Raw genomic sequence first — 129,348 nt, 5'->3', positions numbered from 1 at the left:
ATTCACTAGGTGCTTTAGCGAATCACAATGCACTGGGCCAGATAACCAATCTGAGCCCATCGTGTATTTCTGAGGGAGGGGCTTCATAAAACCAGGAAATCATCAGGGCGTTCATCGGAGAAGGGACAGAGCAGTGTAAAACCCCGTAGAAGACGACGGGAGAGAATCATAGGCGTATTCAGCCCAGGGTTGCTGGTCAGACCAAGGACGAGGGATTGTGGGACGTTAGACTACGAAGCATGTGACCAAGAATTTGGTTAGTTCGTTCAGCCTGCCCAGTAGTTTGTGGGTGAAATCCTGATGGCAGACCAGCAGAAGCTCCAATCAGAATCTCAGAAACGATATCAGAGGGTAGCCCGTGGATCTTAAAAACGTGATCAAAAACTACCCGTGCTGTCTCTTTGGCAGAGGGAAGTTTAGGAAGTGGAACAAAGTGGGCTGCCTTAGAAAAGTGGTCGATAACCGTCAGGATGATGGCATTCCCCGCAGATGGAGGAAGACCCGTGATGAAATCTAAGGCGCAGAGGCGTGGGAAGTGGGGGTGCTGTTTTTTTCTGTGGGCAGCTGTTTAATTGTTGGGAATATATATATAAAAAAATCGGAGTGTCTATTTAAGTGCAAATAGCCCGGTTATTGGCAGAGGCTATTTACACTAACTCCACCCACAAACGTATGATTGGGATAGTCAAATTTGCAAAATACGATCATCAGTCGTTAGGTTCAGTGGCGCAGATGGTAAAGCGTGTGTCACACTCCTTTTGACACGATCGACCGGGGTTCGAATCTACATTTTGGCAAACTTTTCAAATTACATCAGAAAAGCATTTATTTTTTAATAAAAAGGAAGGAAATAATCAAAAAGTTGAACATAAAGTATCGGGTAGGGTTAGGGTAGGTGTAGGGAGGGCTTTTATCCCAATAAGGTGGCATCCATTTAATAATTTGAAATAAAATTTAAAAATTACACTCAATAAGTTATTGCATACTATTTTATAATGTATTACAATGCAGAGGTGCAGATAATTGCCACTATTTGCAATAAGTCATGTCTTTCTCTATATTTGCAATAAGTAATTAGCAGAATCCTGCTATTTTAACATATAATAAATAGAATCTAAAGCTATTTGCGCCGTGTAAATAGCATATCACTAAAAAATACTGCTATTTTCACTTAGCCTCTATCGCAATCCCCCACCCCACCCCCTGTTTACTGTTATCATAGGCATATTGGCAAAGTGTCTAATTCTAGTGTTTGGTAATATTTCTATTCAAAATCATGATTCCTGGATTTCTAAAAAATAAAATCGTGGCAAAACATTAAATTCGAATTAATCAATAAAATCGGAAAAATCACCCAGCCCTAGTTAGTATAGACAGTACTTGTTAGCACTGAGTACATTAGAAATGCCAACTGTGAATGATAGAATATGTAATAAACAATATCCCTTCATCTTCAAGTCAGTCAGTCCAAGGGCTGAAGCTGCTGCTTTCAGTGCTGCAGTCCAGTTTACACAGTGATGCAGTTCCTGGAGGTGGTCCCGAAAGGTCGCCATGTATTTCACATCATTGAATGCGTCCTTACAGGCCAGGGCAAGGCGGTGAGCAGCACAAGCCACCGCAACAATTTTGGGGAAGCTGTCAGTCAGCTGCTTTGCAACTCCATTTACACACCCTGAGTTTACTTGTGAAGCGACAAGGCATTTCTTTCTTACAAACACCAACAAGGAACAGTAAAATTATCATACCTGTCATAACTGCTGCCCCATCAGTGCCAAGCCCACAGAATTTCTCCGTTGGTACCTGCTTGTTCTGCAGGAGAGCTTTCACAGTAGTGAAAATGTGACAGTCATTGATGGCACGGCTGACACCAATGTCGAGGAATTGGTTAAAAACCAACCCCTCTTTATCCAGGTATCTGAATGAAACATAAACAGCACTAGGTATAGCACGATAAGAGGTTTGATAGAGATAACTCAAGACCGAATAACTAATGAGAGAAAGCAGAAACACTGAAGTCTCAATTAAAATAAAATTGTATTCCTGATAAAGCATTATTCATGTCTTTGCTAACATATTGAGCACAGTAGCTCCTTAGAGATATGGAAAAATGTAGTCGTTTGAACAGGGTATGAAACCAGAAATGTGCGCATTTCACACAGAAAATTGATACATATGCCAATGTCCACAAAGGGTTGTTTTATAAAATAGTCTAAGGCCCAGTTTCACAGACGGGGCTTAGACTAAGCTAGGATTAGATCATAGTTCAATTAGGACATTTAAGCAATTTTTATAAACATTCTTAGAAAAAAAATATCATCTTAAATGTTTTGTTCATGTTCTGATGTTATGATGTTCACTAACATGCAGATTTTAAAAGTCTGTCAGATTTATTTTCAACAAATTTCTCTATTAATGGTAAGGACATAAAAATTTAATTTTTGTTATATATAGTCATAGACAACACCCTACATTTTAACACATGGGTGGAATAATTAATATTTTTTATTGTATGTTTAAGACAAATAAAAAATCTATTTTCTTTTTTTTACTTGGTTTTTATTTGAAAGTCTGTTATTTAAGATCTATTTGGACCATCTCCCTGCAGAAAGTTTCTTTTAATTCCACTAGGTGGCAGTAAACGGGGAAATTTTTTTTTCTTTATATCATTAAAAAAAACTTATTGAGATTAAATTGAAGGGAGGCAAAGTGTCCAAAGTGTCCAAAGGGGTCTCCATTTTTCCATTTCTGCGAGATCAGACATACCTGAATTTAAAAGAGCACCTTTCCCACATACATTGGGCTATATGGATAAAACTTGGCTCATTTTACACAAAGCACCTTACATTTTAATACATAAGTGGAATAATTCATAATTATTATTGTACACTCTAAAAAAGGGTTCATTGAGGTTCTCTATAGAACCTTGGGGTTCTGTACTTGGCTAATAGAACCTTTTACCAAAAAAATGGTTCTATGTAGATCCCTTGGAGAGAAAAGAACTTTTTTTTAATTAAAATGGTTCTACAATTCATGTTTTATGACTGATGTGTAAACTAAAGATTACAAAATAATTATAGGTCTACACAACAAATTCACAAAGCTTTTTGAGTCAAGACCCAGAAGAATGACTGCTGTAGTCAACAAGTATTAATATTAGTGCTGACAAACGATTAATCGTGATTAATCGTATCCAGAATAAGATTTTTGTTTACATAATATATGTATGTGTACTGTGTATATTTATTATGTAAATATAAATACACACATACAGTATATATTTTGAAAATATTGACATGTATATACGTTTATATATTTATATTCTTATATTAAATATAAATATATTTATATAAACAACATATTTTTCTTAAATATATATATATATGCATGTTTTTATATATACATAATAAATATACACAGTATACATACATATTATGTAAGCAAAAACTTTTATTTTGGATGCAATTAATCGTTTGACAGCACTAATTAATATCTTGATTCGAGATTTTTTATGCAAGTTTGTACATTAGCATGAAACTTATATTTCCTAATACATTATAGTTTGCCTTTTTGACAAATCATTTTGTGAAATAAATAAACTAACCAGGTGTTTTCTTTATTTTGTACCATACCATATTGTAATGGTTTAATCTAACCTGAAGGGGGCATCAAAAACAAATAAACGTAAAAATACCCTCCGGTGGCGTACATGTGTTGCATCATCCTTGTATTACTATTGGTGGATTGGCGAAGATGAGCAGTGACAGTTAATTTTTCAGACTGAGGAGTCCGCCATTTCTGCCCGTTCATACCCTCAGGTAAATTAAGTTTTTACATTTTTGAAATCATATTACTTAAATATTCAGTACTGTCAGTTAATATTTCTATTTGTTAGAGTAGCCCTTGTGTTAAGTAGTGATGCTAGAAGCAAAATGGATAATATTTACCTGAGTTAAAAATAGCAGTGAACTTAATTTTAGTGAAGCGCGCGCTCACTGTTCGTTAATGGTAAGTTAACGAGGCGCCGATTCAAATAAAAGCGAACAGGGTGGAAGGCAGAGGGGTATGATATGTGAATGTTTGTCGCAGTTTGTGGTGAGTATTTTCCCCAGGCTTATGTTAACAGGTGTAGAAGTTCTTAACTTTGGCCTGCAAGGTCCACTTTCGTGCAGTTTTTAGCTCCAACCCTGATCAGACTGTTACTTTTCAGTAATCCTGAAGATCTTGATTATCTTATCAGGGTTGGAGCTAAACTTTGCAGGAAAGTGGACACTGCTGGCCACAGTTGAGAACTTCCGGCCGGTCTGCATTAAAACTGTGCGCGGTTGCAGTGCAGCATTCGTATCCGCACCGAGTCTATTATGCACGCGCTGATTTAAAGTGATAGTGCATGGGTAAATTTAGCATTCAAATATTCTAAAGCCAAAAATGTTTAAGTGTTTAATGCATGATTGGTTTGTGAAGTGTTATTTGTGCTCTGTTTTCTTTTCCCCCAGATAACCATGGTTGATAAATGGTCAGCAGATGACACGTGCCACTGGCTTCAAAATATAAACCTCATTGATGCAAAAGAAAGTTTCAGAGGTACACTTGGAAATTGATAAATGTTCATTTTGTGAAAGTATCTAATCTCACCTGCATAGGCAACATAACCACCAAGCAGATTTTAGTGTTACCTGTAAGTTTGAGGGATGTTTTATATCACAGAGTGCAGTCTTCTAGGTAAATATATTGTACTTCTCTGGTATGTCTCTCTCTTATGTATGAGTTTGAAAAATCATACTTTAAACATTTCTGTCAATCAATTCTTTGTCAAATGTATCATATTCTGGTTATAGAAATCATGTCCAAAATTATACTCTGCAAAGAGAGGGAAAGTTCGGACAATGTGACTGACCAGATAACATGTTGATTTATGTATTGGGAGGAGAAACAGAGCAACACCCCGAGCTAAGACAATATCTAATTGGTCAACACACCATTTTGGGATGTGTCCAAAAGCAGAGTTTAAAAACTCAGGACACCATCAAACCCTTTCTTTTTTTGCTTTTGCTTTTTTGTGTTTTGGCTTTTTAGTCATTGCTTTTTGCCCCGTGAATTCTTCGAGCGCCGTTCCAGCGTGCTCTGGCCTACATGCCAGCTGCTACTTAACCACGATGAGAAGAAAACCCATCTAGTCTTGTTACATCCTTTCTTTCTTTCTTTTCTTTTCCGTTGCGAGTTTCGTGTTCTCAGTTTAAGTTTTGCCGCCATGCCTTGTCTCCGAGTTCAACTCGAGTCTGTGACCTCCTCAAAACTTCTACCAGCCACAACTCCGCATCTTCAGCCAACGCCCAACCATTGGCTTCCCAAGACGTCACTTCAACGACTACTGAACTTCCAACCAATCAGCAACCTCGGGAAACCCCCTTTCCTGCAACGACAACGGCAAAATGGAATCCCTTAACACAAAGGCAACGCAAGTAAAACAACTCCAGATTTTAGCTGAATTGGTGCATTTAATATAAATTTTAGCGTCATTGAGAAACTCAATGCGAGGGTTAATTAAGTGATTGATGGTTGTTCAGGTCTATATGCAGTTGTACATATTGCTATAAACTTGGGATTTCAGATTCTCATTCTCTTAAACTCATCCTTTCCTCACTTTTTCTCTTCCTGCAACGTGTATGAATGTGTGATTATGTGTTAGATTAGTTTATGTCTTAGATTTATCCAGTATGGTCTTATTTATATTGAAAAGAGAAGTAACTTGTGTTTTGTGCTTACAAGTTAATGTCTTAATCTGCCGATCTTGTTACTGTGCTTATTAATAGTGTTTTCACTATATTTTGGATTTTCAAATCCAGTGCAGAGTTGATGTTATACGGCTCGTTCAGTGAATCGCTGTCGACTGTCAGCCACAAAACAGTGATTCTGTCCAAATTCCCTATAAAATCATAAATGATTCCCTTTGAGCTAAATTGACCTGTTTCCGTTACATTTATGTAGAATACATTAAAATCTTCTGATGTGTCTTAGAGTCAGGGATCTTACTGTGATCACTTGTTTTATGTATGCCTTGATCCACCTTTTGACATTCCTTGCGTGTCATGTTAGCATTGTTTGGTTTTGTGCTGGGTAAAACATTCAGTGTGTTACACTTTTAACATTGGTTTTAATGTGAACTTTAAGGATCAACATGATGTACACACAAGGCGAACAACAGTGCTCTGTGCACTTCCTGTGTATCTGAGAGAAGACACCTCAAAGTTCTTGAAAACATGCACGGTAAAGCACTTATTCTGCATATTTCTTAGTATTAGATTTCAGCATTTTCATTTTTAGGGTTTTTCACACTGGCAAGATAGCAGCATTTGGTAAATGTGTTTCAACACTTTTTACATCCAGATTGAGGAAGATTTAGAGTCGTCAGAGAAGTCCCAGACATTGCTCTTCAGTACAATCCAGTGAAGATTTCGATCATCCTTGAGAATGAAGTTTTCATAACAAACCTGCAGACTCTCTGATGCTTTCCTTTTGATGTTTGGCTTAATCTATGTGTTGGATCTTTCATATCCAAGAGAGATTGCCAACACATTTGAGTTTATTCAGAAGGTTATCTTGTGTATTGATGATGGCAAACTTAAGCCAAAGGTGCTGGCTCTAAAGAATGACTTGCTGATTCATGCACAGAAATTTTATACTGTGTGCCTGTGGCGTTTTGTTCGATTTCAGGCACACAACAGTTATAAAGTTTGAGTTTGTATTAGTTTGAATGGTGCTTTGCTTAAAATAGAAACAAAACAAAAATAGCAGTTTCTTCTGTCACAAAGTTCTGAAAATGGTGTAACAGCAGACAATTTATATCAAGAAATCTAATCCTGCTTTGTTTGCATGATACCTATTCATTAAAGTAATATTTCAATTTATTTTCTTTGACCTGATGTGGCTTTTTTTTGCACAGAACTGTTGTTAATGTCTGTCTCATGGTTTCCAATAAACTGTTGTACTTAGTGTAAATTACAAATCTGAAATCAGTAAACAAAGTTGTAAAATGAAGATATTTGAGTACAGGAAACATAAATATTTTGTGGCAACTGATTGCCTTGTTTCGTTTAAGTAACATTGCTACTACAATTTAAGTTACATGAAATTATATAATTTAATTTAATACAATTTAAAAAGTGACTAAGTTTAAATAGAGTAAAAATTTTGAGATGCATAAAAGGGATATTTTAAGTTGCATAAGTGAAGTAATTAAAGTTGTCAGTACTTAAAACTTTGAATTCCATTCAAAAAGTGAAACTTGTATATTATTTTCATTCATTACACACAGACTGATATATTTCAAATGTTTATTTCTTTTAATTTTGATGATTAGAGCTTACAGCTCATGAAAGTCAAAAATCAGTATCTCAAAATATTGAAACTCTGAAGTGCTCAGTCAGTGTTCGGCGAGTGAAAATGTATCTGTGCTAAACTTATACGTTATACCATGTTGAAACTGACACACTGGCGAGTAAAATCTAAGAATTTATTAGCCATTGGGGGGATCTTAAGGGGGATTGGGCATTTTCGGTGGCAGAACCTCAGTTGTGGAATAACTTGCCTCTTTACTTGCGATCGGCCACTTCTCTTCAGGTTTTTAAATCTTTAGTAAAGACTCTTCTTTTTAAAAAGGCTTATGGAGTAACTGCTGTATACAGTTCTATTGTGTGTATATTTAGTGTTGTGTATCACCTTTTTATTTTAATTTTGTTTTATGGTTATTGGCTTAATTCTACTTCTCTGTGCAGCACTTTGGTCGACTCTGTCATTTTTAAACGTGCTATATAAATAAATTAAACTGAAACTGAAACATTGGCTAATAGTCTAGTAAATAGTCACAAATAAACACACCAACTTTCTTCTTCACAAGTGCACAAGTACTGCTTTGCCAGACAACTCACACGTGGGTAATTAGATCCATGAAATCGCCACCACACCAAAGACATAATTTGACATAATTTTATGTGTAGCCTTAAATGCAGGGAGACGCGAAAGAGGAATCAACTCGGTATTTCTGCGCTGTCTGAAACACGTCTCTTTGCTGTGAGTGCACTTTGGCTGTGTGTGAAAACAGTGCCTGAGTAACGATTGAGTTCTCTTTCGTTTCTTCTTCTTGTGGTTTAAAATTGCTTGAACAGGAGCGCTTCACAATGATGAACCGAAACTCAGAGAATACTTGCCTCACAGACGTGATAAATTTATCTGTAGAAAGCTTTGAATTACTACTTAAAATAAAATAATTCAAATTGAAAACAAAAACTATTTAATAATGTTACTTCATCTTTGCAAAACTGACTCAGAAAACACGAGTTAATAATTAATTCAAATATCCTCCCTGACACATTAATGGTAATTTTGCTGGGGCTTTGCGGCAATCTTTAGCCTATTGTGTGCCCTTGAACGTGGATCTCTTGACTAGATCATAGTTAGCACATATGAAAAGTATTTCATGTTTGTTACATTAATAAGCTCTGGGGCTATTTTGGGGATTTCTGGCTGGATTTGAAAAGCTACCCACACCCACATGCAGAGGTGTACATAGAAAAATTTGGTATCATTTTACAGGAAACCCTTTGAAATTACATAAAATACTGTTGAAAGTAATGAAAATGATTGTATATGTTTTCTGTGTTATAATAAACACACAAAAAAAGAGGCGCTTTTTGAAAAAATTATTATAAACTGAAATTTGAAAGTGTATAACTCAGGCCCTGAGAGGCCCAGCTCCCTGCAAACAATTTTATTTGTTTCCAGCAGATGTCAGCAAACACAGGAAAAAGGAAATTTTTCTCTATCATAATTCATGCAAAAGTTATTCTATTCCAACTGAAGTGAGGAATAATACTTTTTTTTAATACAATTTCTGCCTACCCAAATTTGAAGTCTCCCCATACCCACACAGTGGAATAAATGCACAATTTTAATGTCATTTTACAGAAAACCATTTGAAATTACATAAAAACTGCTGTAAGTAACAAATATTATTATATACGCTTTTTTTTTTTTGGTTCTAAACCCTGTCTTTGAAAATGTATAACTCAGGCCCTTTGTGCTCTAGCAAACTGCCGACAGGTTTGTTTGTTACCAGGAGATGGCAGGAGAGACTAGAAAAAAAGAATTATTGTAATTCAATTGAAGGGTGGGAATATACACTTTTTTCTAATTCAAGCCGCCAAGTTCCTGGCTTATTACCACAGAAAACATATTTTTACTTGATGATAACCATATCAACATGACTTACCAGCACTTTTATTCATATTTCCAATTTTATCCAATATTTCCAATCATAATTCTATATCAAAGAGAGCAATGAGACACAGTATTACTTTTTGCCTTTTATTTTTCAATGATCAAACATCTTTCACACAGTAAATATAACAAATATAGAATGAGCAAATGTATATAAAGTGCAAGATATATTGTGTAAAATTGTATAAAGTGTTTTAGAAAATAAGTAATAAACTGTGCAAACATTTACCTGAAATTCTAAAAAGATAAAATAAATAAATAATAATAATAAAAACAAAAATAAATAAACTGTGCAAACATAAGAAAAAAACTTTGTCAAATACCTTCTTTGTAAAATAATAATAATAATAATGACAACAACAACAAATAAATAAACTGTGCAAACATAAAAAAAAAATTCTTGTCAAATACCTTCTTGTTTGCATAAAAAGGGAAAGAAAAACAAAACAAAAACAAAAAAATCCAGACTTCAAGAGTGTAGACATGTCAATTAGCTTGAGTGTCCCTCGGTGTGCCAGTGGTGGGAGCAGTTCCGGGATGACACGAAGCACAGTGCAAGTTCTGGCAGCTGTGGCATCACTCCCAATACAGTCCGGCAGGCACATTTGGGCTGGTGCACGTGCAGGTGTGGTTGACTCAGTGGTTCCTCTGATGAGCTCTGAAATTAGTTGCTCTCTAAAGATTTTTTGGGGCAGAGGGGTCTTGTTCTGGATTTTTGACAACTCGCAGTGAAGAATGAAGCTGTTGACGACCGCAATGTCAATGAAATGTTAAAAAAAGGTTTTATACCATTTTCTGGTTTCGTGGAGCACGTTGTAGTAACCAATGAGCGCATCTGAGAGGTCAACGCCACCCATGTATTTGTTGTATTCCACCACTGCTACTGGAACAGGAACCTGGTCCCTTCTCCAACCCTCTGCACTCTTTACCCGGCGATTCACGGTGTCACCATTGTATGATTTGGGAATAGTAGAACACATGGTGACCTCCCTGGTGTCCATCCACTTCACAAACAGGAGCTTTCCGTGCCTGATCCAACGAATTTCTCCTCTGTTTGCCTTTTTACCGAGGTCGTTGGTTTTTGTTTTTGGAAAGCCCTGTCTGTTTGGGCGTATGGTGCCACATGCCTGGGTGTGTTTCAGCAACAAATCACAGAAGAGGGTCGGGCTGGTATAGAAGTTATCCATAAAAATGTGATAGCCCTGTCCAAGAAGAGTCAGATCCAAAAGTTGCATTACTGATTCATAGCTCAAGCCTTTACCGGTGTCTGTGGAGGACTTTCTTTCATACACATAAAAGTTCCAAGTATATCCACAAATTGAATCTGCGAGGACAAACAATTTGTAACCCCATTTGGTTGGCTTGTCCTTCATATACTGTTTGAGGCCGATCCTGGCCTTTGAAGCGTCCATGCGCTCGTCCACTGCCAGCTGCTTTTGTGGATAGAAATATGTTTTGCATGCAGAAACAATGTCAGTATATAGGTGTTTTACTTTGCAAAGTTTGTCATAGTCCGGGGTTCCCTTTTTGTGGATATTCTCTTCATCATCTTTTATGTTGGAAAGATGAAGATTCCAAGAAATTGACTGGAAACGTGATCTGGACATTGCAAACTGAGGGAACGGAAAACTATAAATATCCTTCCTTGCCCAGTAGTCCCCAATAGTCTTTGCGTTCACCAATCCCATATAGATAACAATTCCAATATAAGCAAAACAGTCTTTCACACCAAGCGGTATCCAAAGAAATTTCTTACCAGCCTTGGCCCATTTTGCAGCAAATTCGTTGGTATTCTTTATAATTGTGTCTAAAACAGAGGTTGTGAAAAAGAGCTGAAATAGCTGAAGCGGTGTGTATCTTGCCGTTGTGACCAACTGAGGCCCTGGTGTACGCTTTGGTTGTTTCTCGTCTGGCTCGGATACATCATTCCAACTTTCTTCATCAGAAGCAGCAGCCTGCTGAGGATTCCTCCCCCGTACTGAAGATCTGCCCCTGCCTCTGCCTCTGCCTCTGCCAGAAGAAGTGGGGTTACAGTGGGGGTTGTGGCTATGGTGGGTGAGGTGCTGAGCCCAGGTGTGCTTGAGGATCCTGAGGGGCTTGTGTGTCGTGGCCTCTGGGCCTTTTGCACATTATGCACGCTAATGTTTAAACAACTTCAACTGTGAACATTTACACTGCCCTTACTTTTACTTAGTACTTGCCCATGGGTGTAGATTACGTGTGTGACGTGGGGAAGTTCTCCCCCCGCCCCCAAGTTACAATCTTGAAACTTACCAATGGTACTGTGTAGCCTGTGTCCGAAACATCCGAGGTTTGTCCAGTTGTTCAGCTGCAGTGCTTTGATCATGTTTGATCCACTGTCGGGCATCATACATACTTGATTTGACTCTTTTAAACCCCACATGAAAGTTCATCCCTCAGACCCGCTGCGATTATTTTCCTGGTGTGGTTGTCTGGAAAATATGAAGTTTGTAGGCATTTGCTTTGCAGTTTCTAGTCACTGTCAATGTAGTGGATTGTGAGGCTAATGTATGGTTCTGTGGTACGGCGTGAGAATAGATCGGCAGTGGTGGAGAAACATACAATGTTACTTATTTCGTAGTAAACTCTTTCCTGACATTTGTGTAAAGCTGTGGCAGGCATGTTTGGCTAAAATATTTATGGCTGGGGGTCTCATATCTTGGCTCCAGAGTTTGAATCAACTTTCTGAAACCTTCTTTCTCCAGAGTTTGAATGGGAACCATGTCCTTTGCTATGTGATGTGTTTTTGCATCTTTCCATTTTGGGAGTGGGAGTGGGAGCCATGCTTGTCTTGGTGCATGCTCTGCCTCCAGGAATATCTGTTGCATGCATTTGGGTGGATTCCTCATATTCATGGAAATGTATGTTTTTTTTTTTGGCATGTTTTACATTCCCCCTGACAGGACCATAAAGATCTGACAGGAAGCGAGTGGAAGAAAAAGACAGCGCAGCAGCCTGCCATCTATTCTGCTTTCCTGGACAAATATCTGAAGGCATCTGCCAAGAACATACAGGTGCATCTCAATAAATTAGAATGTCGTGGAAAAGTTCATTTATTTCAGTAATTCAGCTCAAATTGTGTATTAAATAAATTCACTGCACACAGACCAAAGTATTTTAAGTCTTTGTTTCTTTTAATTGTGATGATTTTGGCTCACATTTAACAAAAACACACCAATTCACTATCTCAACAAATTAGAATACTTCATAAGACCAATAAAAAAAAAAACATTTTTAGTGAATTGTTAGCCTTCTGGAAAGTATGTTCATTTACTGTATATGTACTCAATACTTGGTAGGGGCTCCTTTTGCTTTAATTACTGCCTCAATTTGGCGTGGCATGGAGGTGATCAGTTTGTGGCACTGCTGAGGTGGTATGGAAGGCCAGGCTTCTTTGACAGTGGCCTTCAGCTCATCTGCTTGTCATCTTCTTGACAATACCCCATAGATTCTCTATGGGGTTCAGGTCTGGTGAGTTTGCTGGCCAGTCAAGCACACCAACACCATGGTCATTTAACCAACTTTTGGTGCTTTTGGCAGTGTGGGCAGGTGCCAAATCCTGCTGGAAAATGAAATCAGCATCTTTAAAAAGCTGGTCAGCAGAAGGAAGCATGAAGTGCTCCACAATTTCTTGGTAAACGGGTGCAGTGACTTTGGTTTTCAAAAAACACAATGGACCAACACCAGCAGATGACATTGCACCCCAAATCTTCACAGACTGTGGAAACTTAACACTGGACTTCAAGCAACTTGGGCTATGAGCTTCTCCACCCTTCCTCCAGACTCTAGGACCTTGGTTTCCAAATGAAATACAAAACTTGCTTTCATCTGAAAAGAGGACTTTGGACCACTGGGCAGCAGTCCAGTTCTTCTTCTCCTTAGCCCAGGTAAGACGCCTCTGACGTTGTCTGTGGTTCAGGAGTGGCTTAACAAGAGGAATACGACAACTGTAGCCAAATTCCTTGACACGTCTGTGTGTGGTGGCTCTTGATGCCTTGACCCCAGCCTCAGTCCATTCCTTGTGAAGTTCACCCAAATTCTTGAATCGATTTTGCTTGACAATCCTCATAAGGCTGCTGTTCTTTCGGTTGGTTGTGCATCTTTTTCTTCCACACTTTTTCCTTCCACTCAACTTTCTGTTAACATGCTTGGATACAGCACTCTGTGAACAGCCAGCTTCTTTGGCAATGAATGTTTGTAGCTTACCCTCCTTGTGAAGGGTGTCAATGATTGTCTTCTGGACAACTGTCAGATCAGCAGTCTTCCCCATGATTGTGTAGCCTAGTGAACCAAACTGAGAGACCATTTTGAAGGCTCAGGAAACCTTTGCAGGTGTTTTGAGTTGATTAGCTGATGTCACCATATTCTAATTTGTTGAAATAGTGAATTGGTGGGTTTTTGTTAAATGTGAGTGAAAATCATCACAATTAAAAGAACCAAAGACTTAAACTACTTCAGTCTGTGTGCACTGAATTTATTTAATACACAAGTTTCACAATTTGAGTTGAATTACTGAAATAAGGGAACTTTTCCACGACATTCTAATTTATTGAGATGCACCTGTATGTTCTTGACAGATGCCTTCAGATTTTTGTCCAGAAAGGCAGAATAGATGGCAGGCTGCTGCTCTGTGTACCATTCCAATGAGTCCTAGTAAAAAAAAAAAAATAATAATAATTAAAAAAGGTGCAAAGAAAGAAACAACTTGTTTCTAAACAATATATGTTGTGCTTTCTCTCCCCATGTGCTCTAGCTCTGACCGAGTTTCCCTCTCGTTTGATCATATAATTTGGTTCAGGTGTGTCTTGTCAACAGTGTTGGGCAGTAACTAGTTACTAGTAATTTAGTTACTGTAATATTACTTTTTGCAGTAACTAGTAGTGTAACTAATTACTAATAAGATTTCAGTAATAATATTACAGTTACTTTCCATAAAACAGCTTAGTTACTTAGTTACTTTTGATGCCTCAACCCCGCTGATTTAAAATCTAACAATCAAATAATAATTTGAATAATTTAAATAAAAACATAATTTTCATGACTCACACATACATATGATGTCCCCAGTGCAGCAGACAAGCTTGGAATATGGAAAAGCTTACATTCGGCAGATAGAAATATTGCATTATATTGATTTTGTCAGGAAAAAAGATCTGTTGTGTAAGTTGTGGCTTTACTTTATGTAGCGGCGTGTTCGTTTACAAAGGGCATAAATTTGAAAGTTTACACCAGAGAGAGAGAGAGAGAGTTACCTCACCCCCAAAAGGCAGACATAAACTCTAGCCCTCTAAAATACCCGACTACGCCACCCCGGAGGCAAATTTACCGGGGAATCGCCTGATAAGATTAACTTTAAAGCACACAGGTTCGGTTGCGGCGGAGATAAGACCATAGACAGATGGAATACAAAAGTACAGTTTTTATTTGGACATCATTAGCAAATGTAAATATGAATCAAATACACACTACTACAAACACACTTCAACCTCCACTCCAGGGCTGGGGACTACTCGCTCATTCCCTGAAAATGACACAGCAAACACTCGTGCACTCACACTTCAGACCACAAATGTGGAACACTGCAATCGGAAGAGACCACCACCGAGAGAGAGAGACTCGTCCACACAGACACGAATCCTGATCACCCCAACCACTGGAGAAGAAGCAGAATTACACATTAAACATCCAATCAAATATACACACACATTATAAAACTGAGTACTCCATGCATTACGAGCAATTACACACACATATGGTCACCATCCGCTAGTAAATCAGTACTTGAAACGGTGAATGCAAGAAAAATAATAGACAAATATAATCAAACAAAAAGAAACCATTCAGTTAACAACCAATTCACAGAAATTTGGTTGACAACAAAATAATAAATAAAAAAAAACAAATCTACAAAAAAAATACTAAGTTTTAAAACAATGGACTCATAAACAAAGCAAAACAGAATAAGCAAAAGATAATTCAAATTATATAACGTTATACCACTCAAAAAAAGGAACCAGATCAAAATAATGACTGCTGGATGGTTGAGTCACTTGATCCCCTAAGCGAGAGCAACGGAGGCCATCGTAGCGGATCCGCGGCACGCTCGACCACCAGACAGCCGATACAAGTGTCCAGCTTTAAATAAACACCATACCATAGCAGTACGTGATTGCAGTTCGCGGCAGATTACGCATCCATTCCTGCAGTCGAGCCAGTAAAATACCGTGAGACGAGGATCCGTAACGTGACGGTATGCGGCACTACTGAGCAACAATCAGTGGTATAACAGTCGGCATATGCGAAGACAGCCACAAAAGCTCCGTCAAGAAACCCACTGCAATGTTTCTCCCCCGGTCTGTAACTAGAAAGATAGATACAAATTTAAAGTGCTCAATCCAGACCCTTAGTGCAGCAAATAATAAATAACAACCTACCGGTTTAAATGGCTTGCAAGGCACAGGACATTCAAATTCCAGGACGCAAAAGCAATCGGGTACCACATGCGCTGCACCGCAGGCTTCCTGTCCACACTAGAAAAATACGCGAGCCCAAATAAATACGTAAAACCTAGTTTGATTCAAAGTGTTCAGGAATACAGCCGCGACTGCAGCTCCTTACCAAACAAACACTCCCGCGACACACCGGAAATAGATGACGTCACCCGTGACGATGAGACGCACATTCCTACCACATCTACGGCTATCTTTATGGGCCACGTAAAATAAGGCACGCCCCAAAGAGAGCTTATCATCATTGGCTACATTTACTTTGGCATTACATCCTTCTGATCAGCATGTGGTACATTATATTAGTATAATTAAAAATATTTTTGGAAAATTAAACAGTTACTTACAAACTCATGTGATTTGATAAAATCAACATGTTAACAACACTTGTACTTGAATGCCACTATCAATCACTATTGAGTGTTTGTAATAACTTCTGACTGCGATCCAATGTGGATTTTGGTCAAATGATGAGCAGAAATATGTTGTTAGTAACATTCTAGAAGAATTTTATCTGGAAGTTACACAGTTACAACTTCTGTGGGGCGTGAAGAAAAAGTAATGTAACTAGTAGTGTAACTAATTACTGTTGCCAGAAAGTAATAAGTAAAGTAACAATATTACTTTTGAAAGGAGTAACTAGTAATGAGAAATATATTACATTCTTTGAGTAACTAGCCCAACACTGCTTGTCAATGACCCTCGTTTCGTCTTGTATTTAAAGTGTTGTCTGTTCCTTTGTCTGGTGTTGTCAATGCTATGTGCTATGTGTGTGTTCCTGCCTGCCCTGTGTTACTCCTTGTTTGGATTAATAAAAGACTGTTCTTCATGACTCTCCTTCATCTCTGCGTTCCTCGACTCCACACAGTAGTCACCGTGACAGTCATTGAAAACACCAAACAAATAGCTGACATGACGACAGCTGTTGAGTTTGTGAACGCCGAAGTTAATGATGTTAAAGCCCAGCTTGGCGCAATAAAATCACGAGTGGAAAAGATTGAGATTGAGAAACTTCTGATCAAGAAAAATGGCTTATAACCCTAATTTCCCAAGTGGCCTGAAGCCTATCCCCTATCCCCTGAAGTTCAAAAGTGCAGCAGAGGTTACAGAGTGCATCATTGGGAAGAGAGTTTAAGAACAAGGTCGGTACAACATAAGTTCAGCTAAGATCATATGACCATATAGAATATCTGTAACTTTTTTATCTTGTATCAAAGGTGCATTTGTGATAAATTAGATATGACCATGAGTGGTCAAATCCTTACATGTCTTAAAGCAAATTCATGAAATTTCTCTTTTAAACAGTAAAAAAATATATATATTCAGATTTATTTATTTTTTTTTACTGGAAACACAAATACTACATCAGCCGTCACATACAGAACATTTATAAACAAAACATGCAAATCTTTCTCTTTCTATCAAAATTGACTACAATGGTATTTTCTAATGTTGAAAAGACAACAGAAGAGGCCACAAAGCTGTGTGTCTCAGGAAACACCTGAACTTCATCCTGTCTGCTTTCGTTTCCCTTTCCGTTACTGACAAGTGTTTGGAAAAGATGAAGATAGACACTGAAATATTTGGGAAGTTATTAAGAGCAATGGTTTTTGTTCTTGGTTCTCACCTCTTCGTATTTTCTATGCCTGCCTTCCTTTTGGCAACAGCTGCAGTCGGGACCATCTGTACTCCCTCTTGGGGAAAGGTTCCGATTGGATTTTGGAGTTGTTAGAGTTGAGTTTGACCTGTAATGATTTCGAGTTTGTGGGACAGTTTTATTTACAAGTCAAGGGGACGGCAATGGGGAAAAGATTTGCACCAGCTTACTCTAATATTTATATGGCCCAGTGGGAAGAGTCAGTATTTCCCAGGTGCGCTGAGCTCCCATATCAGTATATAGGATGATGTATGGGGTACATGGCAGTATGGCTATCAGGGGTTCCAGGCCTTCATGTAGACCTTAAACTCCCATCATGCATCAATCAAAGTCACATCCAGTTTTAATGATCAAACGATTGATTTCCTTAACACCACCGTTTATAAAGATCTGGATTTCTCCTTTTCACCCTCGGCATACCTTTCGGGGGATTGTGTGGGCCCAATTTGGTAGAATCTGCTCTCATGTAGCAGATTTTCAGGAGGATTCAGATCATCAGCTCGTTAGGAGAGACTCCATGAACTGAACTGAACTGTCCCAAAGTGAAGCGCATGCCCTTCAAAGACCGGATTTGAAGTGAGATTGCATCACGAAGACTGTCCCAATGTGAAGGGTGTGCACTCCGAAGACTTCATTTGAAGTGCGATTGCATCACAGTGTCACGACATAAGCTGTCCCAATTCACAATGCAGTTTTGTAGTGCTATCATGCAAGATATGTCTACAAATGTTTTAACCAAACTTGAGCACTTCAGTATTTTGTATGCATGTCCTGCAGTGTCATATTTTCTAATGTTAAGATTACACCCCTGTCTTAATATTTTTCATAAGGGTTTCCATTTTCTCGTTTTAGGAATATTCTGGAGAAAATGGGCCTGCTGGGGAAGGGAAACATTTTTTTTTTTTTTTGTTGCTGAAATTCCTTGTGCTGTTGTTGTTAACAGGCATGGTTTATTTGCTCTGCCTTAGGATTGAAAGTGTCCTAGGACAGATGAGGGAGTGAGTGGGGAGCTGGAGGAGCTATACTCAGGGAGGATATCAAACTCCAGAGAGACACAGAGCAGAGAAGAGCACTGGAGAGCAGGGAGAGACTGTTTTCTCTTCTTGAGAGAATGGTTAACAAACAAATAATTTATTAGCCATTCTCTATTAGCCAAGAGAAAACAGTATGAAAAAAAATGGGTGCATTACAAATTTTAAATATCTTTTTTTTTTTTTTTTTAAAGGTGCTGTATTTAGGTGCTACGTATTGCAGTCCAAATTCAAAATATTGGAGAGAGTTTTTTTTTTCACCTGACCCCTCCTCCTCAGACTTGACGCAGGTGTTGTTTCTTTGTTATTGTTCAGTTGTTATGCAAGGTACTTAGGGTATGTAATTAAAAAAAGAAAAAAGTTTTTAGCAATAAGCAATTTGAATAAAGGGATAGTTCATCCCAAAATTAAAATTCTGCCATTAATTACTCACCCTCATGTCGTTCCAAACCCATAAGATCTTTGGAACACAAATTATGATATTTTTGTTGAAATCCTAGAGCTCTCTGAGTGAGTAATTAATGACAGAATTTTCATTTTTGGGTGAATTATCCCTTTAAATTAACATTTTATTACTCCAGGTAACATTAATTATTCTAAGAAAAGAGACTGTTTTTTTTTTTTTTGTTTCATTCATAGTTCCACTGTTACATTCATTGCAGTAAAAAGAGAAGGCTGCATTATCATTCCCGCAGCAAGCATTGTCCTCACGATACAATACAAAAGTATGTGCAATCTGTCAAGAAACTAGAAACGTAACATTCACTCAAATCCAAACACTGACTTTTTTTTTTGTTTGGTTTGGTTTGTTTTGTTTTGGGCTGGGCAGTGTACAATGCTATTGTTGTTAATGAGATAACTACTGAATATGTCTGTTATTAAAAAAGACTATGTCATGATTCCTCAGGCTCAAATGGTTATTTTTAGTAATTGCACTGCTTGTAATTAATTAGTTTTATATATGTCTATGAGACCACCTGTCTGTCAAAAACTTGTTTAAAACTAAAAATGTTATTGTCCTGTATTAGGCAAATAACAAACTGAAACAATTACATCTTTATTCACACATAAAAAAAAAATAAAAAAATTGTATCGTCTCCTTTGACCTTGATAACAGCTTCTGTTCTTGTTGTCATTGTTTTTATGTACTTTAATAACTAAGCATAAAAGAAGCCTAGAATTTGAAGATGCAAAAGCCCCTTAGCGCTGTAAATTAAACATTTTACACTTTGTCCACTTGAAGACCATTAAGTGCCCTCCTGAGGAAGGCGCGAAGACTCCACATGACATCTTTGAAGGTGATGTGTACAGATAGACGTGTGTGCATTTGTGAGTTTAAGCTGCGGAATGACAGTCTCAAAACAATCCACAAATACAAAACCGCATATTCACGGACATTCTTAAGGCAGAACACTTCTGCAAAGGACTTGCTATTTGTTGTGTATACTGTGAGCAAAGAAGCAATGCACATATTGCCTTTGCCTGGATTGCCCTGTGTGGATTTTGTGTACATTTGTGGATTCGTGTGTGTGTGTGTGTGTGTGTCCTCACGTAGGCTACAGAAGTGTGCAGCCCCAGACTGACAGCTGGCACTGAATGAATAATCTGCATTATAAAACAAACAAACAAAAAAAAAACACACATTAAAGATTATTTACGATTAATTGTTGTTGCCAAGTTATCTAGTCGTTATTGCTTACAGTGCTTTGTTATATGGAGCAGTTTGTTAGCTCGCTTTCTAATTTGTTTGTCTAATGATGTGCCGACAGATGTATAAAAATACACAAGTCACACCGTAATTTAAACGGACAGTAAAACAAAGACAGAATACAGTATAACTGTAAAGAATACAGAAGACAGAATACAGTATAACTCCAGGCTGGCACAGTATTGATGAACGAATGCAAACAAATGCAGAGCACCGTAACTTAATTTGAGCTTTCAAAAACAAAATCAAAGAGCGGTAACTGATGTTATACTGTGTTCTTCCTTGGTTTCTCCGGGGCTTTTCTCCATGATACTTAAACACAAGGAGGTCATTAATGTCCCAAAATGATCAATAACTCATTTTCGACCAAAAACGAAGTTATGGTGTTTTGTCTTTGCACGGCAGCACTGCTGTCACTATAGACGGGCGTGGTTTCAGCTCAGCTTCACCCACGTCCCGCCTTTTTGCCCATTTCCGATTATCCGGGAGTGACGCGCGGTGACTTTTAATCTTAAAAGGCCTGTACCTTTGCTTTCTGAAAAAGGACCACCAACTTTCGATTAGCTGATTTGCAGTTGAAGTGCCATACATGTGACTGGGGGCTCCTGCAAAGTCATCTGTATGCTGTGCTCTTAATGCACAGTGAGAGGCTACCGTAGTGCCATTTTCTGTCCCACAGTCTGTGCGAAGCTGTGCTGGAACTCCAAACTCTGATACACACTGCAGGTAATGGTAAGCAATTATCCCTGGGTCGTTATTAGAGCTGCCATTTCTGAGCCACATCACTTTCCTAGAAAACCCATCAATGCAGCCACTGATGGCAACACTGCTATAAAGTATCCTCTTCAGACAAACCTGCGTCTATGGCGAAGTTGAACTCCAGATGGATCTAGTCTGCGAATTGCATGCATTGCATCATCCCTTTTAACCGTCAGGAAATACTTCTGTCGCAATGTCTGCCAGTTCATGTGTTATAGCTGCATTCAAAGTGCCAATGGGAGAATAGTCTGTCCTCCTTGTTAAGCCTGCATTCCTTAGTCTTCTCTTTAAGGTGCTCAGACTCAGGAACATGTTACGCTTTGTTCCAAGAAAATCAAGGATCACTTCATATGTATGGCCCTCTGAGAAGTATTTATGGATTAGACCTGCCTCTGTGATTTCATCTAATACAGTTCCTGAGCCTGAAGGGAAAAGAGAACAATGTCATTAGGAATGCAGGAATCCACAAATATAATCTTAAACATAAAAATGTATCAGTATTAACAAAGAAATAAACAAGTTAACTGTCTGATACAGTTTGAAAAGTGTATGTATTTAATCTCAATTTGTGCACAAATCCAGTTAGTAAAACTGGCACTGGACGGGCATTTAAGCGTACCACTTTTAACAGTTAGGTCGTATTGGGAGGTCCATGTTGATGTTGAAAAAAAAAAACATGTGCAATGTATTTGTGTTTAGTTCTGTATGTCATACTGTAACCTGATTCAAATTGTTAATACATTAGTATACATGTGATTATGTGTGATAAAGTCTGTTTGTCAAAATCAGAAACAGAGAGAAAAATATTAACCAAGTGTAGTTCTTATAATTTAATGGACAGAACAGTAGGGATCACAGTAGGATAATATTACCTCTGGCCACAGTCTGACATGACACCTGGTCATCACCCACAATTCTAGGAGCATTCTCTATGACAAAACTTGCATCTCGCCCACATGAGCTGCAAAATCTTGGCAAAGTCGGCCATTGGAAGCCACAGAAAGGGCAGTACATTTTGATCTGAAAAACAAAAACAAGTTGACGGAAGTTGGCACGTTGTATTTGTAGTCCGTTGTCCTTTCTTTCATTAGCCTACTAAAAGGGCTTGATTAATTAAAAAATATTATTCTTACTGTCAATCTGCAATTTATTTTGACCTGGTTTTAACAATTAATGAAGCATTGCAAATTTATTTTCATTAAGCTAGAAATGATATTTAGTTGAGGATATTAAATTAAGTTAGCCATCTTATATAATAACGTTAATCGTGTAATTCGTCAGATTATTTAGGCTAATAATATCCAAAAGACAAAGAAATCATGCAATCAGGGTGTTAAAATAAACATAAAACTCACCTTTCAGTTCACCAACAACTCCACTGACCAATAGTCACTGCACAATAAGCAAATCCCAGCCACTTTTTTGGGTCCCCTTGAAACATTTCCGTTGTGATCCGTGCAGCCCGTTTCTTAATTTGCATGTGTTGTGAGGATTTGCAGCGCTATTTGTGTTTGCATTGTGAGGATTTGCAACGTGTGTGCTGTCAAACTGATGATGTTTTCTTAATTTGCTGGTGTTTTTTCTATTTGCATGTTTTGTGAAGTTGCAATGCGCTGAGCTCTCTCGGCCACCGTAATAAAAAGCTAAAAAGAACAGCACTGATAATAAATCAACATATTGGAATAATTTCTGAAGGATTATGTGACACTGAAGACTGACGAAAATTCTGATTTGCATCACTGAAATAAATTACATTAAAAAACATTAAAAATCTTTTGAACAGCAGTGTGTATACACACACACACACACATTACATAAATTATCTATACATCTAAATAAAAATAGACTACAGTATATGATCCAAAGTAACTAGTAACTAATTACTTGTAGTTTTTTTATCCGATACTTTTTTTACTCTTACTCAAGTAACTATGCAGACTATTACTTTTACTTGAAGTAAATATTTCTATAAGTACTTTTACTTTTACTTGAGTACAGTTTTTGCGTACTCTACCCTGCTGAGAGGTAAGACTCAAACCACTGGAGTGCGGTTCCTGAGATGCCCTTTCTCAATAGGGTTGACAGGAGGATCTGGTGGTTGACCGTATCAAAAGCAGCAGACAGATCCAGCAAGACAAGTAAAGAAGACTTGGAAGCTGCTCGTGCCAGTCTTAGGGCTTCAACAACTGAGAGCAAGGCAGTTTCGGTCGAATGTCCACTTCTGAAGCCAGATTGGTTGCTGTCCAGGAGGTTGTTCTGTGTGAGAAAGGCAGAGACTTGTAATGAAAGGGCAGTGTTTTTGCAATGAAAGGTAGAAGGTAAACCGTTCTACAGTTCCCTAAAAGAGTTGGGTTAAGAGTGGGTTTCTTAAGAAGTGGGGTTATACGAGCCTGTTTAAATGCTGAGGTTAAAACTACAGTGTGAAGGGGATGTGTTAAAGATGTGAGTGCAGGTAAAACTGAAGAAGAAATGGCTTGAGGAGATGAGATGGAATAGGATCAAGCGGACAAGTAGTAGGATGACAGTAGTAGGCCGATAAACAACTACAAAATGGATTTTTAGAGGGTAGGTAATAGTAAACTAATGTGTTTCAAAGGAGCTGTTGATACTCAGAGATGGTAAATTTCCAATTATTAGAGATGAGCAGACCCGTACCTATACTCAGACCCGTACCTATACTCTTCCAGTCAAATGGAGAGTGTGGGAAAAGGAGAAATTATCGGAGAGTGCTGCAAGTGTAGCATTGTCCTCTGGTTTGATCCAGGTCTCTGTCAGGGCCATGAGGTTTAGCCTTGAACGACTAGCAATGGAAGTAATGAAACCAGCTTTGTTGACAATTCCAGAGACCAATAGAAAAAGAAAGTAATGTATTGGCAGACACAGGCAAAGTGAGCAGGTTGTTAGGATTGCGCTGTCTACAGTGTGTGATGCGTGATCTGGAAACACATAGTAAGAATTGGTTATAAAAACTGAAACGGAGGTGAAACAAGTATTAGGAAAGAGGATGAATCAAAAGCGATACTTATGTCCCTGCACGATACAGTACAAGACCAAACGCGATTAAAGAGTCAGTGCGATTCACTACCAAAGATTGAACAATATGAAGAATTTAAACATTTACACAGCACGATCATGAAACGATCCATCCATGAAAGAGGAAAACTTAAAAGATAACATCTAACCATATAAGTGCAAGTAAGAGTTGTAAAGTTAGTTTATAATATTTATAGGTATAAAAACACTTAATCTAAACTCATATGTAGTTGTCACAATACAGGCTAGGAGACACAGAGGTAAGTGGTCAAACAAGGGTATTTATTGATAAAGAGACTGAGGAGCAACCAGGAGGTGACGAGGGGTGAGTGAAGCACAACGTGACAAGGTCCAGATAGCTTTGCTTGCAGTGACAGTGACTGTAATCTCTTGCAGGAATCCAGGGAGCGGTGGAGAAACTGGAACATCTGAGGTAGTGAAACATACAGGTAAGACAATCAATGGTCTGGCTAGGTTCTGGGATGTGAACGGTAGACCAAACCAGGAGTGACTGGGTTGAGTGTGTTCTTGTAGGGAGGCTTGATTGGAGACATCATGTGCGGGTGATAGAATCCATGTGATTGTGATCTTGACTGATGACTGAGATAGCTGACTGGAACCAGGTGTGAGCAGGGGAGGATTCTGGGAAATGGAGTCCAGGGCAGGTGACTGGTGACAGGCAATTCGTGACAGTAGTCATGTTTACAGCTATTGATTCTAAAACTTATTTATATTGCATATTATATGTTTAGATTAATTTAAAATAAAAGCTTAATAATTACAATTAAACTAAGCAGGCCTTTGTAATGGATTAAGGGTATTATATAAATAATTATTTCTTTTTGTATTACTATCTCTAAAATTAAATTGATTTTATCTTTAAAAATGTTTTACTATGTAGCGTTCTTTATTTGGAGTTAGAAAAACTCTCCAGTTTAACTCTCATAGTGGCTTTATTGCATCACAGATATGTCGCATTGCTTGAAGCTGATTGGTTAAATTTCATTTTGAGATCTCTAAACCAGAACATAACCTCCCCCATTTTTAGTTAGTTCAATCAACTCTGAGTATGCTGACTCTTGAGATAAGCGTGTACACCACAACTATGAAAAGCCATGATCAATGGAGCTCATTTTCATGGTAACCCACGGGCAAAAAAACAAAACAAAACAAAGATATGTCAACAGCTAAAAATGCAGTATAAAAACAATTTCATTAAATCAGGAAAAGCTTTCAGCATAAAAGGTTCATGGGTGTAGGCACATGGCTTTGCAAACATTTGTCATATTAAATAAATATAATTCACTCGGTTTCAATGTGCAGCAGGTTTTCCAGGTTTTTTCCAAGTCTAATGCTCTATTTACACAATTAAATGTTCTCTAATACAAACTATTAAATTTCTTAGAGTAATTAAATTAACATTTGACATCTACTCACCCTGTGGCAAGATGGCAGAGGCTCAAATAATGAAGAACAGATGAAGAGGAGATGGCCACAAAACCAAGTATTGGAAGAATATTAAAATCCAACAGAAAAAAAAGGTTTGCCTTTTGTATTTGTAGGAAATAAAGATAACCAAATAAATTGTCAATAATTGGTGTTTATTTAACAGCTGTGGTGGTGTTTATGGCATATCTCGTACTATCCTTCCATCTGGTATCCTTCCATTCCATACAGTAATCAGGTTCATTTTTGGAAGGTGCGATGATGAGAATGTGTGTGTCATCAGTGCATTCAACCACACTGGAAATCCTGAAGAAAATTTTAATTATTAGTTTACTTCCAGAAGTCACAGCAAAATGTTATCAAGTGAACATCATTTATCAGATTAGTCTCATTTAAACCAATTTCTACACTACTGAACTGCAGTCCTGTGAAACTCCTCTTTGACGATTTTTTCCCCCCAGAAAACAACAATTTATCAGAAACAGAAAACAAAAATTATCAGAAAGGGCATGAGAGTAGGGCACGCTATGTTATGTAGAAAACTACCATTTAAAAATGGTACTGTTCAAATAATTATGGCCAAATAAATAAATAAACACATGCACACACACACACATATATACACACCGGCCACTTTATTAGGTACACCTGTTCAGTTGCTTGGTAACACAAATTGCTAATCAGCCAATCACATGGCAGCAACTCAATGCATTTAGGCATCTAGATGTGGTGAAGACGACTTGAAGTTCAAACTGAGCATCAGAATGGGGAAGAAAGGGGATTTAAGTGACTTTGAACGTGGAATGGTTGTTTAGTGTGTAGTTGCACTTCTTACTCTTGTGTTCCCCCATGCATCCATCTTCAATAAGGGTAATATAAAGAGAGAGTTAAAAGTGGGGCCACTGTATGCTTCATGATTAAGCCTATGAATACTGTACTATAGCTAAACAGCTTGGGGAAATGCAGGTACTTGGCTTCAATAATTTACATGTTAAAAGTGTATGTGTGATAGCATAACCTCTCATCATTCTTCATTAATTCTTTTTCTAATGACTAAATCATAACCTATAAGAGGTGACTATTCAATTCATCATCTAATGCACATAAACTGATTAACTTAAAGAAGCACAATGTATATAACAAGTGTTAATAATTTAATTGTCTTCATAGCTTCATTGTAGAAGTTGTTAAGACCGCCACAACTATTTTAATGAAATTTCTGTCGTCCTAATCTTGGCCTATGTGACAGTAATTTCCATTAGTTTTAATTTACAGTGCAGTGCAAATGAAGGCATAAAACATTAATTTCATTTATCTTTTAATCAAATGAGAGTTAAACAATTTTTTTGACAAACAATGGGGTTTACTATTAAAATTAAAACATGGAAGAAATGTTTTGTAAAAGTATTGTGTGATTATTCTTTTAAACAAAAGTTGTAATAATTGTTATAGTAGTAATAGCAGTAGCTAAACCGAACTTTTATTTTGACGGGTTGCCATGAAGAGCTTTCTAAGTTTCTGTAGCCCATGTATATGACATGATGATAGTTTTACTCAAGTGAAACAGTCAAATGCTCATGAAGTGACTCTCAGAGCAGTTCTGGGGATGTTGTTCATGTATGTATGTCCTCATTTAGTAAGACGGCAGATGTTGAAAACACAGCGAGTGTCGCGTACTTTACTATGTGTGTAGTAAACAAAACTGCGCGTCTGTGCCATTCACATATACAGAGACACGCAGAACATGCAGGATTCATATTTAAATAGTGTTTTTGCGGTTTAATATTTACAGATACTAGTCCATAGCGTGAGTCAATTTAAGTGTACTGACTTACATTTGCTTAATTCATCCAAACTTTAACAAATTCCGTGACATTCCATGTTATACAGAAAATTCCATTTATATGACTGGATTCCGCGATTCCGTCCGCGTTTATCCCATCACGGAAACCATAAATAGATAATATTGAGGAGTTTTGCAACTTCAGTGTAGTGGATTGTGATTTATTGCAACTTCAGCAACGTCTGCTGCTGCCTTTGAGAGACTGCTGATGCGTGATCACTGATGCGTGATCACTGAAGCAGCTCCAGTTAGCAAGCGCTTTCAGTGTGAGAGTTCCTTTAGCCTTCCACGTTCATTGGTCGGACTCGTGACTCCCAACAAATCAGATGCGCGGTGGGCGGAGACTGCTCTAGGCCACAGAGTGGTGAGTTCCGACAGGCTGCATCAGAGCCAAATAACGCGTTTCAAAATTAAATTATTTTATCGGCAAATCAGTTTTGAAAATGACCGATGCGATAATCATAAAAATGCTTAATATCGGCACCAATAATCGGCCGACCCCTAATATACACACATACATGTATATATTCATGTTTTTTTTTATTTATATGTATATTTATATAAAAAAAAAAATATATATATATATAAACTTAAACAAAACAGCCTTTAACAATAATAGTCCAACAGAACCACTACTTAGGGAGCACATGAGGCCAAACAAGGAATGACGTTCAACAGCAGACAAAGCTCTGAACAGAACACTCCTTAAATACACAACTCAATCAGGGAAAGATGAGACACACCTGGAATCGAATAGAACACAATCAGGGCTTGACTCGGGAACAGCGGCCCTCTCTGTGCTGGACTCGGGAACAGGATCTCTCTCTGGACTGGATGTGGGAACCGGAACCCTCTCTGGGCCGGACTTGGGAATTGGAGCCTTCTCTGGGCTAGGCGGGGAAACACAAGCCCTCTCTGGGCTGTATTGGGAAACAGAGTCCTTTTCTTGGCTTGATTTGGGATCAGAAGCCCTCTCTGGGCAGAACGTGGGATTAGGGGCCCTCTCTGGGCTGTACTTGGGAATACAGTCTCTTTCTCGACTCGACTTGGGATCTGAAGCCCTCTCTGGGCTGATCGTGGGCATAGGAACCCACTCTGGGCCTGGGTCTGGGGCTGAAGCCATCTCTCGACTCTGGTCTGGGGCTGGAGCCATCTCTCGACTCTGGTCTGGTGCTGGAGCCATCTCTCGACTCTGGTCTGGGGCTGGAGCTATCTCTCGACTCTGGTCTCGGGCTGAGGTATGAGGGGGTTTCCCTGCATGAGGTGAGCTGGGGAGACACGGCACGCTCCTGAGGGGGCTGGATGAGGAGACTTGAGATTCTCTTTTATTTCTTCCACTTCGAAATCGGAACAATTCAAATAAAGGATGAGATTAACCAACTCGATTAAGGGAAAATCACACATGGGAAGATCGCAGCGGATCATCTCATCATCCAGCCCCAACAGAAAGCATGGACCAAGAGCAGAGTCGTGCCAGCTCACCCCGTTGGACAGTGCAAGGAATTCCTCCACATTTCTCTCCAACGTCCAACCACTCTGCCGCAGCGCACCCAGTCTTCATTTGATGTCATTGTGTTCGGTCCGCTGTTCTGTCACACTTCACAGGAGCGAGGGAACATAGAATAGGAGACTTTTCAGATTGGGGAATAAAGAAGAGCTAAGAATGGTGAAAAATCAACTCAGAAGGGAGATAAGGAAAGCAAAAGTCAGATATAGAGAAAGGGTGGAGGAGCGTTTTCAACATAATGATATGAGGGAGGTCTGGAGAGGATTGAGGACAATATCTGGTCATGATCAAGATAGTGGAAGGGGTGTAATTTCTGGTGATCAAAATAGGGCAAATTAATTCAACTTGTTTTTTAACAGATTTGATTTTGGCCCTCTTCCCTTCCCTTCCCCCTCTAACCAGAATCCAGATCTAGGAACATCCTGCTCTCATCCCCCCACTGCTACTCATTACATATGTTCACAGGATTCATATTCATCCTTCCGTCATCCTCAACGAGGATTATCAATTACTTCAACTTCCACTAATATGTCTTTTACAGTAGATCAAGTGAGGAAGGAGTTAAGGAAGATCAAGGCAAGAAAAGCCACAGGTTCGGATGGTATTACCTCGAGAGTGCTGAAAGACTGAAAGACATATCAGCTCAGTGAGGTAGTTATGCATATATTTAATTTGAGCCTTCATCTGGAAAGAGTTCCGGTCCTGTGGAAGACTTCCTGTGTTGTTCCAGTTCCAAAAATTGTAAACCCAAATGAGCCTAGTCACTTTAGACCTGTAGCTTTGACTTCTCACCTTATGAAGACCATGGAAAGGATCCTTCTGAACTGTCTGCAGTCCAGACTCAGAGCTTGATCTCTTGCAATTCGCCTATCAATCAGGCATAGGGGTGGATTATGCTATTATCTACCTAATGCATAGATCCTATTTACATCTGGAGGATGCAGGGAGCGCTGTGAGGATCATGTTTTTTGATCTGTCCAGTGCTTTCAATACTATACGGCCATCGTTGCTTGAGGGGAAGCTATTGAGAGCTGGAGTTGATTATCATTTGGTTGCATGGATCATCAATTACCTTACAGAAAGACCACAGTATGTGAGGCTACAGAACTGTGTGTCTGATATGGTGGTCTGCAGTACGGGGGCCCTGCAGGGGATGGTGCTTGCTCCGTTTCTTTTCACACTGTATACCTCCGACTTCAGATACAACACAACCAGCTGTCATATGCAGAAGTTTTCGGATGATACTGCTGTAGTTGGATGTGTATCAGAAGGTGACGATCAGGAATATCGGGGGGTCATTGCTGATTTTGTCAAATGGTGTGCATTAAACCATCTTTGTATTAATACCAGCAAGACAAAAGAGATGTTGATAGACTTTCGTAGGAAGGCATCAAGGATTACATCGGTGACCATTCAAGGTCTGGATATTGAGAGGGTGACAACTTATAAGTACTTGGGTGTTCACCTTAATAATAAATTGGACTGATCCAACAATACAGAGGCTCTGTATAGGAAGGGACAAACTCATCTTCATTTGCTGCGTAGACTGAGGTCTTTGGGAGTGTCTAGACCATTGTTAAAGTCTTTTTATGACACTGTAGTGGCCTCTGTGATTTTTTATGCAGTCGTCTGTTGGGGAGCAGGAAGTTCTGAAAGGGACAGGAAGAGACTTAATAAACTGGTTAAAAGGGCCAGTTCTATTCTGGAATGTCCTTTGCATACCATCGAGGAGGTGGGGGAGAGGAGAATGCTGGCTAAGTTGAAGTGCATTATCAATAACATCTCTCACCCTTTGCATAAGACTGTGGTGTCCCTGAGTAGTTCTTTCAGCAATAGACTGGTACATCCACGGTGTAAGAAGGAGCGCTATCGCAGGTCCTTCCTTCCAACAGCAGTTAGACTGTTTAATTGCAATAACAATACTGTGTAGTATGGTGTATGTTTTTTCAGTATGTTTCTTTGTCTATTGTATTGTGGTTGGTTTTGTGGAGTATGCAGCAACAAGTGAATTTCCCCGGTGTGGGATTAATAAAGTCTATCAAATCAAATCAAATAAACTTCAACAAAACAGTCTTTAATAATAATAGTCCAACAGAACCACTACTTAGGGAGCACAGGAGACCAAACAAGGAATGACGTTTAACAGCGCACAGAAAAACTCTTCTTCTTCTTCTTTTTAAGCATTTTTGGCAGTTGGCAAACCAGCTAATAGGTGCTTTACCACCACCTGCTGGCCAGAAAAACTCTGAACAGAACACTCCTTATATACACTGTAGCATTTGGACCAATCAGACACACAATTTTGCATTTGATTTAACAAATCAATTAGTTATTAGATTAACAAATAGTCACAGACCCCTCACCCAATACACATACCCGGTGCCAGTAGGACTGTCAAGGACTTCAGCCCCCCGGTCCCATGGCAACCCATCAGATAACACTAGTTTTATTGCTCAAAGGAATGCAAATGCAGAGCATCTCACTACCTCTTTCCTATAGGAAAGACATTATGCCATAAAAATTGACTCTTCTCTAATTAATTAATAGAAAAACCTTTCTTTGAACGAACACACATATCATTCAGGTCACTGTGTATATTATTACTGTTCTTGTATATGTTTTTGTGTATTATATGCTATTTTATGCATGCTTATGATAGATCACTAGTTAATATCACTCTAACTGTAACATGTCTGGTCTCTATCAATTCGTCTTCGGATGATCTAATTGAGAGTGAATATTACATGTTGATTACAATTGTTTGGTTTAAGGAATTGATGTTAACAATAAATATATTTATTTTTTCTGCATGAAAATGTCAAATGTTTAAATTTGTCCTTTGTGGTACAATGTTGCCTTGAGGCAACACACTTTTAAAAAATAAATAAAAAAATAATGAAAATGTTTATTGGTGTTGTTATAGTGTCCAATTTAAAGCAGGAAAAACATCACAAATATTTTTTTCCTCATTGATATATACTGTATACACACACACACACACACACACACACACACAAAATAAAATACATACAAATGAGCTGCATCAAATATTAACTGATAATCTGCCCCTGTAATCTTAATTTCTTTCAAAAGGAATAAAAGGTGTTGCTGTTTTACTGCCCCTGTGTTCATTTGAGCTGGAAACTGCAGTGAATTGTGTGTAAAGGTAAAGTTTTAAAGGCATGTGTTCCCAATGAGCCTAGGTTACACAAGCAACATAAGTATTGATATTTTTTGGAATGTGTGAACTATGACTGTGATACATGATCACATTTGATGCAGACACTGTGGCGTTAATTTCTGTCTGTTATTAAACAATAAGGCCTCTATATTGTACACTTGTTTAGCATGCACTAATGTGTCATTCATAGTCCAATCCAAATTTTTACATCAGCACAATAGGGCCCATGGACACTGAACTTTAATGTAGAAACTTTAGATCACAGTTAAGCCTTATAGCCAGAATTTATACTTTGCTACCAGAAAATATTTTTATAATAAAAATAAGGTGAGACATACTTTTCTGAATTACACAATCAGTTACTGTTTAATTATGATTACATATCAGTCAAATTACCTATCAAGCAACACAATCAATTTGTTGATTGCGCTGCTACGTGAGAGGCTCGGGATGTTTGGTAGACATTGTGTAATTTCTTGAGATGGAAGGGAACACAATTCCTGTTACTCGCTATACGTGAAGCCCTTTTTTTTTTGTCCCTAAGGAATATCGTATTATATTACAGCTGCTCCTAAGAGGATTATGTTTTAAAGGTAGATGTGTGATTACATTAAATATTTGACTATTATAATTACTTTCCTGTATTGTGTCTCACTAGGAGTTATTTTTCAAGCTTACTGATCAGAAATAAACACTAATTTGGGGAGGTGGGGCATGTTTCTCACTCATGCTGTATAAATATGAAAATGAATTCTGATTCTGCAGAACAAGTATCTCAGTGACTAGATTTGTTCACACAGAATTTAGTTTTTCTACTATTGACCATGTACCTCCACTGGCTAATGTTTGCTCTTGCCTCAGTTGGTAAGTAAAGTTGGTTGACAACATTTTCATTCTCATTTAAATTAATTTCCAAACTCTAAAAAATAATTCAGTGGCTTTGTAAATATCACACTAAATAATAACTATGATACTTTAATGCCAGTTAATGTAAATAGGTAAATCTTATACTTTTTTATATCTTATATTCCAACTAAACTTTATAAGTTCAAATAACTGAATTTGTCACATTGAAAATATTTTGCTTTGTAAAGGGTTGGTGTCTGATGCTGAAAACTGCAATCAAACAGAATATTCTGCAGCTTATGACAAACTTTTTGTACATCTTGGCTTGGACAAGAATGGCGATCAGAAACGGCCGTTTTATGACGAGGATGGTACCCATGTTTATATGGAACTATATGTGTCCTCCATCATAGATGTGGTGAGTCCAATGATTTACCTTCTCATTCAGGTCATTATGGAAAGTCAAACAGTAGTTTCATCAGCACTTTTTTGATTGATTGATTGATTCATTAATTCTATTTTATTTTATTTTATTTTATTTTATTTTATACAGAATGAAAAAGCCCAAAGCCTCATGACACAGGTCAGATTGATAACTGTAAGTATTTTAAAATCCTATTTCATGCTTATTTCGCAAGGTTTTATTCAATTTACAAAACTCTGTCATGTATTATCAGAGGTCATATTTGATTTTCCTATAATCGTTGTGAACTTCAAACTCACAACTTTGCAGGCTTGGATGAATAGAAATATGGGATGGAACAGCAATGAGTTTTGTGAAATGCGTACATTTTCAGGCCGGAAAGACAAGGTTTGGACTCCGGACATTGTCATAGTAGAAAGGTATAAAAAAGACTTCTTGTTTTATTTTAGGTATTTTCACCTTTTTTTATTACAATTACTGGGGCTCATTTCTCAATAAATTTCCATTGCTTTGGTACAAAATACATTCAATCGCTACATCTTTGAAATTATTATTATTATTATTTCTTATTCAGATACAACTTTACATACTTTTTACATACTATTTACATACCTTTTCCAGAACTGTTATGGGTTAAAACCCTATAATGAAACCCTACAAAACCGAATAAGACAGCAATTTTGAATAAGATACAGTTCTGCAGTAATACCATATTGCAATATATTCCAAATCTAAAAGATTAAATACTATAAAAACAACTCAATGTAGCTGAACACCTACACAGCTCTTAGTCTCTCTAATTCATTACCATCAGTACAAAAGGGAACAATTTAATAAGAATTTTGAACTGTAATGTAAACATGGACCATGTATGCAACATATACTGTAGTGAATTCTAATACTCTAGAGATTAAATTATTTAGAAGAAAACACTGTAACATTGAAGAAAACACTGTATAATGTTACATGTTGTTAGTGTAATGCTACCTTTTTCTTTTAGATCACTGTTTAATGAGTGACTATGTTTGTTGGGTAAAAACTTTTGCTTATTTTATAGATTAGATACATGTATGAAGTTTTTTGTTAGGTTTAGGGCATTTTAAATGTGAAAATTTCTGCTGTGCCTAGCTGAAAGATTTTTGTGTATTTTTAAGTATTGCGGGGTCCTAATGATTAAAATAAAAAAAAAAGAATAAATAAATAAATACTATAATAAAACTAATATAAACAATAATTTATGTATAAAACTTTATAAACATTTATCTGTCTTTTTTAACTCTGATAATAATGTTTCAATTCATTTAAATGCTTGTGATGAATGCAATTATTAAAGGGTTACCCTCCCATAGACAGCAATGTAATTAACATGATCAAGATCCAGAAAGATAGTAAGGACATCGGTAAAATAATCCATGTGGCATCAGGGGTTCAACCGTAATTTTACGAAGCTACGAGATTATTTTTTATTCAACAATCCGTCTCCTCTGCGTCACCCTGGTGCCATTTTGGAGAGTCTCCACTGAACGTAAACAGACAACGAGCTGACGGACATGACAGAGCAGGTCACTTTTGATAACCGGAAACAAAGTCTCAGCATTCAAATTCTGTTAGTTTTATTAAGAATTTCAAACGATAAATATCGTTTTGGAGCTTTTTAGTGGCATGACGGATCATCCGCGCTCCCGCTTTGACTCAGTTCAAGCGAAGCAGGAGTGCATTCTTATTAGCATGAAATAAACATTGAATGAACATTGGATCCATGCTGAATGATACACTACAACTTACTGAATGTATAGTGTCTCGTGTAATCACTCAATGAGTGTTTCAACCGCGGAAAGACAGCAGCTAGAAAACATTGTCACATAACAACAGAAAATCCATTCTGTGTCCATAAACTAGTGTGAAAAATAGAAAGAATTTTGCAAAAAATACATTTAAATATTTACTCATAATTGCTCTTTTTTACTACACTATATATATATATATATATATATATAAATATAATTAATTTGTATATATATATATATATATATTTCAATACCCTATATGGTATTGAATACGGGGGAAGGGGGCTCAAATCTTTGTCACTTTTTTCACTCCTGGTGAGTTTGTATCCTTCCATGCACATGCTACTTAATGTGCTTTTGGTCATTGACTTGCAGAAAGTTTTCTGCGGGAGTTAGTGTTAGAGGCTACTAGAATCCAGGGGGGCGCCAACACTGATCTTGCATACCCCTTGGAAAATGTGCAGTTGCGCCCCAGACCACTTCACACTTTTTGGAGTATTTGCTTTTTGCAGCTCGCTGTAATTTAAAAACAGTGCCTAATTTGGGCGATCAGCTCACTACTCGACCGGTCCACCGGTCCGGGAATGTCCCGGTGCTCTCGATGGCATTTGAGTGGAGTTGTCTCACTGCAGCGGACACGCACACTCAGTCGGTGAGGGGCGGGAAAAGGTAGAATGACAAAAGTGATAATGCACCAATTACAACAAAGAATCACGACTTTCACACAACTGTATGGGACACCATTAAAGGGGAAGCTACATGATAGTAGATTACGGATTTGCGAAGCAACAAAACAAGTGGGTATACCGAGGGTATATGCAAATATTTGATCCTTAGAAGACCTAATACGCAAACAGCCTGGGGAAAAAAGTAAGCATACAGCGTATTCTTGCGTATGGCCCCCACTACACCACTGGTGTTTACTAATAGATTGAGTTAAGGACCTATCAGCTTAAAGTTTCATGACATAACATTTTTGTATTTCAGTAGTCTGTACAAGTTTGATTAGTTTTGTGTACCTGTTGTCTCCAATCATCAATGCTTTGTCCATTTAGCATCAAGACAGAGTTTGGAACAAAGGAGTCTCCATATCTGCAGTTCTACGATTATGGTTATACAGTCTTGTCTGACATTTTAGCTCTGACTTCAGCCTGTAAGATGGACCTGCACAAGTTTCCATTTGACATACACAGCTGCAATATGACGCTTCAATCTTCAGCATATTCAAGTACATTAGAAACCTATGAATCAGGGTTGACAAACAAACATGATTACTTCTAATATTTTTTTTTTCAGTTAATATAAATTAATACAATTCTTGTGTCTGTTTCCACAGTCGAGGAGCTTAAAGTTCTAACATTCACGGATCCAAACTGGGTAACCCACGAGTCAAAGCAGAGTTTTCAGGCCCAGGGAGAGTGGGAGCTCGTCAATATAAATATTGATAAGTCTAATATTTCTGTGGGATATGAATGGGATATGAAGGATCAGCTCATATATCAGGTACAGTGCACAAGTTATGACAACTTGTAAGACAATTTTAAATACATGACAATGATAAAAACTCAACCAAAAATCAATGACTAAAAGGCTGGATTGACAGTATTGATTTCTCATTTTTAATCTATCTTCATTTTGATATCTTGAGATCTCTTAGTCTGTGCTATTTTCATTTGATGCGTGGACAAAACTTCACTAAATATTATTCGGAGGGTTTAGCATGGTAATGTACATGTCAATGTTAATTTGTTTGGTCTTGGAGGAATAGCTAAGGAAGCTGCTACACTGCCAGCAGCAGCAGAGCAAGTACAGAGACTTGCTAGCTGCCAATACATCCACAACATGCTGCTGTGAGCATGTAAGAAACACTGCTGCTGCACATATAACCCCCATATAGCAAACATGAATTACCTCGTAGCAGATCTATACAGGTGGAGCTGGGGAAGGTGGAGGGAACTGCTACGGCAAGCACTAGCAAAGTATTTGAATGTTGAGCAGTAAGCTCATAGGCTGCTGATAAAAAAGAGAACCAATCAGCTACACCATGTGATAGTGCATGGCTTCTTTTTTTTCTGATGCAAACCAGCATACAGACAACTAGTATTGCAAGCTTCTTACAGGCTTCAATTTCTAACAAGAAGAAATCCAGTCTCATGTGAAACATCCTGTCTTACACATGATCTTACATTGTTTCCTGCATTACTTCTCGCAGGTGTCTGGTTGTGAAATGTAGTTTGTAGACCTGACAAAATTGTTGGCGATTCTTCCTATTGAAAATTTGTGTGTGCTTGGCATTAGATGAAATATGCTTCAGTGTTACTTTTAAAACTCTGTATTGTGGATTATATAAACACACAGTAGTGTTCATGTTTTAACCCATCTCGTCTAATCTACTGTATGTGGGGCCTCCATGAAAGCTTAATACAAATCTGGCTGGATCCCAGTTGTATAACAGTAACATTGGCGTCTCATGGTTGTTCTAGTTGGGAAGTGGGTATTTATTTATTTTAAATTTTTTTGGATTTGTCAGTGAGGAAGGCCCTTTCAGACACTTTATACTACAAAATGGAATAGAATAGTCCACAAGTACACAAATTGGAATGTATCTTTCCTTTAAGCCCTGCTTCCAAGTTGAGAGCGTGTCAGTCAGAAAATATGTTGGATGCAATGGATGCAGTATCTGTATTGACAGAAAAGTATATATGCACCTCACGTGTTGGCAGGGGCGCCATATGGGAGGGGGGGAAGTTAGGATGATTCTAAGGGCCAGACGATGGGGGGGGCCCCCCCAAGGGGGAAACGTGATTTCTACCGAGGGGAACGCTAGAGCCCTGCATTTCAGCCCGGGCCTGACGGCCCTGACTTTTTTACACCCCTAGGGCCGGGCTTCGATCGGGCCAATTTTCACATCATAGTTCAGTCGCGGGCCGGGCCTCGGGCCTGTTTTAGGCTTCTCCTTATTTTTATATTTTAGACATCCATCGATTAGTGATGAAAAAAATTGCCGCGCTGGTGGAAACAACACGAGACCGTGCCGCGACTGTGAAGAGCAGCTCAACGGTGTTTAGAGTCCCACAGCAGCAGAGAGCGCGCAGTCAGCGCAGCTGAAGAGTTATGCGTTCAAATACACACAATAGTCTGAAACTTGTTGCAAAGCCCCAGCAAAAATAATTACCATGAATGTGTCCGGGGGAAATAGTAAGGAGATATTTGAATTATTTACTAATAAACTAGTGTTTTCTGTGTCAGTGTCGCAAAGTTGAAGATGATGATCCTGACTCGCCGTCTCTGTCACGGTCCTGCTGGAGCCAGGGAAACGCGGGGACCAGCAGTTTCTTCAAAATTAGGAAATTAGAGGTAGTTCTGGGCTGGGGTTCAGGGGGAGTGGACTCTTGGGTGCGCCTTCGTGGCGCAGGCACTGGGGGGCGCTCTGGAAGCGCGGTGCTGGACGGGACCAGCGGAGACTCTAGGGGGCGCCTTTGTGGCGCAGGCACTGGGGGGCACTCTGGCAGCGCGGAGCTGGACGGGCCCAGCGGGGGCACCTTCGTGGCGCAGGCACTGGGGGGGCGCTCTGGCAGCGCGGAGCTGGACGGGACCAGCGGAGACTCTTGGGGGTGCCTTTGTGGCGCAGGCACTGGGGGGCACTCTGGAAGTGCGGTGCTGGACGGGACCAGCGGAGATGTAGAAGGGCTGGACAGGACCAGGGGAACGACGGAGAGCTGGACGGGACGAGCGTAGACGCAGGAGGGCTCCCGCGAGGAGCAGGCACTGGAGGGCACTTGCGAGGAGCAGGCACTGGCGGGCACTTGCGAGGAGCAGGCACTGGCGGGCACTTGCGATTCTCCGGCGGGCTTGCCATACTCTCTGCTGGCGAGCTTGCCATACTCTCTGCCGGCGGGCCTGCCTGGACCGCGAACGGCGGTGTGAATTTCCCCGCTTGGGAGAGCCGCGAGCGGCGGCTGGTGAGGGGGGGCCGCGGACAGCGGGCTAGTTCTGGCTCGGGCCCGGACACTTCCCAGACACCGGTAAACAGCCTCTCTACAACACAGTCCCGTGGTGTCTGGGAGCTCCATGGGCTGGTGGAGATTGGCTCCGAGCCGGAAAAGGTGGATAATGCCTTCCAGCGGCATTCCCCTCGCGAGCTGACAGAACTCGGCTGCATACTCGTAGAACGGGAGATCCCGGCGGGCAAGGACGAAGATCTGCGCGGCGCTTTCCATCGCCGCAGGGACAAAAAAAACAGGAACAACAAAACACTGACAAAACGTGGAAAACAAAACGGGGGGAAAAACGGAAGAGGTTACGGTTTGGTCGGTTGTTCTGTCACAGTCCTGCTGGAGCCAGGGAAACACGGGGACCAGGAGTTTCTTCAAAACACAGACTTTAATTGAACACAGGAAAGCAGGACACCAAACTACAATTACTAACACAGGGCTGGGGACTAATAAACTAATGATGACAAACAAGAACAGGAACAGGAAGACCAAATAAGGGCACGAGAGGAGGGGAAACACAAGACAGGACTGACAGTCTCCTCATTAGACGCGCCTTTAGAGAGAGGTGCATCTTCGTGGATTATAATGAAAGAGTTTTTGTTTTCGATTTGATTTATTTCATTAAGTAGTAATTTAAAGCTTTCTATAGATATATTTATCATGTCTGTGAGGCATGTATTCGCTGACTTTCGGTTCATTTTTGTGACACGCTCCTGTTCAAGACGAGACGGCAGAAAGCGCATCGTTTTCTTAAAAGCACGACGTTTTGTTGATATTGTGAGTGCACACAAATAAAAGTAGACCCTTTACAGTTCCGAATGATGTATTACTCTTACCTTTATGAGCAAAAATTATGTATAAACACAATTGAATGCGCTGGTGCCTCCATGTCCTGCACTTTAGCTTCCACTCTCCGCACAAACTATTGGATGCAGCGCACATTTATCTAGGTTTAACGTTTAAACATTGTTAGATGCTTGAACTGTTTCAGGTTATATCTATAGATTTTAATTTAGGCAAGTCATGATGATTTGAGAAGGCTAAATTGATCAAACATAGTTATGATTATGTGAATATGCTGTCCAGGGGGCCCAGAATCCGTAGCGGTGCCCCTGCATGTTGGTGTTTGGGCTCCAGTAACATGGCTGAGAACCACTCGTTTAGATGTTTTCTGTTTCTATATGGCAGATCACCATAAAGAGGAGACCTCTGCTGTATGTCATCAACATTATACTGCCAGTATTTTTTTTCCTTGTGTTGGATGTGATGTCCTTCTTCATTGACGCAAGTGGAGCAGACAAGCTGAGCTTTAAAGTGACTTTACTGCTGTCTATTTCTGTGTTGCTGTTGATTCTTAATGACACGCTGCCCTCTACAGCTGATAAAATCCCACTGATTGGTGAGTCTAACATCAACTGCTGATGCCACTGTAACAATATTTACACATAGTGCACATATTATGTAACTACCGTTTACACTTTATGCAAAGAAACTACAAAATATGCAACAGCATATCTCAGTGGTTCTCAATTACAGTCCTAGGGACCCACTGCTCTGCACATTTTGTATGTATTCCTTATTTAAAACACCTGATCCAGATCATCAGCTTGTTACAATTCAGAACCATTAGCATATCTGAGCAGCATATGGAATAGTTCAGATGTTCTCAACTCAAGTCCTTGAGATCCACTTTCCTCCTGATGCCCTATCCTAATAACCACACTTGTGGTCTTGGCGTGCATGTGACAGGAAGTAAGTGAACAAGACTGTCCTAGGTCTTAAAAACGCCAAAGCTTAGTGCACTTAATACACACTAAGTATCTTGAATACCGCTCCGGAGAAGTATTCGAGGCTTAGTGTATACCATCATGCATCATGTTTTGGAATAAATTGTGAGACTTTTTGCTGAGATCTCGCGAGAGGTCACGGAAACCTTTCTATAGTTAAATATTAATAATAATTAGATATTACAAATAATTTGATAGTAACAAAGTGTTGCACATTTTATTGGTGCAAAGATAAGTATATTTATTTTGTACAAAATTTGCAACTGCTTTTTATCACTTAATTAGAAGCACCACAAATTATATTGAGTCATCTGTTATGGGGACAACTGAACAGACATTTAGAAGGTTATTTTAATATGCAAAGTTGAAGCTAAAAATAAATCTCTGTAAACACTTGCAAGGGTTTAGCTCCAACCTTGATCAAACTCACCTGACTGTAAATTTCTAGCAATACTATAGACCTTGATTAGCTTGTTCGGGAGTGTTTGATTAAAGTCCGTGTAAAGGCAATTCAGGGAATTGTTTCTAAACACATTATAAATGTTAGAAATGTATTGCTGAAAACCTGTTACAAAGACTGTGAACTAAGTAGTACTGAACTGTGAAGTTTTCACAGGGATTTACTGCAGTGTGGTTTTCAGTCTAATTGGCATCAGCATTCTGGAGACCATTCTTGTGAATTTTCTGATGACCAGAGGAGTTAAGAAGAGATCAGCAGCATCACTAGAAACCACAACTGCTGGTAGGGTTACACAGAAGAAATATAGTAGAAAGAAATATAGTGAAGAAATATAGCGTTAATCCAGAGCCACGTTTTATCTCACAGATGCTATAGGATCCCTGCAGAGCTCTCCAGACTCAGTCAGAGATCAGAATGGAGAACAGTCTTGTACTCTGGACCTTCTGAAGCAGATCCTCAGCGAGTGTCTGGCTGCAACTCAACAAAACCAACAAGAAAATGCATCTCTGTGCTGGACCAGAGTGGCAAGAATCATAGATGTGACCTTTTTGGTTCTTTACATTATAACCATTATTGTGTTTCTGTCTGTGCTTGGGAAGATTTGGTTTCATAGTGATGTCTTATTAGATGATGGCACACAGTAATAACTTTTATTCATGGTGATTTATTAGAATGCAGGTTGATATTTTAGTTTTATATTCATGGAAATGGTTTTTATTTCAAGTTTCTTCTTATCTTTCAATTCCATAAAAAAAAGCCATACAATCACGCCAGTTATTTAACTGATTATGTGTTAATGAAAAAATAAAAACTTATAATAAAGGCAATTGTCATGAATTTATTGTGCAAAAACAATGTTAACATGAGATGTCCATTAAAAAAATAAAAAAATCTGACCTTTTTTTTTTTACAGAGTTGGTCTTTTTACGGAGAAAATGCAGTAAAATTGAATGATTTCACTTATTTTTATAAAACTGCTAAATTTCCTTAAAAATGCAGACATTCAGATCAATTCAGACTTTCTTCCTTAAATAAAAGGTAATTGTCATGAAGTTTAATCTGAGAAATATATATAAATTTAACTGAGTGATGATTGAGCAACATTGAAGACAGCTGATGTTAACAAACAGAATCACTGAAGAAACGACTTTTCCCATGGCACTTCTCGTAAAGAGAATTCCCTCCTCTGGCCCTTGTCAATCAAGGCCTCCTAATAACCCCCACCCACTGAATTGGCTCTATCTCTCTCCTCTCCAGCTGAAGCTGGTGTGTGGTGAGCGCACTGGTGCCGTTGTACTGTGGCTGCTGTTTGTACTGGTGCTGGTGTTTGAGGAGAGACACCCTCATGATTGTAAAGCACTCTGGGTGTACAGCAATACACAATGAAAGCGCTATATTAATGCCTCATTCAAAAGAGAAACACCAACTACAACATACAACCACAGCCTTAGATGAAATCAATTGAAATAAGAAGACATTACATTTCTCAAGATCTCAGCAGAGGATGATTAAAAACTCCACAACAGCATTACCAAAAAAATATAAAAATAAATAAATAAAAACTGTGAAGTGCATGGCAGCACAGGGTGCCAAACATTTACCATTAGCCGCTTTTCCACTGTCGGGCCAGTGCAGGCCAGTGTGAGCCAGTACTTTCAACGGCCCAGCGGGCCCAGAGTCTGCCCCATATGTATATAAAATCATCCTAAAAGGACATTTCTAGGCATAACACTATATTATGTATGTAACCCACACATTAGATTATCATGTTTTAAGCACATATTATATATGTCTTTCTAATAACTATTGAATGACTTTAAGGGTTAGTCGTGTTTGGTATGTATGAGTTTGACAATTCTAGCTTGAAATGTTTCTTCCAATTGATTCTTTGTCAAATGTATCATATTCTGGTTATAGAAATCACATCCAAAAGTATACATTGCAAGAGTGTGTAAAATTTGGACCATGTGACTGATAACATGCTGATTTATGATGGAAGGAACAACCCTAGCTAAGATAATAGTCCAACTAATTGGTCAACACACCAGTTGGGAGGTGTCCCAAAAGCCAAGATTAAAAACTCAGGACACCATCAAATCTCCCCTTCTTCTCGCCACTGTGTTTTGACGCTGTTTTAGCGCTCTTTGAGCGTGCTCTGGCCTACAGGCCAATTGCTACTTAACACCACGATGAGCAGAAAAACCACCTAGTCTCGTTACACCCTTTCTTTCTTTTGTTTTAGTTTTTTTCCGTTGCGAGTTTCGTGTTTTCAGTTTAAGTTTTGCCGCCACGCCTTGTCTCCGAGTTCAAATCGGGCCTGTGACCGCCTCACAACGTCAACCAGACCAACTCTGCATCCTCAGCCAACGCCCAAGACATCCCTTCAACGACGACTGAACTTCCAGCCAATCAGCACTTGGGAAACCCCTTTTCCTGCAACGACGACGACAACAGAAGGGAATCCCTGTAACACAAAGGCAACGCAAGCAAGTACCTCCATATTCTAACTGAGCTGGTGCATTTAAAGTGGTGGTTTACTGCGATTTCACTTTTTTCATTTTAAATAGTGTGTAATGTTGCTGTTGGTGCATGAACAGTATCTGCAAAGTTGCTGCGCTGAAAGTTGAACGTAAGCGGAGATATCGTCTTTTAAAAATCAGGAAGTTTAATGCCTACAAAAACGAGTCCTATGGGACTACAACGAGATACTTCCCGGGTTGCATACGTAAAAAACCCATCAACCGCAGCAGCAGTTGCAGTTGCTGGGCCACAACCTGTAAGTAAGATTTCATCATTTTAAATGTATTTGCATGTATAATTTCAGACGTAATGTTTTAGTTTTATCAAGGACGTAAACAAATGCCAACGCTGGCTTTAGTAGCCAGTTAGTTAAATGCTATTTCGTGTGTCTATGACAAACGCATACAAACATTTTGGACACGAATTTGTAATTATGTACTAATTTTGTAAATGTATTGTCCATGTATACTTTATTACGTAATTTTTCGATTTGATCAAGACCGTAAACACAAGCCAACGCTGTTTGGTTATAGTAGCCAGTTAGTTTGATGCTATTGTGTGTATAAGACAAACGTGTACAAACTTCAAACAATTATATGTAATCACAACAGCAAACTTCATTCAGAAACGTTTGTAAGAGCCGTGCTTGCAGAGGTTCTGCTCGACTCTCTTCATTACCGCTTTCTGGGTCTGATTCTGGCTCAAACTGATACGGCAATATTGACACCATTATTTACATTTGACCGGAGCACATGCAGCTGTCGCCCGTGAAGGTGATGGGCGTGAAGTTTCCGGACAATGTGCGGTACGCAGTTTAGCCAATCACAACACACCGGCCCAACTAACCAATCTGAGCCCATCGCCTGTTTCTGAGGGAGTGGTTTAAGAGAATCAGGAAGTCAACCGGTCGTTCAAATGACAGAGGAGAAAGCGGCTTACAATAAAGGTGAAATATATGAAAAATAAGGCGTTTTTTAACAAACGAAACACGAAGACATGTTATATTGCACCCCATAAACACAATCAAGCAAAGAAAAAAAGCAGTAAACCACCCCTTTAAATAAATTTTAGCCTCATTGAGAAACTCAATGCGAGGGTTAATTAAGTGATTGATGGTTGTTCAGGTCTATGCGATAGCACATATTGCTATAAACTTGGGATTTCACTCTCTCATTCTCTAAACTCATCCTTTCTCTCTTTCTGCAACGTGTGAATGCGTGTGTTCATGTGTTAGATTAGTTTATGTCTTAGGTTTATATAAATAAAGTCTTATTTATATTGAAAAGAAGTATCTTGTGTTTTGTGCTTACAAGTTAATGTCTTAAACTGCCGATCTTGTTACTGTGCTTATTAATAGTGTTTTCACTATATTTTGGATTTTAATATCCAGTGCAGAGTTGATGTTATACGGCTCGTTCAGTGAATCGCTGCCGACTCAGTGATCAGCCGTGAAACAGTGATTCTGTTCAAATTCCCTGTAAAATCATAAATGATTCCCTTTGAGCTAAATTAAATTATTTACATATCAAACCCTACAAACAGTTATTTAATAATAAGCAAACACAACCATTACATAGAATAATTAATGAAAATTAAATAGACTAGGTCAAACAGTAATCTAGAAAGACTAAACCAAAACACAAAGATGACGACCAAAACTGAACATAAGTGTGGCAGTAATACTCCTCATATTTGGTGGTTTCAATGAACTTGTATGGTCATTAAAAGCAAATGTTGTGCGAATATCCCCTCTGTGACAGATAAACAGAGCAAAATATCTGCCATTGTTCATTGCAGTATTTCCCTCTAGCTGTTAAGGATTATGTTTTACATTTTAATTGTATATTTACACAAAATTTGTAAGTCATTATAATATTAAAGGCTTTATAATCCCCTTTCTTGTGATGTGTGTCTCCAGGTGTTATTTGTCATTCTTATTGACTCTCTAATGTAAATATATAATAAATATATGATGGGGGAGGTTTGGCATCACAATAAATATGACCTTATACCAATATCTGTTCAAGAGAGAAGTGGCATCCTACAGTTAGGGTTTAAATTGGGCCGGGGCCGTCTGGGACATAGACTCCAGGGCTTGACATTAAATAACGTAAGTCTTTCATGGGTTTTCTACTACATGTTTCAGTAAGAGACATCATATACAATATATTAAGCCATACGAGTCTTAATACCCAGGGATCCCTGTGATCACTAAAGTTTATAAATTGCATTTCTTTTTCATTCTTGCCAGTGTTTAACCCACTCAGCACTCGCATGCTCTCCTGGAGACCGTGCGTTCATGCACACTGGAAGCGCACACACATAACGCCAGGTTCACACACACACTCCGTTTGCAGTGCGTAGGCCTATGTGGTGCGCATTTTTTCCACGCTCATGTTATCAGATCAAAGCGTAACACGGTTATGGTCTGGCAGTGCGTTCCAGGAGCTGTGCGTCTGCTGCAGTGCAAGTCGGCCCAGATCCGGTGTTCCGACGATTTGTGCTACCCGCTCAGATTGTGCTACCTCCCATTAAAAAGATAGGCAGCACAAATCGATAGCGAAAAATGCTACCTATCAGATTGTGCTACTAGCATCTTATTCATGTACTTTGAGGCTTTTTTAAAATATCCATACCTACCCCTACCCTAAACCTACCCGTTCACACCTACCCTTACCCTAAACCTACCCTTAAAACAATGCAAATATATTACTGGTAGCACAATCTGATAGGTAGCATGTTTCGTCGGTACACCGGCCCACAACTGGCCCGCATGGATTTCACATGGCTGGATCTGGGCCAGAATTATGTTGCTGTCTGGCAGTGGTGGTCAGTAACGAAGTACCTTTACTTCGTTACTGTACTTAAGTAAATTTTTCAAGTATCTGTACTTTACTGGAGTAGTTTTATTTTGAGTAACTTTTACTTTTACTTCACTACATTCCAAAGCATAAGATCGTACTTTTTACTTCACTACAATTCATAAAACATATCGTTACTCCTTATAATAAATACATCACGTGCTCAGAGACGCAGAAGCGGTGTCTGATTCATGAACAAACTGATTCTTTTCAATGAACCTGTTGAATCGGTTCGCAAATCGCAACAAACGATTCATTCACGAATTGGAATGATCCGATTGCAGTTGTTCTCGAGTCGCAACTCCCTGATTCAAATGAATCGTTTAGAGCGAGTCTCCAGTGAACTGAACTCACAACAACCGGGAGATCTTGAGAGCGCGCGCGACTGATGCTGTGAAAAGTAAGTTACTAATGTCGAATTTTAGGATTAATTACTGTAACTGAAAATATATTTAGGTCAAAACTGTCAGTTGTTTGTGAACTAAATCTGCTGTAAGGGTGATCTATTTAATCCCACTGAAATGCTTGAATGCAGACAGATCAACATCAGTGTCTCTATGTTTTAGGTCAAAAAACGAAGCATTAAAATAACACAGATTAAATAAAATAACTCATGCACGTTCATATTCCCCGCTGCTGTGACGTCTGTTTTAATGTTTATCAACAGTATAAATTGTTATATTGTTTAGATCAACTAGCCGAGTAGACAGATATAAATGTTTATTCATAATCATAACCATACTGAAAATAAGTAAATATTGTTAGCTGATGCTAACTGTCTAGCTAACAAGCTTGCTGGTGCTAAGATGAAGAAATTTTTAGATATAAAGTCCAAATATGTGTATTCAACCACCTAGATAGATTACAGGGAAAAAGCAAGGATGTGATGTTCAGAACATGGTAACTACAGTAATTATCAAAGTGGGAAGTGTTGCCCTCTGGGGGCATTTGGCCAGGGGTGTTTAACACCACAGACACGGTTTGTGAAGAAAAAAAAATCATTATGAAAATATTATTATATTTTCCTTAAAATGTTCTTCCTAACTTCAGGCCTTATTCTCATGTCATATATAACTGTGACGTTCTGCAAAACAACAAGCTTTAAAACACTTTTTTTCTTACTGGTGAAAATTAGTTGGTCAAATCTGTTTTCTCTCAGGTACATTACAATGTAAGCTTCACAGTGAACATTACAACATCACTCTCATCAACGTAGTCCATATCAACAACAAAATATATATCTTGACTCCATATAGTGGTTATTTTGGGAAAATCCCAGGTATTTTGAGCAGTAGGATTATAAAAATATGTGACCCTGTATGACAAAACCAGTCTTAAGTGTCGTTTTTTTTTCAAATTGAGTTTTATACATCATCTGAAAGCTGAATAAATATCTTTCCATTGATGTATGGTTTGTTATGATTGGACAATATTTGGCTGAGATACAACTATTTGAAAATCTGGAATCTGAGGGTGCAAAAAAATCTAAATATTGAGAAAAACGCCTTTAAAGTTGTCCAAATGAAGCTCTTAGCAATGCATATTACTAATCAAAAAATAAGTTGAGATACATATACGGTAAGAAATTTACAAAATATCTTCATGGAACATGATCTTTACTTAATATCCTAATGATTTTTGGCATAAAAGAAAAATGGATAATTTTGACCCATACAATGTATTTTTGGCTATTGCTACAAATATACCCCAGCGACTTGTGGTCCAGGGTCACTTATGTGCTAATATAAAATTAAATTAAGTAGTCTATATAAAATTGCAAAATAAATCTTTAGTACTTTTTTACTTAAGTACATACAAAATCAAGTACTTTTGTACTTTCACTCGAGTAAAATTTAAAAAGCAGTACTTTTACTTTTACTGGAGTAATATTTTATAATACGTATCTGTACTTTTACTCAAGTACTTGATTTGTGTACTTCGTCCACCACTGCTGTCTGGGATAGTTTCCACTGCAGACGCTAAATTAAAGTGACAGCGCATTGTTTGTGGTAAATATTAAAACAAAAATGTAGTAATTACACCATAAATGCATATAATTAAACACATATGGCTTTTTGACTAGGTTTAAAGGAAAAGAGCACTTTTAGATAAGGCAATAATAGATGGCACTTGTGGAGGTAGGATAACAAAGTTATTTATGAACCACAGGATTGCTTGTAATAAAGATTTAAATGGCAAAAAAAAAAAAAAGCAGTAGAGCTGACTTTTTCTGTCAATGCTAAGTTTTAATTTAGAATGTTTGTGATAATGTAAGAAAAGTATTTTAAATGTTTTGCCACTTGCTTGAGCAACTGTTTTGTACTGTGTGTAAGCTATTGTGCAACAATTGCTTGAGTGTAAAAACAAAAATGCACTGCATGATTGAACATTTAGGTGAGATGAATATATATTTTTGAAAAATGTCTAAAAAATGCTCCCCCCCCAATTAAAAAATAAAATCTCCTCTCACAAGAGTCACCTATAAGAGGGAAATTCCCCCAATTTTCAAAAATGAAATTCAGGCCCTGAATAAAAGTCTAAAATTCCTGATTGGCGTATTCCTATAAATAATTCTACATCGGTATCGGTGAGCGTATCAGCAGATACTGCTTTCTGTGATCAGTGATCGGCATCAAAAATCCTGATCGGAGCATCTCTATTTTCATAGACATTTTAAAAAGTAAATAAAACAGAGAATTTATAGAATGTATATTATTAAAAATGCATATACAATCGCATAATTGTTAGATAAGTGTCAGGATGTCTCTGTCACCAGCTCTGGACTCCATGTCCCAGAATCCTCCCCGGCTCACACCTGTTCTCAGTCAGGACACTCACCTGATCACAGCACCTGCAGCCACCAGTCAGCACACCTTCAAGAACATGCTCCTCACAATCGATCATCGTCCGGTCCACCGTTCACTACCTTGAACTGTTTCCAGACCTTACTTATCGGTATACTCACCTCCAGAGTTTCCCGTGTTCCTGCGATCCCGATCTCCACCAGGAGAGAACTCAAGAACTCTCATACTGCCATTGACTCACCTGCCTTCTGCTCTCCTCACTCTTCAGTCATTGTCAATAAAGCAGCTTGTTTGAACTTACCCCTCTTGTCTCTGCCTTGAATCATGACAATAAGACCTGAAACTTTTTTTTGTTTTTTTTGTTGAACTATCGGTTTAGTTTTTATTGTGTGCATAATTTCTGGTTAACAAATGCCACATTGTGGAAGTGGGTGAGGCTTCAACAGTGGATGTGGACGATGGAAGTTTGGAGGAAGGTGTGGTGCTCTTGGAATGTACTGGCCCAAGTGTATTTGAAAGTCTCACACGGAGTGAAACTCCCGCTGAAAATAAGATGAGAGCTTCAGAGGAATCTCCTTGTGATAAGCAGTGAATAGTTCTGACCCTCTGAACTCAATTTGGGACAGTTTGAATGAATGTACCATGTTTTTTGGCACTCTCATGTTGTATGAAGATCCAGAAAAACATAATGAAAGAGTCTCTTTCTTTTCTGCTACCTACTTTGACTTTTCCCAGCCTCTCCCTGTACAGTCTGAATGTCTTTCTCCCCGTCTCTCTCTGTTAGACCTACTGCTGTCTGTCCCTGTCAGCCTCCTCTGGTACGTTCAGAGCAAACATCTGTAGGTCCCAGCATGCTGAATCCTCAGTCAGGAGCACACAGAGAACTGATTTCTCTCTCTCTCTCTCAATTCAGTTCAATTCAATTCAATTCAGCTTTATTAGCATGACTGTGCAACACAATGTTGCCAGAGCATTAACATATATATATAATAACAACATAAATAATAAATAAAATCCATCTAAATAAATGAAAAGATAAAGTAAGTCAGTTTGGAGTTAATCATGTTTAACATCTAACATTGTGAATGGTTAACACATATTTAGCAGCTAGTGCAGCTGTGTTATCATCTTCTCCAAGTAAGAAGGGCATTTTCTCAGTATCTCCAAGTTCAGTAAATGATGGGATCAGGGCTTCAAATCTGGGGAGAAATGTTTCTCTCACACAGTGATGGGCAGTAGTGACGCTACAAGTAGTGACGCTACAAGTAGTGACGCTACTAGTTTAGCTACATTTCTCAGTAGCGTGATGGTAGCGTCACTGTTTTCTGAATCAAATAGCTTTTCGGTAGCTAAGCTCTTTTTTTGATCAAGTAGCGCGGTAGCGTCAACAAAAGCTAACGTTACATTTTCCAAAGAAAGCATTCTGAAACTCGAGCTCAAATCAGAAATATAACAGCTACGGATCACTGATCCTGGATCAGTAAGTGACGCCACAGACACTAAAGCTCGTAACGCCATTGGCTCCTCAAACTGTCAGTCAAACCTCATTATTCCTCCCGCCTCTCTCATCAATGAAGTGCGGCGCGCAGTTTAGAGCATCTCAGCTTGTTTACAGTCTGAAGGTAAATAAAGAACTGTTGATTGAATAAGTACAGCTGTTTCTTTACTCAAAAAACACTATTTATAAAGGCTAATGCTTTTTTTGTTTGTTTGTTTGTTTTTTTTGAGGAGCGGAGAAGAGTTTCTCTATCATTTGTTGTCGAGTCACAGCCAAATATCTCGTGCGAAGCACTGAATCTTTCATAATATGATACTTTGGCCAAATAACAGAAAAAAACTGAACGCCCGCATAATGACAGAAAACTGGGGGAAACGGGACACGAAAAAAAAAAAACATTCGCTGGTCAAAAGCTTCGTATTTGAACTGGATCTTGGTGAAATATTTATATTAATATCTAATGACACATGCAACGATGCAAATAAACGTAGCCTATCTGTAGACCTAAACATCTGGTAACACTATACAATACGATTTCATTCAAATACATTTGTTACAGTATTTATTAATTTTTGTTAATGTTAGTTAATGAAAATAGTCATTCATTGGTAGTTCATGTTAGTTCACAGTGCATTAACAAATGTTAACAAACAACTTTGGATTTTAATAATGCGTTACTAAATGTTGAAATTAACATTAAGATAAATGCTGCAGAAGTATTGTTCATTCTTAGTTCATGTTAACACTACTAATGTTAACTACTGAACCTTATTGTGAAGTGTTACCATTTATATAAATGTATCTGTATACAATAAAGCCACAATAACAACAACAACCAATACGAGGTTTCTGGCCGACAGCAAAAATGTATTTTGCCTATGTCACAATTTGAGGTCAATCCGGCCTGTATTTGATACTGATTATGTTGCCAAATTGGTTTGGAACAGCTGTTGAATAAACAGTTAAACTGAACATGCCTGTCTATCTGCTTGACTGACAGTTTTATTGATCACTGAGAGAGCATTGACTTGGTATTATGTTGGTTTCAATATAATTTTTTATTTATTTTTTTTAAATAGCTTGGATGTAGTAAACTACTTTTGCCATGTTGCCGTAGCTTAGCTTGCTACATTTCCCAGGGCTGTAGCTTTAGTGTAGTTAAGCTTCATTTAAAGAAGAGTAACTGTTAGCTTAGCTCACTACATTTTCCAAGTAGCTTGCCCAACACTGCTCTCACATTGTGATATTTAGGACACATCAGCAGAAAGTGTTTCTCGTTCTCTATCTGCTGTAGATCACAGTGTCTACAGATCCTCTGCTCTCGCTCCGTCCATGTTTGTCTGTCTTCCTCTCTCTATTTCTAAATCATGGTTGCTTAATCTGTATTTGGAGAGGATTTGTCTTTCTTTAAATGGTTTAATGAATAAATAATTGGCAAATCTAGTGGTTCTGTTTAGGGTTGAGTAGCATTGGAGTTTATTATGAAGGTCAAAGTGTATTTTTAGAGATTCATCATGAGTGTCTTTCAGAGTTTTGCCAATTTCTTTAATAATGTCTTTGGGGTTGTAGCTGTAGTCAGTGAGGAGCTGGGTTTTATGGACTAGCTGAAGAGCGAGCGTGTTTAGAGGATGAGGTTCTGCTGAGGTTTCATTGGTGAGAAGGGCTTAATATCGGACTGAATCAGGATCAGATCGATGGAGGTGATGCCAGAACTGAACACATCTCTTCTGGATCTCAATGTTCAGTGGGTATAAGCCTAATTCAGCTCTGCAGGCATCACTGGACGGACCTCTATGGACTCCTAAAATGTTTTTGATCATTTCTAGTTGTAGTTTTCCTATTGAAGTTTTATCCCAATTTGTAAAATGTATTATTGGTCCCCAAATTTCACTCCCGTACAGTAGAACTTGTTTAATGATTGCGTGATATAATTTGATCCATGTTTTAATTGGTAGTTTTAATTGGCCAAACCGTGATTTGATGGCATAAAATGCCCTCCGGGCCTCTCGTTCAAGGCCTTCACAGCCAGACCGAAGCCCCCTGATGCAGAGATCTCGATGCCCAGGTAAGTGTAACTGGTGCTGTGCTCGAGGACTGAACTGGTATCTGCTTCCCTGAGACCTGGCCTTCTTCTGGAACACCATGACTCTGGTTTTGTCCAGGTTGACCGTCAGTGCCCATTCCTCACAGTACTGTTCCAGCAGGGCCAGGCTGTGCTGGAGACCCTCGGCTGTGGGGGACAGCAGAACCAGGTCATTTGACTTCAGAGTTGTGCAGAGCGAGGCCCGGGATGCTGCCGGAGCGGTCCAGAGCTTCTGCAGCTCGTTGATGTAGATGTTAAACAGGGTTGGGCTCAGACTGCATCCCTGCCTCACTCCACGACCTTGCTGGAAGAACGCACTTCTGAGATTCCCAATTTTGACCGCACATTTACTGTTTTTATACATGGAGTGTATAACATCAAATGTTTTTCCACCAATGCCAATTTGTAATAATTTATATAGCAAACCATCATGCCAAATAGTGTCGAAAGCTTTTTTTAAATCAACAAAACATGTCAATATTTTTCTTTGTTTGCCCTTTAGATTTTTGTTAATTAGAGTGTGGAGAGAATAGATGTGGTCGGATGTACGTTGTTTTGGTAAAAAGCCAATTTGTGATTTATTTAGGATGTTGCGTCTTATGAGGAATGTCACTATGCGGTTGTTTATTATATTGCAGAAAAGCTTTGCTAGGTTACCGCTAGAGGCTGCCATTTTTTCGGGAATCCCACGGGTCACGGGAATCCCGTGAGATGGGAAACAAAATCGCTACGAATCACATGATTGGGACGGGACAGGAAAAAATGTCATCGGGAGTGGGCGGGACCGGGAATAGTAATGATACCCAACTTTATACACAAATATACCTTTTATATAAATAAACTATGAACTGTATATTTTAATTCTGAACTCAATTCTAGTTGCCCTGTCTCGCTCTCCTCCTGTTTGCTTTGGTGTGGCTGCGTGAATGACGCAGTCCGTGACGGACAGATAGTAACGGCTGGTCTATGTGCAGGGGCGGCGCCAGAGAATTAATTTGAACGCAGGTGCTGAGGGGGTGCTAGATCAATGACAAGGGGAGCTGGGCAATTAATAGGAAATATGACTAAAACATGTTGTTGTTGTTATTATTATTTTTTTGTATGAATAATAAAATCGCTATATAGGTGCATTTCAAATGTTTATGAGGAGTGGGCAGGGCCGTTTCTAGCCAATTTGACGCCCTAGGTGAAATCCCTATTGCCCCCCCCCCAATTACACACACACACACACACACATATATATATTATTATTATTTTTTTTTTGATGAGCTCTCCAAATGCAAGCACGCAACAATCAGGCAGCAAGTGAGAGCGCTCTGATCCAATGGCATACAGGCATCGTCAGATTGACAGTACTCTAGCCCAATGATGTTGGGGGATCCAGTGGGGGTGGCAGTCATATTTCAGGGTGACTGTGCCACTTTTTATCACAACCCTGCTAAAATGTAGTACCAGTACGTGCGCTCATTGGCGCCCCTTCAGCTGGTGGCGCCCTAGGCTACCGCCTAGCTCGCCTGTGCCTAGAAACGGTACTGAGTGGGAGTATTATCGCGCTTAGTCTACTGGGTGCATTCGCGCAATAATTTTATTTATTTATTTTTCCTGAGGAATGAGCTTAAAATACTCCTGGCATTTTTGGATGTGCTTTCTGTCATCTCATGCAGTCTCCGTGAATGGAGCACGTCACAACAATGAACCAGTTCACAGACATAAATTTGCAGAAATCTTGAAAACCTATTAAAAAAAAAAAAAACTCTTCTCTGATTATGTAGTAGGTGCATTAGGCTTGCTGCAGTGGTGTTGGCGGTGATACCGGTGTTAAGCACCGTGCCTCACCGTCATTTTGATTTTTTTAATAGTAATAAAAATACTTTAGTTCAGTTTAGAGAACAGACACAACAATTAGAACTAAACGCGGCTGCTTCAACGCAACACACCGAGCGAACGATAGTCGCGCATCACAGACCAGTCCTGAAATGGGAGGCTTTGTCCCGCGTCCCGCGAGTCATAAGCAGTGTCCCGCATTTCAATTTTTGTCTGTTTTTTTTTTTTCTTCCTTTTTATTAGTATTGTTTCTGTAACATTTTTCATATTCCTTTAAATTACAATTCCAGAATAAAAAAAATATATAAATAAATAAATTAGAAAACACTGAACATGGGCAGTGCACGCAGCCGTCTGCGTACGTGATGATAGCGCCAGAGCGGGAAAACACCGAGAGAGAGAAAAAAGCCGGCAACAGAAAAAAATGGATCTATCGGGAGCTCCAGAGAAGAAAAAGCGACTTTGTTCTTATAATAAAGAATGGGAGAAAAAATACACATGGTTAAAACCAGTTACAGATGACCCTAAAAAAGGAGAGTGCTGTGTATGTCACCGAAGTTTCACCATCACACATGGAGGTGAGGGGGATGTAAGGAGGCATGGAGATGGGGAAACTCACAAGAGAAATGCACATCAAAGAAATGTTAATGCTAGCTTGACAAGTTTTTTCTCTCCAACAAAAGATAGCAACCTAAATAAAATCACAGCAGCTGAAGTGACAAGTGTCTACCATAATGTGAAGCATGGTTTATCGTATAGGTCAGGCGACTGTGCTGCTAAACTAGCCCCGGTCATTTTCCCCGATTCAGAAATAGCAAAGAAGCTTGCTTGTGGAAGAACAAAGAGTGCATCCATTGTTACAGGTGTGCTTGCACCAGCATCGTTAGAAATTAGCTTGAAACAGTTAAATACGCCAATTATTGCAGATAGGCCAGATTCTCTGCCATATTTCTCAATTGCGTCTGATGCATCAAACCACGGAACAACCCCGTTAGCATTACGATATTACACACCTGACCTAGGAGTGCAGAACAAACTGTTGGACTTTTATGATGACTGTAAGGAAGACTCTGCTGCGATTTTTAACCAGATCGTTTCAAGGCTTGAGGAGAGCAACCTGGGCTTAGAACGGATCTCTGCATACTCGGCGGACAATGCCAGCGTTAATTTTGGTGTGCATAACTCAGTGTACAAAAAACTGATGGACAAAAATGCATCAATTATCAAGGCCAATTGTGTGGCCCATATTCTGCACAACTGTGCAACCTGATCTCACAGAATTCCGTGTAATGTTCACGGACTTAATTAACCCCGAATCTGTGGTGGCATCACGGAATCGCCGAAAATTCATCATTCCATGCTGGGCTCACAGAAGGCATCAGCCGTGGTCCATGCACGGATTCACTGGTTCAACACCAGCGCTGCATCGGACCACGTAAAAAGAGTGACTCCGATGCAGTTATACTTTCACTGGAGTACCTGACCCCACCCCTACCCTAAACCTACCCAGTTCTGAACAATAATGATGACGATAAATTTCCCAGTATCGCGTCGGCATATTGATGCTAAGGGTTTCAGTGCGTGGAGCACGGCTGATGCCTGTCACTGACTTACATTGGTATCACTTCTGTGAGCCCATCACGGAATTTTTTCTGTGAGCCCATCACGGCCCTAATTTTTTCTGTGAGCCCATTACCTTCCGAGGTAAATCGACCGCTGCATTCCTTGTTATTTTTGACCTGTCTGTTAGGTTTAATACTTTAACTCCTAATACTTTGGTTTCAACAGCATTAAGGCTTTATCTATAAATGTATGTGTGGTGGGGAGGTATGAAATGATCAGACTAAGTAATTGTGCAATTAGGAATTCATAATTTAGAACTAGGAATTACACAAATCATCTGCAATCATGCAAAGATATTAAAGTGTTACTAAGAAGAACAAATAAGAAATTAAACATTATTTAAACTATAAACAAAATGATTGAACATTACACAATATTAAGTTGAACATTACTTACAGAAATATAAGAAGGTTGAATTTATTAATTTATTTAGTGAATTGATTCAAGTTAAGTTATTTAGATTAAATTACAGAAAAAGTAAAAAAAACAACAAACTGAACCAATGTCTTTTTTCCATTAGTCGATTGGATCGAGGGATTCCATGCTCTCAGCCGGGTCCAGGGATTCCCCATTCTGATCTAGATCTATGGATGTGGATCAGGTGATTCCCCACTCTGACCGGGATCTAGGGATGCCCCATCCTGAAGTGGATTCAGCGATTCCTCACTTTTAGGTGAATCCAGGCATTCTATCATGTCATGGACATGTCTTTGTAAATGCCGATCTTTCAGTTTGAGTGGTAGTTGGTTTACCAAGTCGTCAGGGTCGCCTGCACAGAAATGGGCTGGGACAACATAGTCGTCCAGCCTGCTGTCGAGAAGACTTTCTGACAACCCAATAATCTCAAACTCTTCCTCCTGGATCTGCCGGTCAATAATCTGGAAAAGAGTAAAAACAATTCACATGTAGGTAAAGGTTAGTGTTTTGGTAACAATATAGTTTTACTAGTATTTTCACCAGCTAAAAATGGTTTAAAATCAGTTATTATTTCTATCTTTTGCTGTAGTGTGTCAGTAGGAAATGTCACTTTACATTTCTAAATTTGTCTGAAATGACATGAGACAGACTAAATCCAGAAGAACTGTGGCAACATCTCTAAGACGCTTCAAGAAGGCTACCTGCAAAGCTACAGTACTGTTAAAGTTTTAGGCACTTGTGTAAAAATGCTGTAAAATGAGGATGCTGTCATAAATAGATTTTCTTTATCAATTAACTTCTATTAACTAAATGAAATCAACATTTGTTGTGAGCATCCTTTGTGTTTAAAGCAGCTTTTGTCCTCGGTGCACTTGAGCAGAGTTTCTCAGGAGCTTTGCAGGGAGGTTTCTTGAAGTGTCTTGGATACACAGTTCTTCTTCGTTGTTGTTTCTAATTCACACCCGTGCCATCAAACTGTTGTATAAACGCAGTATCAAACTCGTAGACGTGCAATATATATACAGCCATATCGCACTTCAACTCGTGTGATATTGCTCATATATATATATATATATATATATATATACATGCATATGTTATTTATGAGTGATATATAATTGTTAACAAGGGCTCTAAGTGAAAAATGCCTTATGGTGTGCATCATTTTTTAGCAGGTTTCTTTTACGGGTAAAATGCACCAAAAAAGAGATTTAACTCACACTGAGGAGTCAAGAATTATGTATGGATTGGTCATGTAAATTACGGTACGAATGCCAGTAATGAGCTGCCAGGTTTACATACTTATTTCTGTATTTTTTTTATTTCTTATACAATATTTTGTTTCAAACTATTAAAATGTCAATGAAAGTCATATTAATTAAATTACTTTTCAGACAGTTTAACTTATACTGTTAATTAGTCAGTTTTTTACTGTCCACTGAAGGTTAACCAGTCAATATGAGCAACACTATTCTGAATATTTGTGTGGATGAGTGTTGTGCAGCATATATTGTGTACCTTGACAGTTGTGTAGTTGGAAGAGGCAAATTTGCCCTTTCCATCCGGTGTTATGGTGGCCTTTAGGTGGGTGAGCTCCACCATGTCCCCAACATACAGCTCACTTAGTGCCTCTTCTCTCCACAGTGAAATATCTTGTACTGTGGAACCGCATTTGATCCGCAGATCCAGAATGGGCACCTGTCCTCTGGTCATCCTGGCCACTTCTACCTGGAAAATGACACACAGGTGAGGGCAATACAGGTGAGGATTGTTTCTCAGTGCTGGTCCAGGAATCCCTCAACACTGAATATTTTGAGTGTATTCCTCATAATGTATTCCCAATCAAGATTAATTCACCTAAATTGTGTATGTCAGATAAGCTTGTTAGCGGACTCCAGGACCATGATTGAGAAGCACAAGTACAAGAGGGGCTTTTACACTGGGTAGCTATAGGAACTAGGTTTCGGGAGATGGAATGTAGGCATATAAGTTGGATGATCGAAAAAAGAAAAAGGAGAGCTACATATCATCGGGACTGAGAAAAGAACACAACACCGCAGACAAAGGTGACAGGTAAGTGTTATAAACATTAGCATTTTTGTACATTTATATCTTGTAACACTTTAAAATACTGTGTAGTTGTTTTTTATGGCATGCAGTAAATTTAGACCCTATTCTGACCCTAAAATCATTCCCAGTTCCTGCTGGGCGCACATGCCAAAAAGTAAGTGCCCGCCAATACAGTAGTTCAAGGAATTATGAAAATGTTCCTCCAGTGGAAAATCCCCTTATAGCTTACAGTTGCTTATAGTAAGTAAATCAGGATAACTGCTACATATTCAATTATGCTTTTAAAGTCACTCACTTTTTCTATCTGCCCCTGGAGACTCAAGTAGCTCCTATTTGAGAAGATGTCATCTTCGTCACCGGTCTTCAGTGGGGAAGGTGGACAGAGGGCCTCTTTTGCGGCTCTCTTGGCCTCCTCCGTTATGGCCAGTGGAGTCGTTTTAAATTTAATAGTTGCGTGATTGACAAATAGGCATGGCCGCCCATATTTCTGTGAGAGGGTGAAGTTCTTAACCACATATGACTGCCCCTCTTCGAATTCTGGGTCACTGCCATTTCTGACCGACAGATATACTGTCTCCCCATCACTGAGAGCACATAAAGTGGTGAACTTATATGTGCCGACATGTATTTCATTCCTTTCCCTCACAAATGTCAAAGCCTTTTGGCTCCTGCAGGTGGCAACACACCTGATGCGAAGTGGTGCTGGGCGGCTGTAAGGGGTTGTCATCCTAAGAATGAGACAAAAAAAGAAAAAAGGTATTGTTTACATTAAAAAAAAAAAGTTATATATATATATATAATACAACTTTTATTGTATGGACATCAAAAATTTTAATCTGTGCTGTCACAGACTATCAAACTGAGTCATTCAGTAAACTCTGTCAAGATATCTTCGTATTTTAAAAGTCGTTGAAAACATAAGTTTGCATCACAACATCACTATATATCTATATCACTATTATATGACTATTTAAAGGCTGTAAAGGTTTCATGACGATGAAAAAATAGTGTGACATGATATTTGGATTATTTTGACTGGATAAATTATGACTTGTGATTTCATTAGGCCTATGTTTCCACATAAGTTATCAGTAGACATCAAATTGCATCAGTGACTGTTAAAAGGTTATGAAGATATGATGGCAGTAATGACAGGATAGAGCTTTTCATCTCCACAGGATCTTGTCTCTGATGGGATTCCTTTTTTTTTTTTTACTTTATACTCTGACAGGATTTTCTCTCGTTTTTTAACTTCATACTTCACAGAAATGTATTTATTCGTTCATGTAATTGAGCTATTTATTGAAATTTATTGATAACATTTCTTGTGAAGTAAAGATTTACCTCAGAAAATGATTATCTTTATAATCTTTTAAAAATCATTAATGTAATTTGAAATAAGTTTTAAAAAATGGCTTCAGAAAATACTTTTTCCAGTCAGAAACCCTTTTCTCAGACCAAATCCTGTCAGAATGTTTTATTATATTACAGTCTCTGTTATCAGCCTATCCTGTCATATAAAGTTAGGCCCCTATTACTTTAATTTTATTGGAAGAATTTATTTTGTAGTTGTAAAGTTATAACGTTTAAACATTGTTTGTAGAAAAGTAAAAAGTTACTCACCTCAGAAAATAGGTGGTTTTTGTTGCTGCAGAGTGGTCAGTGGGTCAAGTGGTCTTAAACTTGGCAGCGGTCCAATCAGATTATATATATATATATATATATATATATTAGATAGTTATATTTTTAACTGACTGTCTGGCATTAACTGACTTCTCATTATTTGCATCTATGCTATCTCTGCATTTCTCAAAATGTAATATTATTTTATTAAGCACTTAACATTAGAATAACATTTGTGTGCAGAACATCTTAATTTTTATTTATTTTTTTAGGTTGTGTTGTCCTTTTTCCTCCTCCCTACTGCCAAGTGGCCACCAGAACCTTCTTTTAAAGATAATTCATATATATGAGCTGTGCTGGCAAAATGAGTCACAATGAGCAAATTTTCCAAAATTATAAATTTTTTTTTTTCACATTCTCAATTAAAAGACCTTCAAAAAGATGTATGATTTGTTAGGAAATGACTGAGCTACACCCGTTTGAAGTCGATATATATTCAGCAGAGTAAATTCTGAGAAAAACCGAGTTAAAGTTTTCTGAAAGTTTCAAAACAAAATCACCAAGCAATGGTGCATCTTTTCCTTCAATTCTTTTCTTAATGATTGTAACGAATCCGGCCTCTGTGGTTCCCCCTGATCGTCACCAGAGGTATTGACTTCTCTCTCCGAACTCCATTTCCCATCATCCCCGTACCAGGACTCTAATGACTAGTCCACCTGATGCTCATCTATGAGACTACTTAAGACACACACCCACCCCCATTCATCGTGAAGTCTTGTATTGCCCCGGCTGACATTTCTGAGTGTTCTTACCCTTCTCTGTTGGATTATTGTGTTTTGAGCAAGAAGTGAGCAGAGAAAAGGTACAAATAAAGATTATTTTAGATATTTAATTTAATTTAAATATTTAATAGCGAGGAGTGGAATCGCTAGACGAGGGCTTAATTAACAAATTCTTTTGAAAACCTCAAATTCGACCGAAATCGATATTTTTTACTTTTTTTTTTTTTGTGTTAAATTAGCCTGTGCGCATTCTGACTCATTTTGCCAGCACAGGTCACATATTCATTTTCACCTCATTAATACTCAGATACAAGTACACAGTGACTTTCTTCCATGGTTTGTTCCTTTTTTTTTATTTTGATAACTGGAATCACAAACAGTATATATTTATTTCTTTTCATTTATTTAGGGTTGAGGCTGCGTTGGCTGTCTGTGCAAGTAACACACGCACGACATGTTAATCAGACATATCTTTATTTTGAAATGTACAATTCTATATGTTCTGTAGCTCTTACATAGACATTGCTGTCTTAGCCTTTAATGTATATAATATAATGAGATATGACACATTTAGCTATTAGTCAAAACTATAAAGGTACTTTTTTTTTGAGGGGCTTTTGAAGTTCATGTAAATTGTTGAGTAAAAACAAGGTTTCGTAGCTTAAATGAACAGCTTGATTTGTGTGAGGTGAACAAAACTGCTGTCTTTTTTCCTGCAGTGGATTGGACATCTTTATTTCCATCAATGTAAGAACTATTTTTAAATTTATTGGGATAGCATCATCAACCAAAAATGCAGTTAATTTCATAAGAATGTAATTCAGCCATATGCATTTTGTATTTATTTGTTATTACATTGTCCCCCCTATGTACAGTAAGTAAGCATTTTATTATATTAGAATTTATTATTTTAATGAACTGCTTAGTAAAAAAAATTTTAAAGTGCAATTTTGTATTCCTGTTTAAAGAATGTTATTAACTTGTTCTTTTCTGTGTGTGTGTGTGTCCTTTACTTTATATCCCTTTTTCACTCAAACCTTTATCTTGCTTCAATCTCTACCTCTCGCCCATTCTATTCTTTCTCTTCCAAAACAAAAACAAACTGCTGGCTGCTAAACCCCCAAACGCTGCTGCACTGCTTGCTGCTTCGCTTTATATATATAAAATATTTAACTTTTCTGTATATCTACATAAAAGCATTATCTGTGTTCTATTTAAAGTATAAGTGAACATCAGTATATTTATCCATTACTCAGACATATTTGCTTGATTTCCAGTATTGAAACATCACCATGCCAAGAAAAGGAAAGAGGAGTGAATCACAGAAACAGCGCAGAAACCTACAATCTTCATTGGGCACCAGTAACAGTACCAACTCTGTATCAGGTATGAGTGAAGAAAACCCATACAGTATGTGCTGTCTGTTAAAGCGTCTCACTGTCAGACCGATGTGAGGTACAGTGTGTATTCCAGAGGCCGTCAGTGTACTTGTAATTCCTTAATGTTCCTAGCAGTCCATAATGAACGAAATGAGCTACAGAGTTTTGATTTAGATGGCATTTTACAGAAAGGTGATGCAGTTTACACTAGTGTCAAACGAGCTCTGCAGAACAAAGGAAAATTTGTAGGTAATTTTTAAATTTTGACGAGCTACCAAACACAATTAAGACACACTCTCGCTGCTACAACATCCTGAAACATCCCCAGAGGTTTGGATTTCTCAGAGATATACCTGCTCTAGGCAACTATGAAAATCTTGAGAATACTCTGCAGTGTCTCAGAGCTGATGTGAGTGATGCTTTGCTGCTGTGTGGAGGCTCATGCATCGCTGTATTCAGAGATCGATCAGGGAGGTTTGGTTATTTTGATTCTCACTGCAGATCAATATATGGAATGCCTGCTGATGAAGGCACAGGTACGGCTGTTTCTTTGACGTTTCATCAGTTGCCGGATCTTGTGGACAGGCTTTTACTACACTCTCAGAAAATAAAGTACATAATTGTACCTTTAGGGGTACAATGGCTTGTCACTGGGGCTGTACCCTCAAGGGTACAGCTTTTGTACCCTTGTGATTTGTACCTTAAGAGACGAGTTTTGTACCTCTGCTGACAATTTTGTACCTTTATTTAACAGTACAAAAATGGACCCTTAAAAAAGGGTACAAAATTGGCTTTGACAGGGTACAATCATTGACTATAATGAGGTGTGTGTATATATATATATATATATATATATATATATATATATATTTTTTTTTTTTTACACACACACACTGAATTAAAATTAGTTTATTAAATCCTTTTCATTTTTACATTTTACAACATTTCATTTTAAACACAATGTCTAACTGTGACATATAAACGATCATCAACTGAGTAAGTGTCATTTGCCTGAAAGTCAATTTCATCTCCTGGTTTCAGTAAAGTCCATTCTTTATCAACCTTGACACTGCATGCATGAAAGTGATGGTCATAGGACAAAGGAATCAACATTTTTCCACAAAGGAGCCACATGGTGTCTATGTTAAAGATGTACTTGATTTGCCAAAACAATGGAATACGCTCAGAATGCAATACATCTATGACAAATACATCTCTGACAGCATACTTCATATTGTTGACTGTTACTTCAGACACACGTTGGATAGCTTTCTCTGTTAAATCTACATCACAGAGGTTGTGATTGACCAACAGGGCTCTCTGCAGCTCCACAGGTAAAGATAAAAATGGAGTGGTCACACTTTTTACCGGGACTTTCTCAAATTCACCCAGCATACTCCCACAAAACTCCCAGCACTGTCTGAACTGGTGTCTATTGCTCAGTGTTGTAGCTATGTTTACAAAATTTCTGCAGTTATGGGCAACCATTTTAAAATATTGGTGCTTGGCCTCAAATCTCATGCACCATAGCAAACGCAGGGGCCCATACATTTGTATCAGTCTTGAATAATGAATTAAGTAATGACACTTTGGAGTAATAACACCCCCAAACACATCTTTCATTTCTGTCAGGAACTCTTGAACAAGTACATTTAACAAAAAAAGGTTCTCTCTCCTCACCTTTGGAGCCATAACGATCTCAGTAATCTCTCGGCACAACAGAAAAACATGCCAATATTTACAATCAAGTGGCACACGGTGGGCCATTACAAAAGGCAAAAGCCTGAAAAGGCACCACTTTTGAGAAGCAGATCCAGTAATACCAACATGCTGCAGTCTTTCTGATAACTGTACTGGTTTGTTTGCCTTGTCATTTTGACCAATGCACAGTTTTTGTAGTTCTTCATTTATTTCTCTTATAGTTATATGTTTCTCTGTATGAGCTTTGCCAATAACTAGCTTCATAACAAGTGGAATTACACCCTCCAACAAATCGTGCATTATGTCCGGTGGTAAAGCTGTTGTCACATCAAAATATTGCAACTCTTCAAAAGGTGAAGGACCATTCACACCATAAGTCACTTTGTCATCAGGAATTTGTTGAATGCGGGAAAGATGACACTGAACCTCAGATGTTCTTAAAACAAAGCGGTCTTCCTCAAATATGTGTTTTATATCTCCATAAGAAGCCATGCAATAACGACAAATTCTACCAGAGTTAAATGACATGGTGAATCCACCGATCATGTGAGCTGACAAGTTATCACCAGATAAAGTTGCAAGAGCAGCACGAAATGTGTGTTCAGTTTCATCAACAGTTACTGTAAAACCATCAGTTGCCAGTTTTTTAAGATCATTTAGCAAAGGTTTTAAGATGACATCCAAACCACACTGTTTAACATATGAATAACGCACCAACAATGCTAAATGAATATGTCTCTGCTGCGATTTATACTTGTTGTCCAAATTGCCTACAGTATAATAGAATGCGCACAGCTTGTGCTTGGTTCTTTTTGACCCCAATGGGTTAACTACTTCAAATTCGTCTTCATAAAAATGCAGCCGCAGTGCAGTTGGGTGATCTTTAAAAAACATGTGTTGTTTGAAAATTTCTCCATCACAGTAGTCTGTTAAAAATTCGCTGTCTGTCTCTGGATTATTCTCATTCAGAATTTGATCCCAAATATCCTCATGAGAACAGTAATTTTTTAGCACTTTATCAATGGGTACATATGAATAGGAGCCTACTGAGTGTCCTACAGAGTCCCTTAACTTAAAATGGACAGGTTCTGTCATGTTAAGTTTGGATTTACAATGATCTTTTATCATGTATGGAGATCGAATAGCTTTTGAGGCCTCATCAAAAAAATCATTAGACTGTATAACCCTTTTCAGTTCTGGACTTTGTGACATGTCAAAACCACTTTTCTGCAGGTGGTAAGCTATAAAAGCATCATAGTTCTCCTTAAAAAAACACAGTAAGAAATTAACATCATCAACAATTTCTTCTTGAACTGACAATGGTAGGTGATTTTTCTCTCTACATTTCAGAACGAACTTGAAAAGATTTTCTTTGAAATTCTTTAACAGCTCATCCATACATGGAGGATTTTCAGTGACAGTGCGTGTCCTAGGCCGATCAAAATTTCCATCGACTACCTCAAGATTTCCATCGTCATCATCACTGTCAGGACGAAAAACACGGTCTGTGTGTTTTCGGTATACATGTCGTCTAAAAGACTCATATTTTGTAAATGTTGACTGGCAGTCATTAAGTCCACATGTAATCGTGAAATTGGCTTCATGGGCATGAATGAGTCCTATGTGCTGAATTAATTTCATCAAGGTGAATGTCCTCCTGGAGCATTTGGAGCACTGGTATGGACGAGGCATGGTGGAGTCAGTAGAGGAGATTTATTTGCCTAGTGACAGTTATTGACAGAGGCTGGTCACCATCCACAACTATTTTGGCAATGTACCTTTGGAGAAACATCAGAGTGTTCTTCAGATGTCTTGGATATGCAAGATTGAACACGAAGTATGTGCAGAAGGCTGAGAGGATTCCTTCATCAATTCCTGAGTTGCGAAACACCTCGATGTGGTCCACTTTCAGAATGTTTGGAGCTCTCCTGGCCAAGGCCATTTTACAGTCTCGGTCGGTCAACTGAATAGTTGGGTACGGGCTATCAAGATCAGTCTATTCAAAGCCAAAGAGAAAAAAGCAAATTAACCTGACAGTCTTACCATTTGGTGAAAAATATTAATACCTCACCAATTCTGGTAACGAACGAAGAGTTAATCCATTCTGACATAATTGCACTTGCTCTTTAAGGAGGAATGTGAGGCTGTTGTGATTTTGTTCATTGATACGGTTGTTAAAATAGCAATAATTAGCATTGTGCTATTGGGTAGATACACTAGATTACCAAGCACGTGCATCATCTACATTCTTTCTTTACACATTATATGCTCAAATAGTGGTTTATAATTAGAATGTGACTATATTCTGATGTGGTGTGCATAAGTTATGTAATAAATAGTAAATTAGATTTTATTTTGGATGTTCATGCTACACAATTAGAGTACAATTAAATTTTTTTTAGTCATTGTGCTTATGTACTCAAACTTCTGCCTTTTCCTTTCACACAAGAACAGATATGAATTGCTGTTAACTTGTTTGACTGGATTTAAGCAAGAACTGATGAATCTAAAGTAATTTAACAATAGTGGAAGACAAATAGTATTAGGACCATCCATCCAAGCAAGTCTTCAGCGTAGCAACAATGATGAGGTGATCAGCCTCATTACCACTTTATCCACTTTTAAATATTTCATTATTTTTAAGTGGTATGTAAAGTATTACTTTAAGTGGAGATATGTGTGGTGTTAACAATGTGATTCTTTCTATCAGTACGTTTGTCAAGTGTATTTGGTCTTATGGAGGTGAACAAAAGAGATTTTAGCAAGCAAGACATACCTCCCCAAGTGTAATAAAGCGATCAATGTTCTCCTTGAAGATGTAAGGCAGAAAGATGAGGGCTGCCCTAAAGTCAATATCTGCAAGACATAAGATATACTTGATATTTAAACACCATTTTTCTAATTCAGAAGCATTTCAGATAAATATAAAGATCATCACTATGCATTTGGTCCAGTGTAGATGTCAATTTCAGGTAAGCAATTTGAATATAAAAGATGATTTTCCCACAGAACCTGTGTTAATTAACACTGTCAATTGAAGAACACCGTTTTATTACATAAGAATAATAACAAATCTAAAATAGAATTAAAGACATATTAAGGCCCACGACTTGGAAACACTATGGTATAGGCATTAACATTTAATCAGTACCTGGAAGATCCTCAGTAAGAGCTTCTTCTTTTGTCTCCAGGTAAAACTTGAATAGTGGGCATTTCCTCTGAGCTAGGTGAAGCACCTTCGGTACAATACATTTGAAGCCTTCACTGAATCGCTTACACAAGTTCCCTGTTGCTGGATGGATACGTTCCAACTCATCACACAACTACAGAAGAAAAAAAAACATTAAGCTTTATTCTGTATCAGAAATCATCATGCAGCTTGATCCTAATCTAAGAAGCAGTACTTCATGGCATATGGAAGATATGTGACATTTGTGTGTAGACTACATGTTAGTTTTCATACTATAAAACCATTAAAATTTGCATCATTTATTTCCGCGGTCACATTTTTAACGAGTTACACATTTGAAAGTTTACTGTAGCACGTCAAACTTTTATGTCCCGCTCCATCCAGGCTGTGATTGGTCAGTTGACGAAAAGTGAAACTGACGAGCACGTCCATTTTATGAAGAGTTGAACATGTTTAAACAAAAGGCACCTGATATAGCTAAATAGCCAGCTAGCAAAACCCAAAACCTTATCTTCTCCCTGCTGTCTTCTGTCTCACCGCTCCAGCTGCTGACATCTCGGTCTTTGTTTTTTGTGATGAGCTGCTCAAGCGGCCACCGAGCGACCTGCACACCTCTCCCGATGCTCCGGTGACTAGCTGGCTTTTTTCTTGCATCACGTCCTGCCCGCTACTCGGGGCGGGGTGTTTTGAACGATTAAAATTTAAAAATAAATAAATAAATAAATTCCGGTTCGCATGTATCGATTTTTAGGGGCATATGCGAGCAAAATGGTTGCTCCTGGTGAAGTTCTCATTTTCATGACAGGAAATCAAACTTGGTGCATGTATTACACTCACACGGACCAGTAAATAAGAATATACCGTTAAGAATTCTAACTATGACTGTAGGATATATTTTTACTTACCCCGGTGGGTGTCCTTAAGAAAGGGTACTTCTTAACTGTGTCCTCTACAGTCATGCCATCAGCAATCTCCTTTTGCCGCCATGCAAACGTCTGCTGCATTCGGTCTTGTACAATCCTGAAGTCAGGTTGCATCTTCTGGTACTGGCTATGCAATACATTCACATGAGTCTCAATGGAGGATGGATCCTCACCCAGAACACTTGGTGCCTTTATGGGAATTGAGAGAGAGAGAGATACACTTACAAACACATCTGACATAAAACTAAACACTAAATTGTCTTGTGTAGTTCCATTGAGTGAACCAATCTTCTATCAATCTGATTGAACTGACTTGACCAACCTTATAACTGATAACTATAAAACTGTGATAAAGAAAATACGACAGACATATTAACGAACTAACAGTGACTACAACTTAACTAAGCCTCATTTATTACCAATGCGCCAAGCTGGGCATCACTGACCTTGGACACATTTCTCTGACTGGTCCTTGCCGTTTCTACAAGTTGCTACAAATGCTTTCTTACATTTTGACAGAAAAAACACAAGCAAGAACAAAATTTAAACTTAGAGATAAGTGTAAAATGAAAATTGACGGGCTGTGTGCGCGCATCCGTGTTTGTGAGAGAGCGCTAGCGCAGCACTGATACAACGGCAAAATACGTACAGGTTGGCAGGTCTGCTGTCTAACAGCACCTGGTTACTGGACCAAGTTCTCTTTCGCTTCTTATTTCGCTAATACTGTTACTGTATGTAAGGTTTACATAAACACAGTTGGTTATGTCTAAAGTGAAAGCAAAAAAGAAAGAAAATTGAGATAAAAACTGCTTGTCATATGCGTGTATATTAGACGCGTCGCGTGCAGGTCAGTAAACATGCAGCCGCTTGTCCTTAAAGGGATAGTTCACCCAAAAATAAAAATTATGTCATTTACTTTAATGCTGTTCCAAACCTGTATTAATTTCTTTCTTGTGCTGAACACAAAATAAGATATTTGGAAGAATGTGGGTAACCAGACAGTTGTTGGTCACCATTGACTTCCATAGGAAAAACTATACTATGGAAGTCACTGGGGTACATCAACTGTTTGGTTACCCACATTCTTCCAAATAACTTTTATTTTCAACAGAAGAAAGAATTCGGGGTTAAAACAACTTGAGAGAGTAAATTATAACAATTAACATTTTTGGGAAAACTATCCATTTAATGTTAATAAAACAACACAACACAGTAGTAGCTTACATGTGCATACATGCGTATGTTTTTTGTGTTAGTCCATTTTTCATTATTATTTATTACTTTAACAGCTTAGGGATGATCAAGGAGCAACCTGTTTGTGCACTTTCTGAAGATTATTTGCACTGTCAGTTCTGTTTTTGAATAAAGGTTTGGAAATTTTTTTTTCTAAAATCCGATTCATCGAAAAAATAATCGACAGATTAATCGATTATTAAAATAACCGTTAGTTGCAGCCCTATTTGCATCCAACATTCTGAAATTAAGCCATAAAACAGTTTACAAGGTTACACAATATGGGTAACTATACTTTCATATGGCGTGGTTTACCTAGTACCATAATAGCGCACATACAAATCAGGTGCGTGTACGTAATACGAGTGCACAGAACCGTATCCACGGGCGTAAAACCGTCCTTGCAAACAGATCAAGTGTTATTCCTATTTAGATTGAAGATGATACTAAATAATGTTGATTAGTTTTTCCTTTTATGACAGACCTGCACATAACATTGGGAAGATGTAATACCTCATGTTAAAAATAATGTTAAAAATACTGTGTATAGTTATTTGCTAATGCACTTACATAACCATTTCCCTCAAGATCCTTCAGGAAAGGATATTTCACAATCAGCATCTTCACAACTTGCACATATTCTGAAGTTGTGGGATACCTACAAGAGAAGAAATGTAAATCAATTGAAGGCCACCTGCCTTGAAATAATCATGCACCAGGACAAACAACATCCTTTTTTTTTTTTCAGCATGAATTTTGTTTCATGGGGCAAATATGCTCTACAAAGACTTCAGTTTTCCCCCTAGGGAATTTAACCATTTCTGGTGGTTTCCTAGAATCAGATGAAACGTTAATGGAAGTATAGATTAGCCTTAGCTCAACTGCTTTAAGTCTAGGTGACATCTCCTTCGACATGCAGATTAAGTTTTTTTTTTTTTTTTAAACTAGCTTTAGGTTGATACATCACTGACATTCAAGTCTTGCAAATCATCGTATCACTTTCCCATGTCTAACATTGCCTATTTGCCTTCAACACACTTACGTACATTGTGTATTGTGCCACAGCCTCATAGAGAACCCGGATCATTATGTGTCTATCCTTTGGATTTTTCTGGCATGGTTCTTTGTTGTCTAGCTTTGCTTGTAGGTGTCTGGGGAATGCTGGAATGTCAAAACTAGCAGGCATTCTCACATTAGCTCCATTCCTGTAAAATAGCATTTTTTGTCTTTTAATTTTAGGTGTAAATCAAATTAACACAAATAATTTACATTGCTAAGTCCCTTCCAATTAATAGGTTACCAAACAATACTTAAAGTGCAGGCCTGCCGTCTTTGATAGCATATCTTAAAATAAATCCTTGCAACAGGTCAGGTATGAAAATTCAGGTAGCCTTAAAAAAGCCATGTCTGCCTAAATATTAACTGCTATGAGGACAATAATTACGGTACTAGAACAAAAGTTATGGTACTAGTGTTCTTAAGCTTCAAGTTGGTCACTAAAGCTAAGATGAAACTTAGAAGATGCTTTGAAAACATCATACATTCACTTACCTTGGTATAGTTGAACAAGATTGCTGGCATTCCTCTGGAGGCACAGGCTCTAATGTCAGGGTTACTACGGTCTCTTTCAGCTTACATACAAACTGGTTGAATTTGGCTTGCTTCTTAAAAGATCCTTGAAACAAGTACGCAACCATAGTCTCTGTGAGGCCACAGTCAACTGTTTCACCATCCACATCATTATCTGAGAGAAAGCAAACAGAGGGATATGAAACAGCTGTGCACTTGACTAAAAAAACAATCTGAAATAATTTGACCAGCATATAATAGCAACAACATTAGCTTTGTGGCCAAAGCCCTCGCTAGGTTCTCATATGTTAAACTAAAATGTGTCATAAAAAAGCGAATTCATTTAAGAATAGGCAGAGAGAGAGAGAGAGAGAGAGAGAGAGAGAGAGAGAGAGACAAGAGGAGCAGATGGTGGAGGCTAGCAGTAAAGTAGTTAAGACAGCGAACACAGCGGTGGTGTGTGCGACCGAGACGGTGTTGATACATTAGCGTGTGTTAATTTACCCCAGTCAGTGAATAACGTACACTTGAAACCCAAGCTAAGCTCCCATGTCTTGCTAACCAGCTAACTTACTAACCAAGTCGAGAGTGATAACCCTGATGCTAGCGACAACTGCGGCCCAAGCTCACCTGGGCTTTCAGATAGGATGCGATGTGCGCGGCGCTCACACCGCGACAACGGCACCACTGCAAAACCCTTACTTTCCATGGTTCGTGCCGCGCCAGCCCAGCCCAACGTCAAAAAAAGTTTTAATATTAGAGAAACGCCACTTCAAGAATCCTTATTAACGTTAACTTGCATGGAAAGTCCGTAACGCCAAAGACAGCGATTTTCCCGCCCCTCCCGTAAGCCACTGATGGGGGGTTGTTAGTCCGAAATAACTGACCGTTACCATGATGGCTGCCGAGTGGCGGGACTGGCCTATGACGCCACCAACTGACGAGCTTATGCACAAGCCCAGTCATAGTTCAAAGTTTTGAAAAGTCCTCTGGAATTCTAATATTTTATAACATTAATATTAAAAAACATGGCCTGACCAGTCAAGGAAAAAATCTGAAACATTCCACGTTTCATCCACTTTATAATCCACTAGCAGAGGACATATACAATTTGGCGGGGGTAACATTAGCCCGTTAGCATTAGCTACCACAAATATTTTGTCAACTAAAATGATATTTAAATAAAAACTTACCTCTGAATCTCTGGGCTTCGACGTCGGTTACTTCTATGCCTGCTTCTGATATTTTTTGAAGGATCTCCTCGGTTGAAAGCCCTGTGAGAACCTCTGACTGAAGTATTCCTGAACTGCTGTGACCTTGAACATGATGTGCAACCATCATTCTCATTTGAGAACAAAGCTCTATCAAACGATGAACAATGCTCATCCACTGATGTCCCACATGTTCAAGTCCAAGATCCAGTTAATCAACTATCTGAGACTATTAACAGAGCCAAATCAACTGATGAAGAAGCCCACTTGATTTATCAAGATAAAATGGAAGTTCTTACTACTGTCACTCAGAATCAAAACAAATATAAAAATGTACCATTGAGTGAACTTTCTCATAACATACTGTCACAGGATCAATTGGCATTGTCAGCTCCAAATCACCAGAATTCACAATTCATAGTCAAGCAGACAGAAAAACTGAACAAGACTCGAAAGCGAAGGTCTTACAGTAAAAAATGGCACAAAGAAATGGTTCAGAGGCAAGGTGTTTATGACAAAAAACAGGCTGTACGTAAAGTCTATGATTATAAGTCAAGTAGTGAATACAGACAAAGACATAAACAAGCCATGAAGAACAACTACTGGAATAATATGATTTATAGAGAAGAGCACAAACAAACAATGAAAAACAAGTATAAATATATTAATGAATACAGAGAGAGAAGAAAGTCTTACGCGATTAACAAGTACAGAAATAATGAACAATACAGAGGAAATAAAAAGAGTAAAATAACCTTAAATTACAAGAATGATGAGCAATACAGGGACAGACAAAATAATTATATCATTCAGAATTACAGGAATCAGGAACAATTCAGGAAGAGCACATGCAGTCTGAAATTGAAATCATTTTCATACCCACTGATGACAATGCTGAAAAGATGAGTTTACCAATGAAGTACTTGCGGGCCATGGATGATGATGTGGAGAATGTGTGGATGACAGGATTGGCAGACCTTTTTAATGCACACATTTTAATTATTGATGAAATCTCAATGGTGTCAAAACAGTTGTTTGCATATGTGAACTGGAGACTGCAACAGATAAAAGGAAACCAGAAACCTTTTGGTGGATTGTCCATACTCGCTGTTGGCGATTTCTTCCAGCTGCCTCCTCTTGGAAGAGCACAATATTCAACCCATCCTTCATATTGTACAGGATTCAAAAATGAGTTCAGCTCTTAAAATCATTCATCATAACAGAGGGACTGGAGTGTCATATGGATGATTTGAAATGCCACCATGAACTTTTACTGGCTGATGTTTTGTCTCACCGAAACTCACCTGTCAGGCTCAGCTGTTCCTGCATACCTGCAGCTGGATGGATACACCATGTACAAACGCAACAGACATGCATCCTACACAAACTACGTCCATGTGGCAAATAAGAACGGTGGTGGAGTGGCCATTTATGTGAAGAACAGCTTTCAAGTTTCTCCTCTGATGTACATGTTACTGACCTGGAATATTATTTTGAAGATCACCCAGTTATAATTTAGCAGACTTTTTGGCAAACCTGAATGCCCTCTTGACACCTCTTGACATCTCTGGAGATCATGGATTTCAGGTCTGTTGTAGTGTGTGGAGACTTTAATGAAGATCAGCTGTCTCACTGCAACAAACCTATTCTCAATTTGTTTGAAGATAAAGGATACACGCAGCTAATCAGCACTGACAAAACACCAGTGACAAAAAAAAAATGTTACAATGTGGTCTTTAAATAAATGGTACAAAAAATATAAAAATAATTTAGCTGTCATTTATGCGTATTCATAAAGTCAAAAGGTAATCTAATAATGTGGTCTAAGTTTAAACGTAAAAAAAAATATATAATACATTTTAAGACATCTTGCCATACCAAAAGTGGATGTTTCTGTAGAATGACCCAAATATGAATGTAAAAAAAAGTATTTTTGTGCGAATGTTTTAACAGTGTAAAGTTTGTTTGTTTATTTTTTTAAAGGAAATTCTTATTTTATTCAGCAAGCATGCATTAAATTGATCAAAAATGAGTGTAAAGTTTTCGGTTTCAACTAATGCTGTTCTTTTGAAATTTCTATTCATCAAAGAATCGTGAAGAAAAAAAAACACAAATATTGTGCATCACAACTGTTTTCAACATTGATAATAATCAGAAATGTTTCTTGAGCAGCAAATCAGCATATTAGAATAATTTCTGAAGAATCATGTGACACTAGTGATGGAAATTTTGATTCTTTCCAGGGATTCGTTCATTTTCAGTTCGTTCACCAAAATGATTCGTTCACTAACCATTTCTTCAAATTACATATATATGCCAGCAGGGGGCGAAAAAGAGTGTCTTATGTGTCATGTCTAAAGTAAACAATTGTACTGCATTACACATTTTAATAAAGTCAAATCAGTTTTTGCAACAAATAGTAATCTACTCATTAAATAAATAAAATGGGTTCAGATGACCAAAACATAAGGTTTTCTTGCATAAGTATTTTTTTAATTGTTTGGTCGGACTTTTACACATTCATAAATCGTGGAGTTATGTTCTGTAGCCTATGTTAAATATGAATATATATAAACAAGCGTATGTGCACATTGCCACAGTACCTGCAGCACTTTGCATCCACTTTCAGCTGATTGCTGAACGAGACTGACTCACATGCTAAAATGACCGACCTACCCGGTACACATTCATTCACGAACGACATGTCATGACTCATGGTACCAGTTCGTTCAATTCGTTCACGAACGACATGTCATGACTCATGTACCAGTTCGTTCACGAACGAGATCTCTCTCTCGTTCAGACTTAAAACAGCGACTCGGTCAGTGATGGGCGTATTCGTTCACTACATTCAACAAATCACATGCTCCGTCACATCTCATACTCGAAGGCTATTGGCTCGAGGTTTAGTCATTCTTTGACAGGGTGAAACAGTCCACACAACTACCCGGATCACTGATGTGCGCATGCGCTGCTAATAGCGCCGCGCTGCTGCGGACGGAGGAATTTCAGTGAACGAGAAATATGAGTCAATGGATTACGTGAACGAGAATGATTCGTTCACTTAAAAGATTCGTTCAAAAAGAACGATTCGTTCACGAACGTAACATCACTATGTGACACTGAAGACTGGAGTAATGATGCTGAAAATACAGCTTTGATCACAGGAATAAATTACATTTTACAATTTATTCACACAGAAAACATTAATTTTAATTTGTAATAATATTTCACAGTATTACTGTTTTTGTTTTTTGTTTTTTTTAAATCTGCATTTTTTAATAAATTCAGCCTTTGTGAGCATTAGCCATATGGTTCATTGTGCCTGGGAGATGTTGTCCGACAGGAGGTCCGCTCTGAGTCTGGGGTGCAGGCCATCAACATGGAAGAATGTAGGAACATAACAAGCAATTTGTCACAGAGCCAACAATATTTAGTATACAATGCCAGCCAGATTTGTTACAAGGAACCAAGCTAGAGCAGGTGAAACGTAGAAGAGAAAGAAGAATATACGGAAAACATTCTTTTAACATGACATAATTTGCTTCTGGGTTTACTTATTTAATATTGCTCATACTTCTTACTTGTGGATGTCAAAGCCCTCTTAAAATGTTAAGAAGCTTCACCTGTTCACTTGTGTTCCTTACTTCTCCGTCTGCGGCTCCCCTCAGAAATTGTGAAATCTTGGAGCCTCCCATCTTGCCGTGCTCTTGTTTTTCTTCTGAAATCACAGAACAGTTTATTATCAATATTTGTTAACCATGAGAGATCAAAATAACGTTTCCAATCACCCACTGAAACATTACCAGCTAAACTTTTAAAGAACTGCCAAAACCTCTCATCTACACAAAGATGTGATTAAAATCCCAAACTTTCAAAAAGAGCTCAGTCTACGGAGTTAGCCTAATGTTACGTCCTCTGAAAACGGCTAAGATGCTCGTAAGAAGACACTAAACCATTTCTATGAACTAATTTCACCAGAAGCGACTCAAATACAAGCAAGAGAGGAGTCAGTAATAGTTATATTTAATATTTGTGAGATTTTAGAAACTAAACTTACCGAAAACAGTAAAAACAGCAGCGAGAAACGGAGCTTCCTGCTTGTCAGTCGTTGTGTTGACGACCCGTTACCATGGCAACTCCCTCCGCTCCAGTGTTCAGCACGCACGCATTTAAAACACGTCACAGTCACGCAGAATTTACATAAATAATCATATAAAATTAGAACATTACATAAATAAATAACTTAATCTAATTAAATTATTATTAAATCATACATTTAATTTATTTAAATGTAGTTCTATGACACTCTGCACGTGACTCACTTTTTTTTTTTTTTTTTTTTTTTAAATGAACACTCAACCACCTTATTTCATTAGAAATCCTTCTTGCATGTAGACCAGGGATGGGCAATTAATTTTCCTAAGGGGCCACAAGAGAAACTTGGGCAGTTTAGTCGATTCTTTATTTAAAAAAAAATAATAATAAAATAAATAAATAAAACTGTAAATGAATGAAAATGTCAAGCACAATATTTTATGAACGTTCACAAAAACAGTTGAAATTGTGCATTTTTTTTGCAGTGTTTCAAAAACTAGCATCACAACTTTGGACAAAAAAAAGCAAAGACCATTCAAAGACCAGCATCACATTAGAGCAATTCCAGCGTTATTCACATTACATTTGCAGTCAAAACATAAATTTAATATTAGGCCTCGGATTTTGTGTAATTTCTATTCTTGGGCCATGATTGTCCCTTGAACTTGAATATTTGTATTCATTTGTTCTGCTTTTTCTTTTTTTCACCTCTGTCCTTTTAATACATATTAATTGATAATGTCCGGCTGTAGTATTTTAGTATTTTGAGAATTACATATCACAAATCAGTGACTATACTTTGAGTTTTTTTTTTTTCTTTTTCAGTTTTGTGGTGTGAAGAACTAGATGTTATGGTAAATTAAATATGTTAATGAGAGTGTTTCTGTGGTTTGTGGTTTCTGTGTCTTATGCACCATTTCTGTATGAAATAGGTAAACTTAACTAAGTAAACTTCATTTAAACATTTTTGCATATACAATGAACTCCGTTTATACGTGATAAGCCGATACCTATGCATTTAAAATTAGTCAATAACTGATTTTGGTTATTGTCTCAATCCAGTGTGCAAATGTTTAATCGGGTTGAAAAACCATAGAATTGTGATCACTTGTAGATATAATACATAAGGACAGTTATGCACTTGTTTTGTCTTAATAGGCCTACTGCATTATACAAATGGGAGAAAACCCTAAATATTCTTTGACCAATAGTGTCAAAGTAGTGTCAATAGTTTTACAAAGTACTAGACAACTTTTGCAGGTGGGTGTTGAATATGCTGAAAGCTTTAGATGTCTGATATATGAAGTCTAAAAGTGTGTGTGTTTTGTTTTTATCCTATCTTGCACGTAGCAAATTTATGGTATTAATTTTTCATTGTACATTTATGAAATGTGTGGGGATGTCTCCTTCTAAGGAGGATTTTCCTGGAAATTAATTTGATAAAAAGTCAAAATTGTTTATAGCAAATGGATAAATATTTGTTCCTTTTTGTAAAATTATGTTTTCTCACAAACGTACCGCATAGCAATAAAATCTTTAAAAGAAATGCAGTTTAATTCAATTAACATACGACGTTGCAGACTAAAAATGCACACACACTGGCGACATGTTCTGGTAATGAAATTACGGGCTAGTGACGTTGCAGTTACGTTGTCAGTAAGTCATGAAATTACCAAATTATTACGAATAGAGGACCTGTCTGGGACGTTTTTGGTTATATTGTTACGTTATGAGGACGTACTGATGACATTGTGAGTTGGTAATGGGATGGTAATGGAATTACGAGCATACGACGTTGTGGTAACGTTGTCTGTTGGTAAGTCATGAAATTACCAAAAATTACGAATAAATTACGTAACTGTTACGTCGTGTGTTAGCTGGGGCGGCAAGCTTTATGCGTGCGCTTGAGCGCGGAATATGCTATAATACGCCTAAATGCCTATATTAAAGGATGGTTTAGGTTATTATACAAATCAATTTAATATAAGTGTGCGACTAGTTGACTAGAAAAATCTTTAGTCGGGGGCAGGCCTACTTGGCACAATTGAACCGATCCATTTTTAAAATAAAATGCTGACATTACGTGCGACTGCAAATCACGTCACGTTGTAGTCTATTGCATTGCAGTAGTTATGCATGAGTCAAATGTTTTTATTTTATTTCATTTTTTTTAATAGCGCGCTCGCTGCAGGACAGGCGCCGGTGCGCTTAAGCCTAGTTCACACTACATGATTTAAAACGTTGGCAGATCGCTGTGCTGTTCAGACTCCATGACTTGCTGTCTGTCTTTAAGTCGTTGTGCTGTTCACACTACGCGACACAACATAAATGATCGGCAACAGGGGGTCACACACTACACGAGCTGACAACAACTCTGTCGCCCAGCGACTCTCTCAGGTCCCCAAACCACGTTTTGTCACGAAAACACACGCGAGAAGTGGAACAGGAAATGACATGAAACAACGCGCGAAACAGGAAGTGAAAATGGACGGCAGCAAGAATTTAGCGCTGAAAGTTATTTGCGCGATGATCTGTTCCGAAAAACCCCCAAAAAGGAAAGAAAAGAAAAGAAAATGGGTGAAAGACTGGATCAGTACACGTGGGCAGCAGGGATTGTCTGTGCTACAGAGAGAGTTGGAGGTGAGTAAAACATGTTTATCCACATTTTTTTCCTGAGTAACCGTTGAGCGGCACCATCTGTTATTATCGACTCGGAAATTATGTTAACTTGACTAGAAACACCATGCAGATGCCGGTGTGTTCCTGTGAAACGCTATTCCAGTGGGTGGAATTTACCTGAATATTAGTTCCTCTATTGTGGGCGTGTCTTTGAGAAAATATTAGTGCACGCCCCTCAAATCCCTACTTGTTTAATAGATTATTTCAAAAGGTAATGAAGTTTCAATGTTAAGCATTAAAGCATTAACTGCAACAGTGTCAAAACAGTGCAGTTTGTGTAATATGATAAATCGTCTGTGTTTTGCCTGATTGATTACAGGCACATAGCAAAACAATAACCAAATAACCTATGCTAAACTAGGCTAATATAGTTTTGTACTATTTATGTGTTTAGCTTTTTATATATTTCATTTGTGGGGCATTCATTTTTGTTTGAATAGTTTAATTAGGCTACCTAGTTACTGGTGACTATATTACTGCAGTGTGTTCACAACAATGCTTGCAACAAACCTCTACAAATGTATCTGTTGCCTAATAAAATGTATAACTATAAGCTAGCCTGGTGTGAGTATCCTGTGTCATTCATAAACTCTTGGTTATTTTATAGCCAGTGTTTTTGTTAAGCTACATACGGAGGATATTTTTCTTGTAGTTAAAATGTTAATATTGTAATCATTATAATTTGTAATTGAAAAACAAAAGGGTTGTGTATTGTGATAAAAGCTGCGTTTCTTTATTTTTCATTCAAATAGATGAATGATAAGACTGGATTCAGGGAGCTGTTGCGAATGACTGCAGAGGATTTTGATTTCTTGCTGGGGAAAGTCAAACACCTCATAACAAAACAGGACACCAAGATGAGACTGGCAATACCACCTGGAGAGCGTATGTCTTTGACCTTGCGCTTCCTGGCAACAGGTTGGTGTGACTGCATATCAAAGTTAAATGAGATCTATGTATTTTTGATTATTGTTCATTTTAATGTTTGTCTGTGTATGTTTTGTAATTTTTCTTTTTGTCTTATACAGGTGAATCATTCAAGTCCCTGAGGTTCCACTACAGAGTTGGGACCAGCACCATCTCACAGATAGTTGTGGAGACCTGTGCCGCTCTGTACCAGGTTTTGAAGGAAGACTTCCTAAAGGTACTGTAGGCAGTTATGGAAAGCCGTGAAAAATGAAATTTCAGATATCGACTATACAACAGCATTTTGTCATGAACATCCAGAACATATACACTCTGTATAACAGTAAAATTACCTTGGAAATATTATTTTACTACGAACAATTACGTTTTTCAATTCTGCCAATTTATTTATATTCTTATGTATATACATACTTATATATATATATATATATATATATATTACTTGATCCTTTTTTTTTTACCTGTGTGCTTATACTTATCTTTCTATGCGATGCTATTTTATCTTTATACCTATTTTTATGTTCTTAGTGATATGCTCTTTGCACTGAAAAAGGATGGCTATCTAATTTTGTTGTACACGTGACTACGACAATAAAGGCATTCTGAATCTTAAATATAGGTTAACTCCCAGCCACTGTTTTTTTTTTTCTTTTTCTATTATTGTAGACACCATCAACGGAGGCAGAATGGCAGGCAATAGCCCAGGACTTCGAAAAGAAATGGCAGTTTCCACATTGCCTTGGGGCAATTGATGGAAAGCATATTCACATACAACCTCCAAAAAAGAGTGGCAGTCTATACCACAATTACAAAGGCAGGTTCTCTGTGCTAATGATGGCTGTAGTAGATGCAAACAAGTTCAGATGCTGGACTGTTTGCACACTCTGACCTGCGCAAAGCAATGGACCAGGGCCTACTGAACTTCCCTCCACCTGAGCCTTTGCCAAACTCTGACATCCTGATGCCTTACATGTTTGTTGGTGATGAGGCATATCCGTTAAGAAACGACCTCATGAAGCCATATCCATTCAGGCAGATGGAGCATGGGCAAAGAATCCTGAACTACCGTCTCTCGAGGGCACGACGAGTGGTGGAGAATGCTTTTGGCATTCTTGCCAACAGGTTGAGAGTTTTCAGGTCAACCATATGCTTGGAGCCAGACAAGGTCATAAAAATAACAATGGCCTCCCTGTGCATCCACAACTTCCTCTGTGAGCGCAGGTCTGAGGCGTATACACCTCCAGCTTTTGTAGACTGGGAGAACACTGACCACGGCGTGGTTGATGGAGCCTGGAGGAATCATGGGATGGGGGCTTTTCAGCCGGTGGAGCACAGAAGAGAGCGCAATGCTGCAGTAACAGCAAAAATACAACGAAATCTTCTGCGGGACTATTTCATCTCACCAGCAGGTAGTGTTTCTTGGCAGGAGCAACACATTTAGAAAAGTACAGATGTCAATGTATTCCAAGTTTTTGTCTGTAAATACATCCTATTTGTTGTGCGTGTTTGTTAAAAGTTCTATTTCAATAAAGAGCATTATTATTGTGGTTCCGTTATTGACCTGTTATTGATTTTACACCTTCACACTTGAATAAGTATAATAAAAGTATATATTCTGGACATTACCTGTTTTTTTTTTTTTTTTTTTTTTAATGTGTTTACAAGGCCAAAAGTGCAGGAATGGAAAGAATGAAAAATAATTCACCTGTTGCACAAAAATGTAAAGACATACTGTAACTATTGAATGTATTGACAAGCTTTCAAAAATTTACAGACAGACTGTTTTTGTAATTTGGATTTCAACTGTTTATTGTTCAACCAGTGCTTCTACTTAACTATATATTTATATATTAATTATATGAATATAAATATATACATGGAAGTAAATGTCAATATTTTCAAAATATATACTGTATGTGTGTGTATATATATATATATATATATATATATATATATATATATATATATATATATATATATATATATACACACACACAGTACACACACACATATATTATGTAAACAAAAACTTTTGTTTTGAATGCGATTAACCATTTGACAGCACTAGTATTTTAACAATAAAAAACCCTGCACATACTATGCAAAGCCCAACCAGTGTTTCTAATACTGTATCCTCAATATAGTCTTTAATAACAGTTACATACAGTAACAGTCAAAAGTTTGGACATCCACACATCCAAGATAATAGGAAAATGTGTCCAAACTTTTGACTGGCACTGTATTTTCAAATGTTTACGTGCAACAGTGCAGAAATAGGAAAATCAAAAAAACTAATTTACATAAAACAAGTAACCCTAAATCCTGTAACACTGCAAGCTATTCACAGGATTTCATAGTTGTCATGATTTTGCAATGTCTGCAAAAAGGTTTGATGGGGACTCCGAGCTGATGAGTAATGAGGATGAGACTGTGCCGGTGGTGGAGCTGAAATGATGGGTTGAAACGTACACGGTGTAGGTTGTGCAGTTGAAGACAAGGATCTGTTCCTTTCAGCATCCTGAGTGTCGTAGATCATAATCATTATGCTCCTTTTCAATCTGGCTAAGTATCCAGGGTCTTGAATCAACCTCATTTCCAGTGCCACCTGGTTCCCAAATGCGGTTAATGCATCTGGAGTTTGTTCAGCATCCACTTTTGCAGCCAACTTCTTTAAAACCTCAAGCTTCTGCAGCTCTATATCAGTTTCTGACATCCTCTTGCGTTTCTCCTCCCTGGTGCGCAAAACCTTTTTTGCCTTACTGCTAGCAGTTGAGGCAGTCGAAGCAGTTTCTTCGACAGCTGTTGGTTCTCCTTCATTTGACGATTCAAGGGAGGAGCCGGTGCCAGGTGCTGATGGTGTGTCAGGTGTTGATTCTGACATATCCTGGTCCTCTGTATCACCCTGCTCGCTGAATGATGCACCAAGCTGAAAAAAAGATGATATTGTTATGATTATGGAAGAGTTACTTTAATCTGCATTTACATTTTGTGTAACTAATTTCAGCACTGTAATATTCAGTGCATGTTATTAATACATCAGGGATTCTGAAGACCTTGTTTAGCTTGTGTGTGTTTGATTAGGGTTAGAGCTAAACTCTGCAGTACAGTGGCCCTTCAGGACCAACATTGCCTATCCCTGCACTACATATTTGTGGTCTGTTGTGTAGACTGTCTAACTTACGGTGGTTTCACATTGACGGTGAACAATGTAGGTTTTGATAAAATCCATTACTCTGAGGAGCCACTTTTGCCTTGGTGTCATGGGTTTGTTGCCACTCCCACTTGGTTTCGGTTTCAGCAACCTACAATACTGCGTTCGCAGGGATACTGCCCTGGTCTTAACATCCTCAACTGAAGAAGAAAAACAAGAAAGAACATGCTTTGTTGTCAGTTGTTATGCACTCCAGTATTTTATATGTCTGTATTTTCCTTAATATATACATGTATGTGTGTGTATTTATATATACTTAATAAATATACACACTACACAGTACACACACATATACAATGTAAACATAAACTTTTATTTCTGCAGCCCTACAATGAAGACCATGTTGCCACAAAAATCCAGCAAGAATAGTTTTTAACCTGTTTGGAACTACCAGCTATCTGCCCCTATTTCCAGGAAACACGAATAATTAATGAATGCAAAATGAATCAGGTATAACTATTCAACCTAGATGCATATTTCTTGTCTCCATCAGAAGCTAAGGAATATGAACAAGGAAGGAATATACCATTATATAGCAACACTATCTTCTACTACACCTTGACTACAACTGTAACTGTAAATTATGTTTTAAACAAGGTAATGACATGACAAAATACTAAATTCACAAAACTGTTTTTTTTTTTTTTTTCCTGGTAGTCAGGATATATATATTTGTGTGTGTGTGTGCAAATATGATTTATTCTGAAGGAATATTGTCTATACATTATCAAATTAAATCATTTACACTGAAAAATACAACTGCATTAAATAATATTATGAGATTCTTTTAAATATCTTTGAATATACAAAGAATTCAATTAAGGAAACAAAGACCAGCCAGGTCAAAAACTGAAAAACAAAAAACAAATCCCGCACACTATTTATGCAAAAAAATCTATATCAAAATAATATATAAATATATATCAAAATATTTATTAACGACGTATGGGTCGCATGACCTTCATCAGGAATTTTTCCAAACTGAAAAAATAGTGTGCGGGATTTGTTTTTTGTTTTTCTGAATATACAAAGAAGAAATGGTGGAAATGATACTTTTCAACTAAATTAAAACGCCAGTAGGTGCCAGTAGTGAGCGTTTAATAAGTCAGTCATTAATTTAAACGGCAGATTCATCAGATGTTTATGTATGGACTAATGAAACTTTGACTCAACCGATTTGTTCAAAACACCGGATCAATCAGAATCGACTGTTTGCTGTGAGATAAACTGTGGTTCCGCCTAAAATGTAAGTGACCTAATATTATTGTATTTGCTTATTGAACTGTTTATAGAACTATTAAACAGTCGAAATGGTGAAAACGTTATGAGATGTTACCTAACTAACTGTATTTTAAATATAAAAACTTTCCATTTTGAATTTTTACCTCAGGACGTCCCCGGCCCAATTTAAACACTGTATAAGGTTGGCTCACCTGGCTGTTGAAGCGCATTCGCGATTTCTGTCCACCTCTTCTCCTTCTCAGCTCGGTTGTGGTACATCTCGGTTGAAATATCATACAGGCATTCGTGCTCCTGCCACAGTTCAATTAAATTTTCTTCCATTTCTTCTGTCCACACTTTTTTTGACGCCATGTTGCTGCTACAGCTGCTTGACCTTGCAGCGCTCTCTCATTGGCTGTAGCTCCTCGAGACACCTGACATCATGACGTCGAGTCGGCCGACTGGTCCAGATATTTGGCATGCTAGATATTTGTTTGTGCGACGAGTCAGCGAGCGTCTTTGATGCGTCGTTGAGTAGTTCACACATAAAGACTGAAGAGCGCCGATTTCCCCCCGATTACAGCCCGACCTGTCGGCGAGCTCGTAACTTGCAAATCGGGCTTAAATCGGGCTTAAAATCCTGTAGTGTGAACTAGCCTTTACTTGCTCTTAAAATCTCCGTAATTTTTGGTCATACAGATAAAAGTAGCCTAATACATCTTTCGAATCTGTAAATACTCGTTTATTTGTGTACACTCAGAATAACAACGAAACGTTGCGCTTTAAAGCAATCAGGGTGCGCTTTAGGTCTCTGAGCGAGAAACTTCGAAACTCCGTCTTTGAAAAATATAGAGAGTGAAATGTCTACTTTCAAATGAAAAAACAAAATTCAAACAGAAAATGTGTGTTAGCATGGATGATTTACATAAAATTGAATGTGTGCAATGTAGCCTACACTGTGCATAAACTGGCTTTCAGTTCAATATAACAACAAAAAACTACATTTTGGGTTTTTATTCAACTAAGGTGGGCACGCTGTGATCTGTACTATATTTTTACTGTAACTGACAGATTTCTACCAAAAAAAAAAAAAAAAAAAAAAAACAGGAGTGGGAGGGAATGGGAGTAATTCTTCCAGGAGTGGAACGGGACGGGATTTTCAAACCTCTCCCGTGTCACCCTCTAGTTACCGCCCACACAAATACCACGGTAATTACTGGGATCGAATTTATCTCCTTTTTTATATATAGGAGTGATCAGTCCTTCAGACCAGGTCTCAGGGAAGTCACCAGAGGATAAGATCAGACTGAATCATTTTGCCAGAGCTTGAATTATGTAAGGGCTGCCTTCTTTAATTTGAGATTTTTAATGTGCTCTGTTATTTCTGACGTTGTTATAATCATGCCCAATGGGTTTTGGTAATTTTTATTGTTTTCTTTAAATCTTCTAGTTTTCTCTTTGTTTTTGTTTGGGGCTGGTTGAGGTCTGGCTCAAGTGTTTGGTAAAGAGTTTTAAAGTAAGAGTCCAGACTGTGCCGCACTGGAGTAATGTGTTTGATTTGGGGCTTTCACATTTTTTAAAGAGATTCCAGAAATTGTTTTGGTCTATTGATTCATCGATTTCATCAATTTTAGCTTCATAATATTGATCTCTTTTGTTGCAAATGAGCTTTTTATAATATTTCAAACAGTTGGAGTTGGCGAGCCGTAGCGTCTGATTGGCCGGTTCTTTATGCTTTTTGTTAGCAAGTCGTCGAAGGTCTTTTCTGAGACAACTGCATTCATTATCAAACAACATATTCTTTTTTATTGTTTAACAGAGTTTGTATAGTTTTAACAGAACTTGTTTAGTATAACAGAGCTGCTCATGTTTTCTTTGAATTTTTCAGCGTTAGATTGGTTCCAACTGAGTTTTGGTTTTAAAGGGAACAGTTTTTCATGTTTGAGGGGAGGAGCACTGACCCGGTCACATGACTGATTCAGGTAAAGGACTGTTTGGCAGTGGTCAGAAATGGGAAGTTGAGGTCTAACTATAAAGGGATTAATAAAATTTGGGTCAATGTCTGTAATTGAATAATCAACTACACTGGCTCCTAATCTGGAGCAATAGGTGAATCTGCCTTAACGATCTCCTCTGGTTCTGCCATTAATGATGTATAGCCCTAAACCTTTACACAGTTTTAACACTTATTTTCCATTGGTGTTGACTAAACTATCATAGCTGTTTCTTGGTGTGATAATTAATGAAGAATGAAATGTGGTGTCGTTGGATATGTGATTATTATCTACAATATTTACATAATCAATTTCTCTTCCGCTCCTGGCATTTAAGTCTCCACATATGAGAATATGTCCTCTTGACTGAAAGTGTAAGATGTCAGTCTGTAGCTGTAGAAAGGTTTGCTCGTTGTAATAGGGAGAGTCGTGAGGTGGAATATAGAGCGCACAGAGGTAGAGATTATGCTGTGATATGACTGATTTCACTTCAAGCCAAATAGATGAATTTTCAATTTTAACAGTTTTTATCAAGTGCTTCAAATTGTCTTTGTGCCAAATAAGTATTCCACCTGAGTCACGGCCATATTTAATATTAGAATTTTTTAATGAAGGAACAACAATTTCTTTGTATCCTATTGGACAATGTAAAGCCTCATTACTGCGACACCACGTTTCATGAAAGATACAAATGTCCATATCTGTTACACTGCCGAGTAAGTCTTGATCTGCAGACTTGTTACCGGAAGTAGAAGAGTGCAGACCCTGTATATTCCAACAACTGATTTTAAGAGACTTCATGAATAGGTTTGTCTGTAAAGTGTGTGCGTGTATATGTAAATGTGTGAGTTATATCATGAGTCTGGAGCAGACGGTGTTCAGCAGACGTCTTATCTGGTTGAGTTCAGCAGCTGCAGGGTTTTGTGGTCGTTGAACTGCGGCTGCGTAGCTCTTGTGTTGTGATGGCGGTCTGGCGGCTGCTCTGGGCTCTGTTGGAGGACGAGGGGTTCTTGTTGGCTGAGAGCTGCTCTTGTTGTTGAAGTTTCTGCTGTTTTCCGGTGCGTTTCCAAGGGCTGTGCTTTTCTCTCTCTCTCTCTCTCTCTCTCTCTCTCTCTCTCACTGCTCATCTGAAGCCCCCACTGTCTCCAGCTCTCTCACTGCTACCTTTTTATTCTTCAATTATCCCATCTGTTCACAAATTGTACATCAGCTAGTGCATGTATTGGTGGAAAACACATTTGTGAAGTGCATTATAGTGCCCCAAACTTTGTTTCTTGTACAAGCCAATAAACAGTACATATTCATATAAATTAACTGTATTGTGAAGATTGTCTACATGCATACATGAAAGTGTACTTGTTTAGTGAAAAGGAGAAGCAGGCTGCTCCCAATCAGATCGCACACTTTGGGAAACTAATCAACAAACAGACTACAAACTGACTACAAACAACCATGGGAAACAGGAAGTGACATAAAAGTCCTAGACAAGACACAGAGAACATGTAACACTGTAAAGCTCAGCCCAGTAGGTGGCAGGAATGCACCTATTACTTGTTTTCCAACCACCATAAAAAATCGAACAGAAGAACACTGGTCTGGTGTTTGCTATCCTGTCTTCATTTGTTGATATGGGGGTCATGAGAATAGGCTCTCTTAATACAAATGGAGCGAGAGGTCAAACTAGAAGAGCAGGATTGGCAGAGTAAATGAGAATTAGAAAAATTGATATAATGATGTTACAAGAAACTCAAATGAATGGGTTGGAAAATATGCTCTTAGTCCTGGTTCAAATGGAGTTGCTACTCTTTTCAGACAAGTTGACTGTTGATATAAAAGGGATATAGATTTAGAGGTATTTACTACAGTGTGTTAAAGATGTGTGTATAGCGATGGCTGGAGATTGGAATTGCACTGATGATTTTAAGTTGGATAGAAGCGGAGAAGAGCCTCGCTTTAAGTCAGCTCTGGTATTGTTTAACCTGGTTAAAGAGTGATGTATGGAGAAATAGAAATAATGACACAAAACAATATACAGTACATGGACTGGGCAGGATTTATTAGAGCAGAAGTTTTAATAATAGAGTGATGGAAGCTGCTGCTAGTGGGTTCTCTGATCACCAATTGATGAAAACAACAAAATAACTTTTAGATCTCACTATTACTGGCATTTTATCAAATAATTATTGCATGATACACTTTTTTGGGAGAGAGTTATCTCTTAATGGAAGGAGTGGAAGTTACAAAACAATATCAATTTGAAAATAAGAGTCAATGGTGGGAGGTTGGAAAAGGTTAAAGATGCTTTTCAGAAATTGCAAAGTGAAATGGAAGAAATGGAGAAGTTAATAATAAATAAAAGTGGGTTTATGCAGTTGGAACCAAAGTATTTCTTGTGAACCGGTCCCACATGGGATGTCGACTGCATTGTGTATGAAGAACAAATGGACACCGAACTTCTATGGCTGATCAATTTATTGGCTTTTTATTTTCTGGACAAATGAATAATTAATATTAAGAAACATGCATCTTGTGGTTTTGTAAAGTGTTGGCTGTCCAATCAAGTGCACGACAAAGGTGTAAAGTCCAAAAGAGTATTTAATGCAAATTCCAGGAGTAATCTAAATCTACAAAACTACAAACCAACATCCCCAAATCAATACCAGATGGAGCACTGAGGGAAACAGAGGGCTTAAGTGCAGAGGAGAACACAATCAGGAAGAAACAGAACAATTGTGGGGCTAATTAACAACCAAAGAGACTAATGAATTACTAAGAAAACATTATTTATTATCACACTTTAGTTTGGGGACCAATTCTCACTAGTAACTAACTATTAACTATGACTTTTGCCTCAATAAACTCCTTATTATTAATAGTTAGTAAGGTAGTTGTGAAGTTTAGGTATGGGTTGTATTAAGGCATCTAAAATATGTTTATGCAAAATAAGGCATTAATATGTGCTTTATGAGTACTAATAAACAGCCAAAATGCTAGTACTATGCATGCTAATAATAAACAAGTAGTTAATAGTGAGATCTAATGCCCAAACTAAAGTGTTACTATTAGTTATATTGAATATAGGTTGCCCTTTCACTTTTTTTTTTTAGTTAATTCTTTATTTAACAGGGACAAAGACTGCCCCAGAATTAGCTACAGAGATAAATTTCAGCTGCTGTCCCTGGGCAGGAGAGTACCAAAACACATTATGTAACAAAAACATCAATGTAATAACATGTAAAATACCCCCTGTTACGCCCCCTAGTGGTTCGGGGTATGGAAAAGAGCAAACATAATAAGGATAGCCATTACTTTAATTCCCTGAGATCAACTACTACGGAGCAACACAGAGACAAACAACTGGAGTAACTAACATGGTTCGCTTTATTTACAGTAAAGTACCAATGAAGAAGCAAAAACAATCAAGGAAAAAAAGTAGTATTATATACAATTTATACAAAAATGAACTGAAACAAACCACAGAAGGGAAGGATCACAAGCGGTGCTAAATCAAAGAAAGTAACCAAAACAAAAATCAAACACTAACTGATCCCAACCCTCTAACATAACTGAAAACAAAAGAGAAAAGAAAAAGTCTTCGGCGTGTTTAGGTAGGTACAAACTCAGTAGCAACTCAAAACAAACAAACGAACCACACCAATAAAGGTACAAAGTGCTAGCAACACTCAAGGGCAAAGCCCACCAGCACAAAAGTTCAAAGTCTCCAAAAACTCCTCCTCTTCCTGTCACCGGAGCAGCTTATAATCACAAGTCCCAGTCCATGATTGGTTCAAGTACGTCAGTTCCACCAGCCAATCACGAACCCTACATTTAAAAGGACAGCAAAGAACCAATAACAAAGGAAAAGAGGAAACAACAAAACAAACCCCTGGCTTGTAACACCCCACCCCTTAAAATCAAACATTATGCATATTAATGTTTGTACCCAGAACAACATTTTAATCTCAACCAGTTATGCTCTAGAAAGAGCATCAGCGACAACATTATTTACTCCCTTCTTGTGTCGGATTTCAATATTATAATTTTGAACCACTAAAGCCCATCGCATCAGCCTTTGATTCTGATTATACATTTGGCACAAGAAGGTGAGAGGATTATGGTCAGTGTATACTACTACTGGATATGAAGTGCACCCAACATACACCTCAAAATGCTGCAACGCCAGTAACAAAGCCAAAGCTTCCTTCTCAATCGTAGAATAATTACACTGATGTTTATTAAACTTCTTTGAGAAGCAGCAAATCGGATGATCAATACCTTCCTCATCCTCTTGTAACACAGCACCGGCTCCAACTGCGCTGGCATCCACCTCTAGTTTAAAATGAAGAGAAAAATTAGGAGCAGACAACACTGGAGAACTGCAAAGCAACTGTTTGATAGCTTCAAAAGCACTTTGGCTCTCGACTGACCAAATAAATTGCCTGGAAGGACTGAGTAGATCTGTCAAGGGTTTCGCAACAGAAGAAAAGTTCTTACAAAAAATTCTGTAGTAACCTGCCATTCCTAAGAATCTCCTCAACTCACGACGAGTATTAGGCACTGAGAACTCTTTGATGGCAAACACTTTTGCCTCTACGGGACGAACTTGGCCTTTCCCTACTCGTTTACCCAAGTAATTCACCGTAGCTTTGCCAAATTCACATTTAGCTAAATTCAAAGTTAATGCGGCATCAGCAAGTCGTTGGAACACTGTAGTCAACACAGACAAATGTTCAGACCAGGTAGAAGTGTAAATAACCAGATCATCCAAGTATGCACTAAAGTTTGGGTGGGGTCACCTGCTAACACGGTATTTACTAACCTTTGAAAGGTAGCTGGTGCATTTCTGAGCCCGAAAGCCATAACATTATATTGTAAGAACGAATCGGGAGTTACAAAAGCAGAAATGTCAGATGCCCTTGGAGTCAAAGGCACTTGCCAATAACCCTTGAGCATGTCTAACTTGCTAACGAATTTAGCAGAACCCACATTATCGATACAATCATCTATTCTAGGCAATGGAAAACAATCTGGGACAGTCAAAGAGTTCACCTTCCGAAAATCGGTACAGAATCGAACAGTTCCATCAGCCTTAGGAACTAGAATACAAGGAGAACTCCAAAGACTGATACTGGGTTTTGCAAAGCCTTCTCGTAACAAATATTCAACCTCCTGCTTCATGGCATCTCTCTTAGCAGTATTCACACGATATGGGTGTTGTTTAATAGGAGTTGCATTATAAACTTCGATATCATGATACAGCACATGAGTTTGTTTTGGCACATCTCCAAAGAGTGGGGGAAAACTCAAAATCAATGTCACTAACTCTGTTCTTTGAGTTTCTGTCATATAACACAACAACTTAGGAAGATCAGTTAAGATTTCAGAATTAGTCAAACGAGTAAATGGGATTGGGTCGACTTGTAACCTCACCTCGTCCTCATCAAATTCAACATCACTAGGAGGAGGCAAGACTGTCATGCCATTCACAACAGCCAACGAAATAGGTTCTATGTTTCTCTCTGAAGAATGAGGTAGCCCTTCCTCCCTAGAATTATAAGCTTTGAGCATATTGATGTGACAAACATGTTTATTCCTCTTACGATCAGGTGTCTTGATGATGTAATCGGTCTCACCTCTCTTCCCCAGTACTTCATAGGGACCAGCAAACCGGGCAGATAACACGGACCCTGGAACTGGCAACAACACAAGAACGTTATCACCCACTGAAAATGAGCGTGACACAGCTGCTTTATCAAAATGTAGCTTCATGCGAATTTGAGTTTTCGACAGAGCATCTTTAGCTTGACTGCAAGCCTCCTGCACGCGTTCCCGAAAACGAACTACATAATCAAGAACATTCCCCTTCGAACTTAAACTATCGTCCAGCCCAAGCATTTGTTCTTTAAGAACCTTCAATGGCCCCCGGACACTATGTCCAAATACAAGCTCAGCCGGACTAAAGCGCAGAGACTCCTGAGGAATCTCACGAACAGCAAACAAAACAAACGGTACCCCTTCATCCCACTCATTTCCTGTCTCCCAACAGTATTTCTTCAGCATAGATTTTAACGTCTGATGAAATCTTTCTAGCACACCCTGACTTTCAGGATGGTATGGGCTAGACACACGATGTTGGACACCTAATGAACGAAAGGTTTGTGAAAACAACTTGGACATAAAATTAGTGCCCTGGTCAGTTTGTATTATCTTAGGCAACCCAAAGGTAGAAAAGAACTTAACTAAAGCCTTAACAACTGCCCTTGAAGTGATTTGTCGTAATGGCACTGCTTCAGGATAACGAGTAGCTACACACATTACTGTAAGCAAGAATTGATTGCCAGTCTTTGTTTTAGGCAGTGGCCCAACACAATCCACAATTACATGTTCGAAAGGTTCACCAATCACAGGGATTGGAACCAAAGGCGCAGGAGGAATAACCTGGTTTGGTTTCCCCATAACTTGACAAGTAGCGCACGTTCGGCAATAAGCTGTAACATCCTTTTTCAACCTAGGCCAAAAAAAATGATGCAAAACACGATTATATGTTTTTGCAACACCTAAGTGTCCTGACATAACATGATCATGAGCAAGTGAAAGGACATACGAACGATACTCAGTAGGAACTACTATCTGACAAACAGTAGAACATTCTTCGTTATCAACAACTCTTGGCTTCCATTTCCGCATCAGCAAACCATCCTCCAGAAAATACAGTGCATTCCCTTCAGAACTGTTCACGGCATCAAAACACTTCGCTAAGGTTACATCACCCTGCTTTAACTAGCTGATCACGACTAACAGGTAATGAAGATGGAAGAGAACTACTGACCTTTTCATTTCCTACTTCCTGACTCTTGCATTTTCCTGCACTGCTAACGTCATCGTCCGTACACATGAATGTATCATCTAACGTAAACTCGGTCCCCATCTTCCTTGTCTGGGCACGAGTTAGCACACAAGCCAGAAAGGCCTCAGGATACTCTCGAGTCAATTCTTCTGTAACAGAAGTGATAACAGGTCTATCCAACACTTCCAACTCAGGTAACACTTTGCCCCCAGCCAAGTCGTTACCTAAAATAAACTCAACACCAGGCACAGGCAATGCTGGTCTTACGCCCACATCCACATACCCTGTAATTAACTCAGTCTGTAAGTATACTCGATGCAATGGCACCTTCACTACTTCCATACTGATACCTTGTACTAGAATGCTGGAACCAAGATAAGAATCCTCTGAGAATGGTAGAACATCTCCAAGTATGACCGAGCGTGCTGCCCCAGTGTCCCGCAACACTCGCACTCCAATTTGATCACCAGGTTGGCCACTAAAAGACACAAAGCCTTCAAACATGAATGGTTCATAAACAGCATCAGTAGGAACAGACAATGTTTTAATCAAACCTACAGACTGTACACCAGAAGCATACTGTTGTTTTTTCTTCAACATCCCACAATCTGCAATTACATGGCCAACCTTATGACAATAAAAACACTCACGCTTCTCTCTGGGCTGTTCTATTTTTAAATTTGACGGTGCGGTATACGGAGAGAGACAAGCAGGACTGTTTTTGTTGCCACCATGCATAGAAGAAAACACACTTTTATGCGTTAATTCAAACTCATCCGCTAACACCGCAGCGGTGGACAACTTTGTTCAACTTTGATGGTCATTCATCACCTCTCTTGTTTGTCTTATATTTTCAGTATGTGAAGAAAAAAGTTTTTTCAAGGGTGAAGGTGCAAGGTTATTAATAATTTTGTACATTAAAGAACAATTGTACAACATATCAAAATTAAGTCGTCAAGTCACCTTTATTTATATAGCGCTTTTAACAATACAGATTGTGTCAAAGCACTTAACAGTATCAAATTAGAGGATAGAGTGTCAGTAATGTATAATTATAAGATTAAACACTAAATTTTCAGTTAAAGGAATTTCATTATTGAATTCAGAGATGTCATTGTCTAGCTCATTGTCTAGTATCTGTGCAATCAAATTGGCGATAATCGCTAGAAATTAAGTGTCCCCAACTGAGCAAGCCAGAGGCGACAGCAGCAAGGAACCAAAACTCCCTCTGAGACAGAATGGAGAAAAAAACCTTGGGAGAAACCAGGCTCAGTCGGGGGGCCAGTTCTCCTCTGGCCAGACGAAACCCGCAGTTCAAAAGTTTATATTTCTATTTTTATTTTGTTGCAATTTCTAACAATAATAGTATTATGTAGTTAGGTATTTTATTATATTTTTAGTTATTTTGTTATATTTTTAGTTAAGGTCTTCACTGGGGATATGTCTCTGGGGGTCATCCGGGTGTCCTGGTCTCCGCTGACGATCAGGGCTGTAGACATCATCTCTTGGTGCTGATCCACCATCTGATCGGATACGGACTTAGAAACAGAATAGGAAAGAAACTGATAAATATTAGCGTAGATGCCATTCAACTGACAATGTAACGAGTACATCGTGTGTTATGGGGAGTGTTCCCGGTTCCGGTTGATCTAATTAATGCAGCCTAACAATCCTTTAACGGATTTGAATAATAGAAGCGTATTAGTGTGTTATGTGTAAGCCAGGCTAAAGAGATGGGTCTTTAATCTAGATTTAAACTGACAGAGTGTTTCTGCCTCCCGAACAGTGTTAGGTAGATTGTTCCAGAGTTTGGGTGCTAAATAGGAAAAGGATCTGCCGCCCGCAGTTGATTTTGATATTCTAGGTATTATCAAACGGCCAGAGTTTTGAGAACGCAGTGGACGTGGAGGACTATAATGCGATAAGAGCTCGCTCAAGTACTGAGGAACGAAGCCATTCAGGGCTTTATAAGTAGTTAACAAGATTTTAAAATCTATCCGATGTTTGATAGGGAGCCAGTGCAGTGTTGACAGAACCGGGCTAATATGGTCATACTTCCTGGTTCTAGTAAGGACTCTAGCTGCTGCATTTTGGACCAACTGTAGTTTGTTGATCAAGCGTGCAGAACAACCACCCAATAAAGCATTACAATAGTCTAACCTTGAGGTCATAAACGCATGAATTAGTATTTCTGCATTTGACGTTGAGAGCATAGGTCACAATTTAGATACGTTTTTTAGATGGAAAAACGCAGTTTTACAGATGCTAGAAACATGGCTTTCAAATGAAAGATTGCTATCAAACAGCACACCTAGGTTCCTGACTGATGAAGAAGAATTGACAGAGCAGCCATCAAGTGTTAGATAATGTTCTAGGTTATTACATGTGGGATTTTTAGGTCCGATAATTTAGCAGTAAAAAATTACTCGTCATCCAGTTTTTTATATCGACTATGCATTCCGTTAGTTTCTCAATTTGATGTGTTTCACCGGGCCGCGAAGAAATATAGAGCTGAGTATCATCAGCATAACAGTGAAAGCTAACACCATGTCTCCTGATAATATCTCCCAAGGGTAACATGTAAAGCGTGAAAAGTAACGGCCCTAGTACTGAGCCATGAGGTACTCCATACTGCACTTGTGATCGATATGATACCTCTTCATTCACTGCTACGAACTGATGGCGGTCACATAAGTACGATTTGAACCATCCTAAGGCACTTCCACTAATGCCAACAAAGTTTTCTAGTCTATTCAAAAGAATGTTGTGGTCGATAGTGTCGAACGCAGCGCTAAGATCCAGTAGAACTAATAAAGAGATACAACCACGATCAGATGATAGAAGCAGGTCATTTGTAACTCTAATGAGAGCAGTCTCAGTACTATGATACGATCTAAATCCTGACTGGAATTCCTCACAGATATCATTTTTCTCTAGGAAGGAATATAATTGTGAGGATACTACCTTTTCTAGTATCTTTGACAGAAAAGGGAGATTTGAGATCGATCTGTAATTAACTAGATCTTTGGGGTCAAGTTGTGGTTTTTTAATGAGAGGCTTAATAACAGCCAATTTGAAGGTTTTGGGGACATATCCTAATGACAATGAGGAATTAATAATAGCCAAAAGAGGATCTATGACTTTCTAAGGCTTTTCAAACTCTTATGATGATAACTAATAATAATAATAATAATGATAAACAAGTTGATGATTTTATATGGTGCAGTATCTGTTTCAGTAGGTTTATAAACACAAAGTACTGAATGAAATGAATACATGGGACAGATATTTCAAATTAGTAAACATACATTTAATAATATATTGTATGTATATATATAAATAAATAAATAAAATAATGATAATGATGATAATAATAATAATAATAATACAAATAATTGATGAACACCACATTTCATATGGTTATTACTCCTCATCCTCCACAACATTGCTCACAGGCAGGGAATACCAGAACACTCTCCTGTTTGGTGGCATGAGAGGACAAAGATTACAGATGATGTCTCTCTTCTTGACCTCCTCAACCCCTCTATTCTGTGGTCGCAAAAGAGTGGGCACCTTCAGCGAGAATTTCTTCATGAGGAAGTCCAATTCCATAAATTCATTCTCCGTATGGGATAATTTGTAAAATATGCTCTTGGAGCCACGCCGCACCTGTATCTCCACCATCTCCCCAAGCTTTGGTGCTTGCGCTTTCTTGACCTTGACGGTGGAGTGGCCATCCCTCCAATCTAGCACATTGGCATTCTCCAATTCGACAACCTCCACCTTCCTGGAGTTGGAGCTTGCCACAACACTCAGAAAGTCCTCAAGTCGAGACCACACCACCTGGACGGCTCCTCATTTGCTGCTCGACACCATGATGGAAACTGTCTGCGCTCATGAACGTGTGTCCCTCTCAAAAACTTTAGAGTGATGTCCTCCTGTGAAATGGTGTCACTGTTCACAAGAGTGACGAGTGAGGATAGAAGGCACCAGTTCTTATTCTGTGCACTGCAGTTGTCCACCCAGAATATGGTGTGGCGTACATCCCGCTCCTTCTCCAATGCAGTTGTGTATGCTGATGTAATTTCCGCTGCACTTCGCCCAGCCATTCCCTCGTGCCACAATACAGAGATGGTGTTTTTTTTGTTTGTTTTTTTCCCCACTGAGGCAAATGTTTCGTGGTATGCCACGATGCGACGAGTAAATACCGCTGACTTGACTCCTGGCATTATCACCTTCTGGAGGTCCACGCTCCGAACTGATGTCATGTCCGGCCAGTCCCTCTCTGCATCTGCCTGGTAGCTTTGGCGGCTCTCTAGGGCAGACTGCTTATGTTTGTTCCACCTTAGGCACTCTGGGCAATCTGAGCTTTCAGTCTCCCCTGTGTGGCAGTTCGCATGTTCAGCATGTTCCAAACAGTCCTCACATTGCTCCTCCCCAAGTTTGGCAAAGCTGATTTTTTTGTCTTTTATAATCTTCCTGTATGCTTCATAGGAGCAGGCGTTTCCTTTATCCAGGTAGTCTGAATGCATCATCTTTATTGTGATGTCACTTGGCAGGTACCGTCGATTTGGGGCATGCTCCCGTCTGTAATGGCTCACACAAGGATGGAAGGACTCAATGTGGTCATCAAGGGTCTTCACGTCCATCTTGTTGACTGCAGCCTGCTTTCCTCTCTGGTCCTTGGATGGAACCAGTGGCCTGGAGTTCGACTTCCCCATCATGGAAATGACAAGACTGTCATTTTTAGGGTGGTAGCCCAATGATGACAGGAAAAACATTTTGCAGACCTGTCTTGGCTCTCCTTTCTGGTTTTGCAGCCGGTAAATGAATGAGCGGCCACGGCGACTTTCTGGGCCGGTTGTTATTCTTTTGGTTGGCATTGGGGTAACTGAGTAAAACATCCATGATCGTCTTTCTGTGTAGGTCATCTCCCAGTATTGACTCCATATCTCCCTCCGTCTTTCCTCTGAAATATGGTCTGTACACCTTCTTCGACATTTGGCACCACATGGCTCTCTCATTGGTGGTCGACGTGATTCCACATCAGGCTGTGGCTCTGGCTCTTGAACTTGTTCCCCTGGGTCTCCAAGTTCCACTTCAGTCTGTGTCATCATAGGGGTTGGGACATAACCTAGGTCTGTAATGTCATCATATAAGCTGTCCACGCTGGTGGTATCCAGTAAAGTGTCCAGGATGGTCCACTCCATTTCTTCAGCGGGGGGCAGGACTTGCTGCCTCTTTGATGGAATACCTACATGTGTATCTTAAATGAAAAAGAGAGAAAATTAGTGGCATGAATGTAAATCTACATATTTCTGTGTGTGTCTGTCTGTCTGTCTGTCTGTCTGTGTACTGCAACAAATTATTATTATTATTATTATATGGACCTAGGACAACATCTTCACTCTGATCAATATATGTATATTGATGTCTGTATATCATAATATTTCATTGTACAGGGAATAACTTCAATTAGGTCCATGACAAAATAATGCATGAATTAGGCATTAATAAATGCCTAAATAATGACTAACACAATAATAAATTAATAATTTTCACCCTTAATGAAAAGGAAGAAAGAAAAGCCAACACACAAAAACGCAGCCTGGCTTCATAAGTTACATTAGGCCTACAATAATAGGATAAAACATAGAAGCTCGCAGTCATGCAGAGGGACAACATTTTCATAGGTTAATTTAATTAAGGGGAATCCAAATTAAATATATAATTTTATATTCAGAAGAAGAAACCGTGCAATAAATAAATGCTTAGGAACAGGAACCAATGTGTTTGAGCCTGAGCGCTAAGGGAGGGGGGCGTAAATACCTGCCGTCTCGCTCTGCAGAAGTTTGTTTTTGTTGAAAGCAGGGATGCTTACAGTAAAGAGAAAGAACTCTTGCTCACAACTCGCTTACTTCTCTAAACAGCGGACATAGTCTTCAAACAGCGGCCGCGAAGAGAGTGTGTTTTAAGTTGAACAGACACCTGTCACGTTAAAGAATAACTGTTACACCGATAGCTGTGTTTATGGACAGTTATATTTTCCTGCTGGACAACAACGCCGTGAATGATTAGCTTATGGATTATAACTTTGTGACATGAACAACAAAATGATGACATGGCATCGGCAATGATGTGAAGTTACAGAGGATAAAGTTACAGCTAGAAGCAGGGAGGATCAGGGGCAGGTAAGCAAAGCTATTTAAAACATCGCCTGTCAACTAGCATAATGCTATCTGAATGGACCTCTGAGAGGAAGTCCCGCCCTGGCGGCTGACAGGTGTTTATATTGTGACAGCCTCTAAATGTTTAATCTGTCACTGTTACTTACCATTCTCCGGGTATTTTCTTTTCAACGCCAGTTCGACCATCTTCTTTCCCCGGCTTTGTGCCATCTCAAACAAAATTTGTGTGAAGTTAGAAGGGTGAAATCGCAAATGTTAAAACCGTCCCGCGAGGATGCCGCGAAATCAGCTGTGTGTGTTCACCATGGCAACAGTAACTTCACTGCGCAGCAACACGGTTCTTTTTTGTCAGTTAAAACATAACAAGAATACAGTAATGGATGTTACTGTACTCATGCTTTGTTTCACTAGGGCTTTTTGCAGTTACTGTACAAACGACTACCGTTTTTCTCCAAAACGACACACATTTGAGATAAGGGCTGCGTCCGAAATCGCATACTACTTGTGTAGGTACTACATTTGAATTCGAACGTACTACACGACCGTTAAAAAAGTACGTTCTATATAGTATGAATGAGGGTAGTATGAATGGAATTCGGACGTACTACATCCGCCATGTTGATGTTGTCACGTGTCATGCGTCATATGACGCCGCCTCTCCCGCAGCCTCATGGGATAGTAAAGTGTCCATCGTATGCCTACTACAGAATTCGGAAGGAAGTAGTAGGTCATCCGGGTACTTCTCGCCTACTATTTTTCGAATACTATGAATTCGGACATACTACTCGCCTCGCATACTGTTTTTCGCATACTATATAGTAGGGAAGTATGCGATTTCGGACGCACCCAAGATGTTTTGTCACATAACAAAGGATGCCTTGAATGTCATGAAAATGATAATAACTCATTTTTGACCAAAAATGCAGTTACTGCCTTTTTGCTTTGTAGGGCAGTACAGCTCTAATTGAACTGGGAAATGCCAAAATCTCAAAATACATGACAACGCACATTTTATTAACACATTAAAACTGGTATCATGAACGTTGTTTGTCACCCTTAAATAATTAAAATATTACAGTTAAGATCTATTAACTTGGGTATTTTGGGTTTGGTCTTTTTAATGCTTTTTAATTGTTGTTGTTGTTGTTAATGTACTTCTGAGTAAGATGATTGTTATTTGTGAGTAGCACAGGTATATATGTAGCAATAGCCAGCAATACAATGTATGGGTCAAAATTAGCGATTTTCTTTTATGCCAAAAATCATTAGGACATCAAGTAAAGATCATGTTCCATGAAGATGTTTAGTAAACTTCCTACCATAAATATATCAAAACTTAATTTTTGATTAGTAATATGCATTGCTTAGAACTTCATTTGGACAACTTTAAAAGCGATTTTCTCAATATTTAGATTTTTTTGCACCCTCCCCAGATAGCATGGTGACCTTGATACAATGTTGAGTTTTGATCCAAACCATCATTTTGGTTGAGATTGACATTTCAGTATTTAATTCTGATGAAAGCTGACAGCACACACGGGTAAAGACAGTGACATTGAACTAACAGTGATTTGTACAAGATCATGCAGGCATGTATCTCTTCAGAACATCTCTTCAGAACACATATCAAACCATGATGGCAATTTACAATTGCTTTAGCTCTAATCCACTGGGGGCTTAGTTTCAGGCTGGGCTTTCATGATAGTAATTCTTAGTAATTCTATTTGAAAATGGTTGAAAAACACCAGTTGGAGTTTGAAAATGTAATTGTAAGTCTAATTGATTCTTCCTTATTAGAAAGAAAACACAGGTGCATCCTATAGAGAAGTCTTGTTTGTTGAGCCACCTGCAGGGTTTCAAACAATGGTGCATCTAATTATTTATCTGTTCCTTTGTTTTGCATGCTTGTTATTTGCATTTGATTTATTGTTACTGAATCTAACAAGTTGTTTATTCATGATGTGTAAATCTCAATTAAAAAAAAAATAATAATAATACCGTTATGACTGGTTTTGTGGTCCATGGTCACATTTAGATTGGAGTTGGAGTGCTTTCAAGAAATATTACTTAAATATTTAGTTCTTAATATACAATTAATACTGCATAAAACAAGACAGCTTTTACATTGATAAAATATGTATATTTGTGATTGTGAATTCTGACATCAAAGTAATTTGATAGGGTCAGGTACAGTACAAGCACCATGTGCCGAAGTCCTTTTCTCCTGTGAGAAATGTTCAATACAGTATGTGTGTGTGTGTTTCAGTGTGAAGAAAAACAAAGTCAGAAAACAGACAAGCTGGAAACTACATAGGATGAGCAGTGTTTGACAGTTGAAGGACAAGACACGTGATACACATCAACAGTGCTCAGCTGCTCCAGACAAACATCTCAGATCATCAGATCACACAGGCAGTGAGAGAGTGTGTGTCTGATCCAGGACCTCATGCGTTCACTTTACTGAGGAGAGTGAAATATGTGCTGGTAAAATTCATTGAATGCACTATAGTGATCACAACTGTTGAAGAGACACACAGGGTGTGGAGGAGAACATCTTCAGCTTGAATGATAAAGAAAAAATCTGCACTGATATTTTCAAAAGAGCACAGAAGACTGACTCAGCAATGGACAAAGACCAAGACAGCAGACCTGGGCATTCTGATCTCAGAAAGACTAAAAAAAATGATGAAAGAAGCATTTTTTACAGTCTCAAGAGTTTCCCAATACTTTGTAAGTTTTCATGATTGTGATGTCTTGAATACAGTGGCATCAACAGCATCTACATACTTTTATAATTAATAAAATTACAGAAACAAATGCCATATATAGTGCTGAACATGCTGGCACAGATACAGACACTCGATCAGATGACTATGTATTTATATCTAAACTAATGGACATACGTTTACATAAATTCATTTAGCAGACACTTTTATTCATAACCAAAATCTTAAATCATTTTATAAACAATTTGATATCACACACTGGCTTCACAGTATAGTTTTATTGGTAACACTTTACAATAAGGTGTAATTTGTTAACATTAGTTAATGTATTAACTAACATGAACAAAGAATGAACAATGCATTTATTACACTATTTATTAATCTTTGTTCAGTTGTTCATTGTTTATTCATGTTAGTCCACAATGCATTAACTAATGTTAAACACAACACAATCACGCATTGTGGTTTATTGCATTGGTAAATGCTGAAATTAACATTAACTAATATTAATAAATGCTGTAGAAGTATTGTTCAATCTTAGTTCATGTTTACTAATGTTGTTAACTAATGAACCTTATTGTAAAGTGTTACCGTTTTATTTCATCATTTACCATGCTTCTATCCAAAACAATTTATGAACTAAGCAGGATTTTTGATTGCAGGGAGCAAAAAAGAGAGAAGTCCAGATGGCAGTCGTCCTAACAGTAAGTCTCAGTGTAAGACTGTTCTACTATTCTACTGAATATAGTTGTTTAATATATATTTTGCTACATTTTTTCAGTGTCAAAACTGAATCTGGTTGTGTGTGGAAGTGACAGGACATTAAAATCCTCGATATTAGAGCTGTTCCTGCAGCAGACAGACAGAAGATCGGAGTGTGTGTGGAGTGAAATTGAGATTCATGGTCGTCTGATCAGTCTGGCGGAGCTTCCAGCTCTCAATCAGCTCTCGGAAGAGGAAGCAATGCATCAGTCTCTTCACTGCATGTCTCACTGTGATCGTGGAGTTCATGTTTTCCTCCTCATTATTAATGTCGGTGGATTAACTAATGATGACAAAGCAGAAATTGAGAAGATCCAGAAGATCTTTGACCCCAGAGAGCATTTCATACTGCTTTTCACCACAGATTACTCTGTTGGAGCACCACTGATGGACTTCATGAAATCCAGCCCAGAAATTCAGAATTTAATCAGTCTCTATGGGAATCAGTACAGATTGATGGGGTTAAAACAACCTGAAAACTCAACACATATCCCAGAACTACTGGATTATATAGAGAATATGAAGACTGAACCATATTCACTGCAGATGTATGTGAAAGCTCAAGAGAACCGAGCCAGACATCAAACAGAAGAGAAATATAAAGAAGAACTAAAGAGAATGAAGGATGAAATTGATGAGTTAAAGCAGAAGATGCAGTCAGAGGGTGAGTGGATTTTACTCTCAGAATCTCTCACAGGACCCATTACAAATAGTTTGTACAGAATGTGTGTACAGAAAATTAGGCCAGCATTTATTGTTGACTCAGGAATCATCATATCTCCAGGTGTCTTAGCAACAAGTTATATTACAAGATATGGAACTTAACATTTTAAAATCTAATGTTATATACCATAAAACCCATTTGTGATGTGATTTCCCAGATAGCAAGCCAAGTCAATTTTGATGCGTCAACGCTAACTGCATTGGATTAATGTTGTAAAGTGATGTTGGTTCCATATCGCTTTTGCACCTGCAATTCATGTTGAAACAAAGTTGAGATTTCAACAGAAAAAATCTATCATCACAATCAACATTACACTATGACTGATTCTACATCACTGCTGCTGTGTCATTTCTGTATTGAAATGAACAAAAATAGTCAGTGAATCAATCCTACACTACTGGTGTTGAATCGATACTGTAATTTCAAATAAAAAACATAAATATATGTGTGTATATATATATATATATATATATATATATATATATATATATATATATATACAGTATGTACACATATATATATATATATATATATATATATATATATATATAATTTGTAATATCATTTAATCAATCTTAATGTGATGTTGGTTCTAAATCAATTTTGTTGAAACATTGAAAATGATAACATAAAATAACCATGTGATGTACTGCAATGGTTCATCCCTACGGTAGGGATACATTTGCAGCTTTATTAGAGTTGCGGTCATACAAGCAGTGGTCAAGACACAGGGCTGACAAAATCATAAACATTAAACAGGCAGGCAGCGATCAGTCATGGAGCAGAAACAAGTGTAGGTCAGGGCAGGCGGCTAACAACAACACTGTACAACAAGGTAGCAAAAGTAGTCATGTTATGTTCAACACGGAAAAAATAGAACACATTTCACATTGAAGCACTGTTTTGGAGCTTGATTCGTTTTTCCAAAAGCTTGACGTCCGCCTGAAAACCATGTGACTGCTTCAGTATCTGCTTCAAACGAAGCAAACCTCAGTGCCGTTTCCTTTACATTGTAATGTGTTAGCATTGTTTTTTAAAATCGTAATTTACACATTAATCTCAATTGAACTTTGCCCATTAAATAACAGTCCTAAGGACTGAGGCAGAGTTAAAATAGACAGATCACTGATTTAACTTATGGATTTATGTTTGATTTATTTGACTTATTTTAGTGACAGTACACTGACTCAAATGAATGACTTTGACAATGACCATTTTTATATAAAATAAAACAAATAATCATTTGTAGAACCAGATGTGAAACCAGCAGCTGTAATGGAACACAGCACTATGGAACGTGTTATTCATTTTTATGAACACTAGATGGCCACATGATAAACCGTTTTGAAAAGCTTTGAGTAATGAACCTTTTCCCGATACAATTGTGTTCAGAACGCTTCACTTTGTCATCACTAAGCAAATGTCCAAAGGGCAGGCGGCAAAGGTTCCAAAACGAGAGGCAGGCAAGGTAACAATAGACAGTACGAGAATGATAAGAAACGCTCAGTAAGAGGCGCTCTTTGTGACATGCACCAAGTTAAATTGAATGTTATGTTGAAAAACATGATGTTACTTAAGAGCAAGTCAATTCAGCTGTCATGCATAGTCACATTCAGGAATGTTAATATGCTATTCACTTTTTTTTAATTGTTCAACACAATAATCTAACTATATTTATAATACTGTTGAATTATGTATATTTAATCTATTTATTTAAAATCGATTAATGCTTTAATATCAAATGGAAAGAATATGGCAAGGTGTCCAATCATTCCACCCAAGTTTATCTCCATCCCTAATTAAACACATCTGAATCAGATAATCAAGATCATTAGAGATCAATAAAATCAACAAACACCTCTGAACTATGGCCATTGCATGAATCTCATTTTCTGTGAAACTACATAACATAAAAGTTTCACTTGTAGAATCAAGCGCTTAGGTTATTTTTTTTTTCTTCTTCAATGAAATTTCTTTAAAGCTGCACATTCACCTTAATAAAAGATCAGTTTTAATACAATTTCAAGGTTATAAATCAATCAAAAATTGAATTCAGTGTAGCACTTCATGTTCCTTGTAATTGTGAAATTTACTAGGAATTTCTAAATGAAAATTATTTCTACACTCTTAAAAATAAAGGTGTATAAAAGGTTCTTCACAGCGATGCCATAGAAGAACCATTTTTGGTTCCACAAAGAAACATTCAGTCAAAGGTTCTTTAAAGAACCATCTCTTTCTTACCTGATGGTTTTTATAATCTGAAGAACCTTCTTTTTTGTGATGTTAAAGGTTCTTTATGGAACCATTTAGACAAAAAGGTTCTTCTGTGGCATCGTGAAGCCCCTTTATTTTTAAGAGTGTACACCAGTGTTTTTCAGTACGTTTTAGTACAATATTTTTGACTTGATTTCAGCCTATTTGCCTATTTATTAAATGCTACGTGTTTTGTCATAATTATTCCAGAAAAATTATAGTTATTCCACTACTGACTTTCTTCTTTTCTTACAAAATAAATTAATAAAGTAGTGCAATGATCTGCTTTTAACAGGTATTTAAATTCTGCAGTAATCTCGAATATTAATTTGTGTTTCAGGTGCTGAAGGTGAAGTAGATGATCTGGAGTGGAGGATCGTGTTGATCGGGAAGACAGGAAATGGAAAGAGTGCAACAGGAAACACTATTCTGGGAAAAGAGGAGTTTGTGAGTAAATTAACACTAGATTCAATGACGACAGTTTGTCAGAAGGGTGTTGGTGAAGTTGATGGCCGATCAGTAGCTGTTGTTGATACTCCAGGTCTCTTTGACACGACACTGTCAAATGATCAAGTGACAGAAGAAATAATGAAATGTGTTTCAATGATGTCACCTGGACCTCATGTGTTTGTCATTGTGTTGAGTGTGGTAAGATTCACCAAAGAAGAAACAGACACTGTAGATCTGATAAAGAAGATCTTTGGTCCAAAATCTGCTCAGTTCAGCATTGTTCTGTTCACTAGAGGAGACGAACTTGAGGGTGAATCTATAGAGGATTATGTGAAGAGAAGTAAGTCTGCAGAACTGAAGAAACTGATCAGAGATTGTGGAAACAGATTCATGATTTTTAATAACAGAGAAAAACGAGACAAAACTCAAGTGATTCAACTGTTAAACATGATAGAAGAGCTGAAAAATACTAATGAGGGTCGATACTTCACTAACAGCATGTTTGAGGAGGCGGAGATGTCCATTAAAAAGAAAACGGAGGAGATAATGAAAGAGAGAGAGAGAGAAATTCAGAGTCAGAGAGAAGAATTACAAGCCGAATACGAGATGGAAATGAAAAGCATGATGAAGAGACTCCAGGAAGAGAAACAAAGAGCAGATGAGGAGAGATTGAAAATGCAGAATCAGTTCAGAGAAAAAGAGGAAGAACTCAGAAAAGAGTTTGAAGAAAAAGAGAAAACAGAACAGAAGAAACGAGAGATTGAAAACCAGAAACGATCAGAGAAAGAAAAACAGCAAAGAGCTGAATATTATCAACAAATTGAAGAGATGAAGAGAGAGATGGAAAATCAGAGATCACAGTATGAAAAACAGCAAAAAGAAAGAGAAGAAGAAGAAAGAAAGAAAGAAGAGAAATACACACAAGATCAAGAAAAGATGAAAAATGAACAAAAGCGTATTTTAGCAGAGTTACAGATGAAACAAGAAGAAGAAATAAAGAAGAGAGAATCTGAGGAGCAAAGGAGGATTAAAGAAGAAGAGGAAGAAAGAAAGGAATGGGAGAGAAAAATAAAAGAGGCTGAATATGAAAGAAAAGAGGAAATTAAACGACAGCAGAGAGAATGGCAGGATGAAAAGAAACTGCAGATGAGAGAACGAAAAGAAGAAGAAAGAAGGAGAAAAGAGCAACATGAGAAACAGCTGAAAGAAAAACAAGAAGAACTGGATCAAATGAGAAAGAAATTTGAAAGAGAGAGAAAAGAAGAAAGACAGAAGATAGAAGATGAAAGACAAAAACAGAGAATTGAGAGAGCAGAAAAAGAGAAAGAATATGAAGCAAAGAAAATTGAAATGAAAAGACATTATGAGGAACTGGAAGAAGAGAGAATAGAAGAGTGGGAGAAAAGAAAACTAGAAGATGATGAGAGGCAAGAAGAAGAGAGAAAGAGATGGAAGAAAATGATTGAAGATGTGAAACAAGAGCAAGAAAAAGAGATGAAGAAAAGAGAAACAGAGAAGAAGGAGAGAAAAGAAAGAGAAGAGAAAGAGAGAGATCAAATTAGACAGAAACATGAAAAGGACATAAAGATGATGAAGAAGAAACATGCAGATGAAGCCAGAAAACAAGCAGAAGAATTTAATGAGTTCAGAGAGAAAAAAGAGCAGCACATTCAGGAGCTCCAGCAGACGCTGGAAGAACATCAGAAACACAACGAGTTCCTGGAAACACTCTATCAACACTTGAAAGACCGGACAGGAGAAGACATAAAAGATCTAAAAGACAAGAAAGAACGAGAAAGACAAGAGCTACTACAAAAGATTGAAAAACAAAAAAATAAAAAAACAAACTGTGTTATTATGTGATCATGTCAAAGTATAAATAATGTCATTTTTAAACATATATTACAAGCTAAAAAATTCTTTGGACTGTTTTAGTAGAGTGCTCTTGTATTGCGCTGTACATTTGTTTTGTTTTGTTTTCATAATTCTTTGTTCATAATTTACTTGTTAGTTACATGGGATATTTGTCCCAACACTATATTGATAGTGAGAGATAAGAAGGAATTTCAACGTTTCAAGTAGCTAATGTTGTAGTAAAGCAGTTTGGTTTAACACTGAAGTCAGACACAAAGTTAGAATGAACACTGAAACATACACATATAAGATTAAGTAAACTGATCATTTTTACCATAATTTTGTCTCCTGCTTTCTTCTCTTTCCTGGTTTCCTAAAACCAAATCTGCTTGCTCATATTATTCAGCTGCAACACAAAACTCTGTAAAAATAATAAATGTTTGACATCTAAATGTTTGACTTATTTTTTTTTTTTAAATTGGACTCTTATTGGAATCAAAACTAGGAATCGATAAGAATTGGAATCGGAATTTATTAAATTCAAACGATACTCAACAATAACTGAGGGCCCTTCTAACCTCCATGACGAGCTCGCCAGGGTTCTTGCTAAAGCAGTTAAACCTTTCACACATAAATTTAAAATATTCTAGCTGACCCCCAGAGTAGGCAACTGTTATTTTAGAATGTATTGCCTTATTATTTCCATAGCGACATGTCATCCTTGTGACGTAACACACCGCACCCACTATAGCTCTGAATGAGTGATGTATCGCTTTTATTTCATTTTTCCTTTTTTATTCAAAATATTCACAAATGTGTTCATTATATTATGAAATATCTGATATTCAGATTCTCAAATATCTGCAAGTAAAAGTATTTGGTCGTTTAAACACCTTTATAATAATGATGTTAGTTGATCTATAACCCGCAATGGATGCTGCTATGTTAGTTTGCGCTTACAGCACATACACGGATTGTCTGGTCTCGTCTACTTCACTTACATTCTTTAAATAAACACCTTGTATTACCGTTACCCCAGTTGTCCTCTTCCTCTGTTGGTGTGACAGAAGACCAGACAATTTCCAACAAATACTATGGACATCCTATTTTCTAACCCTGTGAATTCACTCCTCACTGTTTTTCAAGATGGCCGTCTAATTGAGGATTATGTTGAGGAATTTCTTGATCTTTCCTATAGGGTACCATGGATGGTCTGATACCATCTGTTCTTTGGAGCGCTATATTGAATATGCACTGTGGCTAAGTGGTTCATCCTTCACTAAATGCCGAATGCCCTGTGGATGAAACCGTAGACCCTGTGTCGCCTGTCTCCGCTGCGACAGCTTTCAATATTATCACAGCAAGTGCTTCCGTATTCCCTCGGGAGAGGAAGGTTATCTCAAACAGCGCAGATTTGGTGGCAAAGCTTGCGGATCCTCCTATCATTTCCATTAGGAAGACTATGAAAATGAATTACACTCTGCTATGCTCATGTCCAAAATCCATACACAATCAACATAATTATGAATCCGTTGCAGTGAGTAAAAGTCACAAATCTATTCCTGAAAATCAATTTGCAGAGTATGTAGTTTCCTGAAACTGACAGAGCGAAACCCGCTCCAGAATTTGCACCAGCCACCGAGTTCTATCTGGCCTCAGAGTCCAATTCTGCTCCTGAATCTGCTTCAATCCATGAGCCAGCTTCAGAGTCTGGGCCAACCCCAAAGATTATTAAATCCTCAGTACTTCACTTCACCTCTGTCCAAAGGAGGAGATAGAGGAAGAAGAAACGGTCCTCTACCGGGCTAGTCCATGACCACAGCCCAGTATCTGTAAACCCAGCCCCAGAGTCCACTCCAGTCTCAGAGTCCAGTAATAAGCACGTTCCAGTTTCAGAACTGTTCTGTGGTGGTTTACCTTCAATCCTAACATCCATTCAAGAATTCTGTTGGGTTTCTTATCAAATATTTGAAAGCATTTTCAGATGTCTTTTTGCATGTGAATCACTATAGTTCTGTTTATCTGAATTTGTCGAGGCGTTGAGGGAATGTCTAGACATGTTCCACATTCAGGTATCATTCTGAATCTGACTAACTGTGTTTTCTTATAGTTGCATCAAGGGTCTGTGTTTAAAAGACATCGGCTACAATCAAACACAACATGTCATGACATTGTGTAAACTTCAATGTTTTCATTGGGAGTCTGTGTGTGAGTCATCACAATACATGTCTAATGTTGGAACTGTAGACTGACTGTCAGATGCAGTGTAATACAAACAGAGAGAAGAGCACATTTACATTAATCACCATAAAGGTGACTCAACTGCCAGCACAGCACTGAACCTTTACCTTTAGCCTAGTCTGTGACTCATACACAAACACAAACCGTTAATGCGTACATGGTTTACATTTTGGCATTATGTGTATTACTTGCAAATCAATTTCACAATTGCTAGCTTCATGCTCTGCTATTTGAGCTACAGGAACCAGCCTTCAGCCTAAATGTCACTGACTGAAATCACACTATCAGTTAAAGTGTCAAAAGCAGTAATGTCTTCATAAACAGAGAACAGAATAATTAAATATATGACTCAATCACTCATTTCAGTTCAGTTTCAGATTTACACCTGTGTGTTTGTGTGTGTCAGATTATTTCTGACTTTGTGTTTGACCAAATGAGGCTTAGTAGTGAAAAAATAGATCTGGGATGCATTCTGATGCAGTTAAGAAATGTCGATGGTGAATACAGCACATAACACACATAAACACTAAAAACAGACATAATACAATGGAATTAAATTAAAATGAAGAAAGTGAGCGTCCCATCAAATTGATTCTGTAATATTTTTAACTATCATATTTATCTTTTTAACCACTACAGAAGCAGGGTTGAGCCTGGTCAGTACCTGGATGGGAGACCTCCTGAGAAAACTAGGTTGCTGTTGGGAGAGGTGTTAGTGAGGCCAGCAGGGGGTGCTCACCCTGTGCTCTGTGTGGGTCCTAAAGCCCCAGTGTGGTGATGGGGACACTATATTTTCAAAAAGCACCGTCCTTCGGATGACGGCATAAAAAATCTCAGGATGATCTCACAAGAGAAAAATGACAAATATTCAGTCTATATGTTTTCTTTTTTTTTTATACTGTTATTCTCTACAGCAGCCTGTTTTTGATTTCATGACACTTTAACATTGTGTCCTTAACGACACAAGATGTCATTACTGCAGATCTGCTTTAATTTATTTATTTTTTTCATATTTTTATTTGCAAAAAAAAAAAAAAAATGTTAATACTTAAGTTAAGAGGATTTACACATTGAAATTGCAATATCTGTCATAAAAAGCTAAATATGTTATCTTTAGTGTGTATGGAAACAACTGACATCTAAGGTTACTGACTAAATTGTACATGGCATAGAGAAAACCATCAAATCCCCTATTTTGTATATTATTTTTTAATATCAGTATTTACAAAACTGCAAAAAATTTGAAAAAGCTATTGAAATATATTTCATTTTTATAGAAATTAAAAAAGAAAAAAAAAAGTATATAATGAATGTTGTTGTAACGTTGTGGTAAGGACATTTTGTAAGAAGAAGAGTTGAAAAACATTAAAAATAAACATGTTCCTGATTAAAATCTTAATGACTCCATGCAATTTTGTTGACCTTTTTATATGTATTACAGACTCTGATGGTTAAAATTAAAATTCACAGGGGTTGATTTTTTTTCAATTTTGGAGAGTCAAAAGTGCCCGTAGTTGCAGAAACAGAATGTCCCCTTGCTCCTCGGGGGCCACCTGAGTTTGGAGGGAATCTTCTGTCATGCTTGAAGAAAAATAACAGCATTTACTTTTAGAATGACATGAGTAATAACAGAATTTACAGTAAGGCTACCAACAAATCCAGGTAACCATGTTCATTAAATTTATTTACAATATGCACACATTCACTCTTAAGCATCTACGTAATATGCTAAAACAGCTCTGTTAATGCGTTCCCATCAGTGTCTTGCCTTTACACTTGCTCTGCTGCTCTGTAAGCATATCTAGTCTACCAAAACCAAAAGCAATAACCTGCCATGTCCAATACAAAAATGTGCTTTGTTAAACTGGACTGTTGGTGGATAGTGAATAAGACAGCTAAAATATTGATCTACTGTGGCGTAACTCTTAAGTAAATTTGATTCACGGTGTAGCATTCTTAGACAGTTCAGCACTAATGTTATGCACCTTCCTCTCTCTCTCTCTGTGTGTCTGTGCTTTCTTTCCGTGACTAACCATCATTAATCTACTCTCTAGGGGCAGGATCTTGACAGCATGCCAGTGAGAACTCTGGGAAAGCCAAAAGAACTGTCCAAAAACAGAGCAGCTTTTCTTGTTTGGGAGCTGCACGACACTCAAACACACATGAATGGATGTGGACGGGTGGTGTGGTATCACTATTACTATTCAATAGGGATATTATGAACATATAGAATGACTTGCAGTTGCTATACCTTCCTGTGAAGCTGCTTGGAAACATACTATACCAACATACTACGACTATGAATAACACAATTCACAAGTCGCATTTCCTTTACAAAATGTAAAAACCTAGTATGAGCTCATGTGTTTAGCGTATGTGTACAAACACTGCACAAATTATGAAATCATGACTTTTCTGGGTCTGCAAGATCAAATTACACAGCAATTTGTAGAACGAACATCTGTGGCTAAATATTTTGGTGTAGAACCTGGGGTCAAATAGCTGAAATTCTCTGTTTTATGGGCCATATGGTTGAGTCTCCCAGGATCCCTCACACCTGGAAAGATTTATAGAGGAGTTTTTATAAAGGTTTTCTTGTACTCAAATTTCAGGTCTTACAAATAGGGTTTATTGCAAAATATAAAAATATGACAGCATTTTCTTTAACACAAAATTAACTATGTTCTTTGTTTAGTTTGAATTTAAATGGAATGTTGCTTGGGAAGTGCCTGACAAATGTGTAAATGTAAACTTGCATGTGTCAAATATAATTTGTCAAATCTTTTATGATATTCTTCCATAACAGATTTGTGAGGTCACAAATGTATCTTGTTCTGTTGTCTGCCCATGTCACCTCTCTCTTGTTGGCAGTAGACTCTGGACTCTGGGTCCAACTTGACACCGAGGAGCTCTCAGGAACAATGGGGCCTCATAAACTCCTCTATCCTCCGTGCTCATAAAAGTTCACTGTGAGCAGCTGTAAATCAGTTTCTGCTGTCATAGCCTACGCTACACAGTTTATCATCTTAAATTCTAGTCACAGCTGATGGAAATGTTCACACTTTGATCACTGTGCTGCTTTTTTATTGTTGTTCTAACTCAATGACCTCATGTTTGGAGCGAATGTGTGTGTGTGCCTTTTGTCAACTGAGTAGATGGGCGTCTGTACTCTTATCGAGGCTCTGTACTTGTGTTCTTCTGCTCTCACTTTCTCCTGTTTGTTTTGATTTTCAGCCCTCTTATTTTTCTGCCTCTGGACTGTGTATGTGGAGATCAGCAAACCGTGCTGATGAAGAAAATAGTGTTGAACAAACTCAAGCAAAAAAATGGATGTGTACTTTAGATTTAGGGTTTTTTGTGATGACTTTGGGCTATAAGAGACATCTATACAACATCTAATGGAAATTAGAAAAATATATGCTGACAATGCACAAGGAATAGTCGATGACGATGCACACCAAAGGTGGTGATTCACATCGTGGCTGTTACACTTCAGAAATGCATTATTTTCTAATAATTCAATGGCCCGGAGTCAGTTATTCTGCTTATACTATAGTTACCATTCCTCAAGACAATATTCAGAAGATGTATAGCAAGACATTTGTCAGGTTTTTCCTTAAAAAGGTGTGTGTGGGAGAGGGAGCGCAGCAATTGTATTGCTTTGCATACAATTTTGTGGCAAAATCATGAACGTAATTTGACTTTTTTATTCTATTGTTTATTCAATTTATTTGCTTGGTCAGTGTATTTGTGGGTTTAGTTCCTTCGCTGTTGTTGGCTGATAGGACCTTTGAAATAACTGAACTCATTTGGGAGACTGGGCAGAACACTGGTAAGTCACTCGACAGGACACAGACAGAACAGGGAAGGACATGACTAGACTCGATTGGAAATAGTGAGAAAGTGTTCAAAAAAGACAGGTAGCAAAGCACAATAATCTGGCAAAACGCCTAGGAACACGCAGAGAGAAATAGAGAGGTTAATCAGCAAAGAGGGAGCAGGTGCCGTCCCAGCAAACAGCTGAGTCTAGGGCCCAGTCCACACGAATGCAGGTATTTTCAAAATGGCAGCTTTTTCTATGCAGTTTGGCTGTTCATTCATACGCAAACGCAGCACCAGGTCACTGAAACTGAACCTTTTAGAAAACTCCTGCCAGGCAGAAGATTTTCAAAAACTCCGGTTGCAGTGTTATCGTGTAAATAACGAAACCAGAGATTTTAGCTTGTGACGTCGGAGCATGCGCTGTTATCTTTTTCAGGCTTCTGAGTGACCAGCATGGCTTTACGGTTGAGATTATATCGCCACCTGTTGGGTTGGCATGCTCTTGACAGTGCTTCATAGCATGCTTGTGCGTTATCTTGTGGACGGATTTTTTTAGAAATGGAAGAAGGAAAAACTTTATAAACCTACCCGTGTGCGTATGGACATGGCCTAGGATAGAAGTGCAAGACATGAAAGTAAAAAAAAAAAGTGTCAAACCCGGCTCAACAACATTTAGGTTTGGTATTTCTGTATTTTAAAAATACATTAAATACTTTGTTAGGTAACAGGTTTCCTGTATTAGCTAGTTCAGGGCCACCAACCCCAACTTTGTCAGAGAAAATACCTCGATCTTGTATTGGGTTAATGGGTACACATTTAGGGCTTGGATTTGATAGATAAATAGATAGATAGATAGATAATTTCCACCCTCAGAAACTGAGTCTTTCAAACAGCCTCATTCGCATAATATTTTTTTCACAATTCAGCTTTTAAGTGTCAGTTCAAGTTTCAGTATTTGTAGTGATGCTACTGGCCAACACTGCTGAAAACAGTCTCTTTTAATCACATATGATCCTTGTCTCACAAATCAATTAGCAATAACAGTTGGGAATATTAGTTTAATGATGTCAAATGTAAAAACTGATTTATGGAATCCAACCTAGAATTGAGTCGATTCAAAAACTTCTGTAAGTAAGCAGAGGATGTAACAGTTTTTTCTAGCAGTTGCAAAAAACATTTTGTATATTTTAAAATATAAAAAGACTGTATTTATATTCTGATAATAATGTAATATTAATTAAATATCCTCACTCATTTCATCACATCTACTCGCCATCTTTGCAAAGATGAATGAAAGAATGCACCCAGGGTTCTGACTAAAAAGAGTCTACATAAACACCCTAACGTATCCTTGCTCAACCCTTTTCAGGATGTCCTTGCAATCAGACCAGGAATTCCCAAAATACCCCCTCGTGTTTTAAATAAATATTTCAATAATTGTACAACATATCAGATGTCATTTAATGTTCACAATGACATTCAGGTTCACACACACACACATGTGTGTATATATATATATATATATATATATATATATATATATATACTAGTGCTGTCAATCGATTAAAAAATTTAATCACGTTAATCACAGTCATGGACTGTGATTAATCATGATTAATCGCAAATTTAAAATACTAGGATTTACCTGTAAATGTGTTGAAAAAGAAATGCATGACAAACTAGTTTAAGGAAACAGAACCTTTCACACTTCCGCCAGGTATGAGACATAATCCTTATTATTCTTTTATCATTATTCTTTTGTTTTTATTCAGCCATTATCAGCCTTTATACTGGCAATAAAACGTTTACCAAGCCACATCGCTTCAATCCATTTACCCAACTGTTATCAAAAGTATTTCTAAATAAATACAACAAAACATTTCTTGCGACCTTACGTGAAGTATTATGAGAAATTCCAGAAAATCACATACAGACCATATCTATCGTAATCATGTGTTTATTATCTTATATAATGTATAGTGGCTGTTGTCATGTTTATTTCTGCTGTGTAAAAGCCTTAACATGTATGCTCTGCTGAAACTCACGTTGTTTGTGATGTTATAACCGCCTCTCCGTTCTTAAGTTGTCAGGGATACATTCCGAGTATAATACACATCAGTAAAAGGATCTATTTTTATTTGTCTATATACACTTTGGGCGGCCGCGATACATTATAAAAGTAGCCCAAAAAACCGCAACCCACGGCTCTGTAATTTCTCCCGCGACTGTATTTTCAAAATAGCTCACTTGTGCCGTTACCCTGGCAACACTGGTTCGCTGTACCCTCATCACACGATGATAGATGACCTTTCACGCTGCGATGACAGGAAGAAGTTGGGGTCAAACCTTATCAAACAATTAATCTGCGTTAAAAAAATATTAACGCGTAAAATTTTTTTGATTAATCGCATGCGTTAACGCGTTAACATTGATACCCCTAATATATACATATACATATATATATATATATATATATATATATATATATATACACACACACATTAGTGTGATTACCTGCATCTGATACAGCATTTATTCTTCAGCTCAATCTCATTTTCACAATAAAACATTAGTTTGAATGTCTGCTGAGGAAAGTGACATATTTGTCATACCAAATGTAAGAAATAAATATAAGGTTATTGCACATACTTTTATTGCACAATGGGGGAACATTTAACTGTTCATGAGGTAGATTGCCTGGGGGAGGAAACTGTTCTTGTGCCTGGCTGTCCTGGTATTTGGTGCTCTGTAGTGCCGGCCAGATGGCAAAAGTTCAAAAAGGAGATGGCTTGGATGTGAGGGATCCAGAGTGATTTTCTGAGCCCTTTTCCTCACTGTGGATATATACAGTTCTTGAAGGGTGGGCAGGGGAGCAGTCCAAACCGTTCTCTGTAGTCTTTTGATGTTTTATTTTGTAGCTGAGCCAAGCCAGACAGTTACTGAAGTGCACAGGACAGATTCAATGATGGCCGAGTAGAACTGTATCAGGAGTTCCTGTGGCAGGTTGAACTTCCTCAGCTGGTGAAGGAAGTACAATCTTTGGGCCTTTTTAACAGTGGAGTCTATGTGAGTGTCAAACTTAAGGTCCTGACAGATGGTGGTGCCCAGGAACTTGGATGACTCTACTGTTCATGATGGTGAGTGAGGGGAGTGCTGGGTGGTTTCTCCTGAAGTCCATGATCATCTCCACTGTTTTGAGTGTGTTCAGCTGCAGGTTGTTAAGACTGCACCAAACAGCCAGCTGCTCAACCTCCAGTCTGTAAGCACTGACTCACAGTCCTGGATGAGGCCGATGACTGTAGTTTCATTTGCAAACTTCAGGAGCTTGACAGAGTGGTCAGTAGAGGTACAGTCGTTGGTGTAGAGGGAGAAGAGAAGTGGGGAGAGGACGCAACCCTGAGGGGCACCAGTGCTGATGGTTTGATTAAAAACCCATTTCCTTAACCTGACTTTCACATAACACACTAACACATCTCTATAATTCAAATCCGTTAAAGGATTGTTAGGCTGCATTAATTAGGACAACCGGAATCGGGAACACTTCCCATAACACCCGATGTATTTGTTACATCATTAGAAGAATGGCATCTATGCTAATATTAGTGTGTTTCTTTCTTATTCTGAGGTCACCGTAGCCACCAGATCCAGATCGGATGGTCACTGCAGCCACCCGGATCCAGTCCGTATCCAGACCAGATGGTGGAACAGCACCTAGAGACGACCTTAACAGCCCTGAACAAGTCGTCTGCACAATCTGACTTTGCAGCCTAGAATTAAACTGCTGGTTTTGTCTAGCCAGAGGAGAACGGCACACTATTTCGACACCCTATTTTCCTGTTTAATACTGTAAAGCTGCTTTGACACAATCTGCATTGTAAAAGCACTATATACATAATAGTGACTTGACTTGAAGATCTGTGAAAAGTGTGGGCCTGGTGCTTTCCGCCTCTTCTGTTTCTTCATCTTCACTGATCTGAAGTGCAGGAGGGGGGAGAGGGGGGTTGTTGGAGGTGTTAATGGTTGTTTAGAGAGATGGTCAGAGAGGGTGTGGGGTGTTATAGCGGAATTTTTAAATCTACAGTAAAACTCATTCAGGTCTTAAGCAAGTTGTTGATTCGCCTCAGTGCCGGGGGATGGTGTCTTGTAGTTTGTAATGTCTTTCAGGCCTTTCCACACTGAAGCATAGTCGTTTGCTGAAAACTCGAGAAGTTAATCAGAAAGTAGTGGAGTTCATGGCACTTGGTAGCAGAAGACATGGAATTTCAGTGACTGGTAGCATAGACGGATTAACCAAACGGGCAAATGGGCGAGTGCCTAGGGCCACCAACATACTGTAACCAGAGATAAAGAAAAGTCCAATTATAAAAATTTACATGATCACTAGGAATTTAAGATGCATCTGTGGCGAGTGGGCATGACATGCAATGGTTATAGTACGAAAACCTGGACAATGGACAAGCATCAGCAGCTAATTGGCAGTGCTAAACGAAAATTAGAAAAAGATAAAGAAAAAATAAATTTTGCTACTTTACAAAAAATTCTAATATGTAGTTTTTTTTTTCGTGCCACTGCCAGAAGGTCCACTGAAATCAAGATCACCAGCATTGCTAAAGACGCAAGATGAACCCAGTCTCAGGCGAAGGTCCACCTCTGAAGGCAAAGATTGGTACATTGTACCTGTTGTACAAGGCCTTACATTGTGGGCTTGCAGTTTATCAGAACCGGGCTGCCAAATATCCGGTGGAATGGGGGTAATAACACAATTTCTCACGAACAATTTATTACATTTTACTTTATTTTACTTTGCCGGCAGATAGTGGTGAAACAAAACTATTGGAAGGAGGTGTTGAGGCATGTAGTATTCTGGGGCCATGATAAAAAACTGGGATCATCACACAATGGGAATTACCTTGGTTTGCTTAACTTGATTGCCGAGTTTGACCCCTTTTTACAAGAACATTTAAAAAACAAAGACAGAAGGGTAAAGGTAAGCCTTCTTACTTGTCCTCTACAATCTGCAAAGAATTTTTCTTTTTAATGGGCGAGAAAACTAAGAAAATCATAGCAGCTGAAATCCAACAGGCCAAACACTTCTCAGTAATTGTAGATTCAACACCAGATCTTTCTCACGCAGACCAGCTGACTTTTATTTTTAGATTCGTAAGTGCTGCAGGCAAAGTAGTTAAGTCATTTCTTGGATTTGAACCCCTCTATAGAACGTGTAATAAAAATGGTGCGAGACTTGATGTTGGACTTGCCGTGGGCAAAGCTATGATAATGCAAGTAATATGGCCGGTAAATATAACAATATTTATTAGTTACAATATAACAAATAACCAGAGAGATTAGGAAAGAGGATGTCTCTGCCCTAAAAAGGTTACTCAGCAAAGAATGCCAACAGTGAACACAGAGTTATGAATGCAATTCTTGATCGATATAAAGACAAGTTTTCTGATGCTGAAAAGCAAATGCACAAAAATGCTAGGTGGGGAGATTAAGAAATTCGGCCCCCCTGGTGACAGACAATTTGCAGAATGTAGAAGATACATTGATACGAGCCTGATCTCATGACGAAAACGTACCTGTGGGAACTTTTTTGCAAGACGTGAAAAACGTAGCGCCATGTACGTTTTGTGACATTCCGCATCCTAAATCCAATTCGGTGCCGGCTGAGCTACCAAGCAAGCTTTGTTACGTCTGGAAAACGAAACATATGGAGCTGTAATCATAACTGTGTAAGAAAATGATTACAAGTGCTTGCTGTTTTACCGCCTCTAGTGTTAATTTCCGTTGGAAACTGCCGTGATACATACTTATTGGTACGTATATCGCGTTTTGTGAAAAAGCTCCCACATGTACGTTTTCGTCATGATATCAGGTTGGTTGATATCTTTAGTTAGAAATGTACTATGTCCGAAGAGATAAAATGTTCAATACAATGTTGAATAATTAAATAGTCTGCCTTGAGTCGTTATAAAAATGCAAGTTTTTACGATGTGATTTAGATATCATACAACAACAAAAAAAGGCTTGCATAGACACAAGTGAATCAACAACAGCATGTCGAAGGAAATTGTTGAAGAAAACGAGGGAGTGCAAGTGTGTCAATGCAAGTTACAAGTTATCTAACAAAACCTGTGATTCCCAGACACGAGAGTGCAATTATGGTACTGGACCGCTAATCAAAGCCATCTGCCTGTGCTTGTGCAAGTGGTGGGAAAATACTTGTCTGTGCCTTGTACGAGCGTAGATAGTGAAAGGACTTGCAGCACTGTAGATATCAGTGTTTCTTTTCAGCAAGCAAATTCAAAAACTGCTCCGATAAAATTAAATGTTTGCCATCTCTATCTGTAGTTTGACACTAATTAATCATATTTGAACATTAAACAGACTATTGGTTGTCTGAGGCCAGTGGCAGATCAGGGTATAGATATGATATACTAGAATATGATAGCAGCATATGTAAACATGATACGCTTATGAATTTGAATATGTCACTTGTTTATTTGAGCACTGGTGTGGGTCAGTAAGATTTATTGCTGTGTTAAATCAAACAGTTCCTCTTACAACAAAGTGATATACTTTAAATGCAGAGTATGCAACCTGCATTGGGACACCAAACAAAACAAACACTACAGTACAACTATTCTGTTACAGTTTCCTATAAGCTGCTTTAAAAACGTGTACAGTGAAAAACACTAAAACACCACTTGACCTGACACTGTTCACAAACAACGGCCTTGTTCTTGAGTAAAGATGGAGCAGGAGTCACGGTTTGGATCTCTACTGGTGTGCTCTTCATTTCAGCTCTCAAAAAGGTGTCAAACCCAAACCAACCTTATATTATAAAGCAGGACAATTTGGTCTACGTAGGCTTGTGCCACTAACTGATACATTTCAAAGGGCCATTGGCAGCCTGGACAATGCCCATTGTTCTTGGTCGTCTTTGATTTAACAAAATAGGAAAGAGAGAGAGAGAAATAAAGAGGGCTACTATTCATATTATAGAGCAATATTGTTTGCCGCTGAACAAATACAGCAGGGGAAGAACTATTCCTTTATTCTCTGCCTTCAATCACTTCATATTCTTAATTAAATGGGCCCATTGTCTCAGGCCCTGGTCAGAGCGCGAGGAACACTACGGTGCATTGACAAGCCGCAGACAGATTATCTGGTTTGAATGGCTTTTCCAGACCAGCGAGAGGCTGACCAAACAATAGTGAACTTGTTGTAAGTGAAACAAATCCAATATTCATTGTGCACAGCTTCACAGCAAAGAATTCATGAGGAAACTCGTGTTTGTAATTGTAGAAATAGGTATGTGTTGACTACTAGCCTCTATTGTATCCAGTTGTAGCAACTGTTCTCTGGCGGTTGTGTTGTCGAAATCCCATTTTATATATGACAGGACTGGATAAGCACCTATAGTGGAATATTAATGTGGGAAATTATGTGAAATATATATTAATAAAAGTATCAGTTTCTTTCATAAAATGAAAGGAAAAAATGTACTGACTCCAAACTTTTGAATGGCAGTGTATATTGATAAAAGATTTCTATTTTGAATAAATGCTGCTCTTTTAAAATTTTTATTCATCAAAGCATCCTTAAAAAAAAGTATCACTGGTTCTAAAAAAAAAAGTAATCCGCACAACTGTTTCCAATATTGATAATAAATCAATCATGGATCATGTGACACTTAAGACTGGAGTAATGATGCTGAAAATTCAGCTTTGATCACAGAAATAAATTACAATTTAACATAGATTCACAAAGAAAACAGCTATTTAAAATTGTAATAATATTTCACAATATTACTGGGTTTTTTTCAGTATTTTTGATCATATAAATTTATATTTGATGAAAAGAAGAAACTTTGGCAACACTTCATTTTACCAGTGAGATTAATTCTCACTGTTATATAGTTGTTTATTAGCATGCATATTACTAGTATATTGGCTGTTTATTAGTACTTATAAAGCACATATTAAAGCCTTATTCTGCATGACCATATTTTAGATCCCTTAATCCGACCCAATACCCAAACTTCACAACTACCTTATTAACTGTTAATAAGCAGCAAATTAGAAGTTTATTGAGGCAAAAGTTGTGATTAATGGTTTGTTAATAGTGAGAATTGGTCCTTAAAATAAAGTGTGACTGAAACTTCTTTAATAACATTAAAAATCTTGCTAATCCCAAACTTTTGAACAACAGTACACACACACATACATGTATCATGTATAATACTTTTATTAGGTTATTTTATTAAGTTTAGTATAAAAATGTATTTTGTAACTTTTGACAGACTGACTCGGATGAAATAATGAATCAAGATTTTAAAATGATGGTTGCTTTTCAATTCTTCATAATATCATCATCACAATGGAAATATCTAAATTTTTCCTTTCCATTTGGGGTGTAACATATAGCTAATTTACATAATAAAAATTATCGATCTTATTCCAGTTTTGGAGAGATTTATTTCTGTGTGAAGGGACGTTATCTTGAAAGGAAGTTTTGTCAGTGTGTAATTTCAACTTTTCACTTCTGAGGTTCCTCCCCTATTGTACCATGGTTAAACTGTGTTTATTTTTTAGGTTAGATTTAAGCGTAGTGGTTTGGTGTTGGGTTTCTGTTGAACTTCTGTTACAATTAACATATACAAACACACAATACAATTATGGCCTATTCAGGAGCCACCATCCTGCAGAGTTTCACTCCAACGCCAATCAAACACACCTGAACCAGCTAATCACTCCAATAACCTGCAAAATTCAGCCAGCGATTGTCTTACTATAGGGAGATGAGAGGGTCTGTATTACTTACCTTTGGAGAAAGTGTAATGGCTAGCTTGGATCACGTGTGCTGTAATAACCAATCACATTACAGCCTTGGCATCATTGAATTTCAGTCAGAGTTGTGTGACAATCAATTGCCGTTTACGGATACCAGAATGAGAAGTGAAACAGCATTTTTAGTTAAATTCAAATGTATTGCTTAGTGTAAAACATGTTGAAGATTAGCCGATGGGCTGTCGATTGATTAAATGATGAGCTGTTTCCTCTAAAAAGCTGCTTATTCAGTGAAGCCTCTCTTCCATTGACATCCATTCAAATAAAACGGCCTCTGGTCTCCTTTCCGTTAGCATTAGCCGTTACGCTTCTTTGGCTAATGGTTACAGGCTTGCCTTCTAGTGGCTTTGGTTCAGCTCCACTTGTCTGGAAGTTTCTAGCAACGTCACTGGAAGGCAAGCCTGCAACCTTGAGCCAAAAAAGCTAATGGCTAATGCCTGGATTAAAGGCTAAAGCCTGTGGCTTTGTTGGTACGCAGGGAAGGAGACCAGAGGCCGTTTTTTTTTTAATGATGTCAATGGAAGAGAGTCTTCACTACGCTAAATAAACCACTTTTGTGAAGAAATAGCTTATCATTTAATGAATCAACAACCTACCAGCTAATCTTCAACATGTTTTATGCTAAACGATACTTTCGTTGGGAACTATATGTAGATTTTACCTTAATAAAAATGTTATTTTTAAGAGAAGGCAGAGTAGGGAATGTTGCGACCAATAGGACTCATTTACGGCATTATTACCAGCAAATATGTGTCGCATTACTATTTGATATGTGAACCTGGACCACAAAACCAGTCTTAAGTCGCTGGGGTATATTTTTAGCAATAGCCAAAAATACATTGTATGGGTCAAAATTTTTCTTTTACGCTAAAAATCATTAGTATATTAAGTAAAGATCATGTTCCATGAAGGTATTTTGTAAATTTATTACCGTAAATATATAAAAACTTAATTTAGTAATTAGTAATATACATTGCTAAAAACTTCATTTGGACAAATTTAAAGGTGATTTTCTCAATATTTAGATTTCAGATTCCAGATTTTCAAATAGTTGTATCTTGGCCAAATATTGTCCGATCCTAACAAACCATACATCAATGGGAAGCTTATTTATTCGGCTTTCAGATTAAGTATAAATCTCAATTTTGTAAAATTAACACAAGACTGGTTTTGTGGTCCAGGGTCTTAAATATTGTGTATCGTCTAAAAATATTGACGTTTTCTTTCTTTGGTTTTCAGGTTAGACTTGAATTGTAATGACTATTATGTGACCATATGCCTTATGTTGATATAATGCATTTTAATAAATAAATGACATTAATTATTGTACTATATTGTATGTTGTTTAATGAAAATAGTGAAAATCCTAGTTTCAATAAATAGACTTGAAATGTGACTTGTGACTTCTGCATAAAATGATGACATAACGCTTTTTAATGAGTAAACGTAATAATAATAATAATAATATTAGTGATGTCAAATGATTAATCGCAATTAATCGCATCCAAAATAAAAGTTTTTGTTTGCATAATATATGTGTGTGTTCTGTGTATATTTATTATGCATATACAAACACATGCATGTATATATTTATGAAAAAATATGTTACGTTTATATATTAAATATATTTATGTAAAATATGATCATATAAATGTATATACATGTAAATATTTTCAAAATATATACTGTATGTGTGTATATTTATATATACCTAATAAATATACACAGTGCACATACATTATGTAAACAAAAACATTTATTTTGGATGCGATTAATCGTTTGACATCACTAATATTATTATTATTATTACCTTTATTCATTAAGCACAAAAAAAACAAACAAACATATTTTAACAAATAAAAAGGTACTTCCAGATTGCAACAAATAAATTAAATTTTTTAGTGACTAGTATCAGTGTTATGTATGCCCAATCATGCTGTTTTTTAAATGAACAGAATAAAATCTCATCTTAAATTGCAGCAACCAGTAAGTGACCAACAATTTGCGCTCTTTTTACTGTGCAGCGTAAACTGCAACTGAGGTCACTGCCATTGTATGATTGGCTGAGGTGCCTCACGTGATCCAAGTTACACTTTTTCCAAGGAAGATAGTTCTCCAGGAGTATGGTTGGCATATATTGTATGTTAGTATTTAAATTGGGTAGCAAACACAATTGGACAGTTTGCACCAGGATTGGTGTTTGGACCAAACAACATCTGCCTTAAAGGGGTCATGTCAAGAGAAATCTTGGCATATAAGAGGTCTTTGTACCATTAAAATAGTTTCATAGCTTATCTTCCTCATTATAAACAAAGCATTTATTTAATCAAGCACCAAAAAACGGCTAGTTTTGGATCCAAGGTGCAAAGTGATGTCACCCAGGCGCAGTCGTATGCATAAACACTGCCTCCAGTGCGAGACATCGACGAATAGTCATCTTCTCACCATAGGCCCCGCCTACTGGCGTTCAGACGCTAACGACTGACACTTGATTACGCTGAATGTGAGTGTCGCGTCAAAATCTAATAAAAATGACAATGCAGTGAAATAACATTAGCTTAGTTTGGTTTAAACTACTTGTCCGCAAAGAAACATTTGTTGAAAGATGAAGCGGAGCAAGATTTGCCTGCATCTGCATCTGTAAGTAAATGATTTCATAATGCTTTGTCTGGAAATGACCGTTTTGATTATGTTGTCAAAACACACATGCTATAGCAAGATAGTTGATACTGTTTCCAATGCAATGACGTTAGCCAATCATAACAGTGCCCGATTTCTGACAAGCTTTAAAGGACACGCCCCTTAAAACAGCTCGTTTTAGAGAGAGGGTCAGAATGGAGGTTTAAAATAACCATTTTTCCACATATTTATTTGTTTGTTTGTGCAAAAAACTGTATTAATATTTTAAGTAAACCTCAAGGAGCATATTAAAATAATTTTAAAAATCCATGTCGTGACTCTTTTAAAATTGTTCACTCAGGTGTCACTGTAGATTGGCTGCATTATAGATGGTCTGCCTAGCTATCCATGGCTTTTGCAAATTCCATCATAACTGAGGTCACAATATTTTTTTGTGTGCAATAAAAAGCTCTAAACTGAACTCATAAAAGCAGAGCGCTGGGGAGAGCAGGTGCTGAGTCAGAGAGCGCAGGAATGCCCAAGGAATGGGGAAGAAGCGTGAGAGCGAGTGTGTGTGAGTACGGCTGAGAGCGATCTGGGGAAGGAGGGGCAGAGATTCTACAGGGATTGCGTGCGGACATCAAATGTTTACCTGTAACAAAGACAGAGGGGGAGGAGAGGAGAGGAGAAATGGCTGTGGTTTACAGGAGTGGGCGGGGAAACAGAGCCTCCAGCATGAGCTTCGCACGCAACTTAACAATACTACCTTTATGAAGACCGCACACACACACTCACGCACACACACACTCCTGCAGGAAGTCTTCCAGGGTTTCATGTCAGTGGAATTTCAGTGGTAGTATTCTCTTATCACAAACCACAGGTCACACAGTCCAATCAGTGCAGGGATAACTGGACGGGGGATTTGGGGTAACGGTGATGTTCATACATGTGGGTTATTTTACATAAAAACTCAAATTTAGGTTTTCTAAAACTATTGAAATATGAAGGAGATTTTTTTTTTTTTTTTTTTTTTTGCTGGCCAAAATATATTTGAAACATATGTTGTAAACAGTGAAGCTCAATGAAATATATTTTTTTTATTAAAAATATATTTATTTTCAACTTTGACATACCAAAATATTTTAAACTGTATTTCCGGGGCAAAAAAAAAAATATATATTTTTTTAATCTTATAGAAGCCTACAATTATGCTTTATTCAGTACATATTTTTATTCAAATGTGTTATATGTTCACACATGTTATAAACATCAAACATTTTGACTTCAAATGTATTTTCTTGGACTGAAATAATATATGGAGAGCAAATATATTTTTATATATTATAATATATTTATATAATGGCCAAAAATATACTGGTAGAAAATATATTTAATAACATATTTTTTTATATATTTTAGCAAATATATTTTTGGCCAATTTTTGAAATATATTTGAAAGTGTGGGATTATGGTAACAATTTATTTTAGGGTCTCTTAACTAGTTGCTTATTAGCGTGCATATTACTAGAATATTAGCCATTTATTAGTAGTAATTAAGCACATATTAATGCCTTACTCTACATGACCTTATTCTACATCCCTAATCCTACCCGACACCTAAATTTAACAACTACCTTACTAACTATTAATAAGCAGCAAATTAGGAATTTATTGAGAGAAAAGTCGTAGTTAATAGTGAATAAGTGTTACCGGGATTATTTACACAAACAATTTATGGGAACACTTTAGTATAGGGACCAATTCTCACTATTAACTAGTTGCTCATTAGCAAGTTATTAACATATTGGCTGTTTATTAGTACTTATAAAGCACATATTCTGCATGACCATATTCTACATCCCTAATCCTATCCAATATGTAAACTTAACAACTACCTTACTGACTATTAATAAAATAAAGTGTGATCCAATTTACTAATTATGTCACTTTAAAAGAAAGGAATACTATCCAGTCACTCCATTTACATTTGGCCACATAAATCCGGTCAGCTATTGCCACGGTATATGCAAATATCAGTTAACCTACATGATGATGCTAATGCTGACTGACGAATATTTCAGTGGTGCGTTCTCTTTACACCATGTGTCAGTCCTTGTCTCATCCTTGATTGTTTGCTGTATGGTAGTTCACTCATCTGAGTCGAACTTATGTGCTTGTCAAACCACGACCTGATCGGACTGCTATCCATTGATGGTGTTCACACTTGGTCTTTCCATGATCACTGCAGTGACCAAACAAACGAAAGTCACGAACAGCCCTGACAGATGTTGACACTAGTGTTGACACTAAACTGACTTCGCACTATTTCCATAGAAGCTGAGGTGAGTGCAGCACTATAAATAAAGCGTGTGTGCTGATGGGTGTGTGTGTGTGTGTGTGTGTGTACACGTGTGTGTGCATGAGCCGGGCCGGGCTGGGCTCTCGGTGAGTAGCGCGTCTGCAGTCGGAGCTCGTCACAATGGGAGTCATTGTTCTGAAGGCAGGCCCCTGCGTGCTCACACCCTCCCCGACCTGAGCAGCAGACAGGTGTATCTCTGCTAGTCACGCACAGCCACGCTGCCAAACACAGCTCCACCGCGCTGGACATTCCTCCACATCTCACTGCTGTCGCAATAAAGCTGTGGGAGATTCTGCTAACATGTTTGATATCCTGCAAATCATACAGTGAAAACAGGAGTAATGTGAAATATTATTATTCTGGGATAACCCTCAAGAGAGAAATAAAGATGTTTCTTCAGTAGCATTAGGCTGAAGTTTCTTTTTTTTTTTTAATTTTCATCAATACTTTCAGTTTATTTATTCATTCATGCATTCATTCATTCATTCTTTTTTCCCAGTCAAAAATGTAGGTCCAACCAAAGGTTTTCAACCAAAAATGAAAATTGTGTCATTAATTACTCACCCTCATATCGTTCCAAGCCCGTAAGACCTTCGTTCATCTTCGGAAAACAAAGTTTGTAATGACAGAATGTTCATTTTTGGGTGAACTAACCCTTTAAGTCACCTTTATTCCTATAGCACTTTATACAATACATATTGTGTCAAAGCAGTTTCACAGAGATAAACTGTAAAAATAACAGAATCAATTACGAAACCCAACTATGGAGATGATTCAGATTCTGCTGTGCACATAATGCACATAAACTACGATGGAAATGCATTTACCAAATAAACTCCAATATGCGCATCAAAAAAGTTATGTGACTTTGCATGATGGGACAGGATAATTTGACTAACCTCATTGCAAAGCATCTGAAATGTTGTTTTGGTCGTTCTGAAAT

The 129,348-nt window shown here is 38.0% G+C and overlaps 5 protein-coding genes and 1 long non-coding RNA gene across 16 annotated transcripts; 4 read left to right on the top strand and 2 right to left on the bottom strand.

Moving 5' to 3' along the window:
- Window positions 1-23,059: 23,059 nt before the first annotated feature.
- Window positions 23,060-29,380, bottom strand: LOC131537604 (nematocyst expressed protein 3-like). Its single transcript, XM_058771179.1, has 2 exons — window positions 28,021-29,380; window positions 23,060-25,740 (listed from the first exon to the last, which is right to left on the bottom strand). The coding sequence occupies exons 1-2, from the start codon at window positions 28,458-28,460 to the stop codon at window positions 25,590-25,592; spliced, it is 591 nt and encodes a 196-aa protein (XP_058627162.1). The 5' UTR covers window positions 28,461-29,380; the 3' UTR covers window positions 23,060-25,589.
- Window positions 29,381-32,533: 3,153 nt separating this feature from the next.
- On the top strand, window positions 32,534-42,029 carry LOC131537554 (5-hydroxytryptamine receptor 3A-like). Of its 2 annotated transcripts, none has more exons than XM_058771091.1 (9): window positions 32,534-32,829; window positions 33,060-33,229; window positions 33,365-33,409; window positions 33,545-33,654; window positions 36,078-36,250; window positions 36,359-36,525; window positions 40,206-40,416; window positions 41,421-41,546; window positions 41,631-42,029. In XM_058771091.1, exons 1-9 carry the CDS (start codon window positions 32,790-32,792, stop codon window positions 41,906-41,908), a joined length of 1,320 nt encoding a protein of 439 aa, XP_058627074.1. In that variant the 5' UTR covers window positions 32,534-32,789; the 3' UTR covers window positions 41,909-42,029. The 2 variants fall into 2 exon arrangements, with proteins under 2 accessions (XP_058627074.1, XP_058627073.1); XM_058771090.1 differs by having other exon boundaries at window positions 41,412-41,546.
- A 4,778-nt stretch (window positions 42,030-46,807) lies between these two features.
- Window positions 46,808-62,516, top strand: LOC131537614 (uncharacterized). 5 transcript variants are annotated; one of them, XR_009270329.1, is made up of 4 exons: window positions 46,808-47,045; window positions 56,998-57,150; window positions 58,539-59,720; window positions 61,779-62,516. It is a non-coding gene; the product is annotated as an uncharacterized LOC131537614 (long non-coding RNA). The 5 variants fall into 5 exon arrangements; XR_009270327.1 differs by lacking the exon at window positions 46,808-47,045 and adding exons at window positions 53,559-55,402; window positions 56,543-56,558 and having other exon boundaries at window positions 58,539-62,516; XR_009270326.1 differs by having other exon boundaries at window positions 58,539-62,516.
- A 73-nt stretch (window positions 62,517-62,589) lies between these two features.
- Window positions 62,590-112,751, top strand: LOC131537544 (golgin subfamily A member 6-like protein 22). Of its 5 annotated transcripts, none has more exons than XM_058771069.1 (5): window positions 62,643-62,755; window positions 102,007-102,470; window positions 103,129-103,170; window positions 103,248-103,892; window positions 106,546-112,750. In XM_058771069.1, the coding sequence occupies exons 2-5, from the start codon at window positions 102,365-102,367 to the stop codon at window positions 108,516-108,518; spliced, it is 2,766 nt and encodes a 921-aa protein (XP_058627052.1). In that variant the 5' UTR covers window positions 62,643-62,755; window positions 102,007-102,364; the 3' UTR covers window positions 108,519-112,750. The 5 variants fall into 5 exon arrangements, with proteins under 5 accessions (XP_058627053.1, XP_058627052.1, XP_058627054.1 ...); XM_058771071.1 differs by lacking the exon at window positions 62,643-62,755 and adding an exon at window positions 99,401-99,743 and having other exon boundaries at window positions 103,308-103,892; window positions 106,546-112,751; XM_058771068.1 differs by lacking the exon at window positions 62,643-62,755 and adding an exon at window positions 99,401-99,743.
- Window positions 66,147-76,903, bottom strand: LOC131537553 (uncharacterized). Of its 2 annotated transcripts, XM_058771089.1 has the most exons (10): window positions 76,636-76,903; window positions 72,558-76,296; window positions 71,347-71,539; window positions 70,842-71,000; window positions 70,366-70,453; window positions 68,545-68,751; window positions 67,601-67,772; window positions 67,226-67,305; window positions 66,419-66,445; window positions 66,224-66,387 (listed from the first exon to the last, which is right to left on the bottom strand). In XM_058771089.1, the coding sequence occupies exons 2-10, from the start codon at window positions 72,748-72,750 to the stop codon at window positions 66,358-66,360; spliced, it is 1,149 nt and encodes a 382-aa protein (XP_058627072.1). In that variant the 5' UTR covers window positions 72,751-76,296; window positions 76,636-76,903; the 3' UTR covers window positions 66,224-66,357. The 2 variants fall into 2 exon arrangements, with proteins under 2 accessions (XP_058627071.1, XP_058627072.1); XM_058771088.1 differs by lacking the exon at window positions 76,636-76,903 and having other exon boundaries at window positions 66,147-66,445; window positions 72,558-74,891.
- Window positions 77,424-81,167, top strand: LOC131537592 (uncharacterized). The gene is made up of 4 exons (XM_058771162.1): window positions 77,424-79,313; window positions 80,105-80,270; window positions 80,381-80,496; window positions 80,946-81,167. Exons 1-4 carry the CDS (start codon window positions 79,002-79,004, stop codon window positions 81,165-81,167), a joined length of 816 nt encoding a protein of 271 aa, XP_058627145.1. The 5' UTR covers window positions 77,424-79,001.
- Window positions 112,752-129,348: the final 16,597 nt, after the last annotated feature.

This window comes from Onychostoma macrolepis, chromosome 03, assembly GCF_012432095.1.
Source record: "Onychostoma macrolepis isolate SWU-2019 chromosome 03, ASM1243209v1, whole genome shotgun sequence".
NCBI classification, from domain to species: domain Eukaryota; kingdom Metazoa; phylum Chordata; class Actinopteri; order Cypriniformes; family Cyprinidae; genus Onychostoma; species Onychostoma macrolepis.
Note: the sequence above shows the minus strand (reverse complement) of the source record. Positions and strands in the feature narration are given on the sequence as shown.

Bases quoted from the DNA above. Each gene is read 5' to 3' on its own strand.
- LOC131537553 (XM_058771088.1), bottom strand. From the start codon at position 72,750: ATGAGCATTGTTCATCGTTTGATAGAGCTTTGTTCTCAAATGAGAATG. The intron at 71,001-71,346 runs GTAAGTGAATGT...GCTATTTTACAG, and splicing joins TCTTGTTCAACTATACCAAG to GAATGGAGCTAATGTGAGAA. The intron at 67,773-68,544 runs GTAAGTAAAAAT...TTTCTTCTGTAG, and splicing joins TCTTAAGGACACCCACCGGG to TTGTGTGATGAGTTGGAACG.
- LOC131537554 (XM_058771090.1), top strand. From the start codon at position 32,790: ATGTACCTCCACTGGCTAATGTTTGCTCTTGCCTCAGTTG. The intron at 32,830-33,059 runs GTAAGTAAAGTT...TGCTTTGTAAAG, and splicing joins GTTTGCTCTTGCCTCAGTTG to GGTTGGTGTCTGATGCTGAA. The intron at 33,655-36,077 runs GTATAAAAAAGA...TTGTCCATTTAG, and splicing joins GACATTGTCATAGTAGAAAG to CATCAAGACAGAGTTTGGAA.
- LOC131537592 (XM_058771162.1), top strand. From the start codon at position 79,002: ATGATCGGCAACAGGGGGTCACACACTACACGAGCTGACAACAACTCT. The intron at 79,314-80,104 runs GTGAGTAAAACA...TCATTCAAATAG, and splicing joins TGCTACAGAGAGAGTTGGAG to ATGAATGATAAGACTGGATT. The intron at 80,497-80,945 runs GTACTGTAGGCA...CTATTATTGTAG, and splicing joins TGAAGGAAGACTTCCTAAAG to ACACCATCAACGGAGGCAGA.
- LOC131537604 (XM_058771179.1), bottom strand. From the start codon at position 28,460: ATGGCTCCAGCACCAGACCAGAGTCGAGAGATGGCTCCAGCCCCAGAC. The intron at 25,741-28,020 runs GTGTGTCTCATC...AATTTTCTTCAG, and splicing joins TGTGTTCTATTCGATTCCAG to GATTTCCAGTGTGGTTGAAT.
- LOC131537544 (XM_058771069.1), top strand. From the start codon at position 102,365: ATGGACAAAGACCAAGACAGCAGACCTGGGCATTCTGATCTCAGAAAG. The intron at 102,471-103,128 runs GTAAGTTTTCAT...TTTTGATTGCAG, and splicing joins CAAGAGTTTCCCAATACTTT to GGAGCAAAAAAGAGAGAAGT. The intron at 103,893-106,545 runs GTGAGTGGATTT...TTTGTGTTTCAG, and splicing joins GCAGAAGATGCAGTCAGAGG to GTGCTGAAGGTGAAGTAGAT.